Raw genomic sequence first — 144,179 nt, forward strand, 5'->3', positions numbered from 1 at the left:
AAGAAAAGCTGTAACATCAGACGTGGATGGGTGTGGCTCATAACCAATGAACTGTGAAGTAACTGAAAGATGTTTGAGACATGTACGGAAGTGCATATTTATATATTTCTACACAGCTCAGTTCAGCTGAATTTAGTGTTTTCTACATTCAATGCTTCTCATGGACATGACTGAGCATAAACAAGTAAAATATGTATATTATGCTCAAATTATTTTCTAATACATAAATTTCATTTGAATCTAATTTACATTTGATTCAATAAAAACATTTTAGTAGAACTGAATGTACCTAGAAATACATTTGCTGAGTCTTAAGGCATATACAAGTTTAACTTTATAAGAAACTGTCAAATTGTTTCCCATGTTGTTGGTACTGTTTTGGACTCCCACTAGCACTGATTTCATTGACTTTTTGCTCTTATTATTTTGTTCTTTCTGTTTGTTTTAAGTTTAATTTTCTCTTCGCTTTCCAGCTTCTTAAATTGGAACTTTAGATAATTGATTTTAAACTTAATTAAATGCCATAAATTTCCTTGTAAGTGCTGTTTTAGTAACTCACTACATACTATGATGTATTGCATTGTATCACTCAATTTGAAATCTTTACTAATTTTCTTTTTAATTTTTTTATCCATGTGTTATTTTTAAGCAAGTTGTTAAATCTCCAATACTGAAACAATTCCAAATACCCTATTATAGATTTATAGTTCGTCTTTGATCATAGATCATGTATACCTTTTTAAAGATATTGAGACTTATTTTAACCACAAAATATGGTCTATTTTGGTGCAAGTTCCTATTACACTGATTAAGTATGTATATTATAAATATTTAGGGTCTCATGGTCTATAAATATAAAGTGGTTGATGGTTTGCTCACGTCTATGTCATTACTGCCATTTATTTGTTTTTTCTAACAATTACTCTCTGTCAGGTTGGATAATTAGTATTTTGATCCATTTTCAAGTTCACATACTCTCATCTGCTTTCTCCAATTTACAAATAAGGTCATCCAGTGAATTTTTCATTATCAGTTTTGTACTTGTCGTTTCTAGATTTTCCATTTGGTTCTTTTTAATAGTTTTCACTGCTGTGCCCACACTCCCCATCTGTTTTATCATTATGCATAGATTTTTCCTTTAAGTCATTGAACATTTTTAATAGCTATTTAAAAATTGCTTCTTGCTAATTCTGACATCCCAGTCATCCATAGTCAGTTTCTATTCACTGCTTTTTTTCTTGACTATGTGTAACATTTTCTCATTCTTTCCATGTGTAGTGATGTTTGATAGTAAGTGGACATTGTGGTAATATGTTCAAGAGACTCTGGATTCTATTATACTATGAATGTTCCAGGTTTTATTTTATCAGTCAGTTAGGTTGAACGTACTCAAAACTTCAGAGTCTCTTCCCCTTGCAGTGGACAGCAACTGGTTTCTCTGTCCCTCTCTTTTAGCCATACTGCTGTTGCTTTTTGCCAGGAAGTTGGAGTGTTTCTTGAGGGGTTTGAGGGGATGCAGGTGGAGGTTAGATACAGATTTTGGAGCCATCTTTTCTGTGGGTCCCTTATTTCCACCATTCTCTTCCTTACAATTTCAGGAAGCCCAAGACTCCCTCTAAAAACTGTTAAGACTGAAGCTTTTTGTGTCAGTTCTAGCCAGCTGTAGATGAAAATTTGTGTTTTACCCATGTAATTCCCTTGTGCCAAATCTCAATTCCCTCCAATTTCTGTCTATTTCAGTAACTCTCCAGTGACTTCAGATATTTGCTGTTGTTCTTAATTTTCTCAGAGTTTGTAACAATTGTCTTCAAGAATCTTAGTCAGATATAAGTTAGTCTACTATTATTGGTATCAAATCTTGCCACTGATTAAATTTCAGTTTATTCATTTATTAATTTAGTCAACAAATGTCTACTATGCTCGCACTATGCTTCAGATATTGTTCTCAGCACTAAGTATAGAAAGAATATAAGACAATAACTTAGCTCTTTATACGAGTAAAGTCATAGCATAGAACAATCATTTTGATACCACATGATAAGATAAATTCAGGTAGCACTATGGGAGCACGAGAGAACTTACAGATATATATCTATATTTAATCTTTCCCTAAGCCAGCGGCACATCATTCTCACTTGAAATAATTCTATGTCATGAAATTTCATGAGCACTTTATTTGTGCAATAATGACTAGAGAGTCTGCTAGCATTGACTTGGTCAGGATAGGCTCTCAAAAATACTTAAACGCATTGATTTGAGAAGTTGTATGATTGAAGGTATGTTTTTTGATTTAACAATGAGCCATTTTAATGTTCTGGGAGGGTGATCATCATGGATGTTCACTGTAATGTATTTTAGAATACACTTTATATAAAAGCAAACAAAATAGGAACTATTTAAATATTAAACAAATTTATACCTGATAAAAAATACCCTAAAAGGAAATTTAGGAGACTATTTATAACCTAGGGGCTGAAAAGATATTCCTACACCATGAAGTGAAAGATACATGTTATAAAAATATTTTTATGCAAAAATATCTTAAGGTTGAAAGACATACAACCATTTAGAAAAAAATGCAATGCAGATGACAGATAAATGACTAGATATCTATAATGCATAAAGAAATTCTGCAAAATGGTCACAAAAAATTGAACAATCTGAAAGACACAAATGAAAAGGATATGAGTAAACAATTCTCCGAACAGCAAATCCAAGTGGCTGATAAACACATAAAAACATGCTCAGTTTTTATAGATGTCAGGAAAATATGAATTAACACCTAACATTGAAAGGAATCAGAATGAAAGAAGTACTGTCATACATTGTTGCCGCGATTTTTGGAAAGTAATCCTTCAAAATCCACTAAAATTCAAAATGTACACACCTTTCATTCCAACAATCCAATTCCTGTGATTTGTCTAGTAGAAATAAAAGCACCAGTAGATAAGGATAGATACACAAAGGGGTTCATCACAGTACAGATTTATAAAAAAAATAAAAAAGAATTTAGAGGTTCTCTTCTGTAAACTCAGAGTACTCCTCGCCATCAGCATCTGTGGTTTAGTAAATTTAGCTATGAAGCTCTAAATTCACAGTCTTACTCAGTTGACCCAATATGTAAAGAGAGTCCAATACATAAGGCAGGTGACATCAGATGACTCATTCATATACTGGAGCCAAGCAGGGAAGAGCAAGGCCTCAAGGCCCAACCTGTATTCTACAGTAACTTGGAGAAGGATATGAGCAGCTCTTTGAAATCCATTACTCTATGTGCTCACCCTCTAAATTAGCTTAAGCTGATTTCTTCTGTACCTCTAGTGTCCTTACTATTTGTTAGACTCCTCTTCCACAGGGGCTGAGTTTCTTTATCTACCCAAGACCTGTCAGAGTGTTTCCAGCTGTATGAGACATTAATAAATGTGTGTTAGCTCAACAAAAAGCTAACTTTATAGTCCATATTATTGTCTGAGATACTTAGCTTAAAAATATGTTTGTTGCTCTTTAAAATTAAATAACAAATGTCAGTCAGTTTTGGCGTAAGCTCCTCAAATGCACTTAGATATCTGAATATAGACAGCGTTTAAAATTTTGTATCATCATTAGGAAAAGACATTGCAAATATTTGTGAAACTAGATTACCCAATGAAGTTCTGTGATAATTTTTTTTAATCTCAAAAGAAATTTTTACTATTCTCCAAATAATCTTTGTTTTTGCTGTTTCTCCCATTACTAGGTCAATGAGGAATAACAATATTTAAAAGATGCAGTCCTTTGAAAAGGTTCACAAAAAAAGCATTAAATAAAAAAGACTTTAGCCAAACATACTGACAAGATTATAATAGCTCTCATAATCTAACTCACATTTACTCTGTAATTACCCAGAAAAAGGTGCAGAAGTATAATTTACTGATGTCGCAGAACAGCAAACAAAGAGATACATGATGAAACCATGAACTAGGAGGTAAAATTAGTCACTGCTCCTCTTGCTCCTTCTGATGCCATTAACACTATTGAAAGCAAAGGCAGAATGCCACTCATGGCTTCATTCCTCAAATGCTCTTTCCAATAATAACTCTCTATTACTTGCTCTGTGAATCAATTGTTCTTCTTTTCCAAATAAGATAAAAAATAAATATGAATATTCTGCAAACCATCGACAGCCTTAGCACAAACACAAAAAACCAAACAAGATAGAAATGGCAGCAGCACCATTGCAACAATCTACAGTACAAGACAAAAATTTGGGAAAAGAGAGAAAACTTAGAATTAATTAACTGATAATCTTATACCTTAAAATAATTAATGATTGAGTTCAAATGAAACAATCACCCATAAAATTTATTATTCTTTCATGATTATATTATTATACATTAAATTTCAGTTAAGTACTAATTCTGGGAAATATAAGGAGGGTTCAGTGAACATCTTTTTGCTGGCTTTCATATTTAAGTGAAACAAAATTCTTAATAAAAAATCAATTTTGTTTTCATATTTCAAACATTCAGAAATGTCACATGAGACAATAACTTTTACTCTCTGAATCTGCCACTTCAGTTGTAAAATGAGTGAAATAATATCCATACCATAGGATTACTAAAAATAGTGAATGAGATTATGTATGTAAAATATGTAACTCAGTGTTTAAACCTAGTAAATAATCACCAACTTTTGATTCCCTTTATATATCCAGGTGGTCTGTTTGCAAAACCATATTGAATATAAAAATAAAAATATCAAATTATGAAAGTAGTATTGCAAATATAAAACTCACACTGGTTGGGCATAGAAATATTTATAAAAATAACTTCCTGAACTACTGAAAATTAGAAGTACATCATACAGGTATATACACAAGATGTATGAAATCTATATTGCTCCCCATAGGTGACATAATTTCTGTTTAGACCTCAAATAATAGATATCCTTCCAATTAAAAGGGAGGAATAATGACATCATTCTTACTAGTCAAGGACAGAAGGCACAGGGCAGAGAATAACGGCAACTGTGTAGAAAACTAAGCATTTAGATGACAGCCTTTATACCTTTTACAAATATGCATTCCCAGCTCCTCCTTCTCTATCAGAATATCTAGTAATGGGAGTAAAAGAGAGGAAAGATATAAAGGAGTACAGCTTTTTGTGTATTAAATTCTCTAGTATTTCAATAACAATGAAAAACAAATATACTTGATAAGATTAACTCATGAAAGATACTTTGGGAATTTTTATGGCATTTATATTATACTATTGGTTCATAACATTTTTGAAGTATGGACTCATAGAAAAATATAATGAAAGCTATGAACCTACTGCCATAATAGGAAAAGAATATCATACAGGGTCAGTGGGCTCCTAGACTCTTAAAAGTCCATCCAAAGACTTTCTTGTTCTAAGGTCCTTGGTTTATGAGTTCTTTATGAATATGGAGTAATTCAAATATTGATTATGTCATCATCAGAAAAAAATCCTATCACACTTGGATCCCCTCAAGTGCACAGAATACAGATTTTGTTGTAAGTCATTTTTCATTTTTAAAATATCACATTTTGCCCCAAATAAGAACTAGTGATTTATAAATAAGTTACTGATTGATAAATGAATGAATGAATGCATACATAAACCTACTTTTATTGACTCAAGGTTCAAGTAACTGTCATGTTCTTCATGTTCTATGAATTGTAGCAAAAACTTAAAATTACTATCTATATCAGCACTTTAAAAAGAAGACTAATGCAACATTGTAACCTTTATCAAGTCTGTTTTTTGCAAACTTTGAGTGAATGCATAAGTGACAGCCAAACATTTCCTGCAAATAGTGATATAAGGAAATGACATTTCTCATAGACGCTGGTAGTGTGAGCACAATATAGCATAAACACAGGAAGAGCATCTGATTTTCACAGTACAAGAGGGAGTCTAGGCTAAAACAAATTAGATGTATTGCCCTAGCTTTACCTGTTATGGTATTCAACAATTCTTTAAAGGGACTTAGTTCATACCAGAACCCAACTATATACACAGATGTAGATATAGGCATAGACATAGAAATACACATATACTTATACACACATGCATGCACCCATATATGACTATGCCAGAATTCATTATAAGTTAATCTTCCATTTCTCTTTGGAATTATTTTTTAAAGAGAGGGCTAACTGGAGGATGTAGGAAGAACTAGGAGACAAAGTGGATGGTGGAAGAAAAGAAGAGTTTAAAGCAATTAAACTTCAAAAAAAAAATCTGTGAGGGAAAATTATTAACCAGTGCTAAAAAAGAGAGAGCCATGCATGTACAGAGTAAAGACTGACAACATCTAAGTAGAGAGACCATCTAGGCAATGCTGAAATTGGATAACCCTGTACATTAAGGAAAGGCTTGTCAAATATCTATTTTGAATATGTAAGTATGGTAAATGTTATCCAAAATTTTTTTTATCTCAAGCCTCCAAATTACACTTTGTTTCTCAAAACAGGGATTCCCTGAGGATGGTCTAACAGGCAAGACCAGGACACAGAGATTAATAGTTTCACATAAAAAAAAAACAAAAAGTCTTGCAATATTTTGCAGTGGAACTAGAAACAAAATTAAAAAATACATGCTTTTAGTCTGCATAAGAAAGGAAAAAAAATTATAAACATCCTCTCAATGTGGAAGAGGAAGACCTTGAGAAGTCTTTTAGTGAATGAGGAATAGCAAACAAAAAATGTATAGAGTAGCTATTAATATTTATTTATATTCTTCATTAAGTAAAATACTTTTCATAAAATAAAAATTATTTCATATGTGTCATCCTCTTGGCATGAAAATTTCCCAGGAAGTTTTAAATTCCTAGAATCTCCGTCCCATCACCACCAGTAGTTAGAGTAGTTGTTAGGGAAAAGACTCTAACTATTAAAAGTTAATTGTTAACAGTCTGAGTGAACATTGTCTGGCTATATATTTCAAGATTCTGGAGCTCAAGGTGGGGAAAACAATGTACACATTGGTTGGCACTCTAGTTCAAGCAAAAAAGGAATGTAGTGTCATAGAGGATGTGAGATATATATATATATATATCCCAGTGGGACAAGAATTGGTTGGAACCAATAAGTATGTGTGGGGCAAGTGAAAGTTTCTACCCAGAATTTCTGCCTGACTTTCACAGTGATGTGCAGATAAGGGCCCATTTACATACCAATGGATGTTTACCATGGCAGAGTCTCCAGCAGATCAAGGGGTGAAAAGAAAATGGCCATTCTCTCCTTCCCTCCGTTTCTGGTACCTAATTCTTCTGTTGCCTGCCAGTCACCAGGGACCCACCAATGGAGATCCTGCCAGAAAGGGCAGGAATAGAGAATGAGAGAGCCATGGCAGCAGGAATGAGCAGGGGCTGGCTAGCGGAGGCAAGTGAGGGGCCCAGCTGTGAGCAATAAACCCTTCCTTCCAACCTGCCCTTGCCCTTGACCTCCTTCAGTTTGATGGAATTCATAAGGAACTTGCCCTGGGTGGGGAACCCCCTTACTCCCAGAGCTCCAGTATGTCACACTGTCGAACTGCTGACAGTTATGTTTCTACTGCCCTTTGGCAAAGGGACCGCATCTTGCTCCACCACCACTGAACCATTGCACATGTTGCAGCTAAAACCTGACCTCTTCACCTTTGCTTATTTAAGAGCAGCAGATTCCACAGAGCAGATGATCATTCCATAATGCAGACTGATGCTCAGGTGTGTCTGAGCTCAGGTGTGTCTGATTCATTGAATTTAGATCATAAACCTTCACCCCACTTGTCAGGGAGGCTAGGAAGATGAGGACTGTCTTCTGATGTAGGGAATTAACACAATATTGAGAGTATAATTAAAAGATGCTAAGAGACAAAATGTGACACTCACTCACTGTTGAGCTCACTTAGCACTGCTCTCATAAGCCTTAACTCTGCCTGAGTTTGCATGTAACCCTCTGTAAGGTGTTACATACAAAAATTAACCACACTAGAAAGAAGAATTCCTTATTGATATGACTCAGCTCTCTTTTTTCATCAGCATCTTCATTGCCTGATTACAATCGCTTTTCCCCTCTGTGTTTAAATATGCTTATTTCTCCCTCTTCAATTAACCAACAAGTAAATTAGTAAATAATCCTTCATATGACTGATCTACTACTCCAGGCTACCTTTCTTCTATGCTCTGTATCTCTTTCACTAATTGTATTTGCTTTTTAATTCTACTGCTGCTGTTTGTGTGTCCTTCTTTCTAAGAACTCCTTGACTCCATCATCCCATGGCACCCACATACTTAAAACCACACAAAAGAAACAGTCCCTTATTAAAGTCCTGTGGTCTTTCGGGTCCATGTCCTCCTTGATTCCTCTGACGCACATGGCGCCTGGAAGCTCTGCCTGTGTTCCTTTCCTGGGACTCTTCCTATTTTCTCCACTTGAACTCTTCTATTTCTGTATTTATCCATTTTGTACCCTCTGTCTTCTATTTCTATACTTCTATTTTGTACTTCACCTCTGATGTCAGCTTCTTGAATTCTGTCTTGGGACCTCTTTTTTCTCTTTTCTCTTTATCATCTTCCTCAGAGCAAACCCCTCACTCACTGTTTCACATTCACTTGTTCATCTACTACTTTACTTATTCAACGTATATTAATTGACTGCCTACTGGAAGGACCCGATGGTAAAAAGGTAGTAAGACACAGAGTCTGCCCTCAAGGAACTCAGGGTCTTTTAGGAGATAGCACGTACCAGAGATGTCTGTTAGAAGAGTGGAAAGTGCATGGATACAGCTGTGCACAGCTGTGGAACCATCTAAGAGATGGGTGAGGGCGAATGTAGCCCAATGCAAGAGTAGACTCCCTGGAAGAAATACAGTATCACTTTCATGAGGATGTCTTGCATTTGCATATCTCCATGTCAGCCATTATACAGTTTAGTTCCCCCATTCTTCCTCCCCACTGGATATCTGCCCCTCAATACCTTTGAAGAGGTTATGTTTAAAATCAAACTTTTCGTTTTCCCTTTTAGATTTATTTCCCCTGTTTATTTATCCAGACTAACTCTAAACCTCTAAATCACTGTGGACTTGTCTCTATGCTTCCCTCTTGACAACTCTTTCACCAAATTCTGTTGATTCATTTTTTAAACAAGTGGTAGTACCAGGTAGCAGTTGGCAGCACAGGCTGGGTTCAAAAAACAATTTTTAAAAGGTCACTTAACTGTGCAGCTGTAGTAGGCAGATTATTTTTGTGTCTGAGTTTCCTCCTCTGTAAAATGGGCATAATGGTTCCTGTACCACAAGCTGAAATAAACACTAAATGAGGTGGTTTCTTGGAGCACAGAGAGCAAGATCATATGTCATCTTTGTTACTCACCACTTCTATGTTGTCTATTTTTTTAGTTTTTAATTCCCACTATTTTAAGTCTAGCTCTGAATTTAAATCATTCATATCTGTATAATCATTTTATTGAATGAAGTGAACACAATCGAGTGAGCTCACAAAGCAATTTATTGTTTCTTTGTATTGTCTTCACACTCACTCTGTAGACTGATTCTAGGCTTGCCCCTCAGTGAAATCTGTCTGGTTAAATAGCTTTTCAGTTACTTTGATTCACAAGAATCATTAATATTATTATCATATTATTACTCCTGGTAATAATAACTCTAGTTCAATGTTATAATAAAAATGCCAACCTCTTATTTAGTGTGGAGCTTCTCCCACCACCAGCTTTCTAGTAGTCTAAGCCTGTAAACCTACTGGGTGGGGGTGAGGTACAGTGGATTCACTGTTCTTTGCCCACTGACCCCTCCCTCAATTTACAGGATTAGGCCCAAGAGAAGAAAGAATTAGGAGCTAGTGCTGTAGTGGTCTAATGCTAGGGTCCTCTGGCTTGAAAAAGAGCATTCAAAAGGAACGCTTTCTCTCTGCGGGTTTTCAGCTCTTCTGCAGTGCCTCTGCTGTGAACAGCTCCCTGGCTGGGCATCGCAGAACTCTCCCTCGGGCCTTGGGCCTCAGGGGGCGGCAGCCTCTGTCGCATCACTTCCTCCTCACCACCGGGAACTCAGGCACTCTCAGTGCCTCAGGACAGTACCTCCACAGGTCCCCTGGGCTCGGGGAAACCCCTGCATCCCTTCCCCAGACCACTGCTTTAGGCTCACTTCCCAAGCACACCTGGGTATCTCTCTCTCTCTTTATTTCCCTCTTCCTTCCTCCCCTCTCACTCAAAACTCTGCCCTGCTAAATTGAAAGCCACAATCCCTCATCATAAGATTTCTCAGGTATGTATAAGAACACTGTATCCCTTGTATCACTCAAACCCCAGATGAAAAGTATCAAGCTCTTCGAGGTGTTCCCTTGCCATGTTCTTCACACGGGGTCTAAGGTGAATGGAGGCACCTCAGAGAAAAGAGAAAATGTTCCTGAGTTCCAACAGTGCGTCCGAAGAATCCTGTGTAAGAGCTGCATTGCCCTCATGACCGTCCCCGCCCTGCTTTATCCCTCCTGGAGAGAGGCATGAGCCTCACAGGGACACTTGCAGGCAGCTCCTCGACAAGCGCTACAAATAAGTCCTGTAGGCGCTGGACCCACTGTCCCAGTCTTAGGACCTTCTGCTAAGACTGAGACAGAAAGAGCTTCATTTTAGTATTCCGATACACCTGCATTAGTATGTTCTCCACAAAACTTGCCTCTGTCTAGTTTTGCCCCATCAGCCAGGCGGATGTCTCTCAAGCACTGCTTATATACAGTTCTGCAGCTTACAAACTCCCGGGGAGTTCCACTACCCAGTGAAGAGTTCTGCTGCTTGTATTTGGTCTATGGACTTTTCATGCTAGGCTCATCTTTAATCCTCAAAAACAGGATCCTTTCCCAAATGGCTCTTGAATCATTACCATTACTTTTTAATAACTAAGAGAGAACAATCTATTAACAATTAATTAGAGTAAATGAAAGGGGACTCTCCCTGCATAGATGAAAACAAACTGTTCATGTTTAGGGAAAACTTACTGGGGTACTTCAAACTGTAAAACAAGCAATCAAAAAAAGGTGGAAATATTTTCATCAAATTGTGACCTGAAATGATTAAGAACTTCTTTGCAGATTAGAAGCACAAATAAAGGACAGCACTCAGCTCTGAATAAATTAATACATATGTATATATATTATCTTAGTCATTAAAATAAAAGCTCTATTGTAGTATAGCTATAGATCAGAAAACAAGAATAATAAATAATTTAAACCAGTTACATTTTTATCTAAAAAAAATCTGTTATTTTTTCAATGTCCCTAATTTTTTTTAGACACAGATTATTTTTATGTTACACCAGTAGAAAAGCACTACACAAAGGAAATATTTTGAATATAGTCCATACAGAATGTTTTACTAATAAAGAATAATATGTTGATGTGTTTGGGAACTGAAGAATTGAGAACCATTTTTATCAATTAATAGATTTCAAATTAGATAAGACTGTAAGAATTTCTCAAGCCTCTTTAATTCAGTCTGTGGCTTTATGAACTAACTGATGGGAGGAGACTGACAGAAGGGAAAAAATTTAGAGGAAAAAAAAGAGAGGAGTCCTATGTGCTTGGTTCCAATAAAACCTAAAAATGCAAACGTCTGAAGTTATCTAGAAACAGATGAATTGTGGTATTTCTGATGAGTCATAACATTCAAGAGAAGGGGTGTCTGAATATAGAATGAGGTTGTTTTAATTTTTTTTATTATCCTACAGTCCTTTTAATATATTACTTATATCTTTCTTTCCACTTGAAGAAAGAAATGATCTGACCTCTAAGAGGCACATTTTCAATAAATTCCATAAAACAGCGGGAGAGAATGCAGATTGAAAATGCAGTTCCAGCATCTTGCACTTTAAAAAGCTTTTAAAGCCTGTCTCGTACATTTATCTTTTAACAAAGATGAGTGCACAAGACACCTCGTATTCTACCCTGCTTGGTAAGGCAGTGATAATGTTAAATCAATGGCACAATGATCAAAAATGAGAATGGGATCAATATTATGATCAATTGAATTGCTTTAGATATTAAAAAGTAATTATTCCTGAACAAGTCTGCATTGGCAAAAATAAGAGTATGTCTGCCTTGTCTAATAACTTTCACTTTAAATATTGACAAACTCAGTTCACAAATAAAATAACAAATTCTGGGGAATTGTATTGAGCACAAAGTTAGTAGCAAATGTGTCTGGTATAGATAAAAATACAATTATATTCTTTCACACATAACTCTGTAAGGGGAGATTCCCCCCCAAAATAGAAGCAATTCTAATTTATTATTACTTTTGTAATAAAAAGGAGGCATTTGAGTAGAAAAAAAAGAAAATAGGCAGAGGTCCTACCCACAGTACCAAACATAAATCAGAGCTATGAGGTGGCCATCATAAGGCAACAATTTACAGCTGCAAGTGAGAGACACAGTAGGTGGAATTAGAATTGGCCCCTGACCCTAAGTAACTTACATTCTGGTTAGAAAGCCAAAATTAAACATAGGAAACAATGTGAGAAGACTTATAAGCAAAATAATATAATGAAAGTAACTTTTATTGGCAGTGTACAATGAGCCAGATGCAGTTGTAAGCACTCTGTACTGTAGTCAGCTTTGGCGACTGCCCGGAATTGCTTTAGCGGCTCCAAGCACCTAACACCTCGCTGCCATATGTGCTGGCTGCAGACTGATCAAAGCTGACCTATTCTCGAAAAAATTACATAAAGGAAACCAGAGAGCATGAGAGTTCATGTATACCCCCAACCCGGAGCAAGCTGTAGCCAATGACTAAATGACACAGGGCTATAGAAAAGGCCAGTGTGGAAGCAGCCCTGTGGTGTCATTGGTAGTGTCCAGCCCCCTATGAGATCAGGCTAGCACTAGTCACCTGATGAGACCCCCCTCTCTGCCTGGCTTCCTCCCCGCCCCACCCCTGCCCCCCTTCCTCCTTCCCTCTGTCCTTTCTTCAAGATCCCTCACTCAATAAATCATTTGCACAATAAGATCTGCCTCAAACTCTCTAGGGAAAAAGACCTAAGACTCAAGTATGAACTCATTTAGTATTTGTAACTACTTTACAGGGAAATTTCTCCTGATACCCATTTCACTGAGAAAACTGAGACAAAAAGAAGTTAAGGGCCTGGACAAGATCACTAAGCTCATAAATAGTAAATGCCAAGCATTTCTGGCTTGAGAGATCATGTCTAAACTCCTACACACTATGGCTGTGAACTTCCTAGTGCCGGGATCAGTATAAGGGGCAGCAAGAATGCAGGATTTAAAATTAGGAGATTGATTTTAATGTGAGTCCCCTAACTTCTAAGCCTTATGATTTTGAGATGCTCACTTAATTTTACATATATATTTGTAAAATCAGAAGAGTAAAGTGAAGCTGTTGGGAGGATGAGACCAACTGTGTGAAATACTCAGCCTAGAGCAGGTCTTCAAGAATGTTGCTAAAATCTTGAATTTGAGAATGCCAACATTCCTTTGAAAGTGTGTAGCACTTTCCAACTTGTAAAATGTTTTATTTAATCATCTTTTTTAGCCTTCACAATACCCTTGTGATAAAATATTATTGGATGTATTTTACTGATTATAAAAAAAAAATAAAGCTTGGAAAATTTTCAAAGTTAGTGACAAAACTAGGACTTAAATTTAAGATATCTGACTATGATTCCAGTATTTTATCTTAATACCACAGCTACTTTTCAATAATAAACTATAATTTGAGGATACACTAGTGATTACTAGCAAATTAATTTTATTCTTCCTTTCCTTTCTGAAGAAAATACCAACATTTTGAAAATGGAGAGTGTCGTCCACAGGAATTTACAAAAGAGAGAAAATATGTATGTGTGCTCCTAGAGACAGTTTCAGGAGATTCTTAAGGAAGGACAGGGCATTTGGGCTCCAACTTTTACTTGATGAGCAAATATTTGTTGAGTACCTTTTGTATTGTAGTCACTGTGAAAATTTGGGAAGACAAAGATGTGGTGAAGAAATACAAGCAGAAGCAAAGAGTCAGAAAGGAAAGAACATGTTCAAGAAATAGAAGTAATACATTTCAAGAATCTGAAAATGTGCCATGGAACATAAGGCTGAAAGTTCATTTGGGGCAGATACTTGGGGATGGGAAAGTCTGGGCTAGGATTCTGAGGTGGGGGAAGAGCTGGTGAGCACTATGGGTAATAGTGACAGAATTGGAGCTATACTTCAGGATGCACAGCAAGGAGCACAGTGGATTGAGAAAGTATAAGACAGAAGGAAGGAGACACATTGAAACTCTACTAATAAATGGATAGTCCAGGAGAGAAACATGAAAACTGAGAATAGGATAAAATAAATAAAATAAAAGAGGGGGATGAGACATTTTTCAAAAGTCAAATTAACAGAATTTGTTGATTGACCAGCTGTGAGGGGATGAGGAAGAGGAGAAAGCTGAAGGTAACTCTGCAAACTTTTCAGTTTATATAGTTATGAAAAAGTCTAACCCCAGACCTTGCCCAGTTTCAAATCCTAGCTACATCAGTTAATTGCCAGCTAAATAAACTTGGCTAAGTTCCTTTTCCTGCTTTTGTTACCTCATCTGCATTATGGAATGAATAATTGTGCCTACGTCCTAGGACTGGTGTAAACATTAAATGATTCCTATTGGATGCGTCTGCTGTAGATGGATGCTCAGGAAACATTCTGTTACAATACACAGACACTAAGGAAAAAGCAGGAAGACATGATTTACTAGAGGAAGCAAGAGTTTTGTATGCAAAGCTGATACTGTCAAAATATTTGGATTTGTCTCCTGACATTGCTTCTCAGTTTCAGAATTTGTTCTTTATCATTCTTTTATTTGATTTTTGTAATTGCCCAAAAAGGAGAGAGACAAGTCTAGTTAAATTAATAAGGATGTCACATAAATAAATTACCATCAATAAGATGGTGACTAAGGCACCCATTCATGTCCTAGTCCATCAGGCATATATACCCACAACCCAAGGAATGTACACATTCAAGCTTATTTCTACAAACAGACCTATTTCTATGGCCAAAAGCAAGTGGCTGATGGATGGAAAAACAAAAATGAAAAGTGTGATACTTTAATGTTATTAATGAAAAAAATTTAGAGTCATTGATAAAAATCCAAGGGAATCAGAAATAACAGAGTAATATATAATTTGAATTCAAAAGAAACATTTTTTCCTTGCCAGCTGTTGTTCCTCTCTAATGACATGAGATCAGTGGGTCACCAGTCTCCTGTATCTGTACTAGTCTTTATTATCTGTAGCTGATTCTCAATAACAGCTTAAGACAATGGATTCATCCTTTCTGAAACTCATGATTAAATAATATGCAATAAGTCTCCATGCATCCAAACCTGTTGATAATATTTTATTGGATGACCAATTACTGATCCTTCATTTTTTTTTAGCAGTATGGAGGTCCTTCAAAAATCAAAAATAGAACTACCCGACAAACAATCATACTTCTGAGTATTTATCCAAAGAAGAAGAAAACACTGATTTGAAAAGGTACATGCACCCCAATGTTTATTGCCACATCATTTACAGTAGTCAAGATATGGAAGCAACTTGTGTCTATCGAAAGATGAATGGATAAAGAAGAGGTGGTGTATTTATACAATGGACAAGAAAGAAATCTTGCCATTCACAATAGCATAGATGTGTCTAGAAGGTATTATGCTAAGTGAAATAAGTCAAAGAAAAACAAATACTGTATAATTTCACTTAAATGTGGAATCTAAGAAATAGAACATATGATCAAACAGAAACAGACTCATAGGCACAGAGAATGAACTGGCAGCTGCGTGAGGGGGAGGAGCTTGCAGAGGAGGATAAGTGAAATTGGTGAAGGGATTAAGAGGTACGAACCTCCCCTTACAAAATAAGTTAAGTCATAGGGATGAAAACTACAGCATAGGGAATACAGTCAATAATACTGTAACCACTTTGTATGTGACAGATGGTAACTAGACTGAACATAGTGATCATTTCATTACATCTATAAATGCTGGATTACTATATTGTATACCTGAAACTAATATAATATTGTATGACAGCCATACTTCAATAAAAAAATAGTATACTTAAGGCTAAAGTGTGATTAAATAAAACCTGCTTTATAGTTTTTTTGAGGTTTGTACATGGCAAAAAATAGGTATTCTGCATTTTTTCTCTTAATATAAATTACATTTACTAAAAATAAAGTGAGCCTCATGTATGTACTTTCATAACAGAATCTTTTCAATGTGGTTTAGGTGGAAAAGATTTGCTTACACATTAAGCCCCAAGTCTTAATGGAGGCTTCATGTACCTATAAAATGTCAATGAAATTTTCAATGAGATATTCAGCCCTAATGAAAAGGGATCCTGTTAGTAGGAAGATTCTTTAATCAAGTGAGATGTTGGAAAAGAAAATAAAGTACTGTGAAATCTTACTGATGTTTTCCAATAGCCCTCCACTCCCGAAGTTGAGACAAACAAATCATGTCTCCGAACCTTGCCAAAGGTTCCCTGGGGGGTAAAATTTTCCTTGGTGTAGAATCACTGAAGATAAATAATATAAATATTAATTTTTCCAATTTCCCTTTTTGAAGGGACAGGTGACCCTATTTTAACCAATGAGTTGTAAGGAAAATATGGTGAAACAGTTCTGGAAGTAGTAGTTTTCCCTAAGGAAAGCCCCCTTTTACTCTCATTTGGTAAGCTGCTTTCCTTGCTTAGAGCTGGGGCTGCCAACTTTTGAGCAGAAGAGAAAAATCAGCACCATACCTGGCATGCAGATGCTGAGCCCCAGTGCTGTACAGCTCATGTACATACAGGTGTCCTGCCATCAGAGAAAGAAGGTCCTCTGTTACTCTACACGTTTCAGTTAGGTGCTCCATCTCTTGCAGATGAAGACATTCTGACTGCGGGACTGAAAGCACGCTTCTTATTGTCTTTAAAACTCCATTTTAATGACTTTTCGATGTGGGTAGTACTGGCAACTTGCAGGGGGAAGATTAAAAAAAGATAACATGCCTGAAACAGATGTGTCTGGCACATCATAGGTATTCAGTAAATGGTAGTTATAGTAATGCGACACAGTATCAATTGGAAAATAAAAGGGCGTCCTTTTAATTCCTCCTTATTCTCTCTTGAATAGTATTCTAGAATAGAATTCCCAGGATACCTAGACCAAAGTCCTAAAATGACATTCTTAATTGGAGTCCAAAGGATTTACAGACTTTCTGAAATTGTATTTACATAAACGAACTCAGGAAAGAGTCCACCGCTTTCATCAGTTTTTCAAGGGGCTCAAAAGAGGTTGACCTAAAACTGGACTAATAATCAGCACTTAGAAACTTCTTGTTCTCTTAATATTACTGTAGGTAGTTAATTTACAGTCTGCTTTGGAGGAAAAATTGTGCTTCAAAAAGTTCAGTGGGAAATAGAATATGCCTAATATGAATTTACAATCTGGGTGGTCTGACTGAAAGGAGAAGGCAGCCTCTATACACACTGGAATTATGTTAGCATTGGAAATAATGCCAAACAACTTGGAATGTGAATGCATGGCTTTCTCTTCCCCAAAACAGTGTACTTGAGTCTCCCTTATTTCCAAAGCTAACAATATAAACAACTACGTGGATTCCATAAAATAAGAGCAAATCTAATTTGGACTGCATTTGCCAAGAAGGAATCTTGCTTTCCTGTCTAATGCAGGGTTTTTTCTTGTCTAAGCATTATAGATCTAAGGACTTAATATAATTGATTACAAACTTTAGACACCCTTCAAAAATAGTATAAATAACTCATTTTAAATAAAACCTTCCTTTGAACAACTCCTCATTCTTTCTTTCAAAAATCTGTCTTTGGGGAAAATATACTTTTCTTCAGAAGCAACTATGGAAAGAAATGGTCACAATTAGAGAGTGAGAGAGGAGACTAGAGATAGAACAGGACAATGAAGAGAAAAGCCAGTGACTGATGGTGGGAAATGAATCCAATCTTGTGGAGCACCTGTGAATTAGCTGTCCCATTGCAACAAATGGTACCTTGATAGGGTTGATTTACCTTACAGGGATAAGAAAGGTACTTCCAGAAAAACTTTATTCCCCAGTGCTAAAAGAAATGAGTGTGATATATGCATGAAATTAAATATATTCACTGACATATTATTACAAAGTGCCAATTCAAAAAGCTAAGTGGAATATCAGAAACTTTCATGTTATTTTTCAGGATTTAATCCAGTTATCTGGCTTGTACCTTTGCTACACACCGCATTGCCTTAGACAATGGGAAAGCCTGTTCCCTGCACCATTTCCCTGAATGAGAATGAGACTAGTAAAAATCCCCATAATATCACTGAAGGTCATTGTCAAGTATCAGAGATTCTAACTTTTTTTAGATCTGTGAGCAGAGGTACCTCAGGAATATTAACCAGCTCAACCCTTCAACAACAATTATCCTTATTAAATAAAATCTGTATCAGCTGAATCTTGGCACAAAAGAAATTAGACCTGCTATGGCAAATCTGCAGTGTAAATCCATGGCAGTAACTGATTTTCGCAAGAGAATATTAATCAAGAAAAGTTTTAACTTTATCAACTCCACTAATGAAAAGACATTTTCTGTTACATATCACACAAAGCCTGATGGGTGAAGGAGTGCAAGTCTTAAGCCTCCAAATTTTAGCTGATGTATTACTTCTCCAAATTCACAATGCTTTTGAAGTGCCTCAGATCTTAAATCAAGGAACTTGCACTATAAAGAAGAGAGCCACAGTGAAATTAACTTTTTCCTATCCTTGCATATGGTATTATTTTTCTTGTCTCAGCACCTTAACATGAAAGATGTGTAATACTGAGAAAGGCAGACATTTTATATACAGACCTGAATAGCTAATTTAGTGAGCAAATAAATTGTGACATAAATCTCACTGCTCCTTGAACCCATCAGCAGCAATTCTAACCAAGCCAGTCTGTTCCTAAACTAGAATCTTATTGCAGTTGCAACTTTTTCCTTGCACTTACATTATTTTCTTTAATGTTGATGTCCAAAAGCACAACAAGCACAGTGTCAAAATTCAGTTTTAAAATGAATAAAATACCAAGATAAACATATCTTCTCCTTTTCTTTTCCTCTACTACTGCTGTGTGTTGTTCTTAACCTCAGTAAGCATCAGACCCTGTATCTATGGAATAGAAATCTTAATACTATCCACCTCGATAGGCTTAGCGTGTTTATAAAATGACCCAGTGTATATAAATCAGTCACCACACAAAGTCTGACATATAGCAACTGCATTAATATACATTAGTTTGTATTGTCATTATTTTCTTGCACAGAATTTTTGAGGGAAAAAATAATTACCTTCATAATTTCCCACTGTGACTGCAGTATTTATTTATAGGTTGGGAAAAAATAAAGAGGAAATAAGTTGTTATCTACACATGTTTACTGAAATATATTTGTCTGTGCTAAAGTTTACAGAAAGATAAAATTAAAAGTGTTAAAGATCCTTCTGATTGCTTCTAATACCCTGCATAGCACACCAAGTATAATATTAAGGATTGCTTCTCTATACCATAACAAATTTCTTAGCGCATCCTCACCTCTGTCACTCCCAACTATTGGTTAGGGGAAGGTCTGGTAAGAAGTTAATAAATACAAGTTCTGACATTTTGGGAAACTCTTTGGGAAGCCTCCAGAAGTAATCCTGGACTGATGCAGAAATGTAAGTCATGTAGTAAATGGAGGAAGATGCCAGGGTGGGCAGTGAGAGAAGTCAAAAAAAAAAAGAGAGAGAAATAGGACAAAGAATGAATGGGGGAGCCCAGGATACAAGTGTTTGTCATATACTTAAGAAACATTTATTACATGCCAAGGAGTTTTGATTTCTTGCCATTGTCAATGAGAGGTTATGGAGCAGGTCCAGAGATTTTAACAGGACTATTTGCATTTGAAAAAGCCCTGAGCTCCGGTGAGACCTGGACATAAGTGTGGTAAGTGGGGAAAGAGAAGGACACATGAGGAGGCATTGTTACAGTTTAAGTGAGAGGCTCCCACCAGTGCTCCTCACTGTGCAGGGATAATATATGCCCACGGTCAGCTGGTTTTTGTTTTTTTCAAATTCAGCACAGATCAGTGATTTTGGAAAACACAATAAAAAGTGAAAGACTAGAAGAAAAATCATCATATGCTTGAATGTCTCTCAATGACAAATTTACATAAAATTTTCTAAACGGTTAGTCTACATTTCAAAGCTTATCTCCCTGAGAGTCAGAACAGTTTGTGAGCTGACATCAGTCCATGGACCACATGTTGAGTAGTAGTCTAGGAGGGTAGCAGTAGAAATGAAGGAAGTAGACGGATTTGGGACATACTTACAGTAAAATGGATACTACTTTATGGATAATTGGATTGGAGGGTTTGTATTGAGAGAGAGGGAACTGGAAAGAGTGACAATTAAATTTTTGGCATGAGCTATTGAGTTAATCATGAAGTTCTTTCCTGAAAGAGGAAATATTGCAGGGAAGCACATTTAGACCAGATACAGAAGGTGTCAAGAAAAGAGAATATATTCAGGTCAAATGTGTTGATTTTGCAATGACCAAAGATTTTGAGTGGATAGTATGATATACAGGTTTAGATCTTAACACATTGATATCAGAAAATATTAATAATAATACACAATAAACATTAGAAATAAATACCTATAACACATTAATAAAATAATATCTTTGTATGCATGACATTTGTCTAAGAAATTTAGACATTAAATCTCACCATAACACAGGTATTGTTTTTATCCCACACTACAGATAAAAAAACTGAGGCACAGATAAGATGAATAATTATTTGGAGTCTCACAGCTCAAAGTGGATGCCTTCAAGTACAGAGAAAGGCAATCTGAACCCTATACACTATTTTACTTCCAGAAGAAACATCTAGGAAAAAATATAAGTTTAGGGTAGAAGATTGGGTCCTCGAAGAATTATGTCTTAGCTTATGGGCAAATTGCATTAGCTATAACATCTTGTTGTTCAACTTTGGGGATTCTAGTTTTTAGGAGTAAAGGCTAGTCTGGGCAAGAAGTCAGAGACATAACATTTACCACTCCTTTTCATGGAGCAGGTGATTATAAAGTTCAAATGTGAAATTTTGAAGAAAAGACATGGGAGATAAAAACATTTCCTTTTAATGACTTGTCATCAGTTTCCTTCTCACAGTCTGTCTCATGAACATTCAAGTAACAATGCAAGTGTTCAAGAAAAGTATTGCTGGACCTAGATTTGGCTTAACTTTGCCCTTTTAATATGCAACACTGGCAACTCACTCTTATTTAATAAATAATAATGAGAACTTACAGCAATTATCAGTGGGTTCTGGGCTGGTAGCAGGTTAGGATGGGGGTTGCCCAAATCAATGCTTAGGCAATAGCAAACGGGCCAAGCTAAAAGGAAGGCAGACGTGCAAGGCCCCAAGGAGGGTAGGGGTTCAAGCTGAAGGGTAAAAGGTAGAGGAACTTGACTCTGGGCTTAGACCAGCATGGGTATTAATCCAGAAGATCATCCTGAAATCTGTCCAAGGGAACAGGCAGCCAGATGGGTACACCAAACCTAAAGCTGAGAAGAATTCAAGATGAGATATGTATCAACCCAACCAAAAACAGCATGTGGAAGATACAAATGGCAGACAGAAAAAAGAAAACAAAACAAAAGAAACTAAAAGCAAGGGTGGCGTATGTCAGGGAGTCATTTCTAATCACTTTAGAAAGGCAGCGGTTATCAAAACAGGTTTTGCATTCAAAGATCCCAGGTTAAATACAGGCATGACCACTATTCACCTATTTAATCTTGGACAATTTGCTCAAGTTCCCTATATTTCACTTTCTTCTTCATAGAGTTGGCAGACAACCAACAGAACAATGTATATGAAATGTTTAGCACAATATCTGGAATGTCTTCAATAATCAGGAAATGTTACTTTAGACCAGTGAGCATAATAATGATTATTTCAGACAGTGTGGGATAGGCCTCTGATTCTGAATAACACTGCACTGTTAATACGTAATACACAGATAAAAATATGTCTTATTTTTCTTTATTTTTTTAAACCAGGATTAAAAAAAAATCTTTGGACAATAAAAATGAAAATAAACTTTGGTAATATGAGACACCTTTTCAGATCAGTCCACCTGTCCCCACAGAATTACTAAGCCAAACCTGAGCAGGGTAGAGGAGGTCAGAATTTTCCACCTACTACTGAGTAGGATGCAGTATGACTGACCTCAAGTCAGGTATCCCATGTGAGTGGGTGAGCCCTGAGTTCCCATGTTATCAGGCCAGTAAATGCTTCTGGGCTTCTATCTTCTTTACTTAGATCTTAGCACATTGATATTAAAAAATATTAATAATAATAAACAAAATAAAAGCAAAGAATTTTCTGTTTGGTATTCCAGTATCAAAAGCTAACCCCAGGCTCTGAACCTTGATCTCCTGTAGATAGCAATTAATCACTTACCCACTTTGGTTGCAAGGTACATTGGGGGTATGGGAAGAATTAACTTATACAAAATAAAATGTGGGACCTGACAAAAATGTGAGAAAACAATGCAAGTTGCAGGCCAGAGGAACTGAATTTTACAACTGACAGAGTGAGTCAGTGTTACAGTAGAGCTCTAGGGACTGCAATGTGGTCAAGATCCTTTCAGGGTACTGAGGACAGACAGTAGTACTGGGGTGCAGCAGGGCTGGCTCAGCAGGCTATTTGAGGATTGAAAGTGGACCTGGAAATGGATGGAAAAGTGGGGATGCTCACTGCTTCCAACAATAATTTTTAGAAACTTTAGCCAATTTTTGGAAATAGTCTGACACTTTTAAGCTAATTTAAGGTACAGGAGAGAGAAACTAATTCTGAATCTCTTCTGGCCTCTACGTGGAGCTTAAGATTTACTAGTCTGTTAATTTCTATATGGAGACGCTTTAAAGGCAGCAAAACCTAGAAATCTCCAGATATACACTTGAAGTATTGAAATTAGGAAAAGGTAGGGTATAGAGTGATTCTTGCTAACTCCAACCTTCTTGTACACACACACACAGACACACACACCCACACTCACATGCACTCATACACTCATAGTTGCTCTCTCGCTCTTTCACATACACACACCCTTTCTAGATGTTTATGTTGATTCAGATCAAATTTGAGGTCATTAGGTCTTGTCCCTGCATTTCCCTTCAATGGTCAGCCTCAGAGATAGATCAGATATCTTAACATTAAGCTATATCACAATAATCCTTTTTGCCAAGTTATTAGAACTGTGATTGAAAAAAATGTGATAGACATAGTACATCATTGTTTTGCAAGGCAACTGAAGAAGATTCTCATGCAGAATGGGATTTAAAAAGAAATGGAGTAATGACATTTCTGAAAAAGGAAAAAGGCAGATGAATTAGTAAACCAGCTTAACACCATACTCACAGAATAATTATAAAGAATATCACTTAGCTTTGGAATCTGACAGAACTAATCTGAATTATGAGCTGTGATATTTATTACCCCTAGACCTATGGACAACTTTCTTAACTCCTCCAAACTTTATTTCCTCAACTCTACAATATGATAATAAAAAAAAGAGCAACAATAACAATTACTATATGTTGTAAAGGCCAAGACTTAAGTCAAAGGAATAAGAAATCAGTGAATGCTAGGTAGGCAACAGGACTCATCGTAGGTAACAACCTCAGAAATAAAGAGGTTGGGTAAGACATAACCAGTGCATACCTGTGGGGTAAATTGAAGTTTTTTTTTAAATTTTATTTTGGTATCATTAATCTACAATTACATGAGGAATATTATGTTCACTAGGCTTCCCCCTCACCAAGTCCCCCCCACATACCCGTTCACAGTCACTGTCCATCAACATAGTAAGATGCTGTAAAATCACTACTTATCTTCTCTGTGTTGCACAGCCCTCCCCATGCGCCCCCCCCGACACTATACATGCTAATTGTAAGGCCCCCTTTCTTTTTTCCCACCCTTATCCCACCCATCCCACCCATCCTCCCCAGTTCCTTTCCCTTTGGTAACTGTTAGTCCATTCTTGGGTTCTGTGCTTCTGCTGCTGTTTTGTTCCTTCAGTTTTCTTTTGTTCTTATACTCCACATATGAGTGAAATCATTTGGTACTTGTCTTTCTCTGCCTGGCTTAGTAAATTGAAGTTTTTAACCAGAATTTCTTGCTTAGCCCTGAGAGATGTGCATGTAAGGGCCTGTTTGTCTATGAACGGGATGTCTACCTCAGCAGAGCCTCTGGTCGATCTGGGGTAAGGGGTGGAGAGTAATAGCCATTCTCTCCTCCCCTCTGTTCCTGGTCTGTAATTGGTCAGGTGCCCACGAGTCACTAGGACCTGGCCATGGAGTTCCTCCTGGAAGGGTTGGCACAGGTACACAAAGCACGTGCACCTCAGCCGCAGGGATCGACAGAGCTGACTTGCTAGCGGGGCCAGAGAGGGAGGACTTGGGAGCGCATCAGGGGAGAAACAGAGCTGTGAGAAATGAAAATCCTTTCCCAACCTGCCTTTTCCCTTGTCTTCCTTCAGTCTTATCAGGGTCATAGGGAACCTGCCCCGGCTGGGGAATCAGTCCCCTTTCTCCCAGAGCCACAATACCCAAGATCAGGTAATCCATAGAATAAGAAGAAAGGAAAGAAGGAATGTGGTCAAATTTAGAAGGATACAGGAAATAGAAGCAGGTGGCTATTATCCAGATGTTTAAATAATTTTTTTAACTCTAATGTTCTTCACATAGTAAGTAAAAAGATTATGGAAAATTGTAAAGAAATGATGCAAGTTAAACAGTGATAAGCACCTGTTAGACACTTGGTATTTTTTTCAGGACATATTATGTAATTGTAATAGGAAACACTTCTTCTGAGTTCTCCCTTTGTGACTTTGCTAAGTCTCCTTATACATTGTGTCATCAGTAGAAATTTTTAACCAACTGAATAAACAAATGAATGAATCAATGTATTAGTGAGAGAACACCTATATAAGGGAAATGTTACAAACTCATACCTCATTCATGTTTTGCGTTTCTATAAGACAGGTCTAGAAAGGTTGTTAAAAAAATAAACCAGAGCATGGCTTGGCTATGGGGTAGCCAAACTGAAGTTGTGGGAAATATGATTCAGTTTGACAGAAACACAACTCTAAAACCCAGATGGAGTGTTAGAGGAATTGGTCGTAATTTGGGAACAAGGAACATAATACTACTCTAGGATATTTTAGAATAGCCCTCCATGAAATGGAAACTTTCAAGTTAGTCTGCATGAACGTTAAAACCAAAGAACAAAGAGAATAACTACTCAAAAGGTAGTTTTATGGAAATATGCAAGTATTTTTCTCCTTGGGAAAGTCAGCAAGACCTTGTACTGGGACCTCAACAGTTCTCAATGGCTGGGTCCTACTCTTCTTGATTTGGACTTGAATCTACCATATAATACACTTATTCCAAGTCTGGTAAAAAGTAGAACCAAATAAAGGCTATATGCACATTATGTAGAGCCTACAACATCATTTCCCACAGTTTCTGCTCTGCCAGCTCTGGGGTTCTCTTGCCATTTCTTGCCAAGTTATATTTGCTCTCTGTCAATGTCCACTGGCAACTTGACAAAGTGTTGAATCTGCAGAAACCTTGCTGTGCAACAGCTCCCAGAGCAGATTTCTGACAGATTTTCTTCCCCTGCAGTAATAAGGTTTTTGCTACATTTTGTGCAAAAGGGCATCAATTAGTTAATATTTCTAAAGCATTTTGAAGATGAAAAGTGCCACATACATACCAAATTTCACTATTAATTTCTGTAGCTGAAAGGATCAAGATAAGCAGAGAAACACATTAAGCTCTACTCACAGAAGCATTAACATGTTGCTAACATTGTCACAAAACCTGACAGTGAGAAAACATTGGTTTTGTCTTCACACTTAACAACATTTGATAAAATGGACAAATCAATGTTGTGAAAAGAAACACACATTTATTGCAGTCATAATTTATTTGAGTCATAGATAAAATGCTAACAAAGATTTTGCATAAGTTGACATTATGGATAGTCACTTGGGAACTGCAAAGCTCACTCTTACCTCTAAATTTGAAATACTTTTACTAGAATGGGCACATATCTTTCTGTGTTTTTTTCTTTTTCACAGATAAGACTTTATTTGGCTCAAAATTCCCAACTGACAAGTTCAGACCCAAATCTTAAGAATTTCTTAAGGCCCATGTTAAAAAACACCAATTCCTTTTGGACACATCTCAAAGTACTGAATCAAAATCTTCAGGAATGCATCCAGAGCACTTGTATTTTTAACAGGAGTTCCATCAGCTTCTGATTTCTAGCTGGGATTGGAAACCCCAATCAAGAAGCTAATTCCCACACTTCCGGAAGAGTTTCTTCTTTCTAACAACCTATAATACCTCCATGACTAAATGAGATGTTAGTTGTGTTTACATTGTTCCTACAATTTAGATTAAATTGATTCAAACTGTAGGAAATCCAAATTTGTAAAAGTTGAGGGACTTAACGTTTCTTCTTCTCACCTCTGATTAAGTTTCTAACTTTTGTAAAAACCTTTCTCATCTTTGTGCCTTTAGTTACTTCTCTCTTTACAGTCTCACTTGTCAAAAATGCTTGGTAACATCAGATCAGGAAATTTCACTTACAGTCTTCAGCATAACCCCACTCTTTGATTGCTACAATAGCCCTGAATCTTGCTCTGGCAGTGAACCAACTTCTTGTTTTTTAACTATTTTAAATTCAGACAAGACTTAACTTAGGCCTTTGAGGATATTCTGTCTGTTCAATTGAATTTTGTGTTTTTACCTTGTCTACTTTTACTGTTTCATCTCTTTTTCCTTTTAAGTGCTATCTGTCATTGTATCTTTGTTTTATTTATTTTCATCCACCTTTTCATTCTTTTCTTTTCAAATGTGGAACAGAAGGTGCCATCATCAGACGAACAGTCAGGCTCACTGCCAGCACCTGCCAGACAGTACAATCAACCCTAATCACAAACTGGGCTCCTGTTGGTACAACAATGTCACCTCCTTTTCCCAACCATTCAGACATGTCATGGTAGCAGTAAAAGCGCATAAGATCTAGGATGAAAGAGTTTATTCATCCCTATTTAGACCCTTATTAACTGTGACCTCTAATAAGAACTTGACTCCCTGGCTTTGTGAAAGGAAGACAATGATAATGGCTCTACCCACTTCCTGGGATGGTTGTCAGGATCAGATAAAAGCATGGATCTAAAAGTGCCTTGAAAACTGTTAAGGAACTATTGCTCATAAAAAGGTCTACAGACTAAAAATCATGGTTTCAATGTAAAGAATCATTGGAAATGCTTTAATTCTTCCATTTACCTCTGGGTTAAGAAGGGACCAGGTGGAGAAGTGTAGAGACAGGCAACACTTCCATAGATAAGAAGAAAATTGTAAGAACTAAAGAAATTTAGAGAAATGAACAGCACCATTTCAGCCACTAGATCAGGCCTGGCATGACACTAGCTATACCTTGGGACTTCTCAGATGAGTGAGCCAATACATTCTGTTTTAATGCTGGATTTTAGTTGTATGTTTTATCACTCACAACTCAAGGAATTAAAACTGATAGAGTGTATCTATTAATTGTGGTTATTAAGGCACTGTGCTAGGTTCTAGGATTTAGAAAAATGATTCCAAATAATTTTTACTTGAGAGGAGGGTTGTTTTTGCTAAAAACATATTTGAAAATAACAAATATGTTCAGACAACTCTTAATTTCGAAAGGATGAATGAGAACCTCCTGGGGGAGGCTAATTATACTTTGGAATGCTATAGAATTGTGTTCCTTGACAAAATATCCTTTATGAGAGAAATGTGGGTCTCAGATAAAGCTATTCCATTGTTGACCATTGCTAAACACATCCCCTATTTTTCACTTTGTGTTTTGTGGAGAAATTTTCACCTTACTGGGAAAATATTTGAGAACAATGTGAGCCTTTGTCAGCAGTATTGATCTACAGTTAGTCTTTGATTCTATAGACAGGTATCACTATGGACCAAACTATGTGATCTCAGCCTATGGAAGTTTCCTTCAAAGTATGAACAATAATACCTCTGTGAGAGGCAGAGCAGGTAGAAATGGACTCTCAACATTAAATTCCAATCATAATCCAAGAAAGAGGCTTGTGTCTAGCCCTACTTTCTAATTTATTTCAGAATAATTTGATATATCTTTCAAATGATCTGAATGAATACCTTCCTGCCACAGGGAAATAAAAAGACAAGCACCTACTTCTGTGCTGATGACATGGATTTCTCATTAGGTTCTAGGAACTGCCTTAATAAGCTACTAAGCCTGCTGGCTAAACACTGTCAGTTTAATATCTTCTGTGCCAAAACCAAAATTATTTTAGACAGTCACTCCAACTTGCCGATGAAAAATACGAGTGAAGTCCATCCAACTGAATTATTAATTTAGCTATTTGGGCTGGTAGTAGGGGTGGTGCACCTTGTAGCTAGCAACCCAAGAAGTTCATGAACATTAATTTATTACATCTTTATTGGATAAATAGATTGCAAGTGCTAGATTCTGTGCTAAGAAGGATCTAAGGCTGTTTAGTGATCAAGATTCACTCCCTGACCTTCAGAAACATATCCTAAGGTAGAATGCTAAGATTCTGTAAATTCTATAGATTCATACTAAGTCAAGAAAAAAGTCACTGTTTAACACTTGCTTTGATCAGATAATGAGTAACAACAAATTATGTGCCAGCTAATTGTGATGCATGAGTTCAACAAGTAATCTTAACTAAAATGAATTTGGCCATTTATTTTAGTAATTTTTTTGGCATATGTTTCTTATTTCAAATCTTTTTAATGTGATATTGAATATCTTGAAGAATGGATGACATATTTCCTACTTCTGTTTAACAGTCTCCATTCAGTAAAAACTGAATGAACAAGAAAACTTGTTACAAACAAGGGTAAAGTGAAAAAAAAAAAAGCCTATCTCCTGAGTGGAGAAGGCCCAGCCGTCAAGTTTAAGTACAAAAATCATTTGGGAAGGTGGTGATTGACAGAATCTCCCATGATATTCCTACATGATATTCAATAGTTCCCACAGATAGACTCCTAGATGACTGAAGAGAGTTGACTCATGGGTTATATTCCACATGGAAACCAGCCTCTCAGAATATGTCTTTGAACATGTCCTTGGTCTTGTCCTATTCAGTGTTTTTACTCACAGAGCAGATGAAACCATATAAGTCATACTTAGTATATTTTCAGGATATACTTTTATCAGGAAGCTAAATGCTTGGATATCAGAAACATGACATTTAAAAATTTCATTTAAATTTCACATGTTCCTGTTTGATTCAATTATTAAATTTAAAAGTTCAGGCAGGAAAAGACTGAAATTGGTCGCAACTTGGGTAAAAGTGTAATAAGCTTAAGTAAACATGCAATAAGTACGAGCCAGTGGTGCTATATTGTTCCAAAAAGGGAAACAAAGCTACACTGTGAGCCTTTTATACCTTTGGTTCATGGAATTAACAAACTCACCAGTGTGCAGGAATTGGGGGTAGGGGCAATGATAGGTGCCCCAAAAATCATATCTATAGAAATATTGAGAGAATGTGGAATATTTAGTGAGAGAGAGAGAGGAATACTTGTTCAAAATTGCCAAAAATTTGAAAGCCTATTGTGTATAAAAGGAAATAAACTCATAAAAATTTTCAGAAGTCAAAACTAGGATCATTGTGTAAAAGTTATAGAGAGGCAGATTATAACTCCATACAATGAGGTCATTTAAATGATAGAGACTGGTAAATGGATTTCCCTAAAAGAAGTGAGCATTGAGGAAACTTGATAAAATGTTGAATGACCATTTGTCAGGATGTTGTGAGAACATTTCTTAATTGTGAAAGAAGTAGGACTTCATAACCCCCATTTTTTTTTAACTCTAGGAAGCTATGCTTCTATACTTTTCATCATTCTTGGTGTATAGTTGGCCACATATAAATATCTGTCTGCCAACTGTATTATCTTTGGTACTAATGAATTTCTATTTTTTGAGGAACAGACTGTCAGATATTACATTCCTGTTCCTACATGATATTTGTATCTATTCCCTAGGGAGGGGCTAAGTGTGTTGGCAACACAAATTATTAAGAGTGTCTTAACAACTGACAGAACTCCCTGTGTAACAATAAAAACAAATATATGTAACAATAAAAACAAATATATATATATATATATATGTATGTATTTTTTATTTGGAGGAGTTAGATATTTCCATTAATTTGAATAATAGTTTTCTGTACTTAAAGAAGGGACAGCATGCACCTTTTTCCAAATTAATAAGAAAGTCTAGAGGATAATAGCCTTTTATATAATAATTTCTTTTTATATAATAATTTCTGTGATATTTGCCTACCCCAAAAACCATGTTCACAATGCACAGATCCAACATATTATCTTATGTGAAATAATCCATGCCTTTAGCTGTTTTTTTAACTCACTTCTAGGATTATCTACATAAAGAAAGATTTTAATACTTTGTAAATTTTACAATTACCTCCAAATTCTGTGTTCCATATTCTGGAATACCCTCTTCCTAATTGTTGTCATCTGGCAAATTCCTGCTCCCCTTTCGACACCCTGCTCAATTCTCCCATCTCCTAGGAAGTTTTGCCCTGCTGCCCCAGGTGGAAATGCTTATTCCAGCTTTCTCACCGGTAACTTCCTACATATCTCTATCATAGCTTCTGTGATACATTATTTACATGTTAGCTCCCCCATCTAGATAAAATACTTTCTAAGAAGAAATTTCACTGTATTTATATTTATGTCTTCTTTAAAACCCAACACTGTGGTACCTGGGACATGGCAGGCATTAAATGCAAACAATGAGGAGAGATGGCTGGAACAATATATACAGTGGGAGAGCAGAAAGAGTGAATAAGTAAGAAAAACTCACTTGTAGAAACTATGAACTTAAAATTAGGGCAAATGAGTCATTACGTGGAATAAATACATACGTAAAAGAAATGTAAGCAGAATTTCTCTGCAACGAAGCTAAGGTCTAGTGCTCTGGCCGTACGCACCGTCCCTTACAGCAGCAGACATTGAGTGGACATAATGACCTAATTTGATTCCTCAGAGGATGTTCACCTAAGAAAACTATACAGAATAAAATTAGCTTGCTTTTGTATGTCAAGTTTTCATTTCTTTTCCTAAAAACATTATGAACAAAACTGAGCAAGGCTTAATTACTTTAAGGCCAAAGATGTGTTTGTTCATCTCTGTATCTCAGTCCATATATGCAGTAGAAGTAGACATATTTGTTGAATCCATTTATTAACTGTTGTATAATCTGTGATAGGTTTCCTCTCTCCTATTTTTAGCTAGCACTTTTGCTATTAAAAATGTTTTGCAGGACTCCCTCTTTCAAATTACCAGATTCACAGATTAAGAAATTAGATAAGAAATATGGCTAGAATTGCGCATATGAAAAGCTTTTTGTCTGAACTATATGTTCCTCAACATATTCAAGTTGGAGCGTCATTCAGAATTTTTCTTGATGGTTAGAATTCTATACAGCTACTTTTTAGTATCATGCCTCTCTTTGTATTTGATAGTGGTAGAATTTTGACTAAAGCCTGAATGTTTAAAAATATCTATTGATATTAGGTATCTGAATGAGGAGAAAGCATTACAATTATAGTTCCTTAGACAAAACCATTTGATTTTTGTACAAAAGTGAAATTGATAAGTACAAATATACTAAAAATTTTAATTTCTTATATCTAGATTTGAAAAAAACAATTATTTGCTCTGAATGAATACCACTAAATATTAATATCTTTGAACACTTCCACATACAATGAAAAAACAAGACCTATACATACAGGCCAACAAAGTTTACATGACACTGTTGATTAAAATTTCAAAAATTCCACTGCAAATATGAGCAATGTTATACAACGGGAATATTATCAGTGGAACTATGCATAGTGGTGCTCTTTTTTTTCTCAGTAGGAGCTCTGCCTGAGCTGTATCATTTACAACATAATGCTGCTATTTGAAATGCAAATAGCCATTGCTGTATGGGGCTACTTGGAGAATTGGACACAATCTGATTCAAGAGTATTTTAATCAGTGAAAGTTATGGACCAGCAGTATAACACTCTCATGATATCCATGCATTCAGTATTACTCAGGCAATGGTACTGTTGAATGCTTGTGGTTACTTCAGTGAGCGGTATGCCACACACATTATGTGTTACTTTCTCATATACACTCCCAGTGTTATAGCAGGGATGATACAGTATGTCTCCTGAGCAAATCACATGGTTCTCACTTCCCTAACACTTGTAACAAATGTCACAAATGGATTTCAACTCTATCTCACACTTCAGATACACTTTATAATTTTGTTTATACATTCAGGCCATAAGGTGTTACGAAGCAAGTAAAAGAACTGTGCTTATTAAGATTACAGAGATAACTCTTAGATAAAGGAAAATATCTACATGAGCAAACCAAAGAACTTGTCTCTATTCCATTCTAGGTCTAAAGTTGGAGTCAAAGAATGAAGTGTTCATTTGTAAGTCTTCTATATTTTAATTTTTTTCATGTGCCTTTATTCTTATGTATTTACACTACTGTTTTAAGGATTTTAGTACTTTGGGGAGAGACTTTGTAAATTTGAAATTCTTTGCAAATCTCTTAGAAGGCAAGTTTCTAAGAGCTTAAAATTCAGAGCAGGGAAACTGACAACATGATCAATAATAAGAGGTACGTTCTTAATTGAGTGACTTTAGATGTGCTAAATGTTATGTATTTCTCATCTACTGAATCCTCATAAAAATTCTGAATCCCTCTACAAGGGACTATTTGGATGATGAGACAAAACTCAATAAAAATTCTGTAAGGTGTATATTGTTACCTCTGATCTACACATAAGGACACTGAGACTTAGAGTGGTTGAGTGACTTGCTTAAAATCACAGGGGATTGTGCAAGGACTTGAACTAGGTCTACAACCCCTCTGCCACAAAGCTATGATCTCAGCCCAGTGCTATAACTGAGAATAATGTAACAAAGGTGTGTGAAAAAGTATTCCACTCTAGTGCTGCTTAAAATTGATCTAAAGCAAAGGATAAAAATATCCCCAATTATTTTATATAACTGTAAAGCTGTAAGATTAATTGTTTGTTTGGTCCATATTTACTGACAGAGAAATGCAGAAAAAAACAGTGAGATGGGAGACAATAAAAGTTAATCCTGGGCCTCTAACCACCTTAAGACAATAGTCTTCCTAGCTTTAAGCTCTTTTGAAGGCTTTAACAATGATCAAATGACACTCCACAACCAAACTGGCAGCACCTTTCCTGGATCATCTTGTTAGTGTGCTCTTGAAGGGCATCCTGACCTATGTTGCTCCAAGTGTTCAAAAAGCATCAATTTTCTACCTTGATTTTCTCTGATTATTGACAATTTTCTCTGCTAGAGACGGTTTGTGTGATGAGACAAAACTCACTATGATTGGACAGGTTAACAAAGTGAGAAAATGTCAATCAATCAGTATACTCCTCACTAACACTGTTCTCTCTTGTAATTCATTAAAAGGTTCACTGAAATATACAAATGAAATTACGTTACAAGGTAGAAAACATTTTCTTGAGGATTCAGTCTTACCTACCTCAAGGCCTTGTAGCATTTGATGAAAAAAGTCTAAAAGACTTTTTACTCTGTCCATATACCAAGTCTCTCTGTAATGTTTTTTCTTATCCTTTCATACTTGAAGGAAGCAATTTTTATTCCATTAGCCAATATAATATAATTATTAGTATTTTAAATCTCTTTCACTATAAAATGCTTATCCACATAAAAATGAGCTGCCATAAAAAAATTGGGAAGATATTTTCAATGGCAAAGGCTTCAAGTTTATTTTAGGATATGATTACTTATTTGTCAATAAAATAAAAAAAGCTGTGTTTATAATTTGGGATAACTAGAAGGTAATACCGCCCTTTGATAACAGTAGAGAGTGATCATTTCATTGTAAACTTTCTAAGTTTTGTAAGGACCTTGGTCTTAAAGTTCTGTTGAGTTTGGAAAACGGCCAAGAATGTTTTAAAACCATAGTACTATAAAACCTAAAAACAGATAATAAAGTTTAATGTAGACTAATGCTTGACTATATAGTCAAACTAGTAAACTGTGTCTCTGAAATAAAATGCCATTATTTATAAAATGGCTGCATAAGTCAGCTCATAGTAGTGGCAGATAGATGGCACTATATAAATTCTTGAAAACCAGTTAATCTCCATTGGCAATTAATGCCAAGGTTATTTTGCCTGCAAAAGAAAAACTTGGTCCACCAAGTTAAAAATTAGAAGTGGAATACTCCTGGGTGTCACCATATCACATATTTTCTTCAGAAACGCAATTCCAAGTCAGCTTCAGTACTCACTAAAAAATGTGTGTACACATTGCTTAGTTTCACCTATTTAGACGTTACCAAAAAGGGTTCTGGGAAATTTAATTGGAAAAAAAAGGAACACTGCAGGTAAGAGGACTTCATAGGAACTACAGGCATACTTGTTTTTTACTGTGCTTCACTTTCTTGCACTTCACAAATAGTGTGTTTTTTACAAATTGAAAGTTGGCAGCAACCTTGCATTGAACAAGTCTATCCTTTTTTCCAACAACATTTGCTCACTTGGTATCTTAGTGTCACATTTTGGTTTCTTCAGTTTATTTCAAACTTATTCATTACTATTATTTTGTTAAGTAGTCTGTGATCAGTGATCTCTGACTACTGTAATTGTTAACGGGCACCACGAGTCATGCCCATATAAGGTGGCAAACTTAATCTTAAATGGTCTGTCCTGACTCTCCACAGACCAGCCATCCTCCCCATCTCTTTCCCTCTCCTCAGACTTTCCTGTTATCTGAGACACAACAATATTGAAATTTGTACATTTAATAACCCTACAGTGGCCTGTAAGTGTACAAGTGAGAGGAAGAGCTGTATGTCCTGAACTTTAATGCAAACACTAGAAATGATTAAGTTTAGTGAGGAAGGCCAAAAGCTAACCCTTTTGCACAATTTAGTCCAATTGTGAATGCAAAGGAAAAGTTTTTGAGGAAAGTTAAAAGTGTTACTCCAGTGAACACATGAATGATAATAAAGAAAAGTGGACTTAAGGCTGATATGGAAAAAGTTTTAGAGGTCTTGATAGAAGATCAAACCAGCCACAACATTCCTTTAAACCAAAGCCTAATCCAGAGCAAGGTCCTTACTCTCTTTAATTCAAAGAAGGCTGAGAGAGGTGAGGAAGCTGCAGAAGAAAGTTGGAAGCTAACAGGTTGGTTGATGAGGTTTAAGGAAAGAAGCTGTCTCTATAAAAGTACAATGTGAATAGCCAGTGCTGTTATAGAAGCTGCAGCAAGTTATCAAGAAAGCTAGTTAAGGTAATTACTGAAAGTGGCTACAGTTAAACCACAGATTTTCAGTGTAGACAAATAGCCTTCTATTAGAAGAAGATGCCATCTAGGACTTTCATAGCAAGAGAGGAGAAGTCAATGCCTGGCTTCAAAGCTCTAAAGGAGTGGCTGACATGGCTATTAGGGCCTAATGCTCTGGGGACTTTAAGTTGAAGCCAATGCCCATCGACCTTTCCAAAAGTCCTAGAAGCTTTAGAATTATGTTAAATCTACTGTGCTCTATTAATGGAATAGCAAAGCCGGGATGACAGCACATCTGTTTACAACATGGTTTACAGAATATTTTAAGCCCACTATTGAAAACTACTGCTTAGAAAAGAAAAATCCTTTCAAAATATTACTGCTCATTGATATATATGTGGTCACCCAAGAGCTCTGATGGAAATGTACAATGAGGTTAATGCTGTCCATGTTGCTGACACAACATCCATTATGAAACCCATGGGTCAAGGAGTTGTTTCAATTTTCAAGCCTTTAAAAAAAAAACCACACAATTCATAAGGCTACAGTTGCCACAGTGATTCCTCTGATGGTTCTAAGCAAAGTAAACTGAAAACCTTCTGAACACAATTCATCATTCTAGATGCTATTAAGAATATTTGTGATTCATGGGAAGAGGTCAGAATATCAACATTCCACAGGAGTTGGGAAGAAGTTGATTTCAAGCCTCATGATCAACTTTGAGGGGTTCAAGACTTTAGTGGAGGAAGTAACCGCAGATTTGGCAGAAATAGCAAGAGAATTAGAGTTAGGTGTGGAGCCTGAGAGGTGACTGAATTACTATAGCCTCATGATAAAACTTGAATGTGTAAGGAGTTCCTTCTTATGAATGAGCAAAGAAAGTGGCTTATTGAAATGGAATAGACTCCTGGAAAAGGTGCTGTGAAGATTGCTGAGATAACAACACAAGATTTAGAATATCACATAAGCTTATTTGATGAAGCCGCAACAGAATTTGAGAGAATTGACTCCAAATCTGAAAGAAGTTCTGTGAGTAAAATACTATCAAACAACATCTCATGCAACAGAGAAATTATTTGTGAAAGGAGGAGTAAATGAATGAGGCAAACTTCACTGCTGTTTTATTTTAAGAAATTGCCACATCCACTGCAAACTTCAGCCACCAGCATCCTGGCCAATCAGCAGCTATCAACATGGAGGCAAGACCCTCCACCAGAAAAAGATGATAACTTGCTGAAGTCTTAGGTGATGGTTACCACTTTTTAGTAATAAGTATTTTTTTACTTAAGGTATATACACTGATTTTAAAAGCATAATGCTATTGCACATTTAGTAGACTACAGTGTAAACATAACTTTGATATGCACTGGGAAACCAAACGTTTCATTTGACTCACTTTATTGTGATATTTGCTTTATTGTGATAGTCTGGAACCAAACTTGCAATATTTCCAAGGTATACCTGTATTATCTAGAAAATACTCTTCACATAATTTTCTGATTTCCTGATTATATTCTGAATTTTTATATGAAATATTTTTCTCTTGACTAAAAGATGGTCTATTAGATTGAATGTTGAACCAAGAATTAAAATATTTGTATTTTTATCATGTTTGCTGTCTCTAATATTATAAGACTAACTCATTTTTCAGTGCATTATATATAAAATTATATTGATAATATTTGGGAAATTATTTTTATATCCTAATTTAGAAAATTATGATAACCTAGAATATTTAAAAATATTTAAGTAGATAAAGTTTATATTTTTATTTGACTATATTAATTATTTTGGAAGCAATAGTTTGAAAACAGTTAAATTTAACTTTAGGGACATATTTTGACAAAATATTAACAAACAACAGTTTATCAAGTTGATTAGAGGGGTCTTATATGTGTCACTGGAACTGGTGTTAGGTCCTGTTAGGCTCTTTTAACAGCTCCATCAATGATCAGGAGGAAAGAAGAGACAGTGTATGACAGTGTATTAATTAAATCTCTAGAACCATTAAATCCAATCTATAAAAAAATGTCAGTCCAAAGTACTTAGTTGAAATATTCTAAGAAACAAACTTTAAAAGACTGCCACAGAACTTGAATTTCAACAAAAACGCCATGGAATGTTTAAAATTTATATTGCAAAGATACCATTTCCTAAAATATCAAGAAAATTGTACAAAGTTGACTCTTCCTTTAAATTTCATCAATATTCTTAATTTTTTTTATTTGCCCACAGAAATGAAGGCAAAAAATTTATAAGGTATACAGAGCAATTGCAGCCAAATAATTAAATTCAGGCTTAGATTATGAAACTCATTTGTCCTTGACTGTTTGCTTTTCTTTATAACTAAGCGCTTTAAACTCTCACTGCAATCAGCTGTGCTTCACTCTTCACAGAACAATCCTGATCACAGCTCGTGGACCCGGAAGGAGCTCCGTCCAATACTCGAGAACAAGATCAACAGCCCAGATCCTCACAGCCCGGATCCTTAATCTAGGGTCTAGCCTTGCGGCTCATTTGTGTGATTGAGGTTCTGTCACTTCCTGAGTCTGACTTAAAGCTCTTTCCCAGGGCTCTGTGCTGGCTTTAGTCCTATCTTTATAATGTGACCATGCCTGGGGCACAGTTTTCCTTCTTGTGAGCCGTTCATCCTCCTCTCAACCCTGGGAACTGGAAATTTCTGCTTCTGAACCCCATATTCTGCTTCATGCTGGTATACCTCTGTTACTGCTTAGCTGGCTGCTTGCCTGCTTCCCTGAGTATCAGTACAGTTAGCTGCTCCAGCATTCTATTGTTCTCTGCTCTATCTCCTTGCTTGTTGGAGCACCTTATTATTCAATCTTTCTAATTTGCTACCAAAAATGATGAGTAATATATACATAGCTGTAATTAATAAACAAAATTACAAAGAAACAAAATGTTTCTCTCATTTTAATACAAAGATAGCAGTGTGAAGTGGATCTCACAATTATCATTAATAGTAGATGTGCATTTTAAATTAAATATCCTACATTGAAAAGGATAAACATTTTTAAATGAATGTAGGATATTTATTTGCTATTAAATCTCATTTAGTAATTTCATTAAGGGAATAAATTCATTGCTTTGTATTATTTTAATCTGAACGAAGCCCCTAATATTCTAGATTCTCTGTTTAGAATAATTATTCATCACACTCAGGTTTTAAAAAAATAATATTTGGAACTTTGCACTCAGTAAAATGCTATGTATCAGTGCTATTTTTAAAATGATTTAATAGGAACAGTTTTGCTTGTAAGAAAATAAAGCAGAAGAAACATTGCATTGCTCACCAGTCCATGTTCCACAGAATAATGCCTGGGCACCTGTGACTTTATTCTCATCCTTCAGCCATGCACACCTACCGGAAGAGACTGTTTCTGACTCTGGGTCTGAAGTACATAAGACGTCCTCAGTTCTCTATTAAGCTGTATTCTTAGCTCCCTTGGCCTATCGCTCAAATGCTTTATGAGGACAATGCTTTTCGCTTCCCAGACATATAATTTCATTCTCAGACTTTTGTTCCCATATCTCTCTAAAGAATAGCCCTGTTCTCTGACTCCCGAAATTCTTGATTTTTATGCAGTGGTGTGCTAGTAACTGTTTAGCAACGAGCTCTCTAGTGGGAGTGAAAAGTCTTGATGTATAGCATTTACCAGTTTTAATGTAGAAATGTCCACCATGGACAGTTTCAAGCTACCAAACTGACTTCGCTGAATACAAAGTCAGGACATGTATTAGTAGCATTACAAATTATCTCAGAACTTAAAAGCTTAAAAGAATGCGCATTTACTGTCTCAGTTTCCGCTGGTCACGGACCCACGCACAGCCTCACTGCAATCCTCTGCTCCTGCCTCTCACCAGGCTGCGATCAAGGTATCCGCCTGGGCTTTATTCTCAAATGAAGGCTCAACTGGGAAAGTCTGTGCTTGTAACTCCTTTCACATGGCTGTTGGGAGGATTAGCATTCTTGAAGACTCATTTTTCCTGTTCATTCCCGCCTTGCTGAGGCCCCTTTTCCAGAACCCCTGCCTACCTGAGTTAAGATGGGTCAGGAAGGGCAGGTGCTCTGGCAGATACTTTACCCCCTGGATGGAGTTGTCCAAGTGTCCCTCTTAACACCTGTGTTTCAATAAGGTGACAATGAATACAAACAGCAATAGAGTCCCAACCCCCCAAAAGAAAAATATTTACCTGAAGGCAATAGTCCAAACCTAAAGATATTTAAACCTGAAGATAGCATGGATTCCCCACATTATTTCGAATTCATTTCTTTAACAGTGATGGAACTACCCAACTCAGCTCATCATTTTTAACTTTTACTTGCCTTTTGCTTTGTGAGACATTTCTTTGCATCTCTTGCTTTTTAAATATCGCTTGACCTTATATTACTCTGCTCTCCAGGTTTCTGTGATCCAACACCTCTTATGGTGCACACGTGCCATCTCACTCTCATCCTTTCTCTGTGTCTGTCAAGGCTTCCTCTTCCTTGTCTACCTTTTAAAAGCTGATTTTCTTTCTAAGGATTTCTTTTTTTTTTGGCCCTTTGCTCATCTTACTCTATGTACTTCATAGGTTTTATGTATTCCCCATAAGCTGACAGCTCTGAAAGTTTTAATCACCTCAGGTTCCTCTTCTAAGTTTAGACTTTTCACAAATTTTTATAGCACCTTTATTCATAATCACCCCAAACTGGAAATCACTCAAAAAGCCATTGACTAGTGAATGAATAAAAAAACTATAATCCAACTGAGACAGGGACCATGGGTGTAGTCAGAGTAGGGTGAGGGCCTCTGGGAAAAGCAGGGAGGAAAATTTACAGTCAGAGCAGTGTAACAATGGGCAAAGAAGTCCCTACGGAAACTCTGTGCTAAGCATTATGCAAAGTCAAGGTCACACTGATTCTCTAGGATAAAGATATAGACATCCTCAGTGAGATCAGTTGAAGGTCAAAAGGCTGGAAGCAACTTGGCCTGGAATGTTTGAGTGTTTTGCAAGGGTATCAGCATAACTCTTGACTCTGCTGTCAGCCCTGGCAATCAGACTATGACCCAGCCCACCTTGAGGACAGGGCAGGTGATGCAAGTCCACACCCCTAAGTTTTTTTCATGTTCTCAAAAAATCCTCAACTGCCTATAATACCCCCTAGACAATGCACCACTACGGACTCCCTTGTCCCCTCCTGGAGTGAGCCAGGAGCTCTATTCTCTCACTTTATTTCTAAATAAAAGCCTGTACCTTGCTCTCCTACTTTGAGTGTCTGTGAAACTCATTCTTCGGCTTCGTGAGCAAGAACCCCGGCAGCACAACTATGCAGTAATGCTACTTAGCAGTAAGAGACAAGCAAAAAAATCCTGCTGACGCACTGATACATCGAACAGCATCCATGAGTCTCAAAAGCATCACACTAAGTGAAAGCAGTAAAACACAAAAAAGTTATATACTGTATGATTCTATTTTTATGACATTCTGGAAAGACAAAAGTTTTGGGATGGAAAACATTTTAGTATTTTCCAGATGCTGATGTCAATGAAAGAGATTTGCTGCCAAAGGATAGGAGGGAACATTCATGGTGACAGATGTCCTTTAGAACTTAGTTTTTAAGTGGTTATATGATTGTATATATTTGTCAAGATTTACGTAGCTGTACTCTGATAAAAGGAATTATTTTTATTCCATGTAAGTTATTTCTTAATGATCCTGATGTTTAAAAAATCAACATATCAAATACTGAATTCATATCTTCCCTTCCTCAATCTTTTCCTACAGCTATATTTTAAAGGTCAATTTACAGCAATTACCTAGTCACAGAAGAAGAGAAAGTCATTTTGCATCTTCTCCCTTCCTAATATTTCACATCTAATTCACCATCAACTCCTGACAATCCAAATCTCTAAAATCTACCTCAAATTCTTTCCCTCCTTTAGCAAATGGCCAAAAGCAGACCCACATCTTCTCTTGTTTAACTAAAGGAAAAATTTACTGAAGTCATCTCTGGAATGCCAAGGGTCCCCATTCGTCCTTGTATCACTAGGACTCATCCTGATATTGCCAGAATTTGGCACAGTTCACCATCCTTGTTTGCCCTGACATCTGTATTTATTAATATTACCCTGAATGCACAAGTAAGGTTTCTGAAGCAGAACAGATTATTATTTACTTACAAAAAATAATAGTGCCCCAATTCTTAGTGGTGGAGAAATGTGTGAAAGTCATATATCATCCTAAAGATAGGGCACCTGTATCGTAGGTGAAGAACTCAGAAAACATAAATCTGGGCACCTATATAAGAGAGAGAAGCAGCTACCCCTTTCCCTTCTGAGAAAGTGTCCTTAAAATGTAATGGAAAGGATTCTGGATTCTAACCTTTTGAAATGTAAATTAATTCTCCAACCAAAAGGTAAGACCAGTATAGCCACAGCCCAGGGGTATCTCCATAGTCTAAAGTTCTCTTCCCTCTTAAAATATAAACACATGCCTCCTGGGAGGTAAACCTTTCTGAACAGTTTCTCACTATCGACTCAGACATAATTTAATTTCCAGGCTTGTCTGCTCTGACCCCAGTTCAGATCCCAAGTTTCAGTAAAATTGTAATTCCCCATGGAGGGCTAGCAAACTGTTCTGAATCCTTCTTCTTCTCTCTGCATAATCCAATCCCTCCATGTCTTTGCCCCAACTCCAACCTGGGTATTCTTTGAGGTCACTATTTCTCCTTGGCCGTTTCAAGTAGAGGATGTTCTTTGTCTCAGTCTCAGTAAGGAGATAGGGTAGGAGTCTTCCTCATCTCCTGCTACTTTCAGATGATTTCTCCCTTTTCTGCCTACAATTTGTGCTCTCTTGAAGTACAACCAATTTTAGCCATTTTGCCAGTCTTCCACCTCAATCTTACCATCTTCTGACCTACAAGCAAATTCACTTCCTCATTCACTGAAAACCTTAGCCTTTCCATAGCTACTTCTCTTGTTCTATTCCAATGAGTAGCAACCAAATGCTCTTTTTAGGTACCTGAGAAATGATAGTGAAAAGTCAGATCTAATATAAATCTCAAACCAACCCATTGCTAATGTTCCTACTGCAGCCCAAGCCACTTTCATAATTTTCCTGAAATTCTGAGTTAACTCCAATTTGTGTAATTATTAAATTAATCTTGGCAGATGGTGCAAAGCAGAGGGACAGCTACTTAAATAGTTCCTCCCTCCGAGACATTCTCCACACAGAAGCTAAAATGTCATTTTTTGCACTGCTTAAAACTCTTCCACACTGTTCCTTACACTTAGAACTTAATATAAACTTGTCACCATGAACTAACCCTGCATGACCTGGCCCCCGATCACCCTTCCACCTCGGTTCATGACCCTTGCTCTGGATCCCTAGCTCCAGCTGACGGTGCCACAGGCTACAATGGGCTTCCAGGTCTTAGAACAGAATAGCTTCTTTCCCTCTGCTAGTGTTGGGTTGGCTGTTTTCTCTGAACCCCATTGTTCCCTTGGATTTTGTCCCTCAGTTATAAGAATAAATATTTCTTCTTCCAAAAGGCATTTTATAAGGAAGTCTCCAAGCCCTCCAACACTCTCAGTCACAGAACTCTATTCTTTCATTGCATATATTGCAACACATGAATTTCACTTACATAGTTATTTATCTCCTCATGAGAATTCAAGCACCATGAAGGCAGGTATAAAAATATGTCATGGTCATGCCAGGAGCTGAACATTAATTGGAATATGCTGACCCTCAACAAATATCTATGGAATGAACAAATGGTCTCCCTGCTGTCTCAAACTCAACTCCTTTCAACAAAGAGAAGGATAGTATTTGTTAATAGTTCACAAAGCTCAATAATTTTTTAACCTCACTACATCTCAAAGGCAAAGCACATTTCTATCTACTAAAAAATTCCTAACCAGCCAGGGGAGCAAGAACTGATACCCTCCTTGCCAGACGTATAACTGAAATCTAGATGTATATGTACTGTGAGTAAATCCCCAAGTAATTCTGAAGCATCACTATGTACTTCTTCCTGCACACTAACCTATTGGTTGAAAATCAGGAATTCTAGGCAAAATATTGACTTTGTTAGTTCCCTGTTGAAAACCCATAACAGTTCCTTAGATGGCACACATGGCTATCAATGATCAGATATATGTTTACATCACCAGTTTCACTCACCACACTCTGCCTCATGCTATACCATAGGCAGTACAGAACTTTTTTCAGTAATGTACACACACACACACATGTATGCACACACAATCTTCAACAATTTAATGGTTTTAAGTAATGGAAGTTAATAATCACTTGCTTTCCAGGTAACTTGATGTAGTTTCCCAAATAGTTGTGTTAGAAGTATTTTATCCATGGACCTATTGATTATTTATCAAGCCACCAGAAATAACTCATTTCTCAGTTCCTATCCTTAGCCCCCATCGCATTCCATCTCATAGCAAGATTACGTTATTTCTCAGGGGCATGGATGGCGAAAGAATTGGTATTTTGAAAAGCTCCCCCAGTAATTTTTCATTGCTCTGCTTTACTTAAAAATCACAAACATAGACCCAACTTTAAATGACACTGATATATAGGAACAAACAAGGAAAAGCAAAATTCATTTTGCATCATGAATTGAATTCAGTAATTACTTTAATCTGGCCAGCTAAATTTTCTTTCCAAATTAGGTTAAGTAGCTATTTAAGTAGCTGTCCCTCTGCTTTGCACCATCTGACAAGATTAATTTAATAATTACACAAATATTTATAGAATGTCTATAATGGGATAGCCATTGTGCTATGTGCTGGTGATACAAATGACGGGCAGAAAGCTACACAGTTCCTATTACAGTGAACCTAAAGTCTAATAAGGGAGTCATATATTAATTAAATAATCACAATGATGATAAATAATTATGAGTCAGGATAGGTGTACTGAGGGAAATAATCACAGTTCTGTGAGAGAATATATCACATATATCTGATTTATAATGGGAATCAAGGAAAGCATCCTGAAAAATAATTGGCTGTGGCATTAAGGATAAATGAGCTAACACACAAAGAGGAAGGAGGACGGAAATGTTCCTGACAGAGGGAAACAGAATATGTAAAATCGATGGTGGAAATGAGCAGACAGATGCCAAGGACTCAAGGTCAATGCAGAGAAACCACAAACAGATGAAGGTGGGAGCCCAGAGACTGCAGAAGCCAGACTCTCTGGGCCTTTCTGGTCATTTTAAGGATCTTGGTCCTTTTTTTTTTTTCCTAAGATACATGATATCTCATTAAAAATGTTTAAGCTTGGTGGGTGTCTCATGATTGGTATTTTTAAAACTGGTTGCAGTAGAAAGAATATATCACAGGGGGTAAAAAAGGATATCAGAAGAACTGTTATTGGACAATTCTGTATTCTAGGCTGTGATGGTTAATTCTACATGTCAGCTTGTCTGGGCTTAGGGATGCCCAGATAAGTGGTAAAGCATTCTTTCTGAGTGTGTTTGTGAAGGTATTTCTGGAAAAGATTAACATTTGAATCAGTAGACTGAGTTAAGATCATCACACAGACGTGAGTGGGCATCATGCAATCTACTGAGGGACTGAACAGAATAAAAATGGCAGAGGAAGGACAAATTTGCTCTCTTAAGCTGGGACAAACCATCTTTTCCTTCCTTAACATATTGGCTTTTCTGGTTGTCAGGACTTTGGATTCAGATTAGGACTTAAATCATTAGCCCCCAGTTCTCATGCCTTTGGACTTGGACTGAGACTTACCACCAAGTGTCCTGGTTCTCCAGCTTATAGAGGGCAGATCCTGAACATCCCAGCCTCCATAATCATAGAAGTCAGTTCCTAATAAAAACATCACCTCTTATATATATGCATCTATACCTATCATCTTCTATAAAACACCTCATGTGTGTGTTAGTGTATAGAGAGAATTGTTTCTCTAGAGAACCCTGACTAATATAGGCAAATGACAAGAGTAATATAGATTATCATGGTGGTCTGGAGGTAAAAGAGAACTGAATCAATTCGTGAAATGTTTAGAAAAGAAAAAACGTTGGGTTTGATATGGCAACTGAGTGAGTGAAGGAGTCATGGATTGTTCCCAGCATGTTAGCTTAACAAGTAAATTATGGTGTCATTTTCTAAAGTGGGTAATAGTTTAGTAATAAAAAAATTAATTTTTGTATCTGAATTTGAGAGTATTTGAGATAGTCAAGTTGCTATGTCAAGTTGGCAGTCAGGCAGTGAGACTTGAAGCTCAGAGAAAAGGACTTAACTGAAGATATGTATTTAGGAATCACCACTTCATAAACGGTAACTAAGGCTGTGACATGGATGAGGTTGCTTAGGAAAAGAATATGGAGTAAGAAGAGAAGACATCCCAGACCAAGTTAGGAAATTCCACCATTTAAAAGCCAGATAGAAGAAGATGAGCCTGATAAGAAAGAAAGGAGAAAGCACATAGACAGAAAGAAGTTCAGGGTAATATGAAGCTGAGAAAGTCAGGGCAGGAAAGAGCTTTAAGAAGGGTACAGTTAGCATCATTAAATGATGCCAGCAGATCAGATTAGAAGATAACTGAAGTGTCCAACGAACACAGAAACACAGAGATATTTAGTGACTTAGTAAGAGCTCTTTTGGGGAGTAATGCAGCAGAAGTTAGGCTGAAGTGACTTAAGAGTGAAAGGTAAATAAATGTAGACAGCAAACAAACAATTCTTTTAGAAATCTTGGTTGCAAAGAGAAAAAAAGAGCAACAGCTTGAAGTGAAGATAGTTTTTTTGGAACTTTGTTTTAATAACAGACTTAAACATGATTAGATGCTTATAGGATAAAGAAGTTGACAGTTAAGTTTCAAATGTGTGTATCCACACGTATACACTTGTGTGTGTGTGTATACACACATACATGCACACACACATATACATATGTGGCACAGAGAGAGAGGAGAAAAGAGGAAGGCAGAAGAGAAAATAGGAGGAGATGAGAGGGGAGAGATAAGAAGAACAGGGAGGGAAGGAGAGGAGAATATTGATAGTGAAAGGTTCCTGAGAAGATAGGATGGCAAAAGTGGACGAAAGCCCACTGGAGGGTCTGGCCTCAGGCACTGAGGGAAGTTCTCTTTAAAAAAGAAGTGAAGGATGAGAGATTGTGAATACAGGTAGACTGGTGTATTTGTTAGCAGGACATTTAGAGATGATTTCTACCTTTTTTTTGTAAGATGAGAAAAGATCACTGTTGGGGAAAAAAGAAATGTGGGAATTGTGGAGTTTGATAATAGTGGAAAAGACCTGAAACAGGTTTTGTTGAGATTGGAAGAGCCCAAAGGAGCCTTGATGGGTAATGAAATCCTAGTCAGGACTAAGAACCAACCTGTGGTGTTGATCATACATTTATAGTGATATTAACTTTCTCTGTGATGTGCCTTCCTCTAGGACCCAGATACTCAGGTAGGCATGAAGAAAGATGATAGTAGGGTTTATCATAGTTTAGCATTTTTCAGAGGTGCAAGAAAATGACAGGAAATAGGAAGTTTAGGGTACTGGCAAGATCATTACTAAAAGCTGGATTAAAAACAAAGCAAAAACTGAAGGAACAAACAGCAGCAGACTCACAGTACCCTAGAACGGACTAACAGTTGCCAAAGGGAAAGGGACTGCAGAGGGTGGCTGGGAAAGGAGGGATAAGGGGAATAAGGGGCATTATGATTAGCACACAAAACATGGGGGTGGGCACAGGGAAGGCAGTACAGCACAGAGAAGACAAGTAGTGGCTCTACAGCATCTTACTATGCTGATGGACAGTGACTGTAATGGGGTATGTGGTGGGGGCTTGATAATGGGGGGAATCTAGTAACTACAATGTTGCTCATGTGATTGTTTATTAATGATACCAAAATAAAAATAAAAATAAAAAAGAAGGGAGGTGGAGAAAGGAAGTTGAGGATGAAAAAGTGGTTATTTTATTGAGGAAAATGTAAATACCAGTGAATGTGGAGGTCCTAATGTGGTGGAAGCATGGAGATTGTGGAATTAGTGATGTGTAGACTGGAAACAGAAGAGATTAGTGACTTTGAAAGTGGAGCAATTTCAGATGACAAAGTCCAGGTGTAACTGTAGGAGGCACGTCTGAATTAAATTGAACGTGCATGTCACTGAACATTATAGAAGTGAAGAGAATGAGCAGTCTTATATCGGATAGGTCCTCTATGTGAATGATAAAATTATTCAGAATTATGTTAGGACTTGCAAAGAGAGGGAGACTATGAACCAAAAAGCTCATTACAGTATCTACTTAAGGAGGAAGAGTGGCTGAGAGTTTTGTGAATGACAGAGTGGGGGAAGGGAGGAGGTTAAATGGTGCAACACAAGAGCCGGACTTTCCAGGAAATGATAGGTAAACATATCGATATGCAAATGAGAAGAGACAAAGACAAAACCCAGTGACTGACCCTGAGTTTCAAAGTTTGAAAGAGTAACCACTACAGACGAAAAGGTTTCGTGAGAGAGCTCTCATTCTGTTAAGATAAGGAGATGGATGGACACTTAGAGAAGAAGATGGGGACGCAAGGAGTAATAACTACAGAGCAGTATTTCCAGGGCTACAGTGGGAAAGTTTAGAAGGAAAAGTAGAAGACTGGGTCAAGAGCAAACAATCCTAAAGCTTTCTGGGTATGCACTTCGGGCAATAGTAGATGAAAATTGTGATTTAAAAAAAGGATGATTTCAATTTCTAAAGAGTTTTGGATAGGCACAGATCCTGAACCTAATGACCAGAGTGACTAAACCTCTTCATTGTCACATCCTTGGGAGAATTTTGTTTTGACTTTCAAGAAATAGAACATTGCCATGAAATGATTTAAACGATACCAAGACATCTGAACAGAGTAGTAGCTTTCTAAATAACTAAACTGCATACCCCAGGTTAACAAAGGACTGAAAAATATAACTACTACTTCTACTGGAAATGATAGTCTAAAATCAATGCGAAGAGTTTTAAGTGCATTAACATCAGCATATCTTCTCAGAGTCAAAAATACATCATTTTCTGTATTATCATTATGATTCAAACCATTTCTGATAGAAGCAGAAATGGAATGAGAAAATACTAGTAATCCTATTCCGGTAATCATTTTACCCACTATTCTCAAATATCCATAGATAAAATTATATACAGTCATCCAAGACAATTGTCAGAGTTTGTTTAAAAGCAAACTCCAAGTTCAAATTTAAAGTTTTAGAGTTAGAAAAATATTTAACAATGTTCATTTGCTTAAGAACTAGGAAAGAATATTGAAATCCGAGAAAAAAATACCCACATCTCTGGAGATCAAGGTAGATTACAGCAGGGATTATGACCTATTTTTTGAAAAGTAATTTGTGATGATTATCTCATATACATGGCCTGGAGGATTTTTTTTATCTTGTTGGCAGACCTCTTCCGGTATATTAGCATATATACATACATGTCACTGAAGATATATTAATTCTTCAGAATCTGCTCAAAAAAAACATTTTACTAAAACACGGGAAGGGATAACTAAATGAAGTTTGCCTTGTGTTTCTTCTCTAGATGAATTACAGGCAGGAGATACTTCTTTTCGAGGGAACAACACTAACGTATAAGAATGGACATTAAACTTAATTCCCTTCTTAAATGTCCACTGACATTCAAGCAAAATATTGTTCAGAGGTTTAAGAAATATACATCAGAATTTTTAAAAGTATATCAAGCATAGTATACCCAAGCATCAGGATGCAACCAACTCTAGGTGTGTGCAGTTAGGAAATGCCATAAGATATAATCATAATTTATAGGTATCTGAGTTCTAGCTTTCTTATTACTTTTCTCATGCTAAGCTCTATTACAAATAAAATATTCTAGAAGTTTTTAATCAGTATCCAGGATAAAGTAGAGGTTTCACTGGTGCCTATACATTGCCCTCTTTTACAAAATCAGTTTAATGAATGAAGTTCAGTGGTGAACACATCCTAGGGTGATCCCACAATGATTCAAGCCTTCCTAAAATGCCTTTCCCTTGGGTGTAGATGGCACCAATGATTTTCTTCCAACCAACAGAATATAACAAAGATTATAAGATGCCACTCCCTTGAAGGTTATGTTATGTAAGACTTCAACTTAGAAGTCTAGAAAAAGAGACTTTCATGTTGGCCTTGAAGAAGTAAGCTATTACGATGTGAACTGCCTGTGGAGCAGGCCACATAGCAGGAGACTGGGTGGGCATAAGCCCACAGGAGCAGAGAGGATCAGTCCTATAACCTCAAGAAACTGAATGAACTTGGAAGAGGACTGAGTTCCAGATGAGGCTGGAACCCTACGTGACACCTTGGTTACAGCCTGTGAGACCCTTGATAGTGATGCCCTGACTCCCGACCCAACTATGAAAACTGTGAAATAACAGTGGGATATTGTTTTACATCACTAAATTTGTTATGCAGCAATAGAAAACCAGAAGATTTGTGTTTAAAAAAAACAATTTCAGCTCTCTATTCAGTTTGAGTGGAGAAAATTAGATCAGCGTTTGAGAGTCCATCAAAGTCTTTCTCACAGCCCCTACTGAAGGCTTTTCATGTTGCAACCTCCTTTGAGATGTATTTGCTTGTGCTTGTAAACTGACAGCTTAGGGAGTAATGACTCAGTCATATATACATGTATTCTTTAGTCCTTTAAAAACTGTAAGGTGTATAAAAACTTAAGAAATCCTGAATTTCAACAAAGTAAATAGTATAATGAGTTCAAAACCTAGATGAAAGACATCATATGGTCCTAAAATAAAACAGAATGTTGGAAATAATAACATATAAAAAAATAAAGAATAATACTGGTTAATCACTTTGTATTCAAAATTTCAAATAAAATATCTCCAGAGCCAAACACAAATTCCAAGAAGCCCAAGGACACATGACTACGGAAAAAAAGACAATTGCCAAGTACTAAACTGTCTTCAAATGCCATTAGTAGTGTCAGCAGAGTTGTAATTACCATTTACAAGTATTGTTATGTGTGAGGGACTCACACCTCTAATTTCTCTAAGTTCTTTCTACCAGGACTACATAACATAGATGGCATCACTTGCAATTTGATAAATGAGGAAATAAATCCTAAAGAGTTTAAGTAATATTTTCAACTTTACTTACATCTAGTAAGTAGCAGAATAGAGAACTAAACCTATGTCTAATTTGGAAGTTGATTTTTTAAAATCTATTTCAAAGTTCTGCCCCAAAATACGACAATTTGTATATCATGACACCATCTTCTCAGAAGTTTAACTTATCTGTTAACTTGATTCTTTAAGTTCTTTTTTGTCCTTTCATTGTTTCAGCAAAGTACAGGAGTCAAGAGAGTATAGGCTATACTCCTGTTAAGAAACAAACCCCAAACCTCAGAGGTTTACAGCATCAAAGATGTATTTCTCTCTGGCTGCGTATTTGGGTTGCCTCCACATCCCATTATTTTCAGTGTGGGAGCCAGGCCAGAAGAGCAGCCTCCCTCTGAAACACTGCTGGTTGTCATGGCAGGGGAAAAAAAGAAGGAAGCGAATAGTGAGCTAGCGCCTATGGCTTTCAACTAGAACGACAGCCACTCTTCTCATATTTCATTACCCAAAGCAAGTCATGTGACCACATGTACATTAACAGGGAAGAGAAATATATTCCTCCCTCAGGGAGGGGCTGTAAATATTAGTGAGTACTGTGACAGTCCAATATAAGGACCTCATGTATTCCAAGTATAAATATTTATAAATGTTTACATATATAAAGAAATGCAAAGAAGAATTTTGTTTATTATAAAATATAAAACAGATACAAAGTCAAAAATAGGTACAAACATCAAGAGTTAACTTTTGAACAAAACAGTATAATAATAAAATAGCTGGCTTAATCAGGAAATAAATGGAAAAACATAAAAAATTAAGAGCATGTATGACCATAGTCACTCAGAAATCAAAGGTCTCTAAAAAATATTTTGTACAACTCTTTGATAATAAATTTGAAAATCTGGATGAAATGGATGATTTCTAGGAAAATAAATTAAATCTGACTCAAAAGGATATAAAAACCCTAATTACACTAAGAGCTATGAAAACAAATTAGAAAGTTGTAGAAGAACTACACCTCCAAACAAAACAACTCATGGAAAGAAAATTATGGTGAAATTGATTTTTAAAAATAATTTTATGCAATTTAAAATGCTCTGGAGCACACAGAGGTAATAAATTATCCTAATTTTTATATAATGTCAGCACAAGGCAAATAGCAAATTTTTGCCAAGGATAGCAAAAAGAAAGAATAAATAAGGAAAGGAAGAAACGAGAAGACTACCAATGACTAGTAAAACATTAAAAATGTCTAAATAGAATGGTATCAAATGACACTGAGGAATTGACACATGGATGAATACACAGGTGGATAAAGTGATAGAGGATTGAAATATCTCAAATATGTCTGAAAATCAAATATATGACAGGATAATATTTTATATGGTTGACAAGTTTATTAATACATAAAAGGAATTACAATAACTGAGAAGTCACTAGGATTAAAAGGCTGAATTTCTACTTCATATTCAATACAAAACAAATTCCAAATGGATTAAATATATAAATATATAATATACAAGTAAATAATATTATTAAAAACTAGAAATTAGTTTTCAGTTTTTTAAATTTGGGTTTATATTTATCCATAATTTTCTGTGCCAGACTACTCTAGCATGAGAAAAAAGTCAGAGTTAATGAAGTTTAACAAATGTTTCTGAAATAAAATGAAAAAAATCTTCTGTAAGGGAAAAATTTCATAATCAAAATCCAACTGCAATTAATGATCAGGGAATATTATAATTCTTAGCATAGAGCCTAGAAGTGAGAAGTCACTCAATAAATTTTTGTTTAATGAATGCTATACCCCCATTCTATAAAGTACATTCATAAATCAGTAACAACATATGAATACATTAATAGTGAAAGAAGCAAAGGTATGAACTAGAAAATTACCAAAAAGAAAGGATAAGCAGCCAGTAAATATGTGAAACATATGTGAGTATTGAATATTCTACCAGAAAATAAGTAAACTACAGAAATAGTGACATAGTATTTCTACCTATCAAATCGTTCAAGATTAAAAACACTGGAAAAAAAATAAACTGAATGATTGTGAGCATAGGTAGCAAGCACTTCCAGACACTGCTGGTTAGAATATAAATGAATATAGATTTCCTAGAGATATTGGATGGTATGTATCAAAATTTAATATACCTCCTGTCTTTGTAATCAAGTAATTCATCTTTAAGGACATAATAGAATCCCTTTGCAAAGATCTGCCAGATTAGATAGATGATGATAGATAGATGGTTAGATACAGACATATACATACACACATACATAGAATTTGATGTTTATATAACAATTTAAAATTGAAATATGATGCTCATCAATACTATTGAGCTGAGTTTTCCATAAAACAAAACCTTTGCGAGCCTGCAACATCATCTAAAGGTCATGGAGCAGTAAGTGGAAGATAGCCTAATTGGATCAATTCCAAATCCATTTGGAATTTGTTTTGTATTGAGTATGAAGCAGAAATTCATATCAGGATGCCCATTGCTCTATGTGATCACAGCCATTTTATAGTGGAGGCAGTTCCCAACCCTCTGCAGTATCACTAAGCCTGATGTGAGTATGCTTAATCTCCAAGAACTAAAATAATAAAATCAAGTTCTGAACACCCGGGGATCCTGCTTAGTGCTGGAGAGCTTGCTTGTCTCTGAGCCTGCAATAGGTGCACCTGGGCTCAGTAAAGATTATCCTGCAGTTTCCTAAGTTTCCTTGGGTTCTACTTATAAATTACTCCATCTGTCTCTGATTTCCAATAACAGACTCCATAAAAAGAAAGAATTACATCAGGCTCTTGAAGACTCCTGCATCTTTCTAGAAGGGTAAGCCTTTGGATATCTTCATCTGCTCCTCGATTCTGCCACTAATTGTAGATAGTACTAGACAATCCCATGGAATATTTTGTAGCTCCTTGAAATATCAAGATGCTAGTGACACTATCTGATAGTCCTGGCCACTCTCATAAAAGGGACACTTTTTAAAATCAAAGTAGAGTTGATATACAATCTTATATTGGTCTCAAGTATACATCACAGTGGTTCAACCGTTATCTACATTAGTAAATCCTCATCCCAACAAGTGCAGTTACTATCCATCAACATAGGAAGATGTTACAGAATCTTTAGCTATATTCTTCATGCTGAACTACTCTACCGTGACCAACTTATACTATGATTGTTTTTGTGCACCTTTATCCCCCTCCCCTTCCCCACTCCCCTTCTCTTCCCCCATGGCAAGCATCAGTCAGTTCTCAGCGTCTATGAGTTGCTGTTGTTCATTTTGTTTTTAGATTCCATAAATAAGTGAAATCATATGGTATTTGGCTTTCTCCACCAGGCTTATTTAACTTAGCATTATACCCTCTAGTTGCATCCATGCTGTTGCAAATGGCAGGATTTCTTTCTTTTCATGACTGAATAATATTCCATTGTACATATGAACCACAGCTTCTTTATCCATTTATCTATTGGTGGACACTTTGGTTGCTTCCAGTAAATATTGGAATAATGTGGCAATAAACATGGGATGAACATATCTTTTCAAATAAGAGATTTTGTTTTCTTTGGGTAAATTCATAGAAGTAGAATTACTGGGTCCTATACTATTTTTATTTTTAGTCTTTTGAGGAACTTCCATAGCACTTTCCACAGTGGCTGCAGCAGTTTATATTCCCATCAACAGTGTAGAAATGTCCCCTTTTCTCGACATTCTCACCAACACTTGTTATTTGTTGTGCTTTGGATAATGGCCATTCTAACAGGTGTGAAGTGACATCTCACTGTGGTTTTGATTTGCATCTCCCTGATGATTAGTAATGTGGAGCATCTTTTCATGTGCCTGTTGGCCATCTGTATTTCTTCTTTGGAGAAATGTCTGTTCAGGTCCTCCACCAATTTTTCACTTGCTTTTTTGGTATTGTGTCCTATGAGTTCTTTATATATTTTAAATGTTACCCCCTTATCAGATAAATCATTTACAAATATATTCTCCTGTACTTTAGGTTGCCATAGGGGACATTTTTATTCACTTCTCTAACTCCTGTTTGTCCCAAAAACTCCCTCCCTTTTACTAGCTCAAATGTTGGGATTTAATTTGTAACCCTCTTCCAATTCCACAGTATATTGACATGGTATTTTATCTTTTAATTGAGTGATAGCACCTTAAGACACTTAACATTGTTTATTTTGCTGTACCAACCAATCCCACTGCTGTGTACAAATTTAACACTCAAATATTTTTTTGGATGAATAAACAGATGTTTTTTGGGAGATAATACAGGAAACATTAACAAGAAAAGTTCAAGGTTTTAAAACCAAATATCAATCCCCATATTTTACCCCTAGACATACAAAATCTTAAATTTCCTGTCTATTTCTAGAATGACAAATTTCTTAGTAGCTGACCTCATATACACTATGGCTTTTGTCTGACTGTAAATATACTTGAAGTAGCTATTCTATGGAGCTGTGTGTCTGAAATTTTTTTCCATATATTTCTACAAATTGTCTATAACGCAATAATATCACCATATCAGATGGTTACTCACTGACCTACTGAAAGTGAGAGCATTTCACACCGTTAGGTAAATAGCCCTGTAAATGTGCACTGGAATTAAGGAAACTAATAATCAAACAGCAAGGGTTTGCTCATCTGCTGAGCAGGACTGCCGTTGATTACAAAGCAAGCAGTTCATGTGCCTTGTTTAAAAAAGACTTGCCTTAAGAGACAGTGAAGTTAACTGCTATTTTGAATTTCTAACTGAGGCTCTGAGTTGCTGTTGCTGCAGATCTTGCCGATGTGTCCCAGTGTTTCACAGCCATGCCTCATTCCTTGAGTCTTGCCTCACTGTGCCCTCCTGCCCATGTACTTGAAGGCTCCCTCCTCCGTTTGCCATCAAGCAGGCTCCTTAAGCATCCAGCTGTTACCAGTCCTTCCTACACGCCCACCCAGAGGAGTCCCTCCTGCAACACACCCAAAGTACTTCCGTGCTTGAGGAGCTGACTGCATTCAAAACCCAGCAGAAAAGAACAAGTGCAACGGGAGACACTAAAAATATGTGACTAGTTTGAAATACCAGAATACTCATAAATGGGAATAAGTTCGCAAAGGTACAGACCGGTAAAGTGGCAAAATGATCAGTTTATAGAATGCACCTTATAGAATGAGATACAAATAAAAGGGATTATAAGCCAAAGGGTTTTGAATGAGTGAATAAAAGAAAAAAAAGTAAATTAATATTTGAAGTGAGCACTTTGATTACTGAATACAGAATTATTTCCAGCGCTACAAAAGAAATTAAAGAAATAACAACATGAAATAGGAAACTAACTTTTAAAAAGATGTTCCCAACTCAACAATTGTTATCGTGCAGATTTGTGGAAAAGTATCTAAGAATTTATGTTTCTGTATAAAGTTTATACAAATTCTAACCACGACAGAACTTTGGTGACAAGTAACCCAGGCACTGTCTTCATGTGACCTCCCAAGTCTCAGTACCCATTGCTATCATCACCACTTCACAAAAATGTCCTAAATTTAAAGAGGAGAGGGGCTTATTTGATACAGAGTTTATCCCCTTGATACTGAAAGGAACTGGCAGAAGTGAATTTGTGCAGGAAGGGCAAAGAGAAGGAAATAGAAATCCAAGGCTATTAGTCAAAAAGAATGAAAAAAAGCAAATTCTTCAAGGCAAAGTGATTAAAAACATGACACTGGAAGTTCCAAAGGGAATAAATGTTTCAAACAAGGTTGGAGTGTTAAAATATACATCTAGGAGGATTTTGACACCTAAATTTCTAAAGGGCTTGAATGATTTTCAGCAGACCTCAGGCTAAAAATTTGTAATGAGAACTTCTCAGAAGCAGATACCAAGGGGAAAGAGTCAGCTGTTAATAAAAAGGAATTTGTATTTGATTACCATTAATTCACATTTGTTTAATTTTTTTAAATGAGGAATATGAGTTATCACAAAAAGAATGAGATTCAACACGCTCATGCATTCAATTTTTCATAAACTTCCATAAACAGTTTTTATCTACTAAACAGAACATTTCTGATTGCTTTGCAAACATTGTCATACAAAATTTCTTTGTAACTCAGTGACATTCAACAAATATGACAGTGAACTAATAAACCAAGGACTAAGAAGAAAGCAGGACTGTCTGCCTACAGTGCTGCATCACATAGACAGTGAAGAGACACGATTTGAAAGCCATGGACACAGTGTAAATTAGGGATGTTTTTACAAATATAGGGCAGGCAGGCAGCCCACCTACAGAGATTCAAAGGAGACAGACATAAGCACCTTCCCCAAACTTCCCCACCAGGGGCAATGTCTGAAATTTGACCAGCAGTATGTCTTTTTTATTATTATTATTCTATAGGTCTTTTAATTTTAGTAACCATCTCTTTTTTAAAAAGCCGGAGAGAGAACAATTAATGACAAAATGAAAACAAAAGTCCTAGCAAAGTTCTTGAGTTTTGTATTCAAGCTTTGTATTTGAACAACTTAGAAGGATAGGACATCAGAAAGCAGAGTAAGGAGAGAGTAGAAGAGGTAAAAGGATCAAAGATAAACATTGAATATGTCCAAATCATACAAGCCTGGCAGTGGCCCCTACCATATGGCATCTGTGGGCAACATGGAAGAATGAGATAACTGAGGGAAGAAGGCAACTATGTGCCTCTTAAGGTGAAAATGTTAAACTCATTTCATCATTTTTCACACTGTTATACACCAGAATGAGGACACCCCTCAAGTTATAGAATTTACAATCTGGTAGGAATCTCTTAAGATCCCATCAAATCTCTAACATTTTATTGAGGGGAAACACATATAGATTGTAACTTACTGAAAAACCAGTTAATTGTACAGCTAAGATGAGTAGCTCATCATTCTCCCATGTCAGTGGATTCACAATACATCTCACCATCTGTCATTTCTCTGAAATTTTTTTCTCCATTAGAGAAGCCTGTTAATGTCAGTGATGTCATCAATGTTATAATTAGATCATATCAGTCATATCACTCATATTGAGTTGAGTCTGTACTACTGAACTGGTATTCATAAGTGCACTATGATTTAGTGAACTGAAACAGAACATTGTTATTTCATGAAAACTTTATCTTAAAGTAGTGATACTTTACATTTTATTTCTAAAGATTTTAGATGTCAGTGGAACTAGTTTCAGTGGGTTTTTACTTTCAAATTTAGGAATGTTTCATTTGCTGAAGGATTGTACCTATTGATTAATATTTCCAATGGTGAAATACTGAAAAGCTAGTAAATAAGTGGAATCTCTAAGTATTTGAATTGTAGGTCGCCTCACTGCATATCATGATCACTCAACTTCAGTTGTGACTGAAAAGTCTGTTTTTTCCCTCACTTTTTCAAGTTGATATCAGAAAAAAGTTAAGACAGGTGGTCTAATTGAACCAAAATGTCTTATGTCTGGGATCTTGCACACGGTCCTCTGGGAATTTCCAGGACTCTGTGTTGTCATGAACTTTGGGGCTACACTAGGGGTGCATGGAATAACCACAGGAAATTTTCTTGACATGAGAGCTACTTGACTGGTTACTTTGGGAAAGGATTTATAGAGTGATAAGGAGTATAGCCATTTTTTAGCACACACACTGGACATAGAGTGACATCCTAATGATGATAAAAGGGTTTGGCTTAGGCTTAAACTGTACCCAATGGGACTGAAACTCATTCATTTGTAACATACTCATTCACTCAATTTTTCATAAACTTCCATAGGCAAATAATATTATACCATGCCTGCTTCATCCTACATTTTCTGATATTGAATGATTAACTTCTTAAAATCATATTAAGAAGGTTCGAAAAAAAATAACCACCACCAAAAAAAAAGATCACACAGATGTTAGACATATAAGGAAGAGATTAGAAATGAACATTGCTGGGGACTCTTGACCTCCAAATTCATTCACCACACTGACAATCAGTGATGATGTTTTCTAGTACCCTGAAAAATTGAAGCCTTTGGGTGTCCTTTTAAATCTGTCTCAGTTTCCCAGAATTTCCCAGGACTCCACTGTACACAGAGTACCCATTATTTCCCTTCAGACTCTCACCTCAAAACAGATCTCTCCTCTGGGCTATGTGTGGCAGCTGAGATTGTTGCCTGAATTCCTATCTTTTGTGGATCAAAAGCCTGTGTTCAGAATCCATGAGTCTCAAAGTAGGCTTGTTTCTCGTATTTCACTCCTTCCTCAGGAGACACACATTGCCAGAACAACCTCCGTGCTGATCAGATGGAGAAGTTGTTTCCATTCACTGCAAATGGAAATCAGCATCTAGTTCCTAGTTCCTCTAACTCTTTATCTAGTGATTATTAGAGTCCACTGACAATCTCCCTGCTCTGTTCTCCAACATGTCTCTATATTTTTTAGAACAAAATTTTGATTCGTGTTCATTTATTTAGCCAACAAATATCTCCTGGTACTACTATGTTCCAGACACTCTTCTAGATGCTTCAAAAAGAGGCATCAAGAGACTACAGTCCCTGCGCAAATGACTCACACTTGTGGGATCTACAATTTCAGTGATGTGTTTACACTATAACCGAGGAGATTAAAGCCGTTCTTTGATCTCTCCACTCATTTATCTCTAAAGCCATGCCTTGCTCTTAGAAGACGCAGTCATTTGCTACAACATAGATTGATGGCTTGGTATAGTGGAGAAAATGCTGGAAATGAAATTAGGCCATCTTAGTTGAAATGTCATCTCTGCCATTTTCTGGCTATGTGACAGGAACAGGTGCCAGTTAAGTGGTTATTCCCTAAGCATGAGTGTCCTTATCTGTGCATTTGTTATAACAATGCCCTAGTTATAGGGTAATGTGAAGACCCCTTCAAATACCTCAGGGGAAAACCAACACAATTACTCTTAGAGTAGATACTTAATAAATATGGTTGTAGTCACATAAATTATCATCAAAACAGTCTATTAGATTAAAACCTTGTGATAACTTTTTAACTGTTTATTTTGAAATAATTTAAGACCTAAAAGTTTTATAAATAGCACAAATCTTCACATATCCTTCACTATGATTCTACAAATTATACGATATATGCAATATTCTTATAAAAATGTTTCACAATAAATTTTTTTCTGAAATATTTGAAAGTTGCAGACATGAAGTCTCTTCACTGCTACATACTTCAGTATGTATTAACTATCACTCCTTGATATCATTCCTCTATATAGATTCCTATAGATCTGTGCCTAAAACATTAGAATTATCGAAATCAGAAACTAACACTGATCCAACAGCATTGCCTCATCTAATATACATGATAGCAAAAGAAAAAAAAATTCTGATCCAAAATCCAATCCAGGATCACACATTTCAGTTAGTTATAAGGTGACTTTTGTTTTCTTTTAATCTGGAAAAATTTATCTAGCTTTCTTTGTCTTTCTTAACCTTGACATTTAAAAAAATATAGGGCAGTGATTTTGTACAGTGTTTCTTAATTTTGGTTTGTCCAAAGTTTTCTCACAATTTGATTCAGTTTATGCCCTTTTGGCAAAAATAACATAAGAGTGATGTGCCCTTTTCACTGGAGAAATATAAAGCCAATCTGTCCCATTAAAGGTGATATTAACTCTGATCACTAGATTAAGGTGATGTGCCAGGCATTTCTACTCTGGACTCATTCACCATTTGTAACCAGTAAGTAATTTTATGAGGAAAGTTTTTGAAACTATGTAAATGTCCTCTGGCTCACTGTATTTTTCTCCTCTATTTTTACCATGCAATGATGATCTGTCCCTAAAACAATTATTACTATGGTTGTTGCCAAATGGTGATGTTCTGATTCCTTTTACATTTATTACATGGAATCACATGGTAGCACTTATTATTAATTATGAATAAACAAATCTTTAATTGATTTATCCAACACCTGATGTCAAGCCATTGATTTAAGCATTAGAAGAAAATGTTTTTATCTGTTAAATACATCTTTTAACAACCTAGGTAATCATCACTGAAACAGCATCTGCTTGAAACACAATTTTGGAACTGCATTAAAACCCCAGGACAAAGAAGACTGAATTCTTTAAAAACTGATAGTCTCTAATCGGAAGCAGGAGAATGGAACATACCAAGAACAAGATCAGTCAAGTAACATTGACTGAGTGGCTACCTAGATATATTCACTAACAAATCTTACACTTTTTTTTTTCTTTTTAAAGTCACCTGCTGCTGAAGAAATCTCTAGGCATGTCTTTACTGTGAAGTTCAAAAAAGAATTGAAGAAATCACTTTATAGTTTTACTTAGATTTGTTATGGGCACAATAAATGTAGAGAATCCAGAAAAGAAAACTCTTCATCACTAAGGAAGTATGTGGAGAAATTTCTTCAGAGGTGCTTTTCTATGTGCTTAGCAGTTCAGGGCTTTTTTTCACAATTGCAATTTATATTTTTCCTCAAGACCTGTGTATTTTGGCTTTTATGATACATTTTACTTCTAGTTCCCAGCACACATTTTCTGAACATCACAATAGAGTGCCAAATGAGTCATAAGAAAACTTGAAAAGTTTATTATATAAGTCAGGGTTCTCCAGAGAAACAAAAACAATAGGATATATATATATATATATATATATATATATATATATATATATATATATATATATATGTATATTTATTATAAGAATTGGCTCACGCAGGTATGGAGGCTGAGAATTCCCACAGTATGCCCCTTGCAAGCTGGGGAACCAGGAAAGCTGGTAGCATAATTCAGTTTGAGTCCAAAAGTCCAAGAACCAGGAGCTCCAGTGTCAAAGGGCAGAAGACGGATGTCCCAGCTCAAGCAAAGAGGGAACAAATTTGCCATTCCTCTGCCTTATTGTTCAGTTCAGCCCCTTGATGGATTGGATAATGCCTGTCCACACTGAGGAGGGTGAATCTCTTTGCTCAAGACTACTCAATCAAGGATTAATCCCTTCCAAAAACACACACAAACACTCCCCAAAATAATGTTTTATCAGCCATCTGGGTATCCCTTAGGCCAGTCAAGTAAGTTAACACATAAAATTATACATCACATTTACTATTTTATGATAATAGGAAATTTATTTACTCTTGTTGGGCAAAATTTGACTGTATGGAATAAGTAAGAATTTGGTGAAAAGTCTTAATTACATACTAATTGCTAATATATTAAATTTATAGCTTTCAAATATTTATATTAAAACAAAGTAATTGGTTCTGCTACATGCATTTTGCTGCCTATATAGACCAGAGATGATTTTGATAAGTAGATCAAGTAAAAGCTCTGGTAGTCTAATAGTCAGGAGACCCAGTGTCCAGATTCAGCTCAATAGTAATTAGTTATGTGATACTGGGTGAGTTAATAACTATCACACACTTTGATTATTAATCTGTAAAAAGGAAAGAGGTGGATAATATGATTTCTGAGGTTTAAGACCTAAAATTCTATTATTCTAGAGAAAATCTATTCTCATTCTGATTGGTTGTATTTTTAAAATTCTAGTTATGTTTCTAATTAGTACATTATATTCAAATGGTTTTAATTTATATTAAACCACTTGATTCTTATGTATATTTAACTTAATTTCCTATGTCTGTTGTTTTTAATAGATCATGTATGTGTAATTTCCGCCTAAAGTATCATTAACTCTCCACTGCTCATGGTGAAAATAAAGTATCATTAATTCAATTTATCAACATCCAAACATATTTTACTGTACATAATATGCATGTTTTCCTTTCATGTGAGAAATATTTGCATTATTCAACTAAATCTTTCTTTTTTCTTTTCTCACCAGACTACCTTCTGATTATAATTTGTCTCCATGAAAATTTACTTTCCTTCAGGGACAGCACAAACATTCTAACTTGCCTGACAATTCACACAGTATCAATAAAATGCAGTGTGGTGAATATTTTATTCTTACATGAGTTTGGTTAGAATGAACCAACCCCTGCATATTTGGTCTCTAGAATACTGACAAAAATCTAGTTCTATACCACTAGATCAACAAAATTATCTCACTTAGAACCTGGTGAATTCATCAAGACATTGAGATCTGAAACAAAATGAACAAACCTTGCCCTAGTGTTAACCCACCTTACCGTACATTTCCCTGGGAATAGTTATTTCCTACTTCAACACCATTTCTGTACAATTCCAGCCAACTCTAAGAGCTATTCAGGTAAAATGGGCTCTAGTAATTTTGGAAATAATTTTTAGAGGTTTGCTTGACAGACAAAGAGTGTTAGGTAAGAGCCACCAATTAAAATAGCTTCACCTTTTCCATTGAAATGTTAAGAAAATGTGGGACAGATACAATCATAAAGGCAAACATCCAAAGTATTGGTTTCAAGACCTAGGATATCATGAATGGTGGAATGACTCAAACTCAAAGCATTAAGTTATATCCAATATCCAGGTGTATCTAATTATTAGATACACCTAAGATGAATAACCTGGTAGCCCATCTCAGTGCACAGAGGCTGAAGAAAAACTGTTCCACCTCAAAGGTTGGACTTTTTCCACTTAGAGAAGAATGTGCAACTAATTTTCAGTTAGTCTTGTCAAAAATAAGTCGACATCCTCACCCTGGACCAAGCTTTCCCTGCCATGCTACTTTCACTACCAGATTCGGAGCATGCTCCGTATGCTGCACACGTGCACCCAGGTAATAACAGTCACTTATCTTGAAGCAGGGTATTTGTCATGTATTACTAAGGAGGCAGGGATATATTAATAGTTCAAACCATGTTAAAGAAACCCTCTATAGTCATCCTATTGATATGATATGGCTTTTACCTAGGTGTAGCCATATTTGTTCCTTTGGTTTCTTTATTATTTATCTCTCAGGATATCTTCCATCTGCCATAGGATGGCTTCCTCTACTTTAACAGTAGCACACATATACTGACACATTCCAAGTGTTTACCCATATACTCTGATAAGTATCCTCATATTCATTTTGTCTCTGTGTTTTGCTCTCTCCTAAGACCTGTTGTCTCTCTTGAAACAGTTAAAACAACTATAAAATGATTAGCACGATCCTCACCTAAATCCTAGGGTATCATGTCCTGAACCATGACAGCTTGATCTTCTAAAAGGTATATATCATGGACCTTCCTTACATGGAGACTAACCTGGTCCAACCTCAGACTTCAGATTTTTTCCCACATCCTTTCTTCCTGGCCCCTGCATTCTACTTCTAGTTGCCGCCAACACAGGATCCAGGACAGACATTTACTGAGTGCCTCTATATACCAGATGCTTTGCAATCTCCACTCTGTTGATATTGCTGAGAAGCATAGGTAATGAAAATTATCCTTACTTTACATGCAAACACACTACTGGTGAAAGCACAATGGTAGCTACCCAATGCATCATAGCTAATTGGTAGCAGATTCTGACGTGCCTGACTCAAATGGCCAAACCCATCCACTCTAACAGGCTACCTCAGCATAGGAATGCTGCCTGCATGCTTTATGTCCACCTGTGGTATCTAACAAAAAAAATAGATCAGAGCCAGCAGTATTCCAAGATTCCCCTTTATCAGTTTCAGATTTAATTATTTTTCAACACAGTACACATTATAGGCAAATAATAACTATATAGGATTGTGTGTGTGTGTGTGTGTGTGTGTGTGTGTGTGTGTGTAAAACCAAGCCCTGAACTTTTAGGATGTTCTTTTTAATGATTACTTCTGAAAACTCTGTCATAGAAGAGGTTTGACTGAGTGTAGCTGAATTTATTACACGCCATTCGAATTGGTGCAGTACACAAGTGAGTTTGTGTTCTGGGATGGCTTTGGGAATCTCCTTTTGATTTGGGGACTGCCATTTACCCATTCCTGGAAGGAAAGAATGATGGCTGAGGTGGTTGTGGATAGACAATGACCTCATTAATCACTGTGATGGAGACACGGGTTGTTCCTTGCAGTGACTCATTATAGAGTGCATCAAATAATAAACACTGACAGCCAGCTAGTAGTGAGTGAAGACTGACAGATGGTCAATAAATTCAGGGCTGGCATATTTTTGTAAATTGATTGCAGGTTTGAAAGCTTGCAGGGCCTTTCACCACAACTTTAAATCACCAAAGTTGTCTTCCAGATTAAGCAATTAAAATTTAAATATGGAAAAGTCCTAATATTTGAGAATAGGATGGTTCCTATACTTATGCCACTGAAATGTGCCCAATTATTTTCACTAGAAAAGTCATTTTTAAAGTTTACTTAAAGAAGAATAAATAAATAAAATAAAATACCTAAACTACATGAATGCCATGAAAGGTCTATGTAGAATTAAAAAAAAAAAACAGTCACAAAATCCATGAAACACTTTTCCTGCTATGTATAGTTATCTTCAATCTAGATATGCCAAGTTGAAAAGTGAAAACAAATGCAGAGCTTGAACAGTGCTTGATATTTTATAAGATGGCTTCACAAGTCTAGATATCTGGTCATATAAGATGTAGTTACTACAGGTGATACAGTTCCCTCTTCCCATAAGTTTTAAAATTGCATGAATCTTATTTTAGTGGTTTGGGGAGATTTATAAAAAGCATGCCAACTTCAAAGCCCAGGGCAGTACGTTCAATAAAGGCAACAACCCGTCCTGCCTGTGCAGTGTTCAGACAGCCTGCACCAGTTCCTCTCCTTTGATGGCGCTTCCTCACGAAGCACAGGCTGTAAAAGAAATGTCCTCAAGAATGATGAGAAAATGCTCATTCAGTTCATTTTATTAGTGACAAGCTTATGTTTAATATCAGCATCACCAATGTGATTCTGGAATGTATACCTTTTTTCCCCACGGAGTTAGGCACTGGCTCTCTTCTTTTTGCCCCTCCAGACATACACCGCTCCCTGTCTGTGATGGGCTGAAAGGTACAGCCATCCCAGAACTGCCATCCTAACCCCCCAGGGCTGTGAAGGTGGCCTTATTTGGAAATAGGGTCTTTGCAGTTGTAATCAAGTTTAAAATGAGGTCATACTGGTTTAGGTTGAGCCCGAATCTCACCTGACTCTGGTCCTAAACCTGAAACTGAGATTATTATCTCACATTGCTCAGGAATTTGGCATGGCTTGAATGGACCCTCTGCTTCAGGGTCTCCCAGAAGGCTGTAAGCAAGGTGCTGGCCAGGGCTGGAGTCCATCTGAAGGCTCAGCTAAAGAACCTACTTCTAATTCATGTGCATGCTTGTTGGCTGCATTTAGTCCTTTTTGGGCTATTGATCTGAAGGCCTGAGTTCCTTGCTTCCTGTTGACCAGATGCTGCCCTAGGTCCCTTGACATGTGGACCTCCCCAGCATGGCTATTTGCTTCATTAAAACCAGCAAAGGAAAGTGTTTGCTAGGAAGATAGTAGTCAGAATCTTTTGTAATTTAATCACAGAAGTGGCAAACCCTCTAAAATTGAGATCTTCTATTGGTTATAAATAATTTAATCAAGGGATGAGGGTACATGAGGCAATGTCTATCCCGGGGCGACTGGCGATCATCTTAAAAGCTGCTGACCGCACCGTCCCTTGTTACATTCCTTCCATCCTGCCCACACCTTAGTAAATAGTTCCCTTTGAGTGAGCCCTCTGTTTGCTTCCTTGAAGCTGACTTATAGGAGGGTGATAAATGGACTTTAATCACTCTCCTTTCTATTCCCTGTGATGAATTATTGTCCCCTCTGAATAATGTGCCAGTTTCCCAAATTCACCAGAACTAAAGAAAGCTATGTCGACTTGACTGTAGCAAGGTAAATCACTGCTGGGCACTCCCAACATATTCAATCATCCAGGCCAGTATGGCTTATAATTTAACAATTCATCTTTTTTTCTGAAATGATTTACATGTTCGCATTTATTTACATTATTTCAAAGAAGTAATAGTTCAATGAGAAATTGTGTAGGCTATCAAGGACCAGAGTAGGTTCAACAGATGTGTGAGTAGAATAACTGGAAATGTAGTATCAAGGTCAATATTAATCATAGTAGAGAGAAGACAGAAGCCCGAGTTGGAGAGGTGATGCCAAATGTCACCTCTGGTGACAAGCTAAGACTGTAAACAAACAAGTAGTGGGTCAAGAAAGGAGGAGATGAGAATGTTCAAAGAAGCGCTGGATTGGGAAAGGACCTGGAAAGTCTGCAGGACAGGGCTACCAGTACAACAGGGAGAGAAGCCCCCATGCGTTTGGGAAAAGGCAAATGAGTTTCAAGATGACTGCACAGACACATCAACTCTATGCAGGAAAAGTGGGCATATTGGTGATTCCCTTTTTAAGAAAGCAAAAAAAGGATGGTTTCATTTTCCTTTTTTGTTTGTTTGTTTCTCAAGTAATAAACTATTACAAACATAGTTTCAAGGAGGTAATACCAACCAGAAGCAGCATAAGGGAATACAGAGGCTTCCTTGTTCCAATAAAACATCAATTTACCATGTGATACAGACTAATTCACTAAATCATTTGTAACGTTAATTTCCCCACCTATGAAATGGGATAGTAACATCTACCTTGCCTACATCAAAAGAATGTTGTATAGATTAGGTAAGACAATGAATGTAAAAGTACTGTAAGAAACAAAAAATAAATCAAATAAATATTAAAATATTTTTCAGACCTCAATCATGTGGCATGTATTTATGATAGTTATAGGTCTCAGTAAAGATTTCTTCATAGGCATCTCTAAATTTTGTCATTAAAACCTCAAAAGCACAAAATTTCCTTTATGTTGCTCATGACTGGGCCATTTTGGTAACTATTGAACTAAGACAAAAAATATGTAAAAATATATTAATGGCAATGGAGAATTTTTCCTTAAGATATTAGCAAAGTGATTCATGTCAGCTCCATCATGTAAAAGATGAGAACAGTATTTTCTAGTATTTCCTGACATAGTTTCCTTCTTAGTAATTAGATACCTCCCTAGGAAATGTTACCTTGGAAGGAAAGAGATATGATACAGGAAACATTCCTTAAGCATAAAAACAAACAAACAAAAACCCAATGAAATGAAAACAGTAGTGCTTCCAAGATAGAGGAGAGAAAGAGAGAACAAAAAATGAGAAATGCTAATCCTTATTTTCTGTGATCCTAGCATATGTGAGGAGAGAAGAGGTATAGTAAAGAAGCACTAGACAGATTAGGAGGAAAGTCACCTAAGAAGCATGGGTTCCCGTATGGGATTATGCACCACTGGGAACATACCACCTAGAATGTCTCCCACAAACATGAATGGACCATTACACAGAAGTCGTGGCATGACATGTATAGGGACAGGGAGATCTTGGATTAGTGCCACTGAAACTCCTATGGGATGTGATAAAACAATGAGGGACCCTGGAAGCAGCAAGAGGTAAAAGCTAAGCTGTCTACCATGGGCACTGTAGTAAAGATCATGATTAACCTTTCTCAGAGGCTGAGATGAACAGCCTCAACTAAGTGCAAAAGTGCAAACAGAATTTAGTTGAGACTCAGAAAATTCGTAGAAACAAGGCAAGCCCAAGAGAGGCCAATGCAGCCCAGATACTCTGAGCATCACCAGATTTCCCAGCTCTGCAGGAAACAGAACAGGCTGCCCAATGAGCGTGTGGAACAAAAGATTTGTCACAGGAGCCAACAAGGGACCAAAAGACCACACAGAGACCCATGCTCAAATCCAACTCTCCATTTTGGTAACTATTGAACTAAAACAAAAAATATGCAAAAATATATTAACTTAATGGCACTGGAGAATTTTTCCTTAAGATATTAACTAAGTAATTCATGTCAGCTCTATATTGTAAAGATGAGAACAGTATTTTCTAGTATTTCCTGACATAGTTTCCTTCTCAGTAATTAGATACCTCCCTAGGAAATGTTACCTTGGATAACAATGAGAAAGGACACGCCCATTTCCCCCTCCAGCCTGAATGGCACCTTGGGAATTAGCAAAGGTAAAAACATCTCCAAAACAGTTCAGCTTTCTATTGCTTCAATACTTATCCAAAAGGAGAACAGCTTGAACTAGATGAGACCAAGACAGAGTTACTTAGCAAGTTCATATTTTATCTAACACTCTGGATAGGGGTTACGAGAAAGTTTAAATCAGTTAGAAATTTTGCACATCTGAGTAGAGTATACAAACTTCAACTTTACCACATTTCCAAACCTATTTCACATAGGTATTTTAAAGAAAGTATCACATTTCAGACACACACAAAGAATTTGACCATTCAACAGGAGCAAACATAATTTGCATGTCTGCCTTAACTGTGGAGTGGCAGATTCATAAATGCATTTATATGTGTGACACACATTGTATGTGACAAGTGCCCAAAGCACAGAGCAAGTGCCCTCAGCCAGTAACACCCTCCTCTTTGGGCTGAGATGGGAACCCTGAAAACCAAAGGGCAGTGGAAGTGCAGCCCATGATTATTTATTTCACGGTTCACAGGCTGTCTGTGTACAAGGTATTCTAAGCTCTTTTAAGTAGAAGTTTTGAACTGGAATTCCAGGTCTGACTTGAGAAGAAGTGCACATTAAAGCAACATAAATAGGGTGTAACTTAGGGCTTTGCTTAATTTCTCATTTTCACTCCATTCTAGATGTATTCTTTCTGAGACATGTAAATCTCAGAAACATTTGGAATACTGAGCAGATTTTTGAATATTTAAAGCAGAAGAGACCATTTGTTGAAAACAGGGTGGGGCAGGCAGGGGGAGTCTAATTCTGTTATCAAAAATCGTATCAGTAATCTTGTTTCTCAGATACTTGCAATAAAGCATCTTATCTTTAGAAGCCCAAAGGGATAAAAAAAAAGAAAATGAGGTGGTATTATCCCATTTTTCAGGAAAAAAAATTTTGTGTTCAAATTCTTAGGAAATATTACTTTAAAGCTAACTTAGAATATGTACCTCTACAGACAATAACAACAGCATCAGAAACAATGTTTTGACTTTCTGGCTAATCAGTTATTTCTTGTGTATGAGGTCAAATGATTACTTTTATTTTTTTCTTTAATGAATAATTTTAACAATTTTAAATATAGTGTTACTGACATTTATCACAAAAATCTGCCAGTTTATTCAAATAAGGTAAAAATGCTAAGTATTTGCTTGTTGATACATGAAATGTTCTGCTTTATACATGAAATAGTTACCATGTGCACCTTCCCTCAAGCAGCTCATATTTTCCCAAGGTCCAATCCAAACTACTAGATTTTCAGGAGTAGACTAGCAGGAATTAATCTTAGATAATTCTGAGGCTATAGGTATCCACAGAGACATGTAATTTTTTTTAATGCTTCACTCTATACATTTCTATTCTTTACAGCAAGAAATGGATCATGGCTTAATATGTAACCAACAAGGCTCAGCCACAAACTCTGTGATTTTTTTTGTTTTGTTTTGTTTCTGATATGGGTGACATTCAAAAGGCAAGAGAGCTTGAATTTGCCTGTGTCTAAGCAATGGGGAACACCCACTTTGGGGACAGTTGCTAATGATGAATGTATTTTGAAAGAGTTAATGGATAGGTTGGTGGAGAACATGCAGCTAAATTTGTTAGAAAAGGTTGATTCAAAAATAAATGATCATGCTTCCTATAGACAATTGCTTACACTTGTGTCTATTTCTGGCTTCTATCTTGTATCCCAAATTGCATCAGAAGTAACCAAGATATATTGGAAATAAGTTTTCAGTAACTTCAGGATAATCTATATGCTGGCTGGATACTTTAAATATTTTAATTTTTCTGAAAATTCATGTATGGTAAGTCACATTCACGCCCCAAAATTTATAGTCCCTGAGCAGCAGTAATTCGTGTTCTGCCACTGACTTACAGCCTTGACAATTCCTTTCATATATATATTTTTTAATACCATGAAACTTAACACTGCTGGCTCTGGCAGGAAGGTAATCTCCCCAATTATTTTCTCCTGCACACTTATTATTCATAAAAAAGGTTGATTAAAGAATTGGTATGGATGTGGCTTATCATACAAGATACTACCAGCTGATTAGCGAAAAAGCTTAAATATTACAAAATACCAACAGTATAATTAAATATAGAAGAAAATGAGATGATACTTGCTAATCCTCTTGAAAATCATATGCAGCTATGCAACATTATCAGAAAAGTACAGACAAAATATCTTTGGAAGATCACTCCATTATATTTTGTTTAAATCAGAAGTCTTTTTCTGCTGAAGAGCAGTCTCCCATTTTGGTTATTTCCTATTTCTAGGATTGGTCACCCCATGGCAGCAGAGCTGCCTTCTGGAGAGTGAAAAAGGAAGAATAGGATTAGAGTATGTTTTTGCTTTATTATCATAAGGCAGTTTACCTGGTAATTGATATTTTCTATAAAACTCCATATTTCTAAAACTACTCCTTTTCAATTATAACATTATCAGCTGGAACTTTTTGAGCTATATAAAAATATGGTAAAAATGCCTCCATATCAGGAATTCTGTCTTGTGTTGGTATTGCTGTCTTAACCACTGCGACATAGTGGAGTAGAAACAACTGGTTTGAATCAGACCCTTCTTTTCTAATAAATTCACCTCATGGACATGAGGAAATCATTTTTTTTTCAAATTTCTTTTCCCTCCATTTGCTAAATAAATGTGAAAATAACTATCACTTTCAATGTGAATGTGATATGTATTTTAATTGGCTTATGTGAATGAATTTTTAAATCTCTCCTTAGAAAGTTCTAGGGAAATACCAGAATCAAATAGAAACTTGTGAAAACATAGAATTCTGGGCCTCATCTTTAAAGTTTCTGATTCAATAGGGCTGATGTAATATCTAAGAATTTGCATTTCTAACAAATTCCCAGGTGATACTGCTTGTCAAGTCACCACACTTAAAAAACCACAGATCTAAAGAATAGCTGTGTTCTGTGAACACATATTAAAATGGTAACCATAAAATATATAAAGGTGACTATAGAATAAAATAAATTTGTGGATGTATTTGTCTCTCTCTGTTCATTTCAATGTCAATTTTTGGAAGCTTTGCTGAAAAGTGGTTCAGACCATAGCAAAAAGTCATACAGCTTGTGTTGCTCAGATGAATTACATGCCTAACAAGAGAGATGTCTGGCAAGATGGCCACATTAGATCACTGTACCATAAACAGTATTTTCTCCAGCACACAATAGCTAAGTAGTCCTGCTAACTCAATAAAACAATACTAAAGCTGTTACATTACCAGACTATCACATTCCCATTAGCATCAGCCTCTGTGGAAGGTATTCCCAAATTGGAAGTTAGCCAAACTCCTTCAAACAATCTCAACTTACAACACAATGAAATTTGGAAATGGCCATACGGCATCAAATAGGGCTACAAAATATTGCTCAGCCTTCTTGGGTGACAGAGAGAACTCAGCATCTTGATATTGCCTTAATGGCATCCTGTACATACAGGCTATGGTAATAGGCAACATCCTACCATAATCTTTGGCTCTATGGCCAGAGAAAAATAACCATTCTTTCTGAAATTGAATGAAAAACATTTTATCACTCTAGTGACTTTTAATACACAAATCCTTGCCTGTGTTCAAAAGGATATACGTGGCAGGGATAAAGGAGAGGAATACAAGCAGGGTTTCTTGTATCATTCAACTGGTCACCTTTCCTTCTACAGAAGAGGTTGCTTACACCATTTTTTTGTATTTGGTGAAACTAGAGAACTAATGCTGACAATATTGAAGTAGAAATATTTAAAACCTGATAGAATCTGAAGTGAGGTCTGTTCCCATTTTTCCCTCTGCCGTGTATGTCAGTGAAGAGACTATAGTGGACTTCTCATAATAAGAACTAGCTTTTCCATTCTCTTGCCTTTTAGCAGTGTTCTTCAGGTGCAGCTACCTACTCAGACAGTCAACATGACTTTCTATGACTTCTCGGTAAATGAAGCTCATTCCAATAACCCAAGGGTACTGTCAATCTAAAATATCCAATATGAAAGCTTCAATTACACATTTTATAATCAGCCCCCTGTACTTAGGCAGTAGTCATATTTAGAAGAGAGCCATTTTCTTATCTTTCAAAATCATATTTTACTTTGCCCTTTCACAAATATTAGAAACCTATCACTTTGCATATTAAATGCAATATTACTAAAAAGGCAGAATAAATCGGTCATTCTATTTTTACCCAAAGGAATTTCAGAATTGCTATTTCTTTCAGAAAAATTTCCAGAAAAGATTTCAGGATTTTAAAAAAGATTTTGAACTAAATGCATGTTATTTTTTTTGCTGAGGTAAAATTGGCATTTAACACTATATTAGTTTAGGTGTGCAACATAACTCAATTTTTATATACACTGCAAAGTGCTCACCACAATAAGTCAATACCATCTGTCACCATTCAATTGGTTTTATTATTTCACCCACCTGTCAAACCTCTTCCCCTCAAGTAACCATAAGTCTGTTCTCTGTATCTATGAGTCTGGATTGGTTTTGTTCTGTGTTTTTTTGCAGAGACCAGCTCCACAAACCAGCTGAACCTGAGTGGAGTGGGAGTGAGGAGCTTACGGAAATACAGAGAAAGATACAAGACACAGAAATCAAAGCTGGGACCAGGAGGGTCACTGCCTGCTGATGGCAGACAAGTGATGCAGTTTATTTTCTGAGCATCACTTATATACACAAGCTCATAATGATGTCGCTTACATTTCCAGTGATCTCACTTCCAATGATCTCACTTCCTGGTGATATCACTCTCTGGTGCCTAGATCTACTGATGTCACTTCCAGGGTGACATCACATCTGGCCCTCCATGTTTTTTCATTTGTTTTTAAATTCCATAAATAAGTGTAATCTATGGTATTTATCTTTCTGTGCCTGACTCATTTTACTTTTTTCTAGTATAATGTCCTCTAGTTTCTTCTCTGTTGTCACAAGTGGCATGATTTCTCTTCTTCATGCCTGAGTAGTATTCATGTGTGTGTGTGTGTGTGTGTGTGTGTGTGTGTGTGTCACACCTTCTTTATTCATTCATCCATCCATGGACACTTCAGTTGTTTCCATATCTTGGTCATTGTAAATAATGCTTTAAAGAACATAGAGGTGTATATATCTTTTGGAATTGGTGTTTTTGATTTCCTCAGATAAATGTCAGAAGTGGAATAGAAGTATCATATGGTAGTAGTACTTTTAATTTTTTGACGAAACTCCACATTGTTTTTCATAGTAGTTGCACTAATTCACATTCCCACCAACAGTGTGTGAAGGTCCCCTTTCCTCCACATCCTAACACTTGTTGTTCATTGTCTTTTTTATAATAGTCATTCTTAATAAGTGTGAGGCGACAACTCATTGTGGCTTTGATTTGCGTTTTCCTGATAATTCGTGATGTTGAACAAGTTTTCATGTACCTGTTGGCCACCAGTATGTCCTCCTTGGAAAAATGTCTGTAAGAATACAAAATTAGCAAGTATATATCCCATGCCACTGGTCCTGTGCTAATTCTGGCAAATGTTTGTTCTTTAAGGCATTTATTTTCTTGATATGTTTATAACAGAGATTGTCTACTTTTCCAGGGTGGGGGGGATAAGGAAACTATCATCTGAGTCTCTCTGACTTTTGTAAAAAGCACGTAAAATTTACTGTATATTCTTCTACCATTTACCTGTTGTTTATGAATCAGAGTTTGTTAGTTCCCCAAGATAGAACATCTGACTTAATAATATTGGATGGATGTTAAGTCAAATGACAGTATTTTAATTTGTGTTTTCCACTTCATCTAAATTAATTTTTAGAATATCCAGCCTGCTACACAAGGGAAGCCTAAACAGAAGCTTAATCATTGACAGAATGAACTGCAGTATGGCTAGTATTGTACTTCCCAACATCTTAAATGTGAAATGATTCTGTTCTGACTACCTCATTTGAAAACACCAATTCAAAATTACTCCAGGTAATGACATTGCCACCATCATAACTCAGCTGCCTATTTTTTGCCTGTCACAATACTGACCTTAGGAAGTTTCCCTTTAGTCTAAATGAAATTATAGGAAAGAGAATTTTCCAACAATGTTATAACACGTGTATAAGGTATTAGATGAAATTAGCTATGTGTGGTCACAATGTAGTCTTAATATAATGAAATAAATACTAAACTTAAAGGCAAAAGACCAACCTGGATCTGTGACTGGGACCCATTCTTTGCTATTTATGGAAGTCTCTCAAGTAAGTCTCATAAAGGAGGAATGGGGAGATTCATAATGCCTCCTTCATAACATTGTTTAGGGCATCAAAAAAAATGGTGCATTTTAAAATGTTTTTGAACTATAAAATCTCTATATTAATATGAAATTTTTTGACATACCCTCACCTTAGTTTCTCCCTGTTGTCTCAGAACAGTCCTCAAGACAATCTTGAAATTCATATTATGGCTCCACCACCAACACCCATGTACTGTGGACCCCTACATTTCCATTTCTTATTAACAATTCTATCCCAGTCCAAACCCAATGACTACCACACATCTCTACTTACAGTCCTTCTCAGGCCCTTCAAGCTCCACATGTGAAAATCAGAATACACTCCTTCTCCTCTTAAAATCTGCCAATCTTCTTACATTCTCCTTGCTGACTGGAACCACCATCCATTGTTGCCCACTTTGCTCCATCACCTTTACCCAGCCTTGTTCATTTTATGTCATTAATATTGCCCAGTGCCTTATTTTTGTATCAATCACTATTGACACTGCTGAGGTACAAGCCTTCACTCCTGAATAAGGGAAATACTACTCACAGATCTTATCTTAGTCCCCCATTCCACCTCATTCCTCAACAGTGCTGCCAAAGTGCTCTCATTAAACACCATCTGATTAGATTATTTCTTGCTTCAAATCCTCCGTTAACTTGCAACCATTTTGAGGGTGAGTATTAATTCCTCCATGCAGACATTCCCAGACCTAGCTTCCTTCTAGAGCCACCTCCCCTCCAGCTCCTCGCTATTCACTCTCTAATTTCTAGTCATGTTGAAACTGAAATTTCTTCAAATGCACCTCCCAGTTCCACTAAGCCTTTCCTTCCTGCAGGCCTCTCCTTCTCCCTAAAAGTACTTCATTTTTTGCCTTTCATTCCTGAAGAACCAGTCTTCCAAGAAGCTCTGCCTCAGACTGAGACCATGGTCCCCTTCTGCGTGGCCAGGTCACCGTGTTATGTATCCTTGTTGATATGATAACACAATAAGAGTTGCAAAATTATTGCTTTGTTCTTTATCTTTCTCCATTAAAATATGAATATTAATTTTTCTTTTAAAATGTAAATTACTAGTCTCACTGTTGCCCCAAACACTGTAGATATACAATAAATGGTTGCTGAATAAGCACATTTTTCCTAGTAATTTTTTTCTTTGTCAGTAAAATATTTTTAAAAACTAAGTTAATGATGTCTATTTACTAGCAGAAATGCTACCTACTTGCCTGCATATATCCTAAAACAAAATTTTGCCATTAAAAGTATCATAGGTACATATGTAGACACACACACACATGTGTGTGTATATATATATGTATACATTTGTGTGTGTGTGTGTGTAGTTAGAAATTCCAATCCTTGGGAAATGAGTTGAATTTTTATCCAATTCTATCATAATGATTCCAGCTATAGGAAGATTATCTGATTTCCAGCACCCTGAAATGAAAATTACCCAATAATCTTGTCTCATTCCAAGCAGTACTGAAGGTTGAGAGGGTCTTTCTTTGGAAAAGATGACTCAGTATATTAAGATCTGACATGGGAGATTTCATTGATGCTTAAGATTTATCTTTTACCCATTAATTTTACAGTTCCAAAAGACAATAAATTTTAAATGTGATAAAGCCTCTCTTATTTAAAAAGGTGTATTTCATTCTAAAATATGCCTGTTGCTTCATATATTTCAGAAAGTCCAAGTTTTCTTTTTTTGGTTGGTTGGCATTAAAAATGATGACAATCTTGGACTCATTGTTTAGGGAAAGAGGGACATGCTATCATAAAGAAGATGCTTCTTAAAAATAACTCCCTTACTCTATAAAATGAAGCTTAAAAGAAATAAAGTAAGGAAAAGGAAGCCACCTAGTATGGAAAATTCTTTGTCAATTGCACTAAGCATATCAGCCAGAAAGAAAGAGGAAAGCAAAGTCTAATTAACATGGGCCATAAATTACATTGTAATTGACATAAACAACTTAAGGGCAAGATTCAAATTTACTGATTGTTTCCTATAAATAATTTTCCTTGTTTCTTCCTCCTTTTCATCCTGTGACAAAAAACACCTCACACTGACCACATTCTCCTACAAAATTCTGCCACCTTCCAACAAAAACCAATATATTTAGGTAAAGAAGGCTAAAATTCAATTTATTAACTTTAAAGATTCTGTGGGAAACAAAGAGTTCACTTTTCTTTTTTCCCTTAGAAATATAGTAGTGTTTTAAGTAAATTATTTCACTATTATCATATGTTCAGGGCTTCGTGCATTCATGAACAATGCCAAACTCCATAATAATTTCTATTTTGTAGCAATAAAAAGGTAACAAGGAATATGCTGGATGTTTTTCAATGATGTGTTTTAGGGAAAGTGCAATAGAACTGGGTTTTGGTAAAATTCTCTCCAAAGATTCTTAGGCAATCCTGTCACTAAACCTCTTATTAAATTCCCTGCTAGTTAAGCAATAAATCAACAACTGGATAGAAAATTCCTCATGTGCTAAAATAATCACGTAATAGATTTTCTGATTGTCAAAATGTCCTCTGTAGTGCATTGCTAATACTATCATTTCCAGTTAAAGGTAAATAAAGGTGATAAGCCTCACCTCAATAACCAACTTCTTAAAGATAGAATTATCTCAACAACCCCTGAAAATAAAACAGACAGAATTGACATTACTGAGAAAGAAGTCAGAAAGCATTTAAACGTGTGATTTCTCCTATAACATTTGTATATCAGTGCATCATTAATAAAAAAGAGAGCAAAATTACTAACAAATAAACCTTACCTTATAATAAACTCCTTTGATTCACACTGGCAATTATTTATATATAAATTAATTCACTATCTTGAAATGTTTAAGTGTTAGTGTTCATACACAAAACTCACATTAATTGAAATTTTAAGTTATTGTATTTGATAACATGGCTCTTTGAGGTCTGTAATATATGTTATCATAAACTTTTATTTTCTAATGCTAAAATAATAACAACAGGACCTCAGAGAGACCTTGTAACACATTTCTTTGATGGTAAGGGAAAAGGTAGTATCACTCAGAACTGGGGGGAAGAAAGGGGAGGAGTATCCCTAATATTCAGTTTTCTTTGAAGATAATGGCTAAATCCATTCATTGCTTTTAAAATAAGGTGATTTGCAGAGATGGAAGAGAAAAAGCATGACCTATAATATAAACAGATGCTCTAATTTCAATGACAGTGGTGTGATAAGCCCCCTGAACACGTGCATATTCTTTGGACAGGGGTGAAGTGCAGAGAATTACAGAAATCTCAGTCTCTCATAAGACAGCCATTTACCAGTGATTCCTTAAATTGCCTGAGAAGTAAAACTCTACTTGTTTATAGGATAGGTCTGATCTAAGATCAGTTTGTTTGGGTTTTTAAAAACAATTATTTTGAGAGAAAAGAAAAATCAAACCAAATACATTTTGGTTGAAAATTTCAACAAAGTTTTCATTGAAAAACAATCATCACCTTTGAATAATGATAAACAAATATCAGTGGTACTTTTTCCCTTGTATTGATGAATTAGCACATTCAGAATCTTCTTAACATTTCCATGAAATACCATAAACATTTATATTATGCCTTTTCAGGAAGGCACGCCCTGGCCATTACATCTGAAGTAGCCATCCCACCACCACATACCCTCACCTCACTCTTCTACATCTTTTCTTTCTCTTACTACTATTATAAATTTTCTTCTTCTTTTTTAAAATTTGTTTATCCATCTACCACCTCCCAAGAATGTGCACACAGCAAATGTGGGATGATGTCTAACTAATGTTAAATTTTGTATTCTCAGAACTCTACTATGTCTCTGACACAATAAGAACACAATCAGTTACTTGAATTTCTTTTCACACATTCACTTACTACTTTAACATCTGTCTTTTGTTACACTGTCATGATGATTCTCTGCATGAAATCAAATGTGTTCATGTCTGAATGTGTATTCAGACATACAAACCAAGGCCCTTGAATTATTTTCCTCCTTGGTGTTTTTCCTTTATGAAGTTCCCTCCGTGGTGCCTGGAATGAAATTCGTTGGCTGTGACAGACTCTAATATCAGCACAAGCCCTCTTCCAGCAGCCGGCTGCCAGGCTGACCACTGTTGGAGGAGCATGTGCACTGTCCAGATGGGAAGGTTGCTTCATAAACTGCCCCCTGCCATCAGAACCAAGAACTGGGCAGGGCTGCTACCGCCAGGCTCCTTTGCAGTGACTCTCTCTTGCCTCTTGCTCTTTAGGCCCCAAGAGAAATGTGGAGGAAAAAGGAGAGCAAATGAAGGAAGGATGAGAGGAAACACAGTTGAGGAAAAGGGGTGTGGCAGCTTTTCCCTAAACCATCAATTGCCAAGGTTACTATTGGCAGAGAGAAAAAGGAAAAGGGCCAGACTGTGCCTGCTTGAAGCTTTTGTACTTCTGCCCAGACTGGGGGGAAAATGACGGGATTAAATAAAAATGCCAGCGATAACAAAAAGGAAACCTTCCCAGTAGTTTTCCTTGCCTGAAGGCTGAACTGCTTGAAGCACTGACCTCCCTGCCTGTCTCAGTGAGGTCAAAAAACTGACTGTCACTCCTACGATTATGATTAATGATGCTCCTGCTGGTTACATATTTCTAACCACAGTCTCTGGAGTGCAGTGAGACTCAGTTGCTCAGGGTGTGTTGAGTCACTGCTCTGGCAAAGGATCTGTTTGCACAGCTACGGGCTTAGCTTTCAACAAGGCATCCTCTTGATTCTTTGCTGCGACATCCTATCATGAAAGAACAGAGAGCCCAGTACAAAGAATGACAGCTAAGAAGGATAAAACATTAAATTAATTTAAAAAAAGCTTTTGTACCAAATGGCAAAATGCGGCAGTAATGAATAATTAAACAATTAATAATGTAATCCTCTTAAAAGCACAGAGCCACTATGCGAGAAGATTAAGTGTTAACAGTTTCCAGTGTAATGCGAATGGTAAGGATGAGCCTTTTTCCACCACTTTTTAAGGGTAATAGAATTGAAAGCGCATTTCCTGATTTTAATTAAATACTATTAAATTTTCAGTAATAAGCCAGCAACAGTGCTGCAATATGGAAGGATTATCAAATGCAAAAGTAAGTACACAATATCAGGAAGCTAACATTTCTTGGTTCTTTTTATATAAAAAAAGGTTTCTTGAAAGGGTTCAGTCTACTTCTAAGCTGTTATGATATACATCACCAGACATTGAGCTGAATGCTAAACTGTGGTAATGACTGAAAGATTGGGGTTTAGAGAAATGTATTTTAATGGCAGTCCAATCATGAAAAAAGAACTGGAAAAACAATGTAGAATAGTTGTAGAGCTGTAAAACAAAGTAACTGATGCATCCAAATTCTACTCCTCTAGAACATTCTCAATTCTGCAACTAACACTCCCGATGATGTTCCTATGCATAGGAACTACCTATGTTCCTATGCATACATTTTCACTGTTTCCTAAAGTGTCACAAGTAGGGGTTATCTTAATTCAGTTTCCCCAGAAATAGCACGTAATAGGGAGATTCGTGTGTAAGTGATTCATGAATGACGTTCTTCCAGAAGAGACAGTAAGGCAGTGGAGAAGAAGCCAGAGATTGTACGTTTTCAAGCGACCCCTGGTTCAGCTGGATCATGCGGGGAGCTCTGGAGTTTGCCCTGCCACCTGGTGAAGAGATTCTTGCAGCCTAAGGCTAATGCTCAGAAGGAGCAGAACATGCAGAAGCAATACTGGGCAGTAAAGGGATGCCAGGGATCAAGGCAGAATACCAACAGTACCTCTGCATGGTTGTAGTGAAGTAACAACTTTACTTACAATTATCCATGAACTAGGTTAACTGTATAGTTCACTACATTCTAAGTTAAAAATCCTGGTTAAGACCAGCCTTTGTCCCTATTTTCCATTTGCCTCCACTCCTTATGGCTGACTCTTACATGAATATTTATCCCCAGAACCCATTCAGACTTCAAGCAGAAGGATTTTTAAAACTAGTAGTATTTTGCCTGACACTGTAGAATGTGGCCTCCTGTCACCTTGTGCCCTGAGAACTGAGATGTATTCCTGAGACTCAGCCTCACCCACACTTCCATAACATTTCCCTTTTTCTAGGATTCCAGTGTATTGCATATTTCGATCTCAGTCCTACTAAGAAGGGAGTTTCACACCTGCCATTCCTCCTTCAGCTCTGACTCTAGACTCCAGACTTAGGACCTTACCACTTCCCATTTGGTTACTTTCCACAAATCCACAGAGGATGTGTTTCACACACATGTTTCAGAGAGCTCAGTATCCAACATTGTTGCTGCCCTCCACCAGCTATCAAATCTGTTTCCAGACTCCCTTCCTCCTGTATCTATGGCTGGAACTCCACAGGTGAGGCCAGCATCCTGCAGATGCCAGAATCTCTGTGTGTGTCCCATGTGATAGCAGGCACCCAGGACATTCACAGCTACATCCTAAAAGAGAATGTCAGTTACGGTTTGAAGGAAACCCAATTTAAACAACAACAACAACAACAAAATAGAATAAATTATTGAAATCATTCAGCAAACAATTGTGGAGGGAGGGAGAAATCTGAATGAACAAAATTTTTTTAATAAAGTATGCCAGTATAAAAGGACATTCCAGGAGCTTGGAAAAAGGTTTGCTCTATAGAGCATCACTCTAGGGAGTAATTCTTCAAACTATACCAGACCTAGGAGACAATTCTTTGGAAATGAAGAATAATACCCATGATGCACATTTTAACCATAGAACATGACTATTAAAATTACTTAAATCTTGAAGGTGTAGATGCACAAACAACAGCTGAGAATCAAGTAAAGGACTGAGTCAAGTAAATGAAACACTGTAAAGAAGAATTTGAAGAATTTTTAAGTAGCACAGCTCAGTTAATCAGTAGTACTTAGCGTATCATGAATAATAAAGGGAAAATTAAATATTATTTTATTAATGCAAATATATTTTAATGTGTATAATATAAATTCTGGAATTGTCTGGGAATCCTTTGTTTTGAATTTATTTTAAAAAGCTTAAGCTAAAGTAGGGTTCAAAGACCTCACATTTCCCATCACTGTGTGCAGTACAGAACCTGAGGTCACTAAACTAAGGCAAAATCTGGTCGTTGGCAGGTGTTTGAAGTCCAGAAAATGGTGGACAAGAAGAAAAAACCCTGATAATTGAGGCAAACAAGAATCAAAAGTGTACAAAAGACCAGATGCTCCAGAAGACCAATTTGATGGGGGTTCAGAGAATCTATGAGGTCAGTCGACAACAAACCCAGTGGGAATCAAAAAGCAGGCAGTAGAGCCAGGATGCCCACAGCCGACCTAGCATCTTTACAGAGATGCTGGACCTCTTCTCTTCGGAGCTCATGCTCCTCTGGAATACATATATCTGCCTTGAAGGGATAGCTGAGACCAACCTCTGCATGGCTTAGCAGAGAATTCTTGGACTTTAAAGCAGAAAGATCTGCATCTTAATTCCAGTCCTGCCACTTATTAGCTGCATGAACCTGAGCAAAATGTTTGTAGTATTTGAATTATAAGGGAACATATAATATCTTGCTCTTAGAAATTTGTGAGGGCTAAAATAATGGATGTCAGGTCATGGTATATTATTGGCTCCTCCTGAGTGCTGTGAGTAGAAAGCATCTGGGTTTCATAAAGTAGTGGTACCAGAAAACCAGCCTCTGATGGAAGGTGTCATTACACTGGTGGAAGATGGGATGCGAGGTCAACCTGAAACTCCTCCTAACTTGGCAGGCTCTGCAACCAGCTCCAGCACCGGCCCAGACCGATACCCACTCTTATGAGCATGGGACGCAGGGACATCAAATATAAGATGAGTTCCTCTAAGGTCAGTGAAGGAAAACTCATGACATACAAAGCTGGAGAAGAATAGAAGCAGGAGATATAAACCAACCATGTCAATCATGGCAGTTAATTAAAAAAATAAAATAAAAAGATATACCTAGGAAACCAGACACCTATTAAGTGCCTGAGTCTGTGTTGGGTATTTTACGTCTCATTTGATCTTCACAACTCCTGCAAATTAAGTATTAATATGATCATTTTATAGAAGAGGACACTGAGCTTTATGAAAGTAAAATTACTTGCCAAATTACACAGCCAGCATGTAATAGTAAGAGGTCTGTTTGAATCCATATCCCCAGATTTCATTTGATTGTGATCCATGTTTGCCCATGTTGAGAGGGCTGAAATGATGTAAGGATTTTTTTTCAATGTTAAAGGAAAGCTTGTTTTAATGGATTATAGTAGATTTAAATCACTATGGTATTTAGATTCCACTGGATACATTTAGAAGGCTGAGAGAATGCATTTTAAAGTGTCACAATTTGCAACATACTGGAGAGCACATTCTTTACAATTGTTAAACTTGTGATGTGAACTTTTTAAATGTCCACTTAAAAATGGCACATAATTTTTCAAAGGAGTAAGATTAAAAATTTGAAGACCACTTCCCTAGGGCAGGAGTTCCTAATGCCTGATGCGATACATCAGGGATACAGTGCAGTAGTTACAGACACAGACTTAGGAGCCAGTCTTTGTAGCTGTGAGACTTCGGGGAAGTGACTTAAATTCAGCTCAGCCTACATCTCTGTAAACTGGGGATGGCAACAATAACCTACCTCAGAGGTTGTCAAACTTCGCATATACCAGAATGGCCTGGCAATCATATCCAAACAGACTGCTGGGCCCCACCCTCAGAGTTTCTGATTCAGGAGGTCTGAGATGAGGCCCCCAAATCTGCATTTCAAACAAGCTTCCAGATGCTGCTGATGCTGTTGATCAGGAACCACACCATGAGAACTGCTAGCTTATCTCCAAAGGTCATTGTGAGGATTTAAAAAGTTAATACATAAGTACAGGTGTTTGGGATCACACTGGCACATAATAGGTGCTAATAGATATTAATTAGCCAATGGTCATCAGTTAGGATTAAGTTCACTGTAGCAGAAAATTCTACTCCAGTGGGTTAAACGAAAAGAGTTGATATATTTCATTTAACAAGAGGTCCTGAGGTGAATAATCTAGATTGGCACCACTATTCAAGAATGTTATGAAGTCCCAGGCTCCTTCTGTCTTCTTGCTCAATCATCTTTATTCCATGGCCGTCGTCCTCACGAACGCGTAACACTGCTCGTCCTCCAGGAATGTCGTCTGACGTTGCTTAGCATGTTAGCTAAGGTCACCAGGCTCTTTCTGTGTTTGATTATAATCCTGCTTCCTGGGAAATCTCATCCCTCCACGTTGTCCACCCCAGACAACTCTGATGTTTGCTACTTCATCACCTGCTCTCCTTATCTCCTTTCCCTGAGCAAAGTAGCATAGATTACTGATTTGTTACAAAAGACATTAAAGGTTGTGAATGAACAGCCAAATGGAGAGGTGCATGGAGTGAAGTCTGGAGATGTCCTGAGCACAGGAGCTTCTGTCCTGATGGATTTAGGGATACACTACTCCCCTGGCATGTAGATGTGTTCTTGTTCACCACCTGAAAGTTCTGAAGTATAGATTTTTGTGTGATCCTTATACTAAGGGAATCCCGCTACCAGTTAGCCATGGACCTATCTTAGTTTTGGTTGCTAATGTATGAATCTCTCCAAATTTAACTAGATAATTATCTGTAATGAAAACAACAGTGAATCAGTTGGGTGTTGGGAGAACATGGGAAAGAACTATCCTAGATGTTGTATCTATCTGCATACTTAGCATCATAAAATTCCTCTGGATTTAGAAGATACATTTACCATGCACAGTGCATTCCTAGAGTAAGAAAAGTACTAAGAAGAAAAGAAAAAATTGGCTGGAGGAAATAATTTCCAAATATTTCAACACTGTTATACTAGGATGTCCACCATATAATGAAATCTTCTGTCTTCATCCAAAGTTTACAACAGTCTCAATTTATTCTTATTTTCCTAAGGAAATGCAAATCCAATTTCCAATGATAACCAGTACAAAAATCTGATTTGCTTTAAGGAAATAGTTTTCCAAGTTTGCAGGCATTCATCTACACACTAATGAAACATTAAAGTTCAGTTCTCAACATTTAACTACCCCATGTTGACATTTGAAATCACTTTAAGGAAAAGGGTATCATATGTGAAAGTGAAGAGAATTGGAACAGGTATGAGAAGGCTAAGACCTCAAAGCCTCTTTTCTTAAAAAAAATTAGAATTGTTCTTGACATTCAGTCTTTGGAGAATGAATGGTAGAGGATGAGTTGTGAAATGAAATTTGTACATCAGCTACCAAGAGCTCTGAAGTCATTCTAAGTAAACCAAATGTGAATGAGATAAGAAGTGGAAGAGCCAAAAGATCTCTTATTGCATCTAAGTTATACTAGGCTTCCCAAGTTTCAACCAAAGTCAGAAAGCCAGTAAATATTATTCCCAGTAAAGGATGTGAGGATTTTTGCCAGGTAGCACGGATTAAATTCTTCCCCTGAGGAAAGACTGGTATTGAGAGAAAGCTAACCCTGTGAGGCAAATAACATAAATGACAAATTTATTCAAGTAACACTCTCTATTAGGGTCTTGATTTGATCTGTTTGCCCCAGTGCACATGTGCGAATGCACTCACACATGGAAGCCTGAAAGCCAAGCTATGTAACAGTACAGCACGCAGCCCGGGCCCAGGGGCCGTTCCAGAAGGCGGGCAGCGATGGGAGGCGGGAGCAGCCACAGGGAGAAGGGCCCACAGCTTCTCTCAGTCCGGCCGCTACTCGCTTTCCAAACCCAAACACAAAACTCACTTAATGGCTGTTGAATTTCCTTTTAAATGACAATATACATACCTCCATCTCAGCTAAATCTAATTTTATGCTCATTTCACTTCACTGCAGCTTCTTTTTTTCTTCTATGCCGCATTTCTTCTTGAACAATCACTGAACTGGCAGATGCTGACTCGCTTGTCAGAAAGGAAAAAGAATTTATGTTTCATAGGAAATTAATCAGAACATTTATAGGAAGGCCAAGCCAGACTAATTTTCAAATAAACAATATCTGAAAGGAAGAAACTTTAATCTCATTATAATATGACCTTCCAAAGCCTAGGACACAATTGATGAATTCTTTCACTCACGTGTTTAAAGTTTACCTTGTCTTATGGTTTTCAGGGGGAAAAAATGGAAGCTGAAAATCACCTTATTCCAATAAAACAGGAAGTGGGAGGTAAACCAATAACAACCTTTAATACTGTGATGAAAATAGCCTTCATAAAACAAGGATAAACAGCATTACAGTCTAATTTACCTCTGCAGAAAATGTAAACTAGAATTCAATGTGCAATAAAATATTAGTATCTTTACTGCCAGCATAATCTTAACTAATCATTTCTTATGTTATTTCTGTACTTACACTAAGTCATCTGCATGAGATTTGACTGAATAAGGTTAGCCCAGAAATTGAAACTGCTGTGATTTTCCTCTCTTTCCGATTCACAAAATCTTTCTTCATTAACGTTCTCACACAGTCCTAAACTGGTCCCAAACAGGATCAGCCTCTACTCTTTTCAGAATGTCACCAACCCCAAACAGTTTTCTTCTTAACAATCCCCTTCTTTGTAATACATAAACACATTCTTCAGGGGCACTGTAATTATCCAAAATGAGCTTTAGTACTGCAAATTACTTCGGCACCCCTATGATTTATCTGTAGTAAACACACTTTATAATATTTATGTTCCCATTAAAACCACTACTAATAATGAATCGACACTATATAAACATTTATATGATACAACATGGACAAATACAAGATGCCCCTATAATAGTTACACCCTTGCTCTTCCTATCATGCTGGGAAAAACCAAACCTTGGCGTTTTGCCTTGTTTTTACTTTTGAAAATGGCTCAGCACATTGCAGTTCACATTTGCAACCATTTCCTTTAAAAATATGGCATTCGTCCGTGCTTATGAGGCCTGGCTTACTGCATTTTCACATTATGCATCATTACTCTGAGTAGGTGTCTTATCAGCAGCTCCAGTTGCTGTGGAGAAGATTGGAATTAAGCACTGGAAGCTTTTTATTTATTTTACATGCTTTATTCCTACAAGATTTTCTGCATATAAGCTTCTTTGTTTGGCTGAAAATTGGATACATTGCCAAGGCATTGTAAAATTTACATCTTGCTTTTCCTCCTCTGTTCTTTCCAAAATTGGATTGAAAACAAAGTATAGCTTTTAATTACAGTTCTGATCGACAATAGACATTTCTCCCCCTAAGCACTGGCTTTTCTGATCAGTGGTGAGGTTTTATAAAAGCCTAATAGGAGATGTTCACTACTTAACTGCAATGAGCCTTCAAGCAGTTTATGTGTCACTAAAACCTGTGGTGTTCCTGACAATATTCATTTAAAGATAACATCACCGAAGCTGATCTAACTATGATCAGCAAAGGCATGGAGAAATCTGAAGCAAACTTACCTTTTCCTTTTAACATTATATAATCCAGAGTGATTCTCCTGCTGACTTTAACAGAGAAAAACTGAAAGAAATGTTTCAGTTATTTTTTTTTCCAAACAATTTCAGACTAGACTTTTGATCACTATTTTATTACTTGTTTTAAACTCTGATGGCCCATTTTATTTTGAAGTGGAGTTCCAAAAGTTATCTCTTTTTTACCTTCAAAATGTCCTAATGGCTTAAATGTCTTCAGTAAAGACAATAGACCAGTCATCTGAACACAGGTTTAAGAAATCCAAAGATCATAGTAAACATTGTTATGTGATTTGAGGATGAGCTCGTCATGAAAGAAAGGGCCCCATTTTCCCATTTGTAAAATGAAATTAGTAAAACACTACTTCAGGGTGGGAAATCTTTTACTCTTCTTTTTGGAACGCTCAGGTGTCTGACTTCTATGGCACCATGAGTTTCTCCTTCCCCCCTGAGCTGTCTGCCTCCTGCACCCAAGATTCAGACACTAAAATCCCCCAGGACTCAGTCACAGCTGTTCTTGCTTGTTCACCATACTTTCTCCTGAGATGATCTCATCTACCTCCAGAGCTTTGAAAACACTTAATGCTGATGAGACCTAAATTTTTATGTTCAGCCCAGGACTTCACTGAAATTCAGACTTCTATACCCAAATGCTCAGATGACATCTTGACTTAACATCTCACAGACATCTCAAGCTTAACCTATCCAAAGCTGGAACATTAAATTTCCTCAAATTTTTTGATTATGGTAGATTTCCCCTAATCTGTCTCAACTAATGAATAATATCACATTTTATGCCATTGTCTCTGACCAAAAAATCAAATAAAGTGGGGTGCATAAATATCAGTAAATTCTGACCATTCTAGCTTCAAGTACATTTAAAATTGGTCCAGTTATCTTCATTTCTACTGCCACCAAACTATTCAAATATACCACTACTCTTATTTTCCAACTTCCATGTCTGACTTCCATTAATTCTTACTCCGTATAACAGTCAAAGTGATCTTTAAATATATATATAGTGAAATTCATGTCAATCTCCTATTTTAATATTTCAATTCCTTCCCAAAACGTTACAAATTAAAGCCAAACTCATTGCCAGGACCTAGGAAGCCCTTTATGCTGCCTATCTTATCAAACTTCACCTTCATATCTACTCACTAGGTTTAACCATCCTAACTTCCTTTTTCTCCCAGAACAAGCCATCTAACAAATAGCCTTGAAGCTAAGTTCTATCCTCTATCTAGAATACTTTATCTTCTACTCTTAGCCAGCATATCTTCTCCTCAACCTGAGCTCAGTAAACTACTCTGAGATGCCTTTCCTAACTATTCAAACACCCCTCCCACTTTATTCTTTCTCAAAATTTATTTTATCCTTGGCACTTAATCACAATTATGTTGCTTACATTTTATTATCTTGAACTCTCACTTATTATTTTAAAGGTCCATGATCTTATTATTTATTGCTTTATGCCTAACCCTTACCATGACACCAATATTATAGGTATTCAATGATCCTGTGCAGCTTTTGTTTTGTTTTATTTAGGTTGGCCCTGAAATATGAAGTTATTGGCAACCCCTGATAGTTCTCAAAAACTCCTGACAATTATTTCAGCAAAGAGAGTGTCTAAAGGAAAGCAAATAAGTAGCTTTTATCAAGCATAGCAAAACTAATCCCCTCCAGTTCAGATGCAAGAAGAAAATAAGAGAAAATAAAATGACACAATTATAGGCATTTCTAAATAAATGTTAAATGTACAAAACAATAAATTTAGAAATTGAAAAAGATAAAGAACACCTGACAAATATATCAGTTACATTAAATGTTAATAAATGATAAAAGAATCACCAAAAAATCGTAACAACTTAAATCAATGTATGCAATCAATAATATGAACTCAAAATGTATAAATTTATTAAATAATAGTACAACGTGGAAAAAAGCCAAAAGTATGGTCAGCTTGAAACAGCACATATAAACTCAACAAAGATACAGAAGGAAACAGTTGACTTAATGGATATCAGAGCACTCAATACTATATGAGTAAAATTCTTCTAAGAACAAGTAAAACAGCTATAAAAACTGAACAATATTCCACATCCTAAAACAAGTGCCAGTAAACATGAAAGGTAATCATAAGGTGTATGTTCTTTGACAACCACAAATAATCAAAATGTAACTAGAAAATCCCTATATGTCTGGACATTATGAAAACATGTCAAAAGGAAATCAAGAGAGGAATTTAAAAATACACTGGACTGACTAATAATGAAAATACAACATATGAATATTTTTAAAGTGTATCATGTAAAAAAAATGTATAGCATACATTTAAAAAGAATGGCTTTAATGTAATGACTTAAGCATCCATCTCAAGAAATTATAGAAAGAACAGCAACAAAGAAAGTAGAAAGAATGAAATATTAAAGAAAAAGGGCAAGCATTGGTGATGATGTAATAATGGTTAAGTATAACAGAGATGACAAAGCCAAAAACTGACAGACTGTCATTTAAAAATATAAGAAGAAATCTGAGAAAATAGGAAAAAGGGGACAATTAACTCGTATCAGGAATAAAATAGTAAAGAGGGGACAATTAAATCAGAAATAAGATACAAAAAAATACTAACATAATAAGTGTATGTTATAAAAAACATAATTCCAATAAATTTGGAGTTCAGAAGAAACCACTTAGAAAATTCCTAGAAAAATAGATGACAATCTGAAAGTATCAATTGAATTTATCAACATGCATGTAATTTGTGTCCGCAGAAAGAGAAATGATCATGTCTAAGGTCTCTGATACATCTTTAGATTTTGGATGAATGAAAATACAGGTCTTAGGCAGAAGGTAAGCCTTGATATCTCTCCACTGTCAAGACTCAATTTTTCAGAGAACTATCTTCTTCAAAACTTATTTCTTTGAAAATGGATTGCATAAAAGGATCAAAATTTATTATGCATATTGCTACTTATTTACATTTTTCTTTGACAGTAAATTAACATTCCTTTACTAGACATTCGATCCTGGGAAAGTTACTTATCTGCCTGAAGTTCTGCTTCCTCTTCTGCCAGGAGATGACATTATATGCCCAGTACACAGTTTTTGTTAAGTTTATGGGTACTGTAAAACCAATGACTCCCATAAAGCAGGTACTGCCTAAGGGTTGAGTTCTCATTCTGTTCCAGTAAGACTGCCTTCTATCACCACTATGTCCTATTCCCTTTCCTTTAATCTTCAGGAGAAAATGAATCTAAGAATTTCTCTTTCATCATTACACACTTATCCAGGAACTATACACAACCAATTTCACAAAGGAATTGTTTGATCAATGTTTGACTACAAACTAGTCTGTTGTATGTCATAGATTTCCAGAAGTAGTTAATGTTAAATAAAATACTTTCTAAAAAATGTGGGCAAGTAGCTCAAGTCTCCAAAAAAGGCAGATCCCTTAAAACAAAGTGCAACTCTATGAAACTCATGAAATTCTATGTCCTGAGATTAACATTCAAGAGAGGTTTGATATGCCATAAACATTGTTTAGAATATTACAGTTATTTTAGCCTATTCTTTTTAGAATAAATCACATTTACAGAGGCATATTTATAGAAGACTGGTGAAGACAATGCCATGTGTAATAAAAAGAATTGTTGTTCACTCTTGACAGTGAACACTTATTAAACACCCACTAGGTACTGGAGCTAATGGAAATGAATAAGAATTCAAACATTTCTTCTCAAAAAAGACATTTTTGAGCAACTTGATTTTTTTCAAGTACTTGGGATAGGAAAAGAAAATGGCATTACATCAGAAATCAATCAGTTATCAAATGTAATTTTTGCAACACCATTTTTTGATATGATGATACAAACAGATACACCACACACACACATACACACACACACACAAAATAAGAGCATCTGAAAAACGCAACCTTCTATTATTTCAAATGTGTTTCCTGACTGAGACCTTGTATGCCAGACTGCAGCAAATTATTATAGCCTAGCTATTAACTCCTAAAAATAAAGATCCATAATGGAAACACTTGGAGGCCAAGGAGTAGGCAAAACTACTGTCCCAATAATGGTACAGCAATGAGACACACTTGTCCAGATTGCCATGTCATGGTAGGGTGCTGGAATGTAGCAGCCATTCCTGACTTGTGGCACCATCCTGGGCTTCTGATCTGATTTTATTTCCCCTCTTATTACAGGCTTAAAAAGAAATTCTTAACAAACTCCCTTTCTTGACTCTACTCTCTAGTAAAATTCTTAGGTCAGATCATTCCTTTAGGCTGTACCCAAGAAAAGGGTGGCAGCATTGGTTGAAGCAGCATGTGTGAGTAAACACTGCTAAAGGGGGAGGAAGGAAAATGATGCTGGTGTGAGAAGTGAGGTAGAAACCTCCTCCCAAAATAACATATAACATGAAAATACAGCAAACAAAACTAATCTCTTGAAGGAGTAACCCGAGGACTGCAGAACAGACTGCCTACATATTGGGGAAAGAGAAGACCTCACAGAAAAGGGTAAAGTAGAAAAGCCATTATCCAGTGGGACCCAAGCCCTCCCTGCATGGTGGCTCACAGGCAAGAGGGAGAGAAATGGAACAGGGAGGGAGTAGAAGCCCAGGACTGCTAAATACCTACCCATAGAGATCTGCTCCAGAGCACAAACCCACATTACATGGTGCTCTGGAGATTAGTGGGGTTGGAAAGCAAAGACAGGTGGAAGACTTGGAGAAACTGATATTCCAGCTGCTTGTGAAGAACAGGTTCACAAAACTGGGCCCCAGGAACAAAAGAAAGTCAGGCACTATGAAAGACTTCCCAATAGCAAAAGGGGCACTAAAGGGACAAAGATTTAGACAGAGCTTGCTGCTAAGGAGAAAGAGTAGGTGAACAAAATCATCAGGGCACACACAGCCCAGCATGTTGGGAACTCTCAGGAGCTTCAGACGCTACATCTCCCTGAGGGGCAATGAAGCTGTGAGGCACCCCACTGCAATAAGCAGCCTGCTGTTCCTTACTCCACACAGGCACCAGTCCTGCACACCTGCTGCCCCTGCCATCATGCCATGCCAGCCAGAAGGTGGCCCACATATGGAAGGTATAGGGGTGTAGGACAGAGTCTCCTCCCTGCATGCATGGCCTATTGGACCTGGCAGTGGAGGGAGGAGCTACAACTGGGAAGCAGGAAAGAGTTCTTTCCTCCCGGCAGGTGCCATGCTGCTTGTACATGCAACCTATGTCACTGCTGCAAGTGTTCGGCAGTTCCAGATAATACAGCTTCTTGGCACTAGAGGGTGCCACCTACACAGTTATTCCATAGGAATCACTAAAAAAATGAAATGGCAAAAAAACTTTGTACAAACAAAAATACAGGATAAGATGCCAGAAAGAGGGCTAAGTGAAACTGAAATCACCAATCTTCTTGATAAAGATTTCAAAATAAATATCATAAACATGCTCACAGAGCTACAGAAAAATATTCAAGATCTCAGGGAGGACTTTAAGAAAGAGATAGAAACCTTGAAAAATACAGTATCTGAAATGAAACATACAATGGAGGGATTTAAAAGCAGATTAGATGAGTTAGAGGAGACGGTGAATGAAATAGAAATTAGAGAACAGGAAAAACAAAGAAGCTGAGGCATAGAGAGAAAAAAGGATCTCTAGAGATGAAAGTCCAATAAAAGAACTGTATGACCAATCCAAACAGAACAATATTCACATTATAGGGGTACCAGAAGAAGAAGAGAGAAAAAAAAGAGAGAGGAAGTCTGTTTGAGGAAAAACTGCTGAAAACTTCCCCAGTGTGGGGAAGGAGATAGTCTATGAGGCCATGGAAGTGCAGAGCTCTCCCAACACAAGGGACCCTAGGATGACAACACCAAGACATATAATAATTAAAATGGCAAAGATCAAAGACAAGCAGAGAAAGGAAAAAGATCACATACAAAGGAAACCCCATCAGGCTATTATCAGACTTCTCAGCAGAAACCCTACGGGCCATAAGGGAATGGCATGAAATATTTAATGCAATGGAACAGAAGTGCTTCCAACCAAAAATACTCTACCCAGAAAGATTATCATTTAAATTTGAAGCATGGATTAAACAATTTCCATATAAACAAAAGTTGAGGGAATTTACCTCTCACAAACTATCTCTACAGTGTATTTTAAAGGGACTGCTACAGATGGAAGTGTTCCTAAGGCTAAATAGCTGTCACCAGAGAAAATAAAACCAAAGCAAAGGAAGTAGAGCAATTACTTACTAAGCAAATACAAAATTAAATCAACAACCCAAAAAGTCAGTCAAAGACAAAAAGTCTGTACAAAAAGTACAGAATATGACACCTAATATGTAAAGAGTGGAGGAGGAAGAAGAATAGGGAGTAAAAAAGAAAAGAACCTTTAGATTGTGTTTGAAATAGCATAATAAGTGAGTTAAGTCAGACCGTTAGATAGTAAGGATCATCCATCATGACAAAGAGGGATTTATTTCAGGAATGCAAGGATGGTACAATATTCAAAAATCCATCAACATCACACACCACATCAACAAAAAGAAGAACAAAAATTACATGATCATCTCTATAGATGCTGAAAAAGCATTTGACAAAATTCAACATTCATTCATGATAAAAACTCTCAACAAAACGGGTATGAAGGGCAAGTACCTCAACATAGTAAAGGCTGTATATGACAAACCCACAGCCAACATCATACTTAACAGTGAGAAGATGAAAGCTTTTCCTCTAAGATCAGGAACAAGACATGGATGCTCACTTTCACCACTTTTATTCAACATAGTGCTGGAGATCCTAGCCATGACAATCAGATGACACAGAGAAATAAAAGGCATCCAGATTGGATGCAGACAAATGATATTATACATAGAAAACTCTAAAGACTCCACCATAAAAATGTAAGAACTAATAATTGAATTCAAAAAAATTGCAGGATACAAAATTAATACACAGAAATATGTTGCATTCCTATATACTAACGATGAACTAACAGAAAGAGAATTCAGAAAACAACTCCATTTACAATTGCATCAAAAAGAATAAAAGACCTAGGAATAAACCTAACCCAAGGTGGTGAAAGACCGATACTCTGAAAACTATAGGACACTCATGAGAGAAATTAAAGAAGACAATAATAAATGGGAATCCATTCCATGCTCATGGATAGGAGGAATTAATATTGACAAAATGGTCATCCTGCCTAAAGCAATCTACAGAGTCAGTGCAATCCCTATCAAAATACCAATAGCATTCTTTAATGAACTAGAACAAATTGTTCTAAAATTCATATGGAAACACAAAAGACCTAAAATAGACAAAGCAATCCTGAGAAAGAAGAAGAAAGCTGGGGGGATTATGCTCCCTAACTTAAAGCTCTACTACAAAGACAAAGTAATCAAAACAATTTGGTACTGGCATAAGAACAGATCCCTAGACCAGTGGAACAGAATAGAGAGCCCAGATATAAAACCATACATATGTGACCAATTAATATATGATAAAGGAGCCATGGATATGGAATGGGGAAAAGACAGCCACTTCAACAAGTGGTGTTGGCAAAACTGGACAGCTGCATGTAAGAAAATCAAACTGGATTATTGTCTAACTCTATACATGAAAGTAAACTCGAAATGGATCAAAGACCTTAATATAAGTTATGAAACCATAAAACTCATAGAATCTGATAATATTCCTTTCTCTTAAAAAAAGAAAGGCAGTTCCTGTGTGGTGATCTCCAATAAGTTCTTCACAATGATATAAAGGGCATATCAAAGTGTGGGCAAAGGGTTTGTTTGTGTTTATACAGAGGATCAAAGCCTAATTTGGCTACCCAGAAAACGAATTAAGATACAATATGAAGAAGAACTTCCAACATCAACATTCTCTGGAAGAGTCATTCCAGAAGATGATCATCAAAAAACTTCAACAAAGATCCTGGCGCTGTTGCAGTTGTAGCTGCATTCATCCCACTGGTTCCTGGACTTGCCATTGGAATGAGGAAAGAGATATCTAAGCTGGCCTGTGCATACAGTAAAACAACAAATTTGACTGGATCTATACTGTAGGAACTCAAGAATTAGGAGAAGTGCAAGTTGCAGTGCTCCAAAATCTTGCGACTATAGACTATCTACTGTTAAAAGAACATATGGGATGTGAACAGTTCCCAGGAATGTGTTGTTTTAATTTGTCTGATTTCTCTCAGACTGTTCAAGTACAGTTGGACAATATCCATCATATCACAGAAAAATTTTCACAAATGCCTAGGGTGCCTAACTGGTTTTCTTGGCTTCACTGGAGATGGCTGGTAATTATAGATCTGCTTTGGTTATGTAACTGTACTCCTATTATGTTAATGTGTGTGTGCAATTTAATTAGTAGTTTAAAACCTAGACATGCTTAAATTACTCTACAAGAAGATATGTCAAAGAAATAATCAATCTTCCCATGTTTTCTTCTGTCTGCTACCTCTATAGCTTTTCTTCTTCCTTCCTAATTACAACCCTTAAATAGAATTCGTGCCTCATATCGAATTTACCGAGTATCATAATTTCTCCAAGTGCTAAAGATACCTCAAGACAAATGCTGGGCATAGAAGCCACAGGGCATAAATCTGCAAAGAAGTAAAAAGCTAACCTTTTCAAACAATATTGCTTCTCTCTCACTTACCAACTTTACATTTCCCTGCATGGCCCCGGAAGATGACTGGTTAGCCAGAGACGGGTAAGATTCCTCAAGGGAGGAACAACCTAAGACAGGCACAGTCGCAGGCGGGCCATCAGGTGAGAAATTGGGGATCAACAGAGGTGAGGCTTAGAACCTCACCCCCACTGTTTTGAGAGAAATCTTCTGCATCCATGGATGTTTTGTTGCCCTTGTCTAGCTTGGATTAATACTTAGTCTATAGGCACACACCTGATCATCTACATTTGCCCTCTTACAGCACTAAACTATGTTTTTTACCTTTATCTTGCATCTACCCACCACTTCAGCATTTTATTAAAAATAAAAATAAAAATAAAAATAATAATAATAATAATAAGGGAGAAATGTGGGATTCACATATAAATCAAGTATAAAAATCAAACGAATATTCATATTTGACCTGATTGTTTATAATTCATAATGCGTGATCAAAACCGAAAGTTTCTGTGATGACTGCCCTTGTACTGTTCACCATCTAAGAATTTATTCACTATGTAAGAATTTGTTCATCATGTAAGAACTTGTTGGTTATGCTTCAGAAGATTGGAGACTGTTGAGAATTAGGCTTGGGGTTGAGTAATGATTGTACATTGAGTCCCCTACACAGAATTTTATTGTTGTTAACAACCATTTGATCAATAAATATGAGAGATGCCCTCTCAAAAAAAAAAAAAACTCATAGAAGCAAATCGGCAAAAATCTCTTACATATAAACATGAGCAATTTTTCCTGAATACATCTCCTCAGGCAGGGGAAACAAAAGTAAAAATGAACAAATGGGACCATATCAAACCAAGAACAAAAAGGCATCCTACAGTATGGGAGAATAAACTTACAAATGACTTATCCCATAAGGGGTTAACATGCAAAATATATAAAGAACTCACATGCCTAAATACCCCCAAAAAATAACCTGATTAAAAAATGGGTGGAGGATCTGAACAGACAATTCTCCAAAGAAGAAATTCAGATGGCCAACAGGCACATGAAAAGATGCTCCACATCGCCAATCATCAGAGAAATGCAAATTAAAACCACAATTAGATATAATCTCACACCAGTTAGGATGGTAAACATTCAAAAGACAAGAAAGAGCAAATGTTTGCAAGGATGTGGAGAAAGGGGAACCCTCCTATATGGTTGGTGGAAATGTAAATTAGTTCAACCATTGTGGAAAGAAATATGGAGGTTCCTCAAAAAACTAAAAATAGAAATACCATTTGACCTGGGAATTCCACTCCTAGGAATTTACCCAAAGAAAACAAGACCCCAGATTCAAAAAGACATATGCACCCCTATGTTTATCACAGCACTATTTACAATAGCCAAGACATGGAAGCAACCTAAGTGTCCATCAATAGATGAATGGATAAAGAAGATGTGGTACATATACATAACGGAATATTACTTAGCCATAAAAAGTAAACATATCCTACCATTTGCAACAACATGGATGCAGCTAGAGGGTATTATGCACACTGAAGTAAGTCAGGTGGAGGAAGACAAGTACCAAATGATTTCACTCATATGTGGAGTATAACAACAAAGCAAAAACTGAAGGAACAAAACAGCAGCAGACTCACAGACTCCAAGAAGGGACTAACAGTTACCAAAGGAAAAGGGGGTGGGGAGGGCAGGCAGGAAGGGAGGAATGAGGGGATTAAGGGGCATTGTAATTAGCACACATAATATAGGTAGGTCACAGCAAAGGTGTATAGCACAGATAAGACAAGTATTGACTCTATAGCATCTTACTACACTGATGGACTGTGACTGCAGTTGGGTGGGGGGCACTTGATAATATGGGTTAATGTTGAAACCACAATGTTGTTCATGTGAAATCTTCATAGGATTGTATATCAATGACACTTTAATTAAAAATAAATTGCTGAAGTGATCTGAAATGAAAATGCCAGAACTATGACCCTTGGCAATTTGCAGAGCCCTTGTTGAGTGAGTATATTGAGTACACATTTCCTAATTCAACCTACTAGGTTCTGACCATTTTCCAGAGTCTAACAACTTTCTTTGAGCTTCTGCTGGGACTATAATACATGGTAATAAAACATATGTTGTAAGCCAGATGTTTGCTATCTTCTAATTAGGTGGGTTAGTAGAATTTACATTTATATCTATTAGACATGCCTAAGACCTCAAGTTAATGATTTTTGATAGTACAATATTGTTCAAAGAAATTAGTAAAATAATAAAATATCCTAGTAAAAAAGTAAAATACCCTATCTAGCCTACAGGTTTCAATCCAGCACAAATAGATAGCTGCAAAATTCATTTGAAATCACAAAGAGAAGGAATCGTGTGATACAAAATGTACCTCTATTTTAAATTGATGTTTAATTTTCATACATAAAGGGCATAGATATAAAAATGTTATAGTTATGACAAATGGATACACTCATTTATGTAACCCACAAATCTGTTATATTAAAGAAGGAATATTTCTATTAGTCTAGAAATATTTCTATCATATTCTTACCACTTGATCCTCCCCAAACCTCTCCCCTCTAGAAGCAAACACTGCTCTGATGTCTCTTGCTATATATCAGATTGGTCTATTTTAAAATTACACTAACAAGTGTAAATAAACTCTTATGATTGACTTATCTCATTCAACATAATGATTTTCAGTGTAATCTATGTGTTTACCTTATCAGTAGTGCTTTCATTTTATTGCTAAGTAGTATTTTATTGTATAAATTCAAGTTATTTAGCCATTCACTTGTTGATGAACATTTGGGCTACTTCCTGTTTGAGGCTATCATAAATAAGACTGCTATGAACATTCTTATAGAAGTATTTTTGTCAATGTATGTTTTTATTTCTCTTGCAATAAATACCTAGGAGTGGAACTGCTGAGTCACAGAATAATTCTAACTTTAAGAAATACTGCCAAACATTCTCTAATTAGCTCATCATTTTTACATACCTATATCCAATGTATGGAGTTTCAACTGCTATAAATACCTATTAATATTTAGTCATTCTAGCCTTTTAAAATGTAGTTATTCTAGTAAGTATATATTGGCATCTCATCATAGTTTTGACCTTTATGAATAACTAATGTTGAAACTTTTTTGTGCAGTATTTTATCTTCCTTTGCAAATGTTGGTTCAGGTCTTTTGCCCATTTATTAAAAAGTGTGTTGTTTGGGTGTTTTTTAAATTGACTTACAAAGTTCTTAACATAGTCTGACATAAGTCCAATGTCAGATATATGCCCTGCAAATATTTTCTCCTAGTCTTAAGCTTTCAACGAGCACAAATTTTTAATATTTATAAGGTATAGATTATCGATATTTCATTTTAGTTATTACACTTTTGAGTTCCAAATTTCTACTTTTTTAAGTTTTTATTTCTCTACTGGGATTTCCCATCTGTCTATTCATCATGTTCATTTGTTCTCTTAAATTCCTAAGCCTATTTAAACTGCTGTTTTAAACTCTTTTCCTGCTAATTTCCACATCTCTATCATCTCTGAGTCTGTCTCTACTACAATTTGCCCCCTGGCTATGGATCACACAAATTCTTGCATCTATGTTTATGTAGTAATGTTTTATTTTAAGCTAAACATTATGGATGCTATGTGGCTCCAGATTTCATACAGTCACACGTAGATAACTGCAAAATGCATTTGAAATCACAAAGTGAAGAGAAGGAACCAAGTGGTCCAAAATGTAAATTTAAAATATTCGCTTTAAGGAGTATTGTATGTTTCTGGCAGGAAATTAGTTTAATAGTGTGTCTCCTTGACTGTGAGGGTAGGTCTATATTATTCCTCTTCTAAGTCTAGAGTAGCCTTACTCCTTTTAAACTTTCAGGGATCTACAATGACTGCCTGTGGTGTGTAGCAAGGTCCCAGTTGGTCACAACCACTGCCTCTCTCAGAAATGGGTGATCTCCATAGTCTCTCTCTATTTTCACAGCTCCCCATCTTTCCTGGTGCACTCACAACTTAGAATTTGGTGAAAACCTTAAAAATGGTTTCTCGGCAGATGTCCTGCCTTGCACAGCTTTTTTTTCTCATCCTTGTTTCTACAAATTCTAACCCATTTAAACAGCCCTAAAGTTCAATTTCTGCCTCCTAAATCCAGCAAGACCATCATGCTCTGATTGGGCTCTACCTCCCTGCTTTGCGGTCTGGAAACTGCCTCCAAGAGAATTACTTTGTGTTTCCTTGCTCTCAGAGATCACAGTCTTCCGTTGCTTCGTGTTGGATGTGTGAAAGAGTTGCTTCATACATTGTGCCCCGTCCACTCACTGAATATAGTGAGTAGGCGAGCCTAGTACCATTTACCCTGCCATGCTGTGATAGGAGTTCCCAAGATCTGTTATTTATGAACATTAACACAATACATGGAAGCTAGCCAGTAAAAGGTCAAGACATATATTAAAGGAAATAAAAATTTCATTTAAAAATCTGTTTCCATAAAGAGTAAATTCCCTGTTTTCATCAACTCCAAATGCATAACAGATTCCCTCTGCATTATACCCTTCAGCTAAGTGAATTTTCAACTAGAATGTAAGTAACTTACAAAAAAAAAACCCAAAAAGCCATTATCACTTCAGAAGAGTCAAATACATTGTATCTTTCAGAAAAAAAATACACGAAATATGATTTTTGAAAATGACATCTGAGCTGACCTATATATGACATTGGATTTCACTTCCTTTCCTCCCTTGATAGAGCATTTCATGTATGGGCATTTAGATGTACATACACACACAGGATATATATACAAGTATGAATATATATTCAAATATGAATCAATATATATTCGAAGTTGAAAGTGGATTTTCTGGACTCTTGATTCTGTATAGCTTAAACTAGATATATGTCAAGTTGTCAAGTTTTCCTTCCCTGAGCTCAAGCTGTTTCACATCCTTCTTCACCACTAACCCTTACCCCACCACACACACACAAATGTCCCTGTCAGGGCAGACGTGTCACTGCCTTGGCCAAGGATGTAGATAGGTAGTGAACATAGCAATTTGAATTAGTGTCACATTCATTATTTGTTCACTATTCCATCACAGCTTAGTGTCAGATTGTTTTTACTGATACGTTTATTTATGTATAAATGTAAGTATATATTTATTTATATATTTATATGATACTTATATATTTATACATATTTTAAGCTGAGCAAACACAATTTTACTAATTTAAATTTAAACCATGAGATGCCCACTCTCCCCACTGTTATTCAACATAGTACTGGAAGTCCTAGCCATGTCAATTAGACAAAACAAAGAAATACAAGGAATCCAGATTGGTAAAGAAGAAGTTAAACTGTCACTATTTGCAGATGACATGATATTGTACATAAGAAATCCTAAAGACTCCACTCCGAAACTACTAGAGCCAATATCAGAATTCAGCAAAGTTGCAGGATACAAAATTAACACACAGAAATCTGTGGCTTTCCTATACACTAACAATAAACTAATAGAAAGAGAATTCAGAAAATAACTCCATTTACAATTGCATCAAAAAGAATAAAAGACCTAGGAATAAACCTAACCAAGGAAGTGAAAGACCTATACCCTGAAAACTATAAGACACTCTTAAGAGAAATTAAAGAGGTCACTAACAAATGGAAACTCATCCCATGCTCCTGGCTAGGAAGAATTAATATCGTCAAAATGGCCATCCTGCCCAAAGCAATATACAGATTCAATGCAATCCCTATCAAATTACCAACAGCATTCTTCAATGAACTGGAACAAATAGTTCAAAAATTCATATGGAAACACCAAAGACCCCGAATAGCTAAAGCAATCCTGAGAAAGAAGGATAAAGTAGGGAGGATCTCACTCCCAGCTTCAAGCTCTACTACAAAACCACAGTAATCAAGACAATTTGATACTGGCACAAGAACAGAGCCACAGACCAATGGAACAGAATAGAGACTCCAAACATTAACCCAAACATATATGGTCAACTAATATTCGATAAAGGAGCCATGGACATACAATGGGGAAATGACAGTCTCTTCAACAGATGGTGCTGGCAGAACTGGACAGCTACATGTAAGAGAATGAAACTGGATCACTGTCTAACCCCATACACAAAAGTAAATTCGAAATGGATCAAAGACTTGAATGTAAGTCATGAAACCATAAAACTCTTAGAAAAAAACATAGGCAAAAATATCTTAGACATAAACATGAGTGACCTCTTCTTGAACATATCTCCCCAGGCAAGGGAAACAAAAGCAAAAAATAAACAAATGGGACTATATCAAGCTGAAAAGCTTCTTTACAGCAAAGGACACCATCAATAGAACAAAAACGTATCCTACAGTATGCGAGAATATATTCGTAAATGATAGATCCGATAAAGGGTTGACATCCAAAATATATAAAGACCTCACACACCTCAACAAAGAAAAAGCAAATAATCCAATTAAAAAATGGGCAGAGAAGCTGAACAGACAGTTCTCTAAAGAAGAAATTCAGATGGCCAACAGACACATGAAAAGATGCTCCACATCTCTTGTCATCAGAGAAATGCAAATTAAAACCACAATGAGATATCTTCTCACATCAGTAAAGATGGCTACCATCCAAAAGACAAACAACAACAAATGTTGGCAAAGTTGTGGAGAAAGGGGGACCCTCCTACACTGCTGGTAGGAATGTAAATTAGTTCAACCATTGTGGAAAGCAGTATGGAGGTTCCTCAGAATGCTCAAAATAGAAATACCATTTGACCCAGGAATTCCACTTCTAGGATGCAGCACTCTAGTTTGAAAAAGACAGATGCACCCCTATGTTTATTGCTGCACTATTTACAATATCCAAGATATGGAAGCAACCTAAATGTCCATCAGTAGATGAATGGATAAAGAAGATGTGGTACATATACACAATGGAATATTACTCATCTATAAGAAAAAAACAGATCCTACCATTTGCAACAACATGGCTGGAGCTAGAGGGTATTATGCTCAGTGAAATAAGCCAGGTGGAGAAAGACAAGTACCAAATTATTTCACTCATATGTGGAGTATAAGAACAAAAGAAAACTGAAGGAACAAAATAGAAGCAGAAGCACAGAACCCAAGAATGGACTAACAGTTCCCAAAGGGAAAGGGACTGGGGAGGATGGGTGGGAAGGGAGGGATAAGGGCAGGAAAAAAGAAAGGGGGCCTTATGATTAACATGTACAGTGTGGGTGGGGGCATGGGGAGGGTGGTACAACACAGAAGACAAGTAGTGATTTTACAGCATCTTACTATGTTGATGGACAGTGACTGTGAACGGGTATGTGGGGGGGACTTGGTGAAGGGGGGAACCTAGTAAACATAATGTCCTTCACGTAATTATAATTGTAGATTAATGATACCAAAATAAAATTAATAAAAAAGAAATTTAAACCATGAAAAATGGGATGATCTCTGGATACAAATGTGAAGACTATATGTACACAGAAATGTATTCTTGTCACTGTTTCAAGATAAATTCTGCTCCTCTACCAACAAACCTTGGTAGCCGTGACTGGTGTGATTGGAGGGCACAGGGAACAGCAGAGCTTACAGAGAGCAGATGAAGCTTCCTGGAGAGAGGACAACGAGATAAAACTGAGTTTGGAGAAAATAGCTAGAATTCAAAAACTTTTTTACCAAGAAAGCTTCAAAGGAAGAAAGGAAGAGGCTAAAAGATGAGCAGAAGCAAAAGGGCAGCAGAGCAGAGCACAAGGAAAAAGACCAGGAATGAAGATTCCCTTCATCTAGTTTAAAGTCAAAATGGCTCATGGGGGAGTAATCTCTAAGTGTAAAAGTAGTGAATTGAATTGTATTCGTGTAAGTGAGAAAAAGGGGGTTGTATAAGGGTGTCCTTACATACAGTTAACCCTTAGTAATGCAAGGCTGATCACTCCACTTTGAATTGTTACATTAAATTCCTTGTCTTTTCTTTCTTGGTCTACAATCTTTATTCAGTTGTTACCAGATATCCACTGGTTCTTGGTCCATGATCTGTCCATGGTGCCTCCTGACTTAATGTTGTGTCAGCAAGGTAAACAAATATCTGCATATAACACACAAAATTTCTATACATATCAATTCTATCTCAATTTTAAAATAAGTTTTTTTTTAAAAGATTGAGTAGGGCAGGGGTTAAGAAACTGAAACTATGAGAATTTAAGTAATTTCTCCACACTCATAAGACAAAAGGAAGTCGCAGAGGCAGAGCTCAGACCCAGGTCTTTCCTGTTGTTCAAGATCATATTATTTTCACTTGCCTTACTCTCTTCCCTCAGGTTCTGAATAGTTTGGAAGGGGAGTAGGATCTGTGTGGGGGAACTTTCCAAAACCAAACATTGGCTTATGTTTCTATAAACTGCAGTGTATAACATGAGACAATGTTATTTTTGTTATTCCTAATAGCATTTGGTAAAAAAAATGATGAGATTAAATGAAATTGAGGATTAACAGCCTTTACTCAAAAATGATGGAATAAAATGAATTTGAAGATTAAATCATGTCATGTCAATAAAATATCTAATACCTGGTTTTCTCTTCAATAAGTGTCCAAAATTCCATAGAGCTTTAGTAAATTTATTAGTGTATGAAACATTGCCCCCAACTCATCCCTTTTAGCAACCACAGAAAGTTAAGTTCCATTATTTATGAACAGAAGATCTTGAAAGAAATATAGAAGCATCAAAATCTAGAAGGACATTATTGAACCCTGCAAAGGCAGTATTGTCTAAGAGGTGCAGCTGACCAGGTTTTGCACAGATGGGACCAGAATCTTCATGGTAATACTCACCTAGGGTGGGTCCTGGACTGATGATAGCCAGTAAATGCTGTTACGGTAGTTTTGATTGTTAAAATATTTAAATACTTCCACTGTGATTGGTAAATAGCAGTTGCAATAAGCAGTAACATGAATTAATCATATAAATTCCAGCACGTGTGGTTTACTATTGAAATCCAACACAGAATGCACTCCCAGGAGATTTTTTTCCTAGATCAGGCACTGTGTACAGAGCTGAGGGCATGCTCCCAAATCTTATCATTTATTTTAAAGACTGGGGAGTTGTATCATGATAGAAATATTTTCGGGTTGCTGTTTTGTATTCTTTTATGAGATGTCCAGTCATTGTAGCCACAAGAGGAGACAGAGGAGAGGCTCAGGAAAAAACAGTGTATTTTACTCACAGATCCTAGAGACACAGGCATTGCATGTCACAGAAGGCCACATGGGAAAACACCAAGGTGGTCAGGAGGAAGAAAATAGTGACAGAGGTTTAGACCAGAGATTTTATTGGGGTTTCAGCAGAAAAGACAAGCCAGGGCAGGGTGAACAGCTTAGGTTTGGCTAGTTTAAGTTGACTCTTCAGTGGGCTTTGGGCCATGGGGTGGGCGCTAGCTGCCTGGCACCCGGCCCTGGGAGGATAAGGCAGAGGACTATTTTCTTCTGGGGTGCCCGGGCCAGAGAGTGGAGGTGGTTCTGCACTGGTTAGTTTGCATATCAAACACATACACCAAGCTGGGTCCTTTGCCATCTCCTGGAATAATAACCCTAGGAGGAACAGTTTCTCTCCAGCTAAGAGAGTTTTTTAAACTGTCAGAACATAATATACCAATAATTTAAAAATATTTATGGTGCAACAGGGACAAGGCTTTGCAGCCAAACTGAAAAGAACCTAGTCACAAACCTCCATAAGAAATGGTTGCCCACAATCTTCCCAAGAGGAGAAGCGGGGACCATGACCAAGTAATGAAGGGGGAGTCTCCTGGGGCACCTGTTACAGGGCTTGCAGTGGGATCTCCAGTGGGATTTTTAAAGAGCACTAAATTTTTGACAACTTATTCCCGGGTGGGTAGCAGCCATCCTTGTGAGTTGTAAATGGTCAAGTGGGGGTTATCTGAAAAGCCATCTAAAACATTTTTAATAGTTGGAAGAACACACACACCAGAGAGTGAGAGTGAAGCCTTAAATATTACACTCTCTTAAATTTGTCTCATGCTATCCCACCCCTCTTCCTCTCTATGCCTACAGTTAGTTCCCTTATTCCTGGGACATTCCAAGCCTGCATGTCTCCGGGAAAAATAAGCCCTGCATGCTGGTCATTGGTACATGCAGTTTGCATTCTCTCCCTTTCTGTTCTTCCACTCTGTATTTTTAAATCAGTTAATAACTTGGCACCCATCAGTCACCTCACCTGCCGGCACTAGCTTTGTCCTGATTCATCCACAGGGTCTGTAGTTACCTTGCACTCCTGCAGGAAAGAAGGAGGGGGAAACCCAGGGTCCAGGCTCCAAAAACCCAGTATCAACCAATCTCCACTTACTTCTTGTTCTTCCACTCCTGCCTCTCTCTCTTTCTCTCTGGCTCCTGTTGTTTGAGCACTGATTATTTTACCAACCCACGGAGGAAGGAAGGAGAAAAAGAAACTAGGGGAAGAGACTTGAGCAATGTAGGGAGTTGAAGCTAAGATGTGGAGATAGCCCCCATGTGTCTGACAGAATTCCCAGTCATTGCATGACTAGACAGCTGAATATGGGGAGTTCACAGGAACAACTGAAGCATGACTCCAACAGGGACATCATTTAGCTAGGAACTATGTAAACACAAGATTTTATCACCAATTACTGAGTCCAAGATTACTTCTGATGTGTTTGCTCTGACAGTTGCCTCTCCAACCTCTGTGCTCTAGGTCATGTATCTATATCTTTGGCAAGAAGTACAATAATGTTTTCAACTCTGTTGATGGAAGCAATTAGTTTCTAATTAGGAATCATGTTGATAATCTATTTGCTGAGCTGCAGTGTTCTTGTAACTTGTTGAAGACACTTTCATGCCCTACCCAATAGCTATTTCCAGCCCTTTCTTCCTAATGTCTAGAGCTCTGAGGGTGAAGATACTATAATCTTAATATACATAATCTTCGATTTTTCTTGAAAGCCACTACAGACCCAAAAGGAAATCTACTAGAGGGTGCCTGGAAACATTTTTCTCCCCGATAAAAAGCATTATCTGCCAGTATAAAAGCTTCAATGCACTCTACTGCCACCAACCTTCAACCTTTCTTCCAAGTTTTGATACACTGTAGCCCCCTATCTTCTGACCTGGAGCACAGACCAGTGATGAACTATGGATGACAAATCAGAAAGACAAAGGAGGCCTGGGTCTTAAAATGCTAAACCAGCTGGGAAAAAAAATGCTTGCAGAATTCTGGTTATCTGGGATAATAAATTTCCTGTATCTTCCATGTACTTTTTCTTTTTCTAGTGTGTTACTTACAGATGAAGATATTTAAATTTAAACTCATGCCCCTAGAAGAACCCCACACTGACCTGTGGCATGGCAGAGCATCTTATTTCCATCCATTCAGCCACTAGCCTCTCTGAAGAGACCATTGATAGAAGATAACAATGAGCTCTGGATTTTGAAAGACTCAAGGAGTTTCAGAAATGGAAGGGGTAGATACTTACCCTCTCTTCTACCTCATCAGCATTATTGTCTACCATGTTGTCTTAGAAGATAGCAAGCTTATGGTCAAGCTTTCTCAAGGAAGATAACTTATTACCTCATGAAGCAGCACAACTTTCCTCTTCCCCTTTCTTTATATTATTTAATTTTCCTATCAAACCACAGGAAAGTATAATATAAGAGAGAAAGAGGGATGCAGTGCCGCATAATTTCTTTAATGTGCTGTTCTACCATGACGCCATTTGAAAGTTAGAGGAAGATAACATATTGAATAATTTTGTATTTTTCTTGTATTTTTATAAGTCATGAACACATTTTGACTGGTTTAAACACATTTTGACTGGTAAGTGAACCAAGATTTACATTATTTTGTAAATCACACAACTAGCACAGTTAATATTACCAGCAAAGCAGCTTTGCTGCACTTGTCAAAAGCAAAAATCAAAAACAAGTGAAGACCAGACTAGAAAATTCCCTGAGAAGACAAAAACAGTTTAGCAATACAAAGCTTAATACAGCTTATTTTACAAGACTAACTTGACCTTTATCATTTCTTTGGTTGATATGAGGTAACCAGTGACCAATTCCCTGGCATTTAAGAAAATTCTGTAGTTATAACCAATCTCTCTGAAAAATAAACACTAACTGCTTTCTCACTATATACAGATATATATGCTGCTTTGTAACAATACATGTACACTCCTGAACTCACTCCACGCTAACTCACTCCACGCTTGGTTTGAATGCTTCCAATTTGCAAACTGCCTTTTTGGTATGTGCACATAAACTTTTACTAATTACAACTCAACTCATTCATTGGTTTTACCTCTGTTATTTCTGAATTTTTGACATTTCATGGAATAAAAAGTGGGATCCAAGGAAAGTCCCCATTGCCCCCAAGGCTGGTAGGTTAATAAATAATACTAGTACACGCACAGCCTACTTTGCTCACCTACCTTGCCTACCCTGGGTTTGAGGGTAAGTCTCCCTTGGATCCAAGCTCCACTCTGTGATTTTGAGCTCTCTGGCTGTATTATGCATACCTATATTTTGCTTGGTGAAGCTTCTTAGTAAGTCACCCTCTTCTGTTCAGAAAGGGTGAAGACACATATTTCTATGTGTTTTAGAACAGCTGTTGGAAAATAGGTTCCCTCAAAGTTAAGACATCATAAGGGATCTAAAGGCAAAGATAGGTCCTACCTGATCAATGGACCAGGATTGCACGCCTTTCTGAAAAATGGGTGAACTTTGAGATTTGCAGTGGACACTCTGAGAAACTTATTTGAATAAGTCTACCTTAAGGGGAACCCTTAAAATGGAGGATTCTAAACCTGCCAGAGGCAATGGAATGCATTCTTTGACTGGTCTGCAGAAGTTTCTAAAACACAAAATGACTCCAAAAACATTCTAAAAGTATTCTTATAGCATGCAAAGAAAAAGTCTTCAGTAAAACTCTTTGGCCATCTGAGCAGGTAATCTTAACTAGTTCATATGACAGAAACAGAATTTGGATCCAACTATTCTTTTGAGTTTTGTACCTGAGACAAAATTTTAAAACAAAATCTGTAAGATCTCTGCAGCCTACCTGTATGTTTGTGTATGTCTATGTATTATGTTATAGATATTTTTCTATCTCTGGATGTAATTGCCAAAATTAATTTTTAAAGAGCTCTACTTAATTGGTTTAAAGACAATTAAGCATTTATATAAATCAAGTCTACTCTCAGAAATACAGAAACTATCCCAAATGCTTTTCAAGTTTACATGGTCTGGGATAATCTTTGATGAATAAAAGCTGATTTAAGTTTGTTGGTTTAATAAAAGCATGTATGTCTTCAAAAGTTGTCAACAAGAAAAATAACTTAGAATGATAGTTAGCTATTAGATATTTAATCCAAGAATTGCTGTTAAAAGCAAATAATGCAAAGAAATGTAAGACAAAAGCTTATACTATGTTGAATTAAATAATGGATATCCATTAATATCTAAATCATTTCCAAGTAAGATTAACATTAAACGCTAACCATAAATTACCTACTTTGATTTTTTAATTTTTTTATAGAGAGACAAAACATACTTGGGTCTATTAATAAACATGTTCTGTGTTACCTTGAAAAATTTACTTCCTCATAGTTTATAAATACATTATGAAATGTATTTATAAAGTTGCTAATCCACTAGAGGATGTTAGTATATGATAAATAGTTCACAACTGCCTCCTTCTCAGTTTTCACTGGAAATCAAAGATTACTAACAATTAAAATTTATAACCAGTATGTAAAAATAAAACTATTAGAAAAAACTAGGGTGAAAAAAATGACTGTATATGAAAATTACATATGGAAAATGGAATTTATTTTTTTATGAAGGACATATTTGTTTTTGTTTTTTGGTAAGGGAATAATATGATTTTGTCCTAAAGTAAAATGATTGTTCCAGAATAAGAAAGGAAAATAGGACAAAACCTGAATGAATATTTACAGAAGGTTTGTGGAAAAGTTATCTTGAGAAAGGAATTTTATGTGTTGACAAGCTAAGACTGGAACACATTGTTTTTTAGTTAAAAAAAAGAAATTTAACATCAAAAATACACTGCTACAAAATTAGAATTTGGTTTTCTGTTAAAACAAAGGTTTTTTTTTAAGATTATTGGTCTGCCCTTAAGTAATTGTAAACAAAGGCTTTTTATTGCCTTTAATGTATTGTGCCTAGAAAACAAAGATTCTGTCTTATGAAAAGAATTTTCTGTGCTTCACATTGTCTTTATGAAGGCTTTGATCACTTGAAAAAATTACTGAGTATTCTCTATTAAAAGAACTAAGGTTTTTTTTTCTTTTTTACAACTATATAACTTTTTGTATTTGTCTTTGAAATATTTTGCCACTTTGGTTGAATGGATAACTAAGTATTTTTCATAGACCTATGATGCCATTTCATCTTTTAAATGTTTAAATCTTCAGACATTTTTAACAAACTTCCCCAAATAAAATTCTGAATGAAGGAAAAAAAAAATGTTAATTTATTTAAGCTTATTTGATATGTTAAATTGCATGGGAGATATTGCCACATAAAAAGTAATATCTAACCTTCTTAGATCATATTAATATGGGATATATATTATTGAAGCAAGTAATTCAGAAATTACATGAAATTCCTAAAAATCTGCTATGTTCTGGTATAATGTTATCAATCATAATTTTAAAATGTATTTTATAGAAATAACCATATTTACTCACCAACTGCATCATTTTTTGTGTGTAAATGAACTTCACATCTTTAACCATGGCTGTTTTTAAGTCTTCTGTCACAGTTATTATTTTACTCTGATGCTTTTACAAAAGTGTTCCTGCAAAAATGCTTTATTGTTAAGAGATTTATGGAAAAGATCCTACAAAATATTATAAAATGCAGTTTTCTGATAACTTTAGGATCATAACATTGAACTGGGTAGGACTTTCTAAAGCTCTAACAGAAAACTGATTGATTCATGTAACTTTAATCCAAGATAATAGAAAACAAGAATTAATTACATAACATTGAATAAACTGATGAAGATGATTGTAACTTTTATGACTTCATTTTAAGACATTGTTGGCTCTTTAATGCTTTATTTTCCAGGTTTAGGGACTCCTTTATGTCTTTCTTTTAAGCTATACTATAACTTACAGCAATTTGGTAAAATGTATCTTTGCAACAAAACTTGAAATATTTATCATTTTCTCCCTACCTGATCCCTCCAGAATTTAAAACAAAATCTTATTAAATATTCTTATTTTTAATGACAATATATGTATTTACATAAGTTCAATAAGAATCTGTTCTCCTTGTAACAGGACACAATCGGACTTGGCTTTCTAGCTCCCAGAGGCTTTTGAAAGTTCAATATTAGAATCCTTATGAAAAGTTGCAGCAAAGCAGACTTAAAAGAGACTATATGGTCAATCACTATTCTTGCTGCACTTATGTAAATAATCAGGACAGTAAATGAGACTTAATTTATAAACAAATTAGTCTTACTATGATTATCTTTGATAGAAACGAATAATTATAGAGAGTAAAACTGTAGTTCAGTAAAAACTGTAGTGATATCTGGATATCAGATTCTAGTGCTATTAATTGTCTCTGAGGTTCTATTTTCTATTTGTAAGCTTGGCTGGATCCTGAATTCTCCTAGTTTCTTCCAATATTTGGCTAGAACTCTCCAAACAAACGTTTCCAATTTCCTCCCATTTTTTTTGATGTGGAATCATTATGAAAATAAAACTGCCCTTTTCCCAAAGCCATGCAAGGTGAAACTGGACAACTTGATATAAACTTCAGAGAATCACTACAACAGCTCACACGTGGACAGTATTTGTGCCTGTTGCTATGTAGCCACTCACAAAGATCACCAGAACCACAAACCAGGAAACCCTGTCAGATTGCCTGTCACTGCCTGTCCTCACTTCCTCTGAAGATGCTTAGAACCCAACATCTAGAAACCCCAACTGGCTGTTCTCCAAACTCAGAAAGTGAATTGATAATTTCCTCAAATTATTAATCGTCATTTTTCTTTAGTTTCCATAGAAATGCCTCTCATTAAATTACTTGATCCCTCACATGATATGGAGGCCTAATTTAGGTGGAAGCTCACCTGAAATACCACCTTCTTCTGGAATAAAACATCTTCATATTCATCCTGTCCTAAGTAATCATGAGGATATATAATGGCTAACATATGTTGTATGTATGTAAATAACTTCAAAAAAATTATAACCCATTTGAGTTATTTGATTGGTTGACTCATAGTTCCTGGGAATATCTGCTATGGGGAATTTTTCAATCTGTGTCCATTGTTTTCCTTAAAGTTATCCTATTAACCTCTCTAGTGCGCGGTATACTCTTGAGGGTTTTAAAAGCCTGTAGGCAGCCATTCACATGCCAAATCATATCTATTAGGATTAGACAACTGGATGAAATCAACAATAACTGCCTGACTACATTAATGGTGGTAACTTAAAGTAACAAACACATAATGGTAGGCCATATTTTCTACCTGCTGAGAGAATGAACATTACCTAAGCAGACAAAACCAGTTTAGTCATACAAACAAGGCTGAATTTAGCTTATTTTGCAAGACTAACTTGACCTGGGTCATTTCTTACTTAAGACTCCAGAAATCATAAGCAAAACTAAAATATAAAAGAATACAAAAGCTGCTTTCTAAGAAAACATCTGAGCCTCATTCCATGTTTTGGTTTGAGAGCTCTTGGTTTTGATGCACTCACATTAATGAGATGTTAACAACAGAAGACAAAAACAAAACAAAAATAATTTATAAAATATAATAAAAACAACTGAAGGAAATGGAAATGAAGTGCTATAAAAACAACAAAGAAGAAAACTCCAGAGGGAAAAACTGACTACATATTTTTAAATGTAACTACTATAATGTTAGATATTTAAGTATCTTTTCAGAACTTGCCTTTACCCAGCCATTTATGGTCATAGAGGATTCATGCATTTATTTTTCAAATGTTTTTCATTTTATTTGACCCTTAAAATAATTAGAAGTCTAAAATAAAATTAAGTGAAATAATTTCCTTGATTATGAATTTTATTTTTATTTTTGGCTCAAAAGGCCATTAAAATGTGCTCAGTGATTGATGGGCTGATTTGGAATTTCTTGTGTGCTATATTGTCATATGGAGTATTGCGTTATTCTAAGATTCCAAAAATTTTTAACAAAACTTAACAGAATTATTCCAGTGTTATTCCATCAAGTGTGAGACCTCAAAACTGCAGTGTATCTTTAGGCCACAGACATGAACCATACTGAATGAAAATAGCAAACAAGGTCAATTATAGTATAGTATAGTTATTGGTCTCACAAAAGCATCTGTCTGCTGGAGCAAGGCTAACTCCTGCACACCAGAACAGCCTTACACTTATTTAGGGTTCTCTCAATCTTCAAAGACACATGCACCCATATTTTAAGTCTGGAATAAGACTGTGTCACTTCAGACTATACAATTATCTCCAAAATATAAATTTTGAATGACCTATTTTGGCAAAGCAATAGACAAGATAACTTGCATTGCAATTTTCTTTGATTCTTTGCATTTTATACAAAAACATTCAGTTGAATGGGGGGAAAGCAAACAACATAAAGGTCATGAATCACTAATGAAAGTTTATTTTCTCAAAAATGTTGTACATGTAAACAAAGTCTTAGAATTCTACCAGTGTACAGTAAGTGACATAAAATGTATAGGCACTCTGTTTTTCTTCATCTTTTTAGGACTAAAATTTCCGAGCAAAAGTTTGCCCCCAGTGTCCTCCATTGCAAAGCACCAATTACTATGCTAAGGTTTAGTGTGTCTACAATTTATATTTTATGATCTCATAGTTCACTTGAATATTGATTTGTAACAAATTGTGTTAACATACCTTAGAATTTCCAAAAGTAACACCGTGAACTTTCTTTTTAACATGATATGTTTTATATGAGCATTCTCATTTTTGGAATTTTGTTTGTCATTATTCCAAACAAAATTAATGGTCCCTGGAAAACATAAAGTAGAATGCTAGGTGCTATGTGGCATTTATTTTCTGTTTGTTTTATTGACCATACTATGAAAACAAAAAAGGATAATTTTGTGGCTAAGTCCTGCCCAAACCAACTTTGAAAAATGTCACCTCCAGGAACATCACTTTTCTTTGGTTGATAGCCCTTTATACCCTAATCTGAAAGTCAAATGAGCATTTCTAAGCAAAAGAAATAAGAGCTAGGGTGTGCCAGTGGGTTTATTTTTAATTGGAAAAAGAAATCCTCTTTTTTAAAAGTCAGGTAATGGTTTCAATGTGTTCCTGAGCAAGACCTGAATAAAATATTAGACAATCATGCTCAAAAGCCATTAGTGGTTTTCTAATCTAATACAAGGGGAGGGAGCTTTGAAAGTAATTGGAGTTTTCTTTATTTGTAGCTGTAGAACTTGTGAGAAATTTACCAAATATACCATTTTTTGAAATTTTCATCATGCAGAGCACTGACTTTCAAGTTCTTTACATGTAAATAGGAAAACTATTACCATGTATTAACTGATAAATGTAACACGTTGAAAGATTCTATAGAAATAAACACAGAGTATTCTTAAGATAAAATCTAGACCTGCAGGGGGGAGAAATTTATCTTTTTACTGTTTCATTTTTCTACTACTAACAATAATCTTTTATTCTAGGGCAGGATCTTATAATCATTTTTATATTTCTGGAGCCAAACTGGAAACGTAGAATATAGTATGTTCTCAGATAAAGAAATTTTAATTGAATTCATCAATGAAAGCATCAATTTGGAATGAAATTTGGATCTATGCTTTTTCCACTCTGACTAAAAGTCTTCATTAACCATACAATTTGCTTTCCATAATACATCAAAAGTGCTTGCATAAGAAATTACTAAGCATAGAGAAACAGATAACTTTTATTTAGAGACTTGTCTGACTTAAGCCAGAAAGCAAAAACAGTTGAACTATGTTGTGTGACAGCAAGTTGCTGTTTTCCTTCTGAACATTTTAGTATTATACACAGAATTTCCTTGGGTATGGTGAGTACACAGTGTATTGGGTTCATGCTTTTAGTTGATAACTTTTGACAGCTGTGTTGAGCTTCACAATGAAGAAAGAAAATCAGAAAAAGTGCCAAAATGTAAAAAATTCCAACTATCTTATCCTTAGAAATAGGTCTGATATCCTCAAAAGTAAACCTCTCTCTCAAGAATAAAATTCCAACTGTGCTCTCAAACTGTAGATTTTGCATGGTAGAAACTCAAAGTAGTGACTAGGATTTATATCTATTAGCATACAAAAATGCCATTTAAGGAACATTTAAACAGTGACAAAAGAATTGCTTTCCAACTGCATCTTTAAAAGGCCCCTGGCACAATAATATTTCTTGTCCTGCTGATAATCATTTTTTTCTTACTGCTGTTCATCCATTCCCCACTTTTAAAGACTAAGTATCTTCTTTTTTTATTTTTTAAGGAAAATGTAAAATATTAAAATAAATCCTAATCATTTGACTTAGAGACAAATTATAATGACTACCATTTTAAATATCATAACCATAATCTAAAAAATAAGAACTTGATACATTTCCAACATGCATGTAATGATGTATTTTTCAACGCTAGCAAAATGCATTGAAGTATTGTAGGGGTAAACTGCAGAATTGCCAGAATTTCCTGCCTGGCCTTAGTCTATTTATATACAGTATCTGTTTATGACTTCAGCCTCTAGCAGCCTCTGGGGGCAAGAGATAACGACCATCCTCTCCTCCCCTCTATTCCTGGTACATAACTGGTCCGGCATCGGCAGTCACCAAGGACTGGCCAATGGAGTCTCTCCCGGAAGGGGCGGGCAGGAAGTAGAGAGCGCGCTGTGAGGGCAGAGAGTGAGCAGCGGCCAGAGGAAACAGAAAGGGCTGGGCCTAGCTAGCAAATTCAAGCAGGCTATGAGGAATAAAAAAGCAGTTTCTCCCAAACTATCCCTTCCCTTGACTTATTTTGGTTTCACCGGTTGAATAGGGAATTGGTCCGGGGCCAGGAACGCTCTTTGCTCAAGAGCTACAAGTATGTTTTCCTTTACAGATTTCAAATTCATTACCAGACAGTTATGTTTTCACTTTGGTTTTAAAAGCAGAGCTGACAATGATCTATGAAGAACTGAAAAGCATATAATGCAGTCACATAGTCTAGTGGCTGCAAGCCTTCATTCCATGGGGCTTGAGTTTATACACTGGGCAAACTAATAGCCTGCCAATTCCACCTCAGTGACTGACAGGGTGGTTAAAGGAAAGAGGGGAAAAAAGGCCAAAAATATATTGAGCTCAGGCTACCAACAGTCTTATTAGCCAGATATAAAAATCAATATAAAGCATTTGGATTATCAATGTAGAGATTTTTAAAGAACCTGTAGGTGGAATAGTATTAGTCTTCCTGTTCATCTATCAAAATAAAATGCTAGAGGCTGGAGTTCTCCTTCTCTCTTGGCTATGAACGAACAATAAGAGAACCAACTTTCAACAGGGGAAATGCTGCTTCAGACCCTTCATCTCTGAACAATTCTTCATTCATCACCATACCAGCCACTCTATCACAGGTAATATTATGTCTGAATTTCAGGCTGGAAGGGATCTTGGAGATCATTTAATTAAATATCTAATTATATAGTTAAGTGAAATGAATCAATACAGTCACTCAGCTATTTGGTAGTACAGTCATAAGTACAACTCAAATCCTCTGATTCTCCATCAACAGTTTTGGGTTTTTTTTTTCTCCCTCTCTTACATCAAAACAATAATGTCGTTTTGTAAACCAAAGTCAGTGGCTTTCAAACATTTTTTAAGATGTAGTGGTAAATATATTTCACATCATTACCGCACACACACAAAGAAGTGACACAAAAGTTTCTTGAAATAATACTTACTATATATGATGTAACAGGGAATTCCTGGTTCCTTTTTGTTATATGATGTTCTGCTAATTTTTTAATGGTAACCAAGACCTAGTGAAATGATGATTTCACTATTCACTAAGAGGTCATGATGCACATTTTCAAACAATACCTGTAGTCTAAATTTCCTGTTTTGTTTCCTGCAAAGAGACATTAAGAACTTTAATTGTAACTTGTGCCAACAATCAAATAGGCACTAGGCCACGGAACATTCCCCCCAGGGGTGGAGGAAGACCCAAAGCAAAAGTGAGTGTGCTGACTTGACTCATTATGCATGCCTCTCTCATATCAACCTTCACCAAGTACTGCTTTTCTGAATGACTGGCCCATCCTGTTAGGAAGAGGATGTTCTGGAGTAGAAGTTTCATTTCCTTATACCTGCTCCTACTTTCTCAATTTCCTTTTCCTGGGCAGGAACATTTGCATTCCAACCACATATTACAGAGATGTGTAATCACAAGTTCGACAATTCAGAATAGTTTTCACTGTAATTATCTACCTTCTTAAAGTAAATCAGGTTTCCCACATTTTGCTGGATAATTCCATTCTAACATCCTTAAACACATCCCCTTGTCTTTCTTTTAGCTCAGTGCGCCATTCCACGGATCACGGGCAAGCCATTCTTCTATCTGATTCCTCTCTCCCAGCAGATGATGGGACACATGGGCAATACCTGCAAGTCCTTTGACTGTCCTGGTAGCCACTCGCTACCTCTGTAGCCCACTCTGCTCCCTGCATCTCCTCGTACACATTCCTATTCTGTCTCTTTCTCACACATACTCTACTTGGTCTGTCTCACACACAACACAAATGTACCCACAGAAATACACATCTGAATCTGGCGGTTAGGGTGGGCAAGCTCACCTGGCTCTCCAGGTAATAGATACGTGCACTACCCCCAGGGCCACACACCCCTACCGCCATACCGCTGGCGCACACATTCAGGCCCAGCACTAACACGAGCTAGGCCAGAGATGAAGTGACCTTCACACGGCTAGCTCGCTCTATCGGCTTGTTCTGCGATCTTGCTCACTTGCTTTCCACCGAAGCTTAAGCGAAGTCCTACTACGAGAGAGCGAGAGGAGGAATCCTGGGTGAGGGGAACGCTGAATGCACACGCTGGCTTTGCCTCTTGTCTGTCTCCACCCTGGAGCCTCCACCCTCTGGCACTAAAAGGCAGCCTCAGCTTCTCAGAATAGTTTAAAACCCTGATGTCTCTCTCCCAGTGGCTTCAGAGACTATGAAAAAAATACAATATTCTGATCGTCTGAAATGGGAATGGAAAGGAGAAAATAAAAGGAAGAGAACTGAAGCGACCCCCTCATCAGGCTGACACGACAGAGCTAAAAACAATGCTCTGCTCAGTCTGCCTCGCAGACACCCTGGTGGCTCAGTGTGTCTCGCCCTCACTGCCATTTGGTTTTGGCCACGGTCACACAAGTAGTGAAAAGGTGCTCAGAAGGGCAGCACTTCACTGTGACAAATACTACTCAGGGTTAAGCCATTTTTACACCCCTGAAGCATTCACAAGCCCTCGAAAAGGACAAAAGAAATTAAATTAAAAGGAATAAACACACATTGGACCACAGTGCCTCTTGGCAAACAAGGCATCTTTTCCTCGACTATAATCATATTCATAGTTCAATCAGTAAGGGAGCAGACCGGTTTGGGGCTCTCTCCCTCTGCTCTGTGGAGCAGTTAGAGAGATGGCAGGTGATGCCATTCCAACCCTCTGAATGGTCAGAGAGAAATCCCCACTTTGTCTCATTTGTCCTAGGTGAGTCTACATCAGATGTAACGACGCAGTGAGAGCCAGTGGTCTCAAAACTGTCTCACTGCTCCAGTTATCCTGATCAACTTGCTTATCTTGATTATAAGCACCCTAAACTTAAAGCAGCACAGCCCCACACCTTCCTCCACATAATGGAAAGAACCTATCCTAATGTGATTGCACAGTTCTTAGTGAAGACTTATTGTTGCAATGAGAACTACCGAAGCCAAGGTGTGGACAAAAACATTTCTTGAAAATATCCTTCTCTCTCTCTCTTACATGCTTTTAGTTAAATATGGACACAAGTGTCTGAGGCAACTTAACAACACCACACTGCTAAGAAGCGTTCTTCTCACTGAATGTGGAGGGAAAGGTTAAGTAATGAGAAATTTGGCAAGTCTTTTTGGGCAATCTCCTTCAGCAATCTGTTTTCGAAGGCCTTTAGTTATCTGTGTTCTGCTTTCAGCCTCACCATTTGTTTGAGGGTGATGAGGCACAATTGTGACAGGTTCGATAAGGCTGCTGTCTGCACGTTCCTCACACTCAACTGAGGTAAAAAAAAACAGAAACAATAATGTCTGTCATTCAGAGATGCTGCAACAAGTGACACATGGGCAGCTGTGCCCAGGCAGCAGAGATTTAATTTAGAACTAGGAGTACTTGGAGAAATGTTGAACAGTCTCCCAGAATCACAAATTCTTTTCTTTAGAATGATCCGGCAAAATAACTTGAGCTCTTAACTATGGCTTTGTTAGTCCCCTTACCAAGCAAAGTAAGTACTGTGGATATGTTACAATAGCAAATTGACATGTGTACACATCTTTTAAATACTCTTAAATAGCAGAATAATTTCCACAAGAACAGCCTACATTCTAAAGTCCAAGCTTTTATGTAAACACTTCAGGATGTGTTGAGTGTGGCAAACATAAGGCAATCCCTTCAACTGAGGATAGCAATGCAATGCCCTCCTTTTAGAACGTACGCTTCCTGCACAGACAGTTCACATGAATGTTTGCGAAAGGCTGGGCTCCTGAGCAATGACTTATGAATGGTAGGCAACTGGTGTCTCGTTGCTTGAGGCATTTGTGGCTAAATCAAAGTCCTGAGCTGAGCAATGCTTTCTGTTCCATGTAGTATAATAATGCAGGCGCCTAAGATATCAACTACTTGGAAATCATTCTCATGCTGGTCTCCAGTGGCACAAATGCATTTTCCATCGATGTGAGTCAGCATCACGGTAAAATATGAAGACGTGTTTTCTTTCAAGGAAAACGTAGGGGTTTTTCTTTGTTAGGTAGTTGCCATACCATCAGTTGTGAGATGAACTTCTCATAACTGGAGTGGAAGTCAGAGGCACTGATGCAATTTGTCTAAAAAATTGACCCTGGAAGTTCCAACTCAGAGTTCTCAACTTGTTTATTCAATATATGATGTACGTAAATGATAGGGAACTCCATGAATCATTTTCATAAAGTTAATTTTTAAAACTAATAGAGAAAATGGGTCTTACCACAATTTGTTTTAGAAACAACTCTATTTGCTGGAAGAAATAGTTTGATTAGGTAATTTAGATTGAGAGTGACACCACAAGGAATACTCAGATAACAAGAGATGCCAAAATTCCAGGGTGGGAATTCACAGTACAACTGGAGAGTGGAAGGAAATAGACCAGGAAGAAATGAAAACGAGTCAGAGAGTTCAGAGAAAGCAGCAGGAGAGGTGGTGGACTCTGTGCATAGCAGTGAGGGACCAAGTCACTTTTAAGTAAATTTGACAAAAATCATAAAAGGTTTGAAGTGAGTGAATTTTTTGTTGAAACTATTTGAGATGCTGCATTCTTCCCTCTGTACTGATTTCAAGCAAAACGTTAAGTGCAGGTTTGGACTCAGTAGCTAATACATGAAATGTGATCTGCGATGTGACTTGTTGACTCCATGCCCAGGAAGGGCTATTTTACTCTACTTGGAATCCTAAAACATAAGAGCTCATGTCTTATACAAATTAAAAACTCCTTGTAAATTAAAGAGCTCTATTTAAAAAAATTATTCCAATAAAAATTGATAAGAAATTAAGGAGCTATTTTCTTATCACTGAGTGGAGAGAAAATATTTAGCAAAATAAAGTGAAAGGGAAGATCATGTTTGAAATATATGAATATAAAAAATATTTTTTAAATTTAAAGGTAAAAATTGGCAAGTATCACTCTAAATACGATAAGTAGTAAAAAAATACTCAGTTTAAAAGCTTATGCAAAACAATATGGTAAATGCTACCACTTTAAGATAAATATGAACAAAAACACAAAAATAAATAGAAAACACAAAGATATTAGGAGCATTTAATGAGTGCTTCACGCTGAAATACTCAGTACTGGTGAGGATGTAATGAGATGAGCAAGCTCATAATCTACTTACAGGCCTGGGAGTTATCTAGCTTTTCTTGAAGGGATATATGTATATAATCTCCCAGTAAGTCTATTTCTGCAACTCCATCTCACTGAAATTATTAGAAATATGAATATATTTTTAGTGTAAATGTGCCAAATATTATACTACTTATTATAGTAAAAATTAGAAATTACCCTGAGCATCCAGGCATGGTTAAATAATGATGCCACGTGCTCATGATGAAACATTATGCAGCTACTGAAATGGTATTTTCAAAGCATGATCAATGAAGTGATAAAAAGTCCATGATATACCATTACGAGGGAAAAAAGAAAACAAAATTTTTATCTGCACTAGAATTCTATGATCTTTCCCTGTCTCTGTCTCTGCCCCATCTCTTTGTCCATATTTAGATAAAGAAAATAGACAATAGATACATACAGTTGGTAAGAAGCAGAAAATATATCTGTATTCATAGAATAAGATATTTTCATTTGCTTCTTCATAGTTTCCCAAATTTCCAAATTAAGCATTTATTTCTTTAGTGATTTTTACTTTTGATGATTCTTTTACCAATCACAGAACACTCTTCTCTAAAGGAGCTGAATAAATAGGGAAGACAGACTCTGAAATAAAGAGATGCTAAAGTTGGGATGGACCTAATGAATAAAGCCTATCTGATTTTCTGTAGCATGAACATGCAGTGTGTAAGAAGTGGGCTTAAGGTTGCTATTGTATATACGTTTACATAAGAGCAGACTCCACAAAATTACACTTCCTCATTAAATATGGGAATGGTCTGTCAAGTATGTGTAGCTAATATGAGAGCATCTTCTTAATTATATGCTCTGATGTATATACTATAGCACATGTATATGCACACACATAACATATATATATTTATATCTGTGTATACATACAATATATTATATATTACTATAATCTATATATAATAGCACATGTATATATATATACATATATATATATATATATATATGTATATATATATGTAGTGTGTGTGTGTTTCATGCCAAAGAGTACGCTCTACTGGCTTTTAAGTGAGTTGAAGCAATGGACTGATTAAGATAAAATTATATTGGCACCTCTTTGCAAGTTCCAAGCTCATTTATAGTTACCATACCTTTGAAGCCTAATTAATCTTAACTAATAGAAATCCTATCTACATAGACTGTGCTTCTGTAATTTCTGAAGCCCTAGCAAGCAGAACTTTGTAACTATAGAATATAAAGATACTGGCTTTGTCAAAAACCCAGACAGGATAAACTGAAACCACAATTGTTGGGATTGACTAAGCCAACTGAGTCAAGTCTACCAGCCTCTGAAAAGGTTAGGTTGTGACCAAATTGATTTCCTCTTTTCATCAGCCCATTCCCACCAAATTCCTCAGGATTTTAGACTATTTTTTTTATGTTTTGCATGTTAAGTTCTAAACTATCACTCTTAAATGGTTCCTTCCCATCAGCAAGTAAGTGGGCTGAATTTCTCTCTGATAAAATAAATACAAAAATAATAAATGTAAAAACCTCTTTCAACCTCACATACCTTTGTCAAAAACTGTATCTCTTTCCTCCCTTTACAACAAAACATCTCCAAAGACTTTTCTGTAGTGCCTGTCTACATTTCACTTTCTCCCAATCTTTCATGTGGTTAAATCCAAGAGATTTTTTTTCATTACTTATCCTATTATATATCTTTTAATATTTGCCCTTGATGCTCACTCCCCCATCCTTTCCCCTTCCTGGCCTCAGCTTCCATGATTTCAGACTAAGCTCCCTAAATTGAGTCATTCCACCTATGTCCTTCATATGATCAAAATTTGCTGCTAGATCTTTAAATGTTGGCTTGTTCTGGATTCTTTGCTTTTTAAATATAATAATCTTTCTCCCCAGGTATTTGATTCAGGCTAAGGGATTTAATTATTACCATACAAGATTTTTGCCAGTGTTTATCCCACGATCAAACCATTTCTTAGAGCTTCTACTGAATACCTCTATAAGGATGTTTCAAAGATGCCTCAGAACTACACCAAATTCATGATCTGCCACCCAGCCCACCCATTGCCACTACCCGTAACTTCACTCTATTCTTACGTTTTCTATTCCATTAAATGGTACCACCTCATTAAGTTGCACACACCATATATAAGGATCATTCATGATACATCCCTCAATACTCCATTAACCAATTCAGTACCCAAATTTGTGAAGAGGAAGATCCAATTAATTCTACATGGAAAGGACAGGGCAGGCAGGCTTCAAAGAAAAGCTGACATTTGTGCTGGACTTTGAAGGATGACACAGAGTTAGTGAGGTAAAGACATTGAGAAAGAAAAATTCTAGGCAAAGGAACAGTATGAGCAAAGTCAAAAAGGTACTGGCATGCATGGCAGGTATAAGGGACTTGGCATGAATGCTTTTTGTGTTTAGGACATGTGGTGTATGGAGGGGAGTGGTACAAGATAAGGCAAAGAGGGAGACTGAGATAAAACTGCTATGGATCTGAAATACTAAGCAAAGAACATTAGATAGAACTTTTTCTGAACACAAAAGGAACTGCTTCTCTCACTTTTTCAAGTGATATAAGGTGTTTGCAAAAAAGGGCTGGTAGAGAGTAGAGTGGGGTGGTGAGGGGTAGCAATATGAGCAGAAGAGAGACCAGTAGAAACTACTACAATCATGCAATGAAGTTGTAATTAGAGCAGTATCAATATAATGAGAAGGTGAGATAAATATGTGCTGGTGATCAAATGGAGTGTACACCAGGGACATGGTGGAAGAAAGGAAGAATCAGAGATAATCTAGATTGAGTGACAGCATGGCCTGTAAGAGCACTTACTGACACAGTGGACACATTAGGAGGAACACATGTTGCAGGGATGCATACCTTTGTAGAACATATGGTCTAATAAAAAAGACATACTTTCACAAGCTATACTGTGACAACAATATGCAAGTAAACCTTGTTTTTCTTGGCTGCTGAAGAGAGAGATTGTTTTTAGAAGATCCCATAATTTGTTCACTAAGCATTTTGATAAGTCTGCTTAGAGAGCTAATAACTAAGATTTGCAAATCTGGGAATCGACTACATGGAATTTTGATCCAACACCGGAATGTCAGAGGAAATGTAGGAGAATTCTGGGTGTTGTGGAAAGATTCAAAAAGAGGGAGACACAGTAACTGGAATCAGAGAAGAGATGACAGTGGATATTTGGAGGTGAAATGTTTGTGTTATGTGTGGTGTAGAACTCATTCTGTTTCTCCTATGAATCCTTCACTAAATTCCACATTTCTAATGCCTTGTGACATATGCTTTCTTTTGGGAGAATGTGAAGAGGTACCCAAGGTTGTTTCATGCTTGATGCACAGAGAAATTAGAGGAGAGCCACATATGCGTTTCAATGTAATTTAAAAGCCCTGTAGAATGTAAAGCAGTACACTGAAGCACAGAAGCACAGTAGAATAAAGCTCCTGTTTGAGATTTCCTGAAATATAAGAGGACATTCCATGGAAAGGGATTAAAGCATGAGCGAAGTCATAGAGACATAAAATGGCAAGTAATCTGGGATGATTAGGGTGTAAAGGGTAAAAAGAAAGAGGAGAATAGTGGGAAGTGACTGAAATAATGATTTCACACCAAAATTTTCAATTCAAAAATAGAGTCTATATTCAGATTTTTCCCCAGTAGCAACTGAGAGTGGATTTATGCTACTTACTTGCTGTCTAGTCCTTTTGAATATTAAGAATACTTTAAAAGGCATAAGGAATAAAACAATTACACATATGAGGCAAACAGAAGTTCAGCAGGCCTTCATCACTCTATTGTTGAGAAACAAGTTTTGAATATGCTAACTCTCTTAAATATGCCACTGAAGGAATTTTTAAAACAATGCAAAAAAGAAACAACCATGTACATGTATCAGCATGCCTTCCTGGCAGACAAAGCATCAGATTAATTCCTGCCATAGTCCCATGATGAAGGAATGTTCTTGTTAAAAGTCAATGCTTCATAATTTAAGCAAAGGCTCTGTCTCTTGGTTCAAGAAGAATTTGTATTGAGAATACTGGAGAAAGCGATTTCTTCTCCCTTCACTCAGAGTTGTGGCTAATGATGATATATACTTAATATGACTTTCTGCTCAGCGTCAAAGTGCAGTTTCCTTTACTTTATAGGGTAGATAGAAATTATGCACCACTAGTTCTGTAAAGCTCTCATGAAAGATATAAAGATTAGCATCATTAGTTTCTATTATTCTTTAATAATTTTTAAAACAAAGGACAACCTCCTATAGAATGCTCAACAGACCTTGTGCTTCTTTCCTCTGTGTCTGTAATGAATTGAATAGGTTTTATATTTTAAACGAATCAATTACCTATCTCCTAATCTACATCATTGTTCCCTGAGAAAAAAATGAAACATTTTACTCTTCTGGATAAGGTGTGATGACACACTGAATAGATACAGAGTTTTTATGCAAATTATCCATTGATGTTAGTGAAACAGAAACATATCACTTAATATTAGAGTTAAATTAGCCAAAAAATTCATTATTTAAAAAATTTTTTCTCTTGACTTAATTTTAAAGCCCAAGATTATTAACAGGCCTATCTATGATTCTTTCCACATACATAACATATTTAAGGGAAAGGCATTGCTCATCTACAATTATCTCAAAAAAAATCTTTCACTCTTTTTCAAGACATGAAAGAAAATGATAACAGCTTTTCATCTATTCTGTAGCATGTTACAGGACCTCTTGGGTTCTCGACAGCATTTCTACAGTTCCAACATACTGAATCTAAAGCCATCCAAAAAATCTTTAGTAGGAGTGAATAGTGACTGCATATGAGGGTTTCTCTTGAATCTTATCTTGGACCTTCTCTAGCCCATACTAAGATAAATTGGCTTTCAGAATCATTTTATTAACATTACTTAACCATATTAAGAAAATCACTTTCAGAAAGAATTTTGAACCAACCACAACGGTTCTGGGAAACCATTTAGTCAACCTGTCAGACTAGCCTAATCATGGTTTAAGTGCCTGTGGCCTTGTTTCAAACCTGAATACACTGAAAGAAACCACACCCCCACCATTAAACTTATTGCTGTCATGAGACTGGCTCCTCAAATACCTGCCAGATAAATGTGGAGCTCACAGTTCACACCAACTCTAAATGTATCTCACAGTTAAAACAAAGACCACATTAAAAAATAACAGTAATAAAATCTTCTGACAGGTTGTCCCTGCTTTTTAAATGTTTTAAATAAACTTATTTTCATTGTTCTGTCAAGATTTATGACTTCCAAGCATAAAATATATCTAAAGTTAAATGGTAGTCCTATTATTTCAGGAAAATGCTATAGTCCTGGTTCATGGTGAGGCGTATTAATTTGGCAAATCTACCAATGCACAAATCTAGATGTTTTGATGTAGTGCCCTATTACTCAGTAGTAATATGTCAGTTCTCATCAAGTATATAATAAAATGTATTGCAAGACCTTTTAAGTCAGCAACCATTTTGACATAACCTGCTAGTAGGATGAATAGCTGTTGCAAAGAAGTGACTCTTAAGGAAATATAGATGTAATTAACTACTATTGAAGAAGGAAAGAAAATTACAATATAAAAAATATTAACAGATGTAAATTCCTCTGTATTTGGGAGTAGTTGTTTAATTATTCTATTTTCACAAATATTAGCAAATCTCTGAGAGTAATCACTCATGTTCTAATAGTTAATGTTCCTTCAAATCCTCCCCACAACACCTTTTATAATAAATTTTTCCATCCAAAATCAACAAAAATATTGGCACACGTCTTTTTATCACACCAAAAGCAAAATTGTGAAAAACAAAATAATAATTAAAACAGAGAGAAATACAAAACATTTCAACTTCTGAAATATAGTATTTTAAATTAAAAAAGCTTTCTACACTAATGCCCTTAACCCTGTATGTTCTCAAACAAGTCTGAATAATTGCAGCAAAAGAAAGCTCAGCCATGAAATGTGTTAGCACAAGTGTCCCCAAAACAAAAAGGTAGTCTAAATGAAGGTGAAGAGAAAACAAATGTCACAAGTTATCTTGATAGAAACAACTGGATGAATTCATCTTTAATAAACATCAACATTTGCAATTATTTTTAAATGTACGCAGTATAAATATAATAGTTAAATCATAGCTTGAAAAAATACTATAATGCAGTTTATTCTTGAAAGCTTTTTTGTTTTTCAAATAGAAATGTGCTTTCTTACTGACATAATCTTTCACTTATACTCAAGTGACAGCCTCACCTACTAGGACAGTTGCTTGTTTATTCAAGAAGCATTTTTGATGGCCCATTTTATGCCAGAATCTGTACCATGCACTCCTATCAAAAGAAATGTGAACAGCTATGTATCTTTCCATAAGATTAGGTTTTGCACATATGATTTCTTAAAGAGGATTTGAATATATTAGTATGATATATGCCAGAAACATAAATAAATACATTTTGTGTATGCCAGAAACATCATTTGCTGAAAAAGGCATGTGTGGGTTTATTTACTGTGAATAGGAGGTCAGAAGACCAGAGAAACACCAACCTGGCACAAGGAATCAATAAAGGCTGAATGAATCACAACAGAAACAAAACAGAACAATCAGGAAGGGAACCTATTCTTCTCAGGGAGCAATGCCATACTGGAAAGAGACAGAGCAAAGTATTTTTATAAACATGAAGATACCATCATACTTTAGCAGAGAGAGCGTTGTAATTATTGCTATTTTGTTTAATGCTGTTTTAGGCTTTCAATTCCTTTGCAAATGCTGCCAAGTTATAATATTAGAAAGTTGAGTCAAACACAAATCAGTTGAGCATCATTATAGTCCTCGAGTAAAGTATTTGTTTTTTGTCAACAACCAAATCATCTCAATGAATATGACTGTTAAAAGTTGGAGTTGTCTAATTTTCTTCACCCAGGGAAATTTCACTGTCCCTTTATCTTCCAAACTTCTCTCATAGCACCTAACACTTTATTGCATTTCTTTATAAATATGTCTCATTTCACATGCCATGATCATCTGGAGGGTGAGGAATTTGTCCTACACAATTTGATACTCACCATGCAGGGCACATAATAGGATGTCCTAATAAAGAAATAGGAAATTTGTATCAGAATTTGATCTTTACCAGATCAAAGTCAGGAAAGGAAATAAAGCCAGGAATATTACCAATAATTTGCTTTGGAAAAATCAAGTTTTAAAATGTTGTATTCCTCATAAGTATTTGCTATGGTGGTGCTGGCTAATATTGCAAAGTTTATACCTTTAAATTCTCCCTATCTTATTAGTTCTCAGCATGACACGGAAGAAATCACTCAAACTCTCTATCCCTTAGTTAAATTTATTCTAATTTTCCTTATAGGAAGACTGGGAAAAACCAGCTAAGAAGCAAATTATAATATAAAAGCACATATAAAGATGAATTGGGAGGGCCATGACTTATAAAAAGTGATTATAATGAAATAAAATAATTCTGGATTCAACAGCAACATATCAGAAACAATGCAGCTGTAGAAACAACTTTGAAGCCATTTCAATTACTATTTATGCTAACAGCTTTATATCCAGATCATCGTTGATATTTATTCTTAGAACTACTGAATACATCTCTGAGATTACCTATCCAATATGCCTTCTGTTATAATAATTAATATATCATTGAAATTATAAAACTTATTATTTATTTTAAAATCCACAACTCTGAAGCAAGACAATGAATTTAAAGCTAACAGAAAGATATTATTTAAAGTGAGATGTATTTAGAGAACTATAAAAATCCAAGGGTTGGTGGGTTGCAAAGATTCCTTCATCTCAAGATCTCTTTTGTTCCTACGTTTTTATTTTGAAAACTCTCAAGCTTATATAAAAATAATACAATGAATACCATATTCCCTTCACCTAGATTCACCAGTTAACATTTTGCCACAAGTGCTGTATACCTACACATGCACACACACTTCCCTTTTTTTTGCTTAACCACATGAAAGTAAACTTCATATATCAAAATATTCAACTATAAATATTAAATATTCCTTCTTGCATCTCTAAGAAGTGGGAAACAAGGACATTCCCCTATACAGCCATGATACCACATTTAAGAAATAAAACACTGATACAATATTAGCTAATCAGTGTTTCTCAAATTATCTGTGGAGAAGTATCAGTATTCTTTACCTCCAATCAATTAAGAAGTAATACTTTAGCAAAATAAAATAAAAATGAATTACTAAAAACTGAGCAAGCTCCTGTAAACCACAACAATGTCAAATTACTATAGAAATTTCTAATTGCTTACTCTCAATTTCTGTACTTATCTCCTTGTGGACCAGTAGAAAACAAGTCATTGCTTGGTATTGCCATAATGACCACATTTTGAGTAGCACTGTTATGATACTCAGTAAATATTTCAATGTCCCCAATTACCCCAATTACATTTATGATGTAATCCAATCAAGAACTATGTCTTTTTACTCTTCTTTAAGATAGTGACACATTCTTTTTTTGAAATTTTTGACACTGAACTTTTTGAAGAATCCAGACCAATTATTTGTAGAATGCCCCATAATATGGTTTTGTTTGGGGTTACTTCATGCTTAATTTCACTTGAAATTATTTGGGTCAGAGTATTACAATAGGTAATTCAGTGCCTTTCTGGTGCATGGTATTTGGAAGCACATGATGTCAGTTTGTTCCATTACTCGTAATATTAACGTAGTGTCCATCAGGTTTCATTATGCATATAACTGTTTTCTTTTGTAACTAATAAAAAGCCTACTTGATAATATGTTGTCATGGTGTAAATATCTTGTTCTTCAATGACATTTTACCCAGTGCTTTTGGGGTCTATTTTTGAGCATGTGGCCTGAAATAATTATATTTTAGGTGAAAATTATAATTTCAAATTCTAACATTTTCCTTATTTATCCCTCTACAAAGAAGAGCTTTCTTTTTTCCTCCACCTCTATATTGGGAGAAGTATCTCAGTAGACTCATAGATTCTTTTATTCTTTTTCATTTAATGTGTTAGAATCCATTATCGTCATAATACATTTTGAAGTTCAGATAGTTTGAAATTCATCCAGTGAGACTTTCTCCAGTCCAGATCCTTATGTCCTTTGTGACATGTCCCCATGAATCTGTGAGTACTCCCTCACTTTCTGATGTAATAAGGTATTTCAGGCTTACCATGAACTTTCCCTGACCCAGACAAAGAGTAAATCATCTCTCTAATGATCCCTGCTTCCTTTGAGCAGGGAATGGTATTTAGAAACCAAGATCTGGGTACTAGATGTGCTCATTACTATTGGGTATTATAATTTTCAGGTAAATACAAAATTGTCCCTTAGCATCACATCACAGTATAAAAAAAGTTGTTTCACACATGAAAAGATTGAGTATACACTCTATTAGAAAACATTTACTAGTGAGAAATTCTTAACTTAAAATGTCATGTGGATTTAAACGTGTAAACACTTACAAAAACTGGAGCTACATTATCATACCTTTTAGCAATCAAGTTTACTATGCATAAAGATGTAAAATCTTGTCTAGGTCTTTTTAGGAGTGATGTTTTCATATTTTCCAAATCTCTCCGAAAGAGATGTTATTGATCTTTCCCTTCTTCCAGCCCTTCCTCCAACCCTAACATCATGTTTTTCTTAATATCCCATGGTACAGAGTACACTGTGTCTTATGCTATGTACATTTCAGGCTGCTGCTCATTTTACCTTAACTAAATTTGCACCTTTGAAAACCATGTTACTTATGGGAAAATGGACAATATTATTTCTTCATAGGATTGATGATAGGATTGAACTTTCATAGAATGACCTCATAAATTGTGACTTTAAATTAAACATAACCTAGATAAACACCCAAAATCTAGTTAGTTGTATTTTCAACATCCATAAATGTTTGGGATGCTGAGAGTACAGAATTCAATCAAGGTCAGGGGTTTTCAGCATAAGGCAGAAAACACATTTACATATCCTGTCAAGTTAAAGAGCTTTAGAGCTGCTCATGAAGATATTTAAATATCCTAGAAGATTTAAAAAATGCAAACTCTAGTTAGGTAATCAACTTCAGAAAAATGGCAGGCTTCCATGATTCCATCAAGATGGAAGCCTAAATTGGAGATTTGAGTTCCTTGATCACTGGATCCTTGAAATATGAAGCCTAAGGCATCGTTTCTATTAATAAAAATATAGAATACTAGGCAGATAGTCGGTTCAAAGAACACCCTGGACATCTGAAACTCCAAGTCATGCAATAGGCCAAATTCTCAGAAGTAGAAAACCTCAGTTATCCAAAATAGTAATTTCTTTCTGATATTAAACATTTTTCTAAAGGGATAGATGTGATATTAAATATGGGCATGCTTAAAAATAAAAACAGTGGAGGCTTATGATTTCAGCCCCAACATGGAAAGAAATGGGAAGTTGTCACTCCTGTTCTTACAACAAGAAAATCGGGACAAACTGAAAATCAGTTACTTTTTTTGGACTTATTGGAGAACTGAGGTTACTGGACAAACTGCCACCATGAAATCTGGAAAGACAGGCCAATTGAGAAAGATACCATCAACTGAGTCTACATACCTGGAGCAGAATCCAGTGGCACCATAAACTGTTAAGAAGAATTAAAGGGTAATTTTTAACAAATTGATGGAAGGTGAGCATGGACTGGAGGGCCAGTAAGAAACTTCTGGTGTTGACAATCATGAGAGGATATCCTCACTTTCATGAGATCTATCTCCAGGAGCTCCACCAACTTCTCAAGGTGTCTTGAGGTTCTGGCTGGGAGAGAGAAAGAATAATGTTGTAAAATATGCCTAAAGTCTTTTCCATAAAAGAAAAACCTGTTCTCCAGATAGGCTTATTCTCTGACAAGAAGTCTGTCAGAGCACAGTTCTGAAATTTTATCCATCCCTGGCAAAAGGAATTTCTCCCCACTCCATCGCCCTTCAGCCTTCTAGTCTTAATAATGGGGGGAGAAAACATGGTCAACAAGGAAAATGACAGAGAAGGCTATAGCCTGGGAAGGGGTGGAGGGCAGTTACTCCACTGGACAATTTGTGCAAGTCACAGAGCCAAGCCATATGCACAGTAAAAGACTGAGATTTAATGAGTTTTAGCCTAAAGCAAGCAGAAGAAAAGAAATAGTAAAAATTAGAGCATAAATCAATGAAATTGAAAATCGCCAATGGAGAAAATCAACAAAACCAAAAGCTAGTTCTTTGAAAAGATCAATAAAATTGATGAGCCATTAGCCATGCTAACCAAGAATCTAGAGAGAAGACACAAATTACCAATATCAGAAGTGAAGAAGGAATTTAAATGGGTAATAAAGTAATACTATGAAAAAATCCAGGACCACAATTTTTATTACTTGGAAGAAATACATCAATTCCTTGTAAGACACAAAACTCACACATATAAAAAAAAATAGATAACCTGAATAGGTCTAAGTCTATAGAGAATTAAATCAGTAATTAATGACATTTCAAAAAAAGAAAGCATCAACCTAGATGGTTTCACTCATGAATTCTACCAGATATTACAGGAAGAAATAATACCAAGTTTCCACAAATACTTTCAGAAAATAAAGCAAATACTTCCTAACTCATTCTGTGAAGTCAGCATTACTTCAATATAAAGCCAGATAAAAACATTACAAGAAAACTATGGATCAGTATTTCCTATGAACATAGAAAAAATCCCCAAGAAAATATTAGCAAAGCAAATCCAATAATGAATATACAGACCTATATACCATGGCCAAGGGGGATTTATTCCAGGAATGCAAAACTGGTTCAACATTTGAAAATCAATGTCATCTACCACATCAATAGGATGAAGAAAATTCGTATGATGACATCAGTTAACGCAGGATAAAACACTTGACAAAACCAATATGCATTCATGTAAAAAATACTCAGCAAACTATAAATACAGGGCAGCTCCCTCGATTTGATAAAAAACCATTTACAACAATTCTACCGCTAATGTAATAATTAATAGTGAAAAACTGGACACTTTTCTCCTAAGACTGGAAACAAGGCTAGGATATCCTCTTTCTCTGCTATTGTAGCTCTTCATGGTTTTACTTTGCATTTCGCTAATGGCTAGTAATGTTAAACATATTTTCATGTGTTTATTTGCCACTTAAGTCTTTGGTGAAGTGTTCTGTTCTTTTGGCCACTTTCTAATTGGATTGTTTGGTATTTTTACTTTTGAATTGAGAGTTTTTAAATGCAGTCTAAAAATGAGTTCTTTGCCAAATATATGATTTGAAAATGGTTTCTCCCAGTTGATGGCTTGTCTTTATATTGACTTAACAGGGTTTTTTACAGAGCAAAAAGTTTTTAATTTTGATGAAGTCCAATTTATTGATATTTTATGGGTTGTACCTTTGATGTCATGTCTAATAATTTGTCACTTAGCACTAAGTAATAAAGGTTTTCTACTATATTATCTCCTAAAAGTTATGTTTTATCTTTTATATTTAGGTCATAATAATCCATTTTGAGTTCAGTGTTGTATATATAATATATGAGCTTAGATCAAGATTCTTTCCTTTTTTGGCTATTGATGTCCAACTGTTCCAGCACCATTTGTTAAAATGATTTTCCTTCCTCCACTTAATTATTTTTGCATGTTTCTTTCTTAAAAAAAACCTTGTCACTGAAAATTAACATGTGTAAACTTAAGCTTTCAATTTAAAGTCCATGGCCAAAGCCATTTTGTGGCATATTGAAACATAAGAACTTAAGCTTCACCTTATTTAATAGTTTAATTTGTTAAATTTAGAAGAATTTGGTGATCTGAAAGGGGGAATTCTCTGTTTTTGTCTTTTTCTTTTTCTCTCTTTTTCAGCTTTATTGAAATACCTCATGTACTGACAAAGAGGAATTGTATATATTAAAGTTGTACAATGTGATGTTTTGATTTTTAGGTTCTCCAAAGGTTTCATTTCTTCATCAGACAATTGGTGTGTTTTTAAAGGAATTCAATCATATTAAATGCATAAATTCAGTTTAAAGTGTTGAAAAGTGATTAAATGTGTAAATGATACTGAATATTATTAAAAGGGCTCTCAAAAGTGATTGCTAAAATTTTCTAGATATATCAATGTGAAGTATGCCTTCTGAATTTGTTAGTTTGGTAAATAATTTGAGCATTATTTTTCTGAAAGGAAAATAACAGCAATTTGAATACATGAAATTTAAAAAAATATGGAAATACCCAATTCTGGAGATTATTAAGAGAAATTGAATCCTTCAGATATTGCTATTGGGAATGTAAAATGATACAACTCTGGAGAACAATGTGGCAGTTTCTAAGAAAACTAAATATGCACTTACCATATGACAGCACAATCCCACCCTTGGGCATACCCAAGGGAAATGAAACCTTGGGTTCATATAAAAACGTATACAGAAATACTCATAGCAGCTTCATTTGTAGTAGCCAAAAACTGGAAACAATCCAAAGGTCCTTCAGCAGGTGAATAGTTAAATAGGCTGTGATACACCCATATCAGGGAATACTATTCAATAGTAAAAAAGGAATGGACTATGGACAGATATAATGACATGAATGAATCTCAAGGGAATTACTCTGGGTAAAAGAAGCCAATTCTGAAGGTTTCATTCAATTAGTATTGAAATAGCAAAATTATAGAGTTAGAGAACAGATTATAGGTGCCAGGAGTTAAGGATTAGCAGCAAGAATGAAAAGGGAGGTGCATCTATAAAAGGCAGGAAAAAGAATCCTCATAGTAATAAAAATGTCTGTATTTTGACATGGTGGTAGTCACACAAATATACATGAGATACAATTGCATAGAACTAAATAAATACACATGCAAATGAGTGCATTTAAAACTGCTGAAATTTGAGTAAGATTGATGGATTGTATCAATGTTGATATCCTGGTTGTACTAAACTCTAAATTTTCAAGATGTTAATATTGAGATAAATCAAGTGAAGTGTACCCAACATCTCTCTGTATTATTCTTTACAATTGCATGTGAATCTATAATTAAATTTTAAAAACGTAATTAAAAAGAAAAGTAAATTTCTGAATAGATTCTTGTGTTTACACACACACTCTAGGGCATTAAAAAAAAACTTACACTAGCATAAAGATATACAGAAATTGCTTAGAACAATGGATGAAAATACAGTATGCATTTAATAGATGATACCTCCTGCTGCTGTCTCTCTTACTTCTGCCTCTATAAACAGTATCATTAATTTAATATTTTGAAATGGCATTTGCTCTTATGCCTGATACTCTTCCTTCAAATATCTTCATGGCTAACTTTCTCACTTTAGGTATCAACAATTTTACCCCAAAAAACACCACTTCTTTGACTACCTTTTCTTAAACAACTCTAGCCTGTCTGCCTGTCCTTCCTTTCTTTATCATTCCCCATTCCCTTACTTTCCTCTGATTTTTCATTCTAGCACTTGTGATCAAATAAAACATTGCATATTTACATGTTTACTTGTTTATTCTCTGTCCCCCCCCCCACTAAGAAGGCAAGCTCTACAAGAACCAGCTTTAAATCTACTTGTGGTCCCTGTTGCAGCCCCTGTTCCCACAAAGTACCTAATAGGACAGAGGCTCAGGAACTATTTATTAAATAATTAAACACTGCAATGTACTCATGAGTGAATGTTGATAATAAATACAATGCAAAAGTTAATTTGTCCCTATTTTTAAGTAATTGCTTCTGATATGTGAGAAGGATGCTAGAGAAGATGTCTTAGAAATCTCTTCCCAAGTTTTATATTAAAACACTCATTAAACCATTTTGAAAATGATCTTCTATACAGTTCAAAAAAGGGAAGGAAGCGTGTTTTTCTAGTGTTTGCCATTTTGTCCTTATGCTCTGTTTATGAGTTAGCATCCCTTTTGGAACCTACTCTATTAATTTACCTCTCTGCTTCCACTAGCTGTTCAAGTTAGCTGGTTCCTGGATTTCCACCTCTTAGGATGGAAGCTAGTTGCCTCAGACCAAATTTGCATGTTGCCTTCAGGTTCCATATAAAGTCTCTTACTTCAAGTTTCTTTTCGCCTCTTTGGAATTCATTAAGCTGCATAAGTTCCCCCAACTTTTCCTCCCGGGATATCCAGGAGTCTTTATGTTTCCTAAAAAGAAGAAATGGCAGATGTTGTAAAAAATATCTTCAGTCACCACAACTATTTTAGAGGTGAAACATGCTTACCTTCCTTCTGCTTTAGTTCCTAAAGGAACATCTTTTCCACCCAGGTCTACCGTGAAATGGTTTACAAGAACTTTCCTGATAAACCCATGTGGCTTACTCTTCATTCAAGGATGTGTAGGTAGGGTAAAAAAAAAAAGTTGTGTAGGACCTATGGAGGAATACAAATACCTACTATTTATTGAGTAGTCTGAAGAGCTGTATATGTTTCAGAACTAAAGGGCTGAGGTTACCAGTTGGCAAAGTGAAAATAAAACAACTCTTACTCCAAATTATGCAGGATTTACAAAGGGGTGCAGGCAAACCCATTTCATGACTCTTATTAAAGAAGTCAGAGATGGATTTGAGATTAGTGAGGAATACTGTAAAATATAAGGCATCCCAAGGTAATACAAATTCGATATACTGATAAATACAAATTTGATATACTGATAATTAGCTCCTATCCTCTACCTACCGCTCTGTTCTCAAAATGCACAAAGCATGATGTGAGGTTTCATAGTACATGAATGACTTTTGATCATTTGCAACAACATAGGGTCATTGTAACTTTATTATTTTCATATCCAGACCAAAAAGTGTTATTTTTCATTAAACTCATAACACAACCTTACAGTTTATACTTTAGAATTCTGGAACTGAACTTTTGTGTTATTGTGGGAATTTTGCTATATGTCTTTGGAGGCAGCTCCTGCCTTCCTAGGAATCCTTTCTGACTCAAAGCCTAGTTGAAAAGGAGGAATGGTGTGAAGAAAGAATGACCTTAATAGAACTAGTGAAAGTATTTGGGAGTGTGCTCCGGCAGTTGGGAGGTCCAGAGGACCAGGACTGACTCATGCACACAGCAGACTGCCAGATGTCTGATCCTCACTTGGGCCATTCAGAAGGCTGGAGAAGAGCTGGTTCAACTCACTGGGTAGCAGAATGTTGGGATTGGCCTGTTTCCCTGAGTTAATCAGAGCAGGAGAAACCAAGTCTTCCCCCAGGAACCAGATATGAGCTACATGGAGGAAAGCATGGCATGGGTGCATCCCGGGTCTTGTCTGATAGTGGTCCTGAGAGTCTATGGAGACTGCAGCAGAGAGAGGCAGCAAGAGCAAAGGTGGCCATCAGGAGGCCTGGAAGGAATCACAAGCCACCACAGGACTGAGAAGAATCCTCTACGAACTGCAGGAGAGGAGCTGGCAGAAGCACACGGTAAACCACAACACAAGAAAGGAAAGGCAACTTCGAAGATCTACCAAGGCAAACCATCTAAGTCACAGAACAATACTGTCCTATTTTCTTAATCTCGTCCACACTTCAGCTTAGGCAGAGTGAAAGAGCAGCGAATGAGTCTGGGCTGGAGGGTCCATCTCCCCTACGACAGGTCTCCAGCCTGAAGCAGGTCCGAGCTGAGAGAGGGAAGATTAAGCTACAAAAGTTATGAGTTCCAATGACTGCACAGGATTAAACAGCCCAATTACATAATTGCAACAATATTTGTGACAGAACTCTGTCTTATCCAAGAATCTGCCTTATTATCTTAGGCCTGCTGGAGTGTTTTTCAGGGTCAGGAGAAGATGACCCTCACTGGATGTGGGAGACCAAAAATAAAATTACGTTTTGATCAAAATATATTCATCATGCGTATTCAGTATACTGGCCACACATGCATTATCTCATTTCCTCCTCACAGTATCTTGGAAAGTTAGACATGAAACGTGCAGTTGTTTAGTGCTGTATGCTTAGAAGGGGCCTGTGCTTGATTTAATGTGCTGTTTTGGCTGTCTTGAAATTCTTAATAATTTTGGACAAGAGGCACCATATTTTCATTTTGTACTTAGCCCTAAAAATTATGTGATTGGTCCTGCAAAGGGCTTTGTGGTGCTGGCCATATACACTCTCTTGACCTAGATTCAAGTTATATGTGTTAACCTTTAGCAATTTGTTATACTGTACCAATGTTTTATGCAATTTTCTCCATGTATTCTATATTGCACAATTTAAAACATGTAAAGTAAAACTTTCCCCAGAAATAGATTTACTCCATGAAATGGGAAGAAATAAATTTCTGACAAGCTCTTAATAAGATATTAAGGCATGTTTCTATCAACTAGAGAAAAAAGAGAATAAACCTAAAGTTTTTAAATCTAAGGAATGAAATAAAGCCTCTATTGCAAGTGCTAAATAACAGACTTGACATAGCATAATAATAAATTTTTAAGAGGAGAAGGATAAAGTTGAGATGTAATTATAGAATTCAGAATGAAGACATATGAAAAGAAGAAAAGACAATAGATATGGAGATTACATGGCAAGATACTCAACTTAAAAATAATGGTCACTTCCAAAAGAGAAACAAATGGATCAAAAGCCAATTAAAACTTAAAAAAATCTTTTCAGAGTAGAAAGGACCTGACGCCAATAGAAACTGAGAAGTCTCGCTGTTTTCATGTCAAATTTAACAAGCAATGTCTTTCTTGTTAACTTTATTACTAGAATTCCAAGAAAGTAGAATTGATTCTGAAAAACACAAAACTAAAAGAAAAGGTAATCCTCCAATAATTAATCTATTAATCAGGAAAGTTCCATTTTTAATTCTTTTTTCTGCAGAAAACAATAGAGAAATGTCTTTGAGTTTTGGCAGTGGAGATAAGAGGAAGCTAGTAACACAAATAGACATGGGAACCAGCCAAAAGCACTCACGGTTGAGAGCAAAATGGCAACCTCAGAGCTTCAGTGTTTCAGGAAAATATATTCTAATACTTCTATGAAAAAGATTAAAGATATTAAAGAGTCCACTGGAAAATGAAAAACTCTATTGTTGGGAAGTCATCAAAAGAAATAGCAATAAGCACTGAAACGAGGAAGAGGAAAAAACAAAACAAAACACTTCTGAAATTGTTATGGACGGTAGATAGCCAGACATGAGCAGGGAATGGGGAGAGGGACTTCTGCTAGTGTTTATATTCAGTCAGATGCTTGCTTATATTCTACAAATTCCACACAAGCTGTTCTAGCAGGATGTGGAGTAAGAATATAGATAACAGACTGGCCAAAACGTGCTGGTTCCAGCATGGAGGAGAGGTTGACCCTGACTTCACCTCCAAATACATTACAGACTCACTAACACAGTAAAAACCAGCTCCCTACCCCACCATGATAGTTCCAGTGGGGACCAAATATGGTCAACATACCTGCCCCACCTGAGTGGAGGTGGCACAAACCCAACTCCAGGAAGGCTCTACGGGTTCCTTTTGAAACCTAACCCCACTTTGTGAATATTCATCTCCTTTCATATAAAAAAAGGCTCCCCATAGTTCTCTGGGCAACCCCCTCTGGGTCTGCCCATGCCCTAATGGTCAGATGCATACTCTTGTCTTTTTCTGAATTTGATTTTCCAAATAAACTCTTAATGCTCAACAGCTTCTCTCTGTCCATTCTTGCATTCTTTCTCGCAATGAGACCAAGAGACCAAGGACTTGTCTCTGGTAACAAAAATCACCAAACATTAAGAGAAATGTTGATACTATAAGTCTAAATAATTGGTGTAACTATGGTAACTGCTAGAGGATACAAATGACAAAGCATGCTTTAATAAAAGAACACTTTTGTCTTAACAGAGCTGGGGACCTCAGATTAAATTAATGAAAAGTACATAAAGAAGAAGAAAGTAAACGTACCATACTTTTTACTTCATAAAATGGAGTTGTTGTAATTTTTTGTTTTCATAAAAGCATCACAAAAACACTAAATCTATGAAAATTGTTAAAATTGCCACTAATAAAGTCAAATTCTCCATTTTCCCAATCATTGTAAAATTTAAGAATATGCAGAACATTTTCTATGCACTAGAACACAGAAAAGAAAAAGAAACAGCTTGGCTAAAAGAGGCATAAATTTAACACAAGTCAAACCCAGAGAAACAATTGTAATTAGAATCAATTACAATAAAGTTAAATTCAAAATTGATCATATGGTTCAAACAAAAATATCCCCCAACCCTTGGAATAGTCCTAAATGACTATTATTTTTGAGGAATTATAGTACAAAATACAGGACTATATAGAAAAAATTTTAAACTACAAACTACAATAACACAGAATAATCTTGATGAACATGGATGCTAAAATTATAAATGAAGTAATAGGGAACAAAGGAGAGTCAAATGTACCTATAGCCATAATCTATTTCTTCTCCCTTTTGATGACTTAGCAGACAGCTGGCCTAGGAGAACTGCATTGCCTCAAGGGAAGAACAGGACATAGGAGGCACTGCATTCCAGGGGTCCCCTTTTCTAAGACGGCCCCTTCCAGACCAGGGAACTTCCATGTTTGCATACTCACATACATGTTCCCTGGCCTCCTGCATGAAAACATGGGGCAAAGACCAGGGAGCAGCTTCCCCTACTGGCACGTGAACTACCAGGTACTATAAGCCCTCTATGCTCCCCTAAATTGTGCAACAGTGAGATTTGGGGCTCTCTGCCTGTGCTGTATTCTTCTTTGCTGACAACTTTCTCCCATAAACCCTGTGTTAAATCTCCTTTTCTAGCGAAGCCCATGATCACTTTGGACAAGAAGAGAAGTCAGCAATTTATTATGCCAAAGGACATTTGTCTGAGGAATGAAAAGTGGATTAAGTTCATAAAACTGATTAACATCATTTGTCATATAACAAGATAAATAAGAAAAATTTGGAGCATCTCTTTAATGGGCTGTTAAAAAGGCATTTGATAAAATATTATGCCCATTTATATTTTAAAACCCTTTAAAAATGGACAAGGAGGATAGAATTAGAGTGTTTATTTCAAAACAACATCTAACATCATGCTCAGTGGGGAAAGTGCTGAAGTCTTTTCCTTTCAAATCAGTAGCAAAGGAAATAAGATTTCTATCTAATTCAAAACTAACGATATTTAAGAAATTCTTACTAATTCAACAATTTATGAACCAAAAGAAAGTGAAACTATTATAGAAAGAAGCAAGAAATATTTTTGTTAGTTGCCAAAGATATGATGCAAAAGCTGTAGAAAAGTAATCAGTTGAAAAATACAATTCTTTAGGAATTCAGTTGAGGAAGAGGAAAAGATAGATATGAAAAACATGAATAGTTGCATACAACTATTGCAACAGAGAAATTAACTGAAAAGAAATTACATTACATATATGATAAAAAAAAATCACAAATCAAGGAATAATGAACAGATCATCCAATAAATGGCTGTGGGGAAGGAGGACCCATGCATATCTTCAGTTCATGTCATACAACATAACTCATTCCTGATGAATTAAAAAGTTAAGTTTAAATAAAGAAAATCAGAGAAAATTCATCTGAAAATCCAGTTTTGAAGAGAGGCTGGTTTTCTAATTAAACAAACACATTAAAAAAAGGAAATAATCCTATATTTAACTCCTTAAAAGTAACAACCCTTGCATGCAGGAAAGTTAATAGAAATTAAGAGGTAAATAAAATATTGGATTCATATTTACAAAGACTTAATACCTTTATAAACCACACTACTTTTTATATTTGAGTTTATTTAACAACTATTGAGATCTGCACTTTCTCACATATTTACTTCATAGGCAAAATTCCACCCTAGTGTACTACCTGCTTAAATTATTTTACCATGTATCTGTTAGAATCTTAGTATTTCTAATTAGTTTACATTCAGGAAAGTATTTTTAATAAATGAAAACAAAGCATGTAATATTGTTAATATATAAAATTAACATAAAAAGCACCAAGCCCCACTAGTTATCAAATATATATAGGTCAAAGTCACAATGAAAAATGTTTACCTGCCTGTTAAGTTAGCAATTAAAATAAAAGATAACCCCAAAAATTTTGGGTAAAATATTTTGGAACAGTGGAAGTTGAAATTACATTAAGAGAATAATACTCATAAATTGTCATAGAAGTCTTAATGATAGCAAGCCAACTTCCTAAAAATAAGCAAACAAACCTAAATTATGGAAAAATCTATTTAAAAAAATTGTAAATAGCCTATGTATACCATAGCACAGGAATGAGAAAGCAAATTATGGCATTTATACAGAAAACTCAATGCTGTCATTAAAATGGTGATTATAAAGATTACAAAACAGGATGGAAAAACCTAATAATAGTTTCATAGTAGGAAAACACAAAAGCAAAATATAAAATGATGCACACAGTAGCAAAGTAGCAAAATGGACAAAAATGCACTAAATAACCTAATAATTCTTCATCTTTAAACAACAAAAAGAAAGTCCTGTTCCTTTAAGTTACAAACTAACAATCTGTATTCAATAATTAAAAATATCCAGTTCGATATATTAATTCACACTCCACCTCTCATTCAAAAATAAAACACCCCCTTACTCCCACCCTACCTGGGGCCTGGGGAGGGAGAACGATTTCTTACCTCTGTTTCCTACTCCTGTTTGCTAACTTGGGACCTAGGCCTCTCTTTCTGTTGGTGTCCCCTTGCCCTCTGAAGTGGTCCTTAAATTTTAAGCAGGATTTTTTTTTAGTAAACTTTATTTTTTAGAGAAGTTTTAGACTTACAGCAGAATTAAGAGGGAAAGTACAGAGATTTTCTATATCCCCAGCCCCCACACATGTATAGCTTTCCCCAATATGCAGATCCCTCACCGGAGTGGTACATTTGTTGTAAACGATAAACCTACATTACTACAGCATTATCACTCAGAGTCCAGAGTTTATATTAGGGGTCACTCTTGATGGTATAATTCTATGGGTTTGGACAAAAGTATAGTGACATGTCTCCACTGTTACAGTATCACACAGTAGTTTCACTGCCTTAAAAGTATTTTGCTTCACCTATTCATCTCTAACCCCTGGTTAGGCAAAGTTTTAATCAGCTCTTTCTCTCCTATGGCTCCATATGATCCATGGAAAATATACACTCAACCTTTGCCCCATGGGGACTGCAGTAACCAAAAGTGGCACTCTGCCCCCTCTGCCACACTCCTGGACTTGAGAGAAGAGCGGCAGGAAGTGCCCTAGAGCACTCCAGGCAGCAGAACTCCATCCCTCCCCTGGAGGTGGGGCGTCACACAGGTGCAGCGTCTCTCTCCAGAGGGATCCTACAAGACACTTTCTCTGTTTCCTTCACCCTTTGACATTCTTGAAATGGACAAGAGGTTCAAAAGCTGTTGATAGGATTTTTGGACTACCACTTTGAGGATTCCTTAGTATCTCATCAGATGCTCCAATTTTAATAAGCTGTGTCAAAACCATAAGTGACCCACAGGAGCTAACAGGTCCTAAATTTCAATTTGTTTTAGTAATTAAAAGTAAGTGTATAAACAATGAAAAAAAGAAAAGAAAACACAGTCAGGAATCTAAATTCTGGGATCCTTCTTGAACCCCTACTACTTATATGCCTTGGTTCGTATCCTTAAAACTACTTAAGCTTTTGTCTCATCTGAAATTTGAAAAATAAATGCTGTTCTACTTCTTGCACAGGATGTTATAATAAGCAGATAATTTACTACAAATATTATGTCAACATAACCTAGCCTTATTATAACAATTGACAATTTCATAAATAAAAATACTCTGATTTACAGCTCATCTTCGAACAACATGGTTTTGAACTGCATGAGTCCACTTAATCGGACTTTTACAAAACTTTTTTATAAATATACTGGAAATTTTTTTGGAGATTTGTAACAATTTGAAAAAACATTTTTTGTC

This window comes from Manis pentadactyla, chromosome 17 (genome assembly GCF_030020395.1).
Source record: "Manis pentadactyla isolate mManPen7 chromosome 17, mManPen7.hap1, whole genome shotgun sequence".
NCBI classification, from domain to species: domain Eukaryota; kingdom Metazoa; phylum Chordata; class Mammalia; order Pholidota; family Manidae; genus Manis; species Manis pentadactyla.